Genomic DNA, 128,984 nt, shown 5'->3' with positions numbered 1-128,984 from the left:
CATATAAGATCTTACTGATCTTTTTTTTTAATTTTATTATTATTATACTTTAAGTTCTTAGGGTACATGTGCACAACATGCAGGTTTGTTACATATGTATACATGTGCCATGTTGGTGTGCTCCACCCATTAACTCATCATTTAGCATTAGGTATATCTCCTAATGCTATCCCTCCCCCCTCTCCTCACCCCACAACAATCCCTGGTGTGTGATGTTCCCCTTCCTGTGTCCATGTGTTCTCATTGTTTAATTCCCACCTATGAGTGAGAACATGCGGTGTTTGGTTTTTTGTCCTTGCGATAGTTTACTGAGAATGATGGTTTCCAATTTCATCCATGTCCCTACAAAGGACATGAACTCATCATTTTTTATGGCTGCATAGTATTCCACGATGTATATGTGCCACATTTTCTTAATCCAGTCTATCGTTGTTGGACATTTAGCTTGGTTCCAAGTCTTTGCTATTGTGAATAGTGCCGCTATAAACATACATGTTCATGTGTCTTTATAGCAGCATGATTTATAATCCTCTGGGTATATACCCAGTAATGGGATGGCTGGGTCAAATGGTATTTCTAGTTCTAGATCCCTGAGGAATCGCCACACTGTCTTCCACAATGGTTGAACTAGTTTACAGTCCCACCAACAGTGTAAAAGTGTTCCTATTTCTCCACATCCTCTCCAGCACCTGTTGTTTCCTGACTTTTTAATGATAGCCATTCTAACTGGTGTGAGATGGTATCTCATTGTGGTTTTGATTTGCATTTCTCTGATGCGCAGTGATGATGAGCATTTTTTCATGTGCTTTTTGGCTGCATAAATGTCTTCTTTTGAGAAGTGTCTGTTCATATCCTTTGCCCACTTTTTGATGGGGTTGTTTGTTTTTTTCTTGTAAATTTGTTGGAGTTCATTGTAGATTCTGGATATCAGCCCTTTGTCAGATGAGTAGGTTGCAAAAATTTTCTCCCATTCTGTAGGTTGCCTGTTCACTCTGATGGTAGTTTCTTTTGCTGTGCAGAAGCTCTTTAGTTTAATTAGATCCCATTTGTCAATTTTGGCTTTTGTTGCCATTGCTTTTGGTGTTTTAGACATGAAGTCCTTGCCCATGCCTGTGTCCTGAATGGTATTGCCTAGGTTTTCTTCTAGGGTTTTTATGGTTTTAGGTCTAACATTTAAGTCTTTAATCCATCTTGAATTAATGTTTGTATAAGGTGTAAGGAAGGGATCCAGTTTCAGCTTTCTACATATGGCTAGCCAGTTTTCCCAGCACCATTTATTAAATAGGGAATCCTTTCCCCATTGCTTGTTTTTCTCAGGTTTGTCAAAGATCAGATAGTTGTAGATATGCGGCATTATTTCTGAGGGCTCTGTTCTGTACCATTGGTCTATATCTCTGTTTTGGTACCAGTACCATGCTGTTTTGGTTACTGTAGCCTTGTAGTATAGTTTGAAGTCAGGTAGCGTGATGCCTCCAGCTTTGTTCTTTTGGCTTAGGATTGACTTGGCAATGTGGGCTCCTTTTTGGTTCCATATGAACTTTAAAGTAGTTTTTTCCAATTCTGTGAAGAAAGTCATTCGTAGCTTGATGGAGATGGCACTGAATCTATAAATTACCTTGGGCAGTATGGCCATTTTCACAATATTGATTCTTCCTATCCATGAGCATGGAATGTTCTTCCATTTGTTTGTATCCCCTTTTATTTCATTGAGCAGTGGTTTGTAGTATATATATATATATATATATACAGTTTCTTTTTCCACTCATTGATGGGCATTTGGTTTAGTTCCATGATTTCACAATTGCAAATTGTGCTGTTACAAACATGCATGTGCAAGTATCTTTTTCATATAATGACTTCAATTCCTCTGGGTAGATACCCAGTAATGTGATTGCTGGATCAAATGGTAGTTCTACTTTTAGTTCTTTAAGGAATCTCCACAGTGTTTTCCATAGTAGCTGTGCTAGTTTACATTCCCACCAGCAGTGTGGAAGTGTTCCCTGATCACCACATCCATGCCAACATCTACTGTTTTTTAATTTTTTTTTTTTTTTTTTTGAGAGGAAGTCTCGCTCTTGACCCCCAGGCTGGAGCGCAATAGCACGATCTCGGCTCACAGCAACCTTGGCCTCCCAGGTTCAAGTGATTCTCCTCCCTCAGCCTCCCGAGTAGCTGGGATTACAGGCACCTGCCACCACACCAGGCTAATTTTTGTATTTTTAGTAGAGACGGGGTTTCACCTTGTTGGCCAGGCTGGTCTCAAACTCCTGACCTCAGGTGATCTGCCTTGGCCTCCCAAAGTGCTGGGATTACAGGCATAAGCCACCGTGCCCAGCCATTTTTTAATATTTTGATTATGGCCATTCTTGCAGGAGTAAGGTGGTATCACATTGTGGTTTTGATTTGCATTTCCCTGATTATTAGTGATGCTGAGCATTTTTTCATATATGTTCATTGACCATTTGTATATCTTCTTTTGAGAATTGTCTATTCATGTCCTTTGCCCACTTTTTGATGGGATTTTTTTTTTCTTACTGGTTTGTTTGAGTTTGTCGTAGATTCTGGATATTAGTCCTTTGTCAGATGTATAGATTGTGAAGATTTTCTCCCACTCTGTGGGTTGTCTGTTTACCCTGCTGACTGTTCCTTTTGCCATGCAAAAGCTCTTTAGTTTAATTAAGTCCCAACTATTTATCTTATTTTAAAAAGTTAACTGTAAAACAGCCTCAGGTAGGTCCTTCAGAAGGTATTGCAGAAGAAGCCATTGTTATCCTAGAAATGTGACTTCGGTCAAGTTACTTTACCCCACTGAGTTTCAGTTTTTTCACCTATAAAATTGGAATAACAATGGAACTACAAAATAAGAATGTAGTTCTGAAATTTAAATGAGACACCTTGTAGAAAGCAAATGGTGGTTGCCGGGCATGGGCATTACATAAGCTGGCCAATAGTGTAGGAAGGTAAGGCCTCAGTGCAAGTTTGTAAAGACATGAAAAATACAATGCAGGGAACAGGGTAGGTTTTTTAGTACAATTTAGAGTAGTTGGATTAAGCAGGAAACTTACTGAGTTACTGTAAAACTGACAATTAAATAATAATAGCTGTTAACTAAGTTTAGAAAGCCAGCCTCTTCTAAGTAATTACTCAGGTTTTCCTTTTAGAAACTGGGTCACCATTATTTAACAAAAGGCAAACAGCATAAGAAATCTTCCTTCTTATATGTCCTTTTCTAAATTATGGAAAGGCTTATTGAAAGTGATTCACAGGCCGGGCATGGTGGCTCATGGCTGTAATCCCAGCACTTTGGGAGGCCAAGGCAGGTGGATCACCAGGTCAAGAAATCGAGACCATCCTGGCCAAGATTGTGAAACCCTGTTGCTGAGACAGGAGAATCGCTTGAACCTGGGAGGCAGAGGTCGCAGTGAGCCGAGATTGAGCTATTGCACTCCAGCCTGGGAGACAGAGTGAGTCTCCATCTCAAAAAAAATAAAAAAATAAAATAAAAGAAGGTGATTCACTGTGTAGTTTAAAGTTTAAAAGTTTAACCCTTAGAATATGCTTTAAAACAGAGAGAAAAGAAATAAAATTATGAAACGAAATGGTATAAATTATAAAGTACCTTTTGAAATCCTTAATGCTGTAATTAAAGAGAAAATATTTTCTTTATGTACAATCTTTTCAAAATACATAATTAGCAAATTAATACTGCATCATCTATCTTGGGCTTGTAATTGAGACATCTGACAATTATATCTGCAAAAAATTTATACACTACCAATTCTATGATTATTGCCTTTGAAAATTAACCACTTTTTCTATGAATCGCACATACACAGCTTCCAAGTGGAACATTGGTTTATAGTCAGCAAGACAAGGTCCAGTCCTGGATCTGCCACTTACTGGCTGTGGAGTCTGGCAAGTGACAACTTCTTTCATCTTGACTGCTTCAATTAGTAAAATGTAATCAAGTTCATTATGTCACTAAAATGAGATAATATAGAGCTTGATAAATAGTACTCAGCAAATATTAACTTGAAAATAAAATGATAACTTCCCTTTTATCCTTTCCTTGTTCAGATCAATCCAAAGGCCACTAAGTGGCAAGAGAAATGAATATGGCAAGGATAGGGGGAATCCTGTGGTTACCCAAATCAGAGTGCTAAAGCCCAAGCAAGGTGAGGATGCTGGACTAGTTAGGGGTAATGGAGCTCAAGTAGAGCAAGAAGAACATCAACGAGAGGAGAAGCCTGGTGTGGGATATTGAAGCCCAAGCAGGTGGGGAAAGCATTGCACAGGGAGTGTGGGATGCAGCAGCAATGACAGACTGGTGACATACAGAAGGCTTGATCAAAAATATATCAAGCCTTCTCACTATTGGAGAAGGAAGTTTCAAATATGGAAGGAGAGAAAACATGAATGAGCCCTGTGCTGTTAGATTGGAATTGGAGATATCAAAGTGAACCCATGGTTTTCAATAGGGATATAGAAGTATAGATATAAAAATGTGTTTATGTATGTATATAAGTATATATATATATATATATATAAACTAGCTCTGTCCATTGAAAACAGGAAGTAACAAGCCCTCAGTAACAATGAGCACACCTGGCTCTGACATCTTTTCTGAAGACCATACTCCGAAACAGGATCCAAGGCTCCTTAGAGAAATGGCTGATCCCAAGTCTAGGGCAGGAAAACTATAAGATGAGCCTGGAACATCTTTGCCAGGAAGTAAAGAAGCACTGAAAGACATGAGAACATAACAAAAAGACTCTTGAAAGAGTTCTCACTTGCAGGGGTCTGACCCGCAGACCCTGAGCCGGCCATGGATGAATGAAGTACACTGACACACAGATATTCTGCTTTGCCAGTCCAGCTGAGTGTCCAAGCCACTTACAGACTCCCTGGAGAGTACTGTAAACAGTTGTGACTGTGGGCCTGACCAGCTAGTGAGACTCGCATTTATTTGGTGAAGATTAATTGACGAAGGCTTGAGTCAACACCACTAGAGGGTAATTGACACTGTGGACTTCCCAAGTAGAAAGCAATTAAGCACCTGCCGTACATCAAAGTTTAGTCTTAAGACCACATGAGTAAACAAGCTAGCTAGATAACTTCCCCACATTCCTTAGTTACTACTTTAACTTATTTAACTAAAGGTAAAGGGACCAGGCCACCTTCAGCCAGATCTATTACTGATGTTATACAAACTCTCAGGCCTTCCAAGAGAGTTTGTGGCTATTACTATAACTATCTTTAATATTTTTCCCACCAGCCTGATTGAACCCCCACACTGAGCATCAAACTCAATAATGAAAGCAACTGATTTTAACCTACTGAATAAAATAGGAACCCGTGAGTCCACACTGAAATAAATAAATGAATGGACAAATTGAAAGTCTGATGAGGAACAGGATATTTGCATAGTCTCAAAGTACCTCCTTACAAAATATTTATTAATTACAAAGGGAAGAAAGAGTAACTTTACAGGGGAGAAGTCAGCAGACACCAATCAGTGACCAAAGTTAACATCACCAGTAATGAGGTGAATCAAAATTGTCACCATTGCTATGATATTCCTATCAAAGATGCAAACCTAAATCTATTCATAAGAAAACATTAGTTGAACTCAAATTGAGAGCTATTCTACAAAATAATTGGCCTGTAATCTTCAAAAGTGTTAAGGTCATAAAGCCCAAGAAAGACTAGGGAACTGTTCCACATTGAAGAAAACCAAACAGATATGACAACAAAATGAAACACATGATGCTGAACTGGATCCCTTCGCTATGAAGGACATCATTGAGAAAATTGAGGAAACTTGAAAGAATTTGAGGATTATATGTTAGTAACCTATCACTGTTAATTTGCTGACTTTGATGGTAATATGGTTATGTAGAAGAATGTTTGCAGGAAACATTCTTGTTTGTAGTGGAATACATAGAAGTAGTCAGGTAAGTTGAATGATCATGTTAGCAACTACACTCAAAAAATTTCAAAAAAAAGTTCTTTTACTATACTTGTAACTTTTTACAACTTTGAGATTGTCTTTAAATACAAAGTAAATGGAAAGCATACAAATGAAAGAGAAAAAATACCAAATCCACTCTGAAAAGAAGGAAAAGCCATGTGAGATTGTTCACATAGGAAAAGGATGATACAATGAAATGAAAGAAAGAATAAATTTTGTAAATCTCGATATTCTCTTAGAAGATAATCATAACAAACATTGTTTTAGAAATGTATGCCTTCTGAGATTCAAATAATCAGTTTCACTGTTAGTATGAATCATAACTTCATTTAATGCAGGAGTGCTTTAAATTTCTTTCCACCATCAGTCAAAATTTCTCGTAAATAAAGGACATGCTGGGGTTATTGTAGAAAAATAGTCTAGCATATCTATGGCTACCCTGCTTCAGCTCATGATGACTAAATAATTGAAAACTGTTCTGTATCACAGAAGGAAAAAAAAAGTCTTTTCTACCATGAAAATTAAAAGGCCATTGGTTAAAAGAAAGGCTCTAAACATTAGAGCAGGAGCATCCCGATGATTTGTTTCTAATGAATGAGTAAGGAGTTATGAGCTCCTGGGCAATTGAACCTCTTACATATGCCTGACATTTTCAAATTAAACAAGTGCTGATCATTATCATAGAGGCATGGGCCTTTGAGAAAATTAAGACGTTTATAAGAATTACATTAAAAATATCTAACAGGGTAAGGAATGAACATTATCACTTGAAGCGAAGAGACATTATCACCATCAAGCATTAAAAAAAAGAATAAGAATAGAGAAGAATAAAGAAAAAAAGAACACAGAGTCAAGTAGATTCAATGGAGTAAATGGAGAAACATCTCAGGATAATCAGAAAATTAAGACAAAACTTACCTGGTCTGAGGCAACATAAAATATGAAAGCCCTCATAAGTTTATTTTATACTAATCCCACCAATATGCTTGGGAAATGTATGTGTTCCTGCCAATACCTGGAAGACATGCAATGATTCCTGGCTATAAACCAAGGAGAAGAAAAATTACATCAAAATTACAGTCTCCATCAATAAGCTTGAATTGTTTACTAATAATCAGAGGCACTAAAGAGTTCGGAAAGGTCTGGGACATGTCATAGAGGGAAAAAAGTTGTACTGCTCTACATTTTCTCCCTAAAATGGAAAGAGTAGAACACTGTGGGAGCTCCTGTGGGTGGGAACAAAAATCAGAAAATGAGGCAATACTTTCATTTCTACAACCCTCTTGACAATGCCAGTCCCAGTTCACTGGTCCAATTGTACAGAAACATACTTGAGGGAGATTCTTAATTAGAACATTTTTCTTGAAAAATTTTTGATAGAGAACATTTTGAAATGTATTTTTATTGCTTTCCCCCACTTGATCTTGACTGATTAGATCAAACATACATTAGCTCTGCCAGTGTCCAGGTTTTAGCCCTAACTGGAGAGAGAGAAGGCAGGGAACTTTCTTTGTTTAACAAAGTAAATACTGCCACAAGAAAAAGTGTTTCCTGAAGAAAGAGATGAACAAAATTGCTTTTACAAGGTAGACTTGTTAAGGGCTGCATGGCTGGGTGTTTATTTGGTGTTTTTCCTGGCCTTTTCAACAAACTTTGGGAATCTGGCTCTGAAGTTTGTGCTTCCCACCATCCATGGTCCACCCCCTCTTCTGGAATGTTTCCAATTGGACACCTAAGAATTCATGTAGGGAGAATTGTTTCTCCTGCTCTTTCTCCTGACAGAAATTACTGACCTTGCTGGTTTTCTATCAAAAGAAAAAAATTTCTTTCACATGGATCTAGTAGTTGGGTAACATTTCTTTAAGATTATATAAACAAAATAATGGTTTTGCAGGTGCTAAGAATTCTGAGAAGCAATGAGAAGATTTCTCATCTACCTCAACATATTCCAAGAATGAGATGTTCTTCCATGATTTGATGACCAAGAGATTGTGTTTTCTAAAGCTTGAAGTAGAAGTTTTAAAATATATTTTGAGGCATTTTCACTTTTCGCTTCCAATGTTAATCTATTTTAACCTTGTGTATTAAGAGTCACCAGAGAAACAGAACCAGTGGTATATCCTCTTGGTTCTTCAATAAATCTCCATATTTATTAAGCGAGAGAAAAAGAGAGAGACAGAGACAGAGATTAATTATGGGAATTAGCTCATGTGATTACAGAGGCTGAGAAGCTCTGCAACCTGCCATCTGCAAGTTGGAGAATTTGGAAAGCCAGTGGGTAATTTAGCCCAAGTGTGAAGATCAGAGAACCAGAAATTCTGTCCTCCAAGAGTGGGAGAAGATGGATGTGCCAGCTCAAGAAAAGAGAACAAATTTGCCTTTCCTCCACCTTTTTGTTCTATTCGGGTCCTCATTGGCTTGGTTGATGGACTCTCTAACTACCACATTGGTGAGAGTAATCTACTTTACTCAGCCTACCAATTCAAATACTAACCTCTTCTGGAAACATCTTCACAGATACACCCAGAAATAATGTTTTACCAGCTATCTGGGCATCCTTCAGCCCAGTCAAGTTAACACGTAAAATTAATCAGCACATTCCACCTCTTCTGTTCAAATTTTCATTACCCAGTTTTAGGGAGAAAATTGCTCTGGTACCTAGCTAAACTCTGAGTTAATAGAAATATTTCGGCCAGGTGCAGTGATTAAGTCTGCCATTTTGTTTGCTATTGTGTTAATTCTTGTCTGTTTTTTCAGGTGTCCTAAGCTTCTATTTTATATGTAGCTTTGGATGCCTGAGCTCTGTCTGATCATTAAAGCTGCTTTTGTCACATTCGGCCTTTCAGAATAAAATAGAGCCTCTCAGAGGGCAGAGCTACTTCCTACCCTCTCCCTAAGTTTAGAGATCCCTTTAGATTGGCAGGAATCCATAGCCCTTGCCAAAAAGAAATATTTTTTTCAGAATGCATAGCCTATTTTCTCCAAACAATTGCTTTCCTTGTGCTGCAGCACTGTAAGTGAAAGAGTCCCATTTTCAGAATTTAAAAAGCTTGACTAAAGTTAAAAGGATGCATTCCCCCATTATTCCATACAGCTAAGCTTTGGTAAGCATCAGTGAAAACCTCTGACTCTTAGAAGTTTTCTAGAGCTCTTTTCTGGGTGACTTTTTCTTCTTTTCCACTACCTCATTTTCTTCTTAATGTGATGACTGAGTTCTGTGTGCCTCCATACTTAAGCTACTGGTTTTTATTGAGGTTTTCCCATCACCCTAACATCCTAACTTGATGTTTCTGAAGAGAATATTACCAAAACATTGCATTTTATCCAAAAACATTCTCTGAGAGGCTATTTCTGAGGTAAAACATTTAATTAAAATATGTATTTCATCACACACACACACACAAAGCGATCTGAGTAAAATATGAGAAGACAAAGTAACTCCCTGAAATTAAAACATATTTAGGGATATCATTTATGTTTCTCCCCAGTCCATACGCTGCTTGGGTACAGTGTCCTCCCTATTCCATCTCCTTAGCTCACATTCTGGTTATTCACCTTCCTGGTCTCTGTTTTTCGCCTTTTTTCCTCACTCCCCCCACCCCTCTTTCTAATGGCTACCATGTCATCTCCCCTTACCCAATAATGTTTATTCTTTCGAATAACTTTTTTTTTTTTTTGAGACAGAGTCGCCCTCTGTCACCCACACTAGAGTGCAGTGGCACCATCTTGGCTCACTGCAACCTCCGCCTCTTAGGTTCAAGTGATTCTCCTGCCTCCCAGCCTCTCGAGTAGCTGGGATTACAGGCACCCACCAGCACACCTGGCTACTCATTCTTTAGAATTCTTAACCCATTCATGCAATTGTGAAAAAACTCTCTCATTCCCCTATCAGCTTACCCTGTGTATTAGCTTCCTGTGGCTGCTGTAACAAATGACCACAAACTTGGTGGCTTAAAACAACAGAAATTTATACTCACGCAGTTGGATGCCAGGAGTCCAAAATCAGAGTGTCAGCAGGGCCACACTCCTCTGGAGGCCAGGGGATGATGTACTTCTTACCTCTTCCATCTTCTGGTGGCTACAAACTTGCCTTGATTTGTGGCACATCACTCCAGTCTCTGTCTCCATGGTTACATTGCCTCTTTCTCATCTCTGTGTGTCAGTCCTTTGTGTGTCTTTTATAGGGACTCTTGTCACTGGGTTAGAACCCACTCAGATAATCCAGGATCACCTCCCCATCTGGAGATCCTTAACTTAATGACATCTACAAAGACCCCCCCCCCTTTTTTTTTCAAAGTAACATTCACAGGTTCTGGGATTTAGGAAGTAGACATAATTTTGGGGGGGCCACTATTCAATCCATTACTCTGAGACAGTATAGTTATCCCTTTAGAAAGTGATAAGCTCCTTGCAACAAAATGGAAAGATGTGGTTCACTTAGCTTAACTTCCCATAAATTCAAAATAATTTAGTACCAAGTATGGAAAAGAAAAACTAAAGAGCAATCAACTCCCCTTATGCCCAGAGATTCTATAGATCATTCTTTGACCAAGTGCCACTCAATTCCTAGAACACAAAATATCTTCATTTTTAGAGTACGCATCAGTTCTTTATTATACATGACCCAAACAATTGCTACGTAGAATGAGACAACAGCATTCATACTGAACTTTTCCTAACAACAACAACAACAACAAAAAGTAACTATGTTTTCTGAGGTGCAAATCTTGATTAAAGGTAAATAGAAGCATAAAGGGCTCCAACAGTAGAAATTCTAAAGGCACTCATAACTATTTTAAAATTCAGAGGCCAGGCATGGTTGTTTGCACCTGTAATCCCAGCACTTTGGGAGGCCAAGATGGGAGGATTGCTTGAGACCAGGAGTTCAAGACCAGCCTGGTCAACATAGTGAGACCCCATCTCTATAAAAAGAATATATATATATAAAATAAAGAATGTACTTATACCATTATTATGAAATTTGTTGTCGAAATGAAAAATTACTAAAACTGTTTTAATGACGTATCTATGATTTTTCTCTCCATTGGCCTGTGTCTTCATTGACACTGAATTTCAATCACTGCTAAACTCTTATTGTGCAGTAATATTATAATCTGTTTCTTTCATTAATATGCTAAGACACAACCTGAGAAGAAAGACTGCTCACTAAAGTAAAATAACTTTAAGAAAAAATATAAATACAAGGGTAATTAAGTTATTTGAATTAGAATTCTATGCTATTTCCTAATTTTTCCTCAGACTGTTATAACCATCTCTTACCCTCCCCAACTGCAATCCTCTTTGTCCTTTCCACTTTCCTTTTATTGCCTTCTGAATTTTTCCCCAAGATGTTTGGTTGAAACCCATATAGCGAAACCAATCAAGCCAATGTGCCCCACCCATATATAATTTTTTACGGTAGTGCTAATGATCTTCCTTTGTTTTTAGGTAACATTTAAGCACTGAGTACTTATTACAGGCTCTCTGAAAGTGTTCTAGATTCTGTTTAAACCCCTCAGCAGCACTATGGAGGCAAATATGATCCCCCCTTTTACAAACGAGGACAATGAAACTCTTAAACATTACTTTCTAAAGGGAACACGCTGGTGGCGCCAGATGGGAATTTGGTCTGCTTGGCTTCAAAATTAAATGATTCTCTCTATAACTATAGCTGTCCAGCTTTAAACGTAGATACAATAATTTTTGTAATTTTTAAAAATAAAGTTATAGACCTGCTAAACAGAAACATGTAAATCTTTATGGGAACTGAAGAGCCTTTCATTTGCTTTAATTAAATACCTTGTGTGATTTGAACAATTTCAAAGTTGCATTAGTGCAACTTGGCCTTAAAAATTTCAAAGGAAATATTATCATTGTCATTTCATTTCACAGTCTCAGTTCCATTCTCTCTCTTTAGCAAGAATTATATAAGGGCCTAATTAAAGTTTTAGCTTACTGAAAGATTTTTAATGTTTTTTGTGCACTTAAAAGTTTAGAAAGCAATTTCTGTGAGGAATTAAAACTTAAAAATTGAATATTTTGTGTTTTATTAAATAATTGTGGATTCATTATGAAACATTTTCTAAAAGGAACTTAATATAGAAGAGACACAAGTTTTATACTTGTTCTAAGGCTGATCCTACAGGATAACAGTAAGGAAATTACTAATCTCATTACTTCAGTGATTTTTAAAATCCCACATCATTAGGGGCATAGACCATTGGTGTTTTTACATTATTGGCCATCTTATAATTACTACTATTGAGAGCCTCTTCTAAGTCAGACATTAACCAACGACCTTACTTATATTACCTCATTTAATTCTCCCCATGCTCTAGTAGTTATTATCACCATTTTACAGATATAGAAACTGAAGCTCATTATTGTTAATAATAGATCACATTTTACTATATTTTATCTTTTCACTTTGCATTCATGACCCCATTTAATAATCATAACAATCCTTTGAAGTAGGTATAATTATTTTCACTCGTATTTTACAGATGAAGAAATTGAGGCTCAAAGAGTTTATGTTATTTGCTCACGATCACAAAGCCAAGAAATAGTGAAGGTGCTTGCTCTTAGTGTCTGGTTATAGTGTTTCCTGGAAAGGGAAGGAGGATGACAGCCACAGCCAACCTGTAATGCAAAGTATGACTTCTTCCCCACCCCCAGAGAAGATAGGGGCGGAGGTGAGGTAAGTCATGATTAGCGACCTTCAAAATGTTCAGACATTTCCCAAGAAAAAGGAAGTTGATCTCTTCAGTGTGGCCTCAAGAGGGCAGAACCAGCATCCCTGAATCCTTAATCCCACTCTCACCGAAGGAAGAATTCTAACAAAACAGCTAATAAGGGGTGGCTTCAGCGAGAAGTGAACCTCCTTTTCACTGGCACGTGGCTCTCAGACTTTAACCTGTTTGTTGAGCACTTACGGATTGTTTTTGCAAAGCAGATACTGAAGACCCACTTCCAGAGATTCTCGGTCAGTACGTCTGATGCAGGGCCCTGGAAGCTGCATTTGTGAGCAAATGCTCCTGTGCAAATCTGACACAAGCAGTCCAGGATCCCACAGGAGAAATACTGAAAAGGCAACAACTGGCAACCTGCATTATACGGGATGTTGGACTGCATGAGCCCTATGTTATCTCTACAGTCTCTGAAACCAGAACTGGGAACATAAAATCTTGATCTGCTAGGAATGTTGTAGGACTGACTCTCACAACTTCGGCAGGCTAACCCCTCCATTTGAAAAAAAAGTTATATCGCCATCTGGTGGACTGCCTAAAAGTTATTCAAACTCACCCTAAAAGCATGGAATGATTTTCTCATTTAATTCGGATACACTGCACACTTCACAGACCAGGAATCAAGACTCAGAATTCTGAGTTCAGAAAAGTCTAGGCCACGTAGAGCCTGGGTCTCACACCCACCGGTTCCCAGTCTACTACTTCTCATGGGCTTGAATTGCTTGCTCAATCACAACGTTTTCCAGGTTTTCCTTTGGCAGACAATTAAAAGAAGATTTAAGTCCCAGACAGCTATCACAGTGAAACAAAGTTCCCAAATACTTCAGTGCAATATTTCTCAAAGGACAGCAAGTTGCCTTAAAAATGCAGAATTCTTGGCTCCGTCATAGACCCACTGAAATAGAATTTTTGCAGATAAGGACCAGAATTTTGAGCGGTGGTGGGTGCCTGTAGTCCCAGCTACTTGGGAGGGTGAGGCAGGAGAATGGCCTGAACCCAGGAGGCGGAGCTTGCAGTGAGCAGAGATCGCGCCACTGCACTCCAGCCTGGGCGACAGAGCGAGACTCCGTCTCAAAAAAAAAAAAAAAAAGCTCCTCAGGTTATTCTGGTGCATACTAAAGTTTGAGAACCATTGCCTTTGAGAAAAAACCCTGGATTTGTGGATGGAAAGGAAGAAGCTTTCCATCTGCAAATTAAAAATAATCCTTATTAGTGACAACTAATACTAAATGCTATTACTGAAACTAAAAGGAAATAAGACTTGCTGTTGGGAGGTAGTACTACAAATTTATTTCCAAACATGTTTATCATGAAATGGATGGCTACATAATATAAACAGCTGCATGTACATTTCAGGTGGATCCCGTTACACTTTAACACGTACGCACAGGAGTGTGCACACACGTACACACAATCTCCCAAACTGCATTCCCTTGGACTAGGTAGATATGTATAGAGGCATGCCATTAGAATGTTTCCAAAGACACATATTTGGTTGAAAACAGAAATCAGATTAAGCCAGTTACATTTGAGGTATAACAGCAAAAATTACCCCTGTAAGAAGAAATGGAACGAAATACCGGCAAAATAATTTTATTAGTGACAAATTGACAATATATGTATTCATGATTTTGTTATAGATAATTGTTTTGGGTTGGTGCAAAAGTAATGCAGTTTTTACCATTCTAAAAGTAATGGCAAAATCTGCAATTTTTTTGGTGTTGAGAAGGTGCAATTTTGTATTTTGCTTTTTGTTGACTACCAATATAATAGATAGTGCTCGGTTGCCGTGTTTTATTTCATTGTTTGTACCATATTTACCAGACCATTCCTTTATGTCTGTATAAATATTACAATTGTTTCTCTTTTTTTCTTCTAGTAATTATCAAACTAGTTGGTTATTTCTGGAGTTGGAGTTGGGGAGCGGGAAGTTTGGAAGAAATGTTATGAATGATCTTTAGTTGTTACAAAAAATAGTGTTCTGATTTACCAAACATCCTTTTCTTCCAAAACGTTACTTCTGCTACCTTCAGTAAATGTTAAATATAGAAAGATGAAATGACATGTATTGGGAGCAGATGGAAAATATGTTCATGTATTGTTCTTACCTATAAGCACACATATATTCTTTACATTTTTAATGTAAATCATCTCACACAACTAATATAAGCACTAATTTCAATAGATACAATTTTTAAACTCTGTTATATATTATCAGACCCCTTATTTTTCAAAGAAGCCAACAAAACACTATACATTTTCTAACTCAACTATCTCACTTTTTTGTTTGTTTGTTTTTTTAGTAGAGACAGGGTTTCACCATATTGGCCAGGCTGATCTCGAACTCCTGACCTCAAGTGATCCGCCTGTGTTGGCATCCCAGAGTGTTCATTATTCTTATAGTATTGTTTCAGCAATACTATAAGCAAAGTTCTCATTCTGTCGCCACCAGTAGACCTCTCTGAGCTCTCCTTGAGGCCACCAGTTCCTTGCCATCTCTATTGCTAGAAGACCATCGGCCTCCCATTAACAGACTTCTTCTGTAATACTGGATCACATGATGGACTTAGAAGTAGAATTGCTAGGATAATAATTGATAGGAATTAATAGATTTTTCTTCCATCTGGATCAATTAAGGTATACTCTGGCAAATGGAAATTAAACATGCTTGCTTTATTTATTTATTTATTTAGAGCCAGAGTCTCGCTCTGTTGCCCAGGCTGGAGTGCAGTGGCGCAACCTCGGCTCAGTGCAACCTCCGCCTCCTAGGTTCAAGTGATTCTCCTGCCTCAGCCTCTCGAGTAGCTGGGACTACAGGCGCCTACCACCATGCCCAGCTAATTTTTGTACTTTTAGTAGAGAGGGGGTTTCACCACGTTGGCCAGGCTGGTCTCGAACTCCTGACCTCTTGACCTCCCAAAGTGCTGGGATTACAGGCATGAGCCACCACGTCCAGCCTAAACATGCTTTAATATGGGGAATTGTGTGCTTAAAATCATTAAAAGGATTGGGAGAGCACAGAAGGCAGGGGTTACCAGAATTCCTTCCACATCAACACTGCAGAACAGGCCATCCTGGGGAGCTACTACTTCCGTAACAAGTGGGAAGCTAGGGAACAAGAAAGCCACAGCCTTGGCTGTGGGCTGCGGGACTGTCCCACCTCAACTGAGATCCAGGCATGAGAAAGCTGCGGGCTTGGCTCCAGATTGTGTTGCAGCTTTGGAATTCACACCAGTGTTGTGATTGTCTCACACCCTGTCCTAGCTCTCCCAGCTGAACTGGGTTCCAAACTAAAACATGGTATGCGTGCATCTGAACAACAAAGCCTAAATCACGTTTGAATCTCTATCAAGTGTAGTTACAGAAACACAGGTTTTTACTTTCACTGTAGTTTGTTGTTGTTGTTTTACTTTCCAGCCTCTGCCATCCAGGAAGGCACGCCAGAAAAACAGTTGGAAGAGATGCTGAGCAAACCTATCAGAATCTTATGACATTTAACAATCCCCTTGCTATGGTCCGAATGTTTGTGTCCCTGCAAAATTCATATGTTGAAACCCAACCCCCATGGTGATGGCACTAAGAGGTGAAGCCTTTGGGAGGTGATGAGGTCATGAGGACTCTGCTCTCACGAATGGGATTAGTTTCCATGTAAAAGAGGCCTGAGGGAGCTTGTTTGTCTCTTCCACCATGAGGATACATAGAAAGTACCATCTATAGGTCAGGCACCGTGGCTCATGCCTGTAATCCCAACACTTTGGGAGGCCGAGGCAGGCCGATCACCTGATGTCGGGAGATCGAGACCAGCCTGACCAACATGGAGAAACCCCATCTCTACTAAAAATACAAAATTAGCCAGGCATGGTGGCGCATGCCAGTAATCCCAGCTACTCGGGAGGCTGAGGCAAGAGAATCGCTTGACCCCGGGAGGCGGAGGTTGTGGTGAGCCGAGATCGCACCATTGCACTCCAGCCTGGGCAACAAGAGCAAAACCCTGTCTCAAAAAAAAAAAAAAGTACCATCTATGAGGGACAGGCTCTCACCAGACACAAAACCTGCATGTGCTTTGAACCTCCCTGTCTCCAGAACTGTGAGCAGTAAATTTCTGTTGTTTCTGAATTACCAGTCTCAGGTATTTTGTTTGTTAGAGCCACCCAAATGTACTAAGACAGAAACCCCCTTCACCATTTCCCCCTGATGCCCTCCTCTAACTCTTACCTCTGTATTACAGTGCTACTCCTGGAAAGGTTTCTGTTCTCACTGTCTCAACTTCCTAACCTCCCACTCATTTCTTAACCTACAAAATACTATTAGGGCTGGGCATGGTGGCTCATACCTGTAATCCCAGCACTTTGGGAGGTGGAGGTAGGTGGATCACTTGAGGTCAGGAGTTCAAGACCAGCCTGGCCAATATGGTGAAACCCCATCTCTACTGAAAAAAAAAAAAAAAAAAATATATATATATATATATAATTGCACCTCTGTTGAAACACCTCATATCATAGGACCTATCCAATCTCTCTTTTTTCCCCTTCTATTCTCCTTCCCCTCCTATTTAGTGTCTTCCAAGTTCTGCATTTAGCATCTCACTCTTCTAAGTCTGTATATTCTGATCCTATCTACTTGTACACCATTATCTACCATAGGGGTTAATCCCCCATACCCTAATATCAGACATAACATCTTTCCCAGGAATAGACTCAGATCTCCAACTGCATCCTGAATGTGTCCACCTGAATATCACAAGCACCTCAAATGCAACATGTACAATACGAAATTCATGGTCTTATTTGTTATTCTTTGAATCTGATATTCAAAATCTGTTCTTCTCCTCTGCACTATCTGTGTGTAACCTACACAACTTCACCCATGTGCTGAAGCTAGAGCACTGGAAGTAAATTTGATTCTTCTCTTCCCTTTTCTGTTACTATATTCAAACTGTCTCGAAGGCCCATACATTCAGTGTAAGGCTTTTACCTGAGTTCTGAGTTTAACAGTTGCTCTTTAAAGAAAGACCTCAGACATGCACATTCTAGCACTTTATTGGAACTTGGTTGTGTACATCAATGAGATCACATCAAAGTAAAAGCAGCACTTTCACACAATAATATCCCGATATCTGTGCTATCTTCTTACATAATTTAATAAATCCCAAGATGCTCCTGATTTTGGTACTGAAGAGCTTGAGTGGTCCAGAAATATCTCTACATAAATATAAATCATCACATCTAAAATAACCATCATTGTTTTAGTAGGTCCCAAAAGTCCTGGGAACACCTCTTAAAATATAATTGCCGTAGGCTGGCTGCAGAGCTGGTGGGAGGGAGTGAAGGGGGTACACGTGGAGCTAATTACAGCAGGAGCTGGGCAGAGGGACACACACAAGGGGATGGGGGCCAGAGATCCTGAAAGCTGGGCAGGGAACTCAGTCACCCTGCATTTTCCAACATTGCTTGAGTGTCAAAGCTAACAGATGTAAGAGTCCAGTGCAGAAAGAAGCCCATCACCCCAACTCCCTTGGCAGTGCCCAAAGATGGCACAGCCTTCCTTCAGATTACACAGGGGCAGAGATTCTGGAATAGAGAAGGTTCTGGAAAGCTCTACCCATCATCCTCCAAACTGAGAAAACATGAAGGAAGATGAAGGAATGGCACCTTAAAGAAAATAACTTTGGGCCAAAGTGCTGCTGGCCCCTTGGAATGGGGACAGGGTGCTCTTGGCTTGGTTTGACCTGAGGGGCACTGGCAAAGTCTGCTCTGCCCCCAGTATCTCCCTCACCACCTTTAAGGCCATCATCAGCAATTAGGTTCTTTGGTTCTAGAAAGCTTCTCAGCACTCAGCATAACACCCTTATATCTGTGGTAGCTTTACTGCTCACAAACAGCTTTCACATCCACTAAGTCAGGTGGTTCTCACATCCCTATGAGGTAGAAAGGGCAGGGATCACCATCCCCATTTGAAAGATAAGGAACCTGGAACTCAGAGAGTTAGGTCCCTTGACCAAATTCACACAGCTGGCTCGTGGCAGAATCAAAACCAGAACTCAGGTCCATGCCCCAAAGTCCCTCCTGCTTCTTCTTTGAAGACAGGAAGAGGCTGGGGACAGGATGCCTGTCCTCATCCCTCACCCGGCCCTCTTGGGAGGCTCTCAAACAGCCCCACTGAGGATCGGATGAGTCCGCATGCGATAGATGATTACTGCAGTGGCTGGGCACAGCAACAACGAGGTCATGATGACAATGGTGGCCAGGATGATGAGGACAATAACCCAGATATCCAGGATGTGCTTGGGAAGCACGACTTCCATGGGGACTTGGCTGACTGCATCCATGTTGCTTCACTCTGCAATAGACAAGAAAGGAAGATCACTGTTGTGTACTCTGTCCCTGCCTCCCTGGTTAGAAGGAAACCCTCAGGAGTCAGAAGCCTGGGTCACTTACCAGATATGTAAACTTTAAGGTTCCCTGATTAGTAATTACAATGGCTTCATTTACTGAGGGCTTCCTATTGCCAGACCTGTGCTAGACACTTTATGTCTATTAACACATTCAGTCCTTACTTGAACCACTGGCCCTATAAGGCAGGGACTTTAATTATTGTTTTCTATTTCTTGGCCTTTACCTTCTGTTACACCCATTTTACAGATGACGACTCTAAAGTCTTAAAACACAAGATGTCATTAATTTGACCAAGAACGTGAACCCAGATGGGTGGGACTCCAAAGCCTTCCTGCTTAACTATTAAGCTACCATGCTACCAGTCTGTTCTCTCATCTGTAAAATGAGAGATGCATTGTTTTGTTCCTATACCCCTTCTCCCATTCTCCCCTTTCTGGGGAGAACCTACCTATTCTGTATGGTTTCGTTGGGACACTGACCTGAGCACAGGGATGGATATGTGCCCCAGAGTTGACCATTATAAATCTCCATAACCACAAATCAGAGTTAGGAAAGTGGCCCAGGCTAGGTCAACCAAAGTCTTCCCCACAGAGCTTTTATGCACAAGCTCTTGGGAAAGATGATCCTTTCTCCTGGGATTGCTAAATTGAAAGGATGTGAGTCTGGAGAAAATTGGCCTGAGGCTATCTCTCCCAAAAGTGGTGAGCCTGTCCTAGAGCTGGAAAGACAGATGGAGCCTCAGTGACCTCATGTGAGCACCTGAATGCAGCCAAGACTGATGCCATCTGCAACTCTAGACATCCCAGACATATGAGCCAATAATTCCCTGTTTTTGCTTAAGCAGTGTCCACTTGGTGTCTTTCACTGGCAGCTAAGAGTTCAGATGCATAAGGATGTCAATCAGCTGTTTCCAATCGTGTTCAATTCACTGAATCCTTAGTGTCTTGGTCATTTTTTAACAGCACCCTAGGTCAAAATAAATACTGAGCAGTTCCATTTATTAAGTAGTTAGGCTCAAACAATTTATTTATTTATTCCTTTTTAATTTTTCCATAAGTTACTGGGGTACAGGTGGTATGTGGTTACATGAGTAAGTTCTTTAGTGGTGATTTGTGAGATGTTGGTGCACCCATCACCCATGTATACACTGCACCATATTTGTAGTCTGCCCCTCTCCCACCCTTCCCCCCAAGTCACCAAAGTCCATATTATCATTCTTATGCCTTTGTGTCCTCATAGCTTAGCTCCCACATATCAGTGAGAACATACGATGTTTGGTGTTCCATTCCTGAGTTACATCACTTAGAATAATAGACTCCAATCTCATCCAGGTCACTGCAAATGCTGTTAATTCATTCCTTTTTATGGCTGTGTAGTATTCCATCGTGTGTCTATCTCACAGTTTCTTTATCCACTTGTTGATTGATGGGCATTTGGGTTTGTTCCATGATTTTGCAATTGTGAATTGTGCTGCTATAAACATGTGTGTGCAAGTATCTTTTTCGAATAATGACTTCCTTTGGGTAGGTACCCAGTAGTGGGACTGCTGGATCAAAAGGTAGTCCTACTTTTAGTTATTTAAGGAATCTCCACACTGTTTTCTATAGTGGCTGTACTAGTTTACACTCCCACCAGCAGTGTAGAAGTGTTCTTTGTTCACCACATCCACACCAGCATTTACTGTTTTCTGATTTTTTTTTTTATTATGGCCATTCTTGCAGGATTAAGGTGGTATCGCATTGCGGTTTCGATTTGCATTTCCCTGATCATCAGTGATGTTGATCATTTTTTCATATGTTTTTGACCATTTGTACATCTTCTTTTGAGAATTGTCTGTTCATGTCCTTAGCCCACTTTTTGATGGGATTGTTTGGTTTTTTCTTACTGATTTGTTTGAGTTCGTTGTAGATTCTGGATATTAGTCCTTTGTCAGATGTATAGATTGTGAAGATTTTCTCCACTCTGTGGGTTGTCTGTTTACTCTGCTGACTGTTCCTTTTGCCATGAAAAAGCTCTTTAGTTTAACTAGGTTCCAGCTATTTATCTTTGTTTTATTGCATTTGCTTATGGGTTCTTGGTCATGAAATCCTTGCCTAAGCCAATGTCTAGAAGAGTTTTTCCAAAGTTATCTTCTAGAATTTTTATAGTTTCAGGTCATAGAGTTAAGTCCTTAATCCACCTTGAGTTGATTTTTGTATGAGATGAGAGATGAGGATCCAGTTTCGTTCTGCTACATGTGGCTAGCCAATTATCCCAGCACCATTTGTTGAAAAGGGTGTCACTTCCCCATTGCATGCTTTTGTTTGCTTTGTTGAAGGTCAGTTTGCTGTGAGTATTCGGGTTTTATTTCTGGGTTCTCTATTCTGTTCCATTAGTCTATGTGCCTATTTTTATACCAGTACCATGCTATTTTGGTGACTATGGCCTCATAGTGTAGTTTGAAATCAGGTAGTGTGATGCCTCCAGATTTGTTCTTTTTGCTTAGTCTTGCTTTGACTATGTAGGCTCTTTTTTGGTTCCATATGAATTTTGGAATTGTTTTTTCTAATTCTGTGAGGAATGATGGTGGTATTCTGATGGGGATTGCGTTGAATTTGTAGATCGCTTTTGGCAGTATGGTTATTTTCACAATACTTATTCCACCCATCCATGAGCATGGAATGTGTTTCCATTTGTTTGTATCATCTAGCAGTGTTTTGTACAAGGAAAACTACAAAATGCTGCTGAAAGAAATCATAGACGACACAATCAAACAACTTAATATGTATTTATGGCCTAACAACTTAGTAGCTGTTTGAAAAAAAAAATACATGCAAACTGAAAAAAAAAAAGTTTTTATTTCATTCTTAACTAGTTACTAATGGAATATATGCACCTGCTAGACACTGTGTAACTTTTCAAACTTTGGAATAATATTGGACAATGCCATCCTCACTTATTATTCCACATTAATTTTTGCCCAGTACTTGCCATACCACGCAGCCACCAAAAAATCAACTTCAGGCTGGGTACAGTGGCTCACGCCTATAACCCCAACACTTTGGGAATCCAAGGTGGAAGGACTGCTTGAGCCTAGGAGTTCAAGACCAGCTTGAGCAATATAGTGAGATTTTAATTCTAATTTAATCTAATTTAATTCTAATTAGATTGGCATGGTGGCTTGTACCTGTAGTCCCAGCTACTTGGGAGGCTGAGGTGGAAGGATTGCTTGAGCCCAGGAGGTCCAGGCTACAGTGAGCCATGATGACACCACTGCACTCCAGCCTCGGTGACAGAGCAAGACCCTATCTCAAAAAAATTTTTTTAATCAACTTCATAAATTATAACATTAACAAAAGGCGTGTAGTAAGATTAGTGTTAAACTGTGAACTATCTTAAGCTAGTCATTTGTAAAGTGTCTGAGAGATGTTGTCAAATATCACTATTTCTGTCAAAAATCTTAAAAATCCTGCAGCACTCCCCTCCTTCTAGTGAGTTCACTGGGGTTCCCAGGACACTTCAGTGCACAGCTTGGGAACCATCAATGTAATACATTCCCTGCCCAGAGGGCGCAAGGCTGGAACTCTCTCCTGCAGTTCCTTTCAAATGTAAGATCGATAATTCTGTGATTCTAGGTTCCAAGCAAAATTCCTAATTGCAATCCTATTTCCTATTCTTATCTAATCACTAACTTTTCCTTTCTAATGCCCTTGGCTCCATGTCCACTGTTGCCACCCTAAGTAAGGTATTGATCACCATACCCAAAGGAGAGTACCCAAGAAATACATACAAGGATGTTACTTTCTGCATTATTTGTTAAGGCAACAGACACAACAAGTGTCCACTAATAGTAAAATAAAGAAGGGTATATCTATATAATGGGATGCCATGCAACAATTTTCATGTGTTCATTCACTCACCCATTCATTCATTTAACAAGTATATAGTATTTACTCCACATCAATCATTGTTCCAAATGCATTACAAATATTAATTTACTTAATTAATACAGCTACTATGAAAAAACAGAATGGAGGTTCCTCAAATAACTGAAAATAGAGTCACTATATGATCTCAGTAATCTCACTTCTGGGCATATAACCAAAGGATTTGAAATCAGTATATCAAAGAGATTTCTGCACTCCCATGTTTATTTCAGCATTATACACAAGAGCCAAGTTATAGAATAAACCTAAGTGTCTATTAACCATGAATGGATAGAGATAATGTGGCATATACTCAATGGAATATTATTTAGCCTTAGAAAAGAAGGAAATTAGTGCCATTTGTGACAACATAGATGAACATGAGGACTTTATGCTAAAGGATATAAGCCAGGCACAGAAAGACAAATATCTCAAGTTCTCATTTATATATGGAAGATAAAAATATCAGACCCATAGAAGCAGAAAGCAAAGCCTCTGGTAGTTACCAGAGGCTGGAAGGTGGGGGGAATGGGGAGATATTGGTCAAAGGGTATTATGTTTCAGTTAGGCAGGAGGAATAAATAAGCACTGAGATAAAAAAATTAATTTATTTAATAGTCATTTAAGAGGAATCTGATCTGTAGTGAGCTCCAAAAGCTTTAAGTGGAAAAAATAAAAATAAAGTGCAGAACAGTGTGTATAGGATGATTCCTTTGGTTCAGATTTTGTAGAATTAAGTAGGTAAATAGGTGAGGATATATACAGGAAAATTACTTTCTGAGTGTACTCTCGAGAAAGTGTTAATAGCGGTTACCTTTTCGGGAGCTGGACTAGGAATAAGAGGTTTTGCTTTTCATTCTTCATTCATAAAACATGATTTTATGCCATTTGAATTTTCTCAACATGAGCATTTATTACTTCTAATTTTTTATTCCAACTGGGTTAAGGGGACAAAGAGGCTTTTTTTGTTTTTGTCTTAATAATTCTCCATCTTAAAAAGTAAAAACACACACATACAATTTTAAAATCAAATAAAATTAAGAGATGAGACTAGATCAGTAGTCACCAAATGCCATATACCATGGTAAGTGACCTTAAGACAGTATAAAAGAACACCGATTTCTGGGTCTCAATCCATACATACTGAATTAGATTCAAAGGGGATGAGGAGGAGCCCTTTTTTCCCATTGTCCAGGTGATTCCAACGTGCAGCCAGATTTGGGAACCTCTGGACTCAACAAATCTTTAAGACTCCTAAGGCATTTTCTGGCATTAAGATTTGGGAATTGATTCCCAGGTGCTCTGCAGCCAGGCTGGGCAGATCTGGGCAAGTTCCCAGATGAAGGAGAAGCCTCTGACAAAGCTCCCCAGGGCCATAGGATTATCTGCCGAGCTTGCAGAGGAGACAGAAGCACAGGCTGGCCCTGTCTCGGCCTAGGAAATGGAGTAACTTTCTCCAAGGTCTAAGACACAGAAGCATGAGTCACAGGAGACTGAAACGGTTAGAGGACTGGGGGTGGGATAAATCATTCTTTGCGGTCTCCTGACTACATCAACAGCTAGCTGCCTTAGACTAAGGGAACCCCACAAGAGCCCTTTCCTGTAAACCCATTAACATCAAACAGTCTTCTTGACTTCAAATGCCAGGAATACATAATCACCCTGGCTGATTTTCATAAGCAAAGCCTGTCAGATACAGGAACTCAGGCTTCAGGACTCATCCACAATCAAGAATCCTGGAACATTAAAGCTAGAATGAGTGCCATTTCACAGATGGTGAAACTGAGGTCCAGGGGGTCTTCTCCCTCCTGCAATCTTACTCCTTAAGGGAATAATCATTCAAATATATAGATCTGATCATGTCACTGCCCCTAACTAAAACAAAACAGAACGAGTAGATGAATAAATGAAATTCTTCTGTAACCTGTATCCTAGACTGTACCAATATTACTCTTTTGCAAATGAAATTGTTTTTCTAACCCCAATACCCAACAGCTAAAGTAAGGCTGCTCTAGTAGAGCCTGGAAAGTGGGGGCCTGGCAGGGGAAGCGTGCAGTCCTACCTACCCAGCAGAGCTGAATACATATCCTCAGAGACCCTAAGCACTAGAGATGAGGGTGCCCACCCCCTTCACATATGCAATTCAAACTAAAAATAATACTACACCATAACACACAAACTTTACATGTTATGAAATTAAAGTCGTTTCTTTCTTCTAACTGAAAAAATCGGAAAAAACTTTTCCCAGCTGTCTTTTGGCATGCCTGCTCAGTGCAGTGGGCTTACTTGGCAGGGCAGTGCTACTATTCAGTTCCCCTCGACCCCCTGGGCTCTTCAGAACATAGTGTGAAAGCCACAGGTTGCAATGTTCTCCAAGGGCCCTTCCAGAGCTACTATTCCAAGATTCTAAGGCTGGCCATAGATGTAGTTGGGTGTCAGAGGGCACAGGGAGCTCCATCTCCCTGTTTCACTCTTCTCAAAACTCAAACATGTCCTTTACTGCACTGTTCTTTCCCACGTAACATGGGTTCCAGTCGCTTCCACCTCTCCCTACTATCAAAGAAAAATTTTGTCTCCCAAGTAAGAGCTAAGCAAACCATACCTTCAGCATCTTTAATTGCACACTAGAAATATTTGCTTGAGAAAAAACAGGACTCTAAGCTTCTCCTAGCTGACTTCTATTTGACCTCTCTGGCATGAGTGCATAAAACCTTGTTTCTTGGTATGTCTAATATAATAGTCACAGATTAATTTATCATTTGCCTCACAGATATATTGCTTGATATTTCTGATTAATGGTTCATGTTGGATATGGCCCAAACCATTTATGTCACAAATTTATGCCTATCACTGATAAGAATATGATGTTTTTATAACCACAGGAAGTAAAACATCAGTCAGATCTAAACTCTCATTATTTTGAACCAGCATACTTTATCTGCTATTTGCCTCCTTAGCAAATAATAAACTTTGACATATGTTCAATATAAGTTTGTCTAAGAAACTGCACGGAAACCACCGTGAGCTCACCAGCAGAAAAGCCACTAGTACCAAACATGCCATCCCATCAGATCACAGGCCCTATACCACCAGCCCTGTGAACTGGACACATCATTGCTCCTCCTCAGTCCATGGGGGTTAAGTAACTTAGCCAACTGAATGGAAAAGTCAATGATCCCAAAATGACTATTTTGTGTCCACTAACAAGACCAAATGTAAGGTGGGGGGAAAAACAATGTAGTTTCTACAAAAGAGGAAAAAAACTTTTTTCTTTTTTTTTCCTTTTTTTTTCTTTTTGAGACAGAGTCTCGCTCAGTTGCCCAGGCTGGAGTGCAGTGGCGTGATCTCAGCTCACTGCATCCTGTGCCTCCCAGGTTCAAGCAAACCTGTGCCTCAGCCTCTTGAGTAGCTGGGACTACAGGTGTGCACCACCACACCTGGCTAATTTTTGTATTTTTTGTAGAGATAAGGTTTTGCCATGTTGCCCAGTCTGGTCTCGAACTCCTAGCCTCAAGTGATCCGCCCACCTCAGTCTCCCAAAGGAGAGTGACCGCACCTGGTCAAATTTTACTTTTCCAAAGGTAGAAAATTCATCCCCTCTATTATGTACTCCACTTGATCCAGTTTAGGCAGGCAAAGGGAAGCCCTAATGCCTGATTAGGAAACACCAAGTTTTACTTCTGGGACCATTTTTCTTAAGCAATTAAAAGTTCTTTAACAAAGAAAGAATCATTGTTTCAGCCAATCCCACCATTTGGCAAGTTTTCTAGTTATATAAAAATTATATAAATTTCATAAATTAAAATTTCCTACAAGTTGATAGTTTTAGGGTAACTGGATTCAAGGCAACAAGCCTGTGTTATCTACTCGCCAGACTCTCTAGCAGCAACTTTTTCCTCTCTGACAGGACAATACTGTTTTTATTTTTGGTTCAGTATTATCATGATAAGTAGCTCTGTCCAGGATATTCATTCATTTATTCATATGTCAAGTACTTGGTATTTGCAAGACACTCTCTCAGGACTTAACTATTACTTACTCCTTATGACTCTGTGCTTCAAGAAGCACAGGAAAGTGAAATACCACTTCCCTTATTTCCTCCAACACAGGATCACATGAGCCAGCATTTGCTTAACAAATTGTATTTGTTTAAATTTGTAAAAACAAAAATAAATTGTTTTATTTCACAAATTTGTATTATTTGTATTTGCTTAACAAATCCCATTCATTAACTTATTAAAACTTCACAAAAATCCTATGTGGGGATTTTACAGCTATGAAAACTAAAACTGAGAGAGGTTAGCCAGCCATTGATCATAAAGCTAAGTGAACAGGATTCAAACTCAGGAATCCTGATTCTGTACTTACAGCTACACTACAGCTACCTCCAAAGAGTCCACACAGACCCAGTGTATAAGCATGGAGTATACCAGACCCACAGCTTTCTTCTAAGTCCAGGTCAAACATTGTTTTTAGCTGAAGGCCATTCCATATTTAGAGAATTAAGAAGAGATATGCAATCTATAAAGATCAGGACTTCCGATTCTGGTAATGGTGAACTAGACAATTTGGACTAGTCCTTTTACTGAAGACAGCTAGAAAAGTGGGACCAAAAAAACCTGATGGAAGGCACTAAGAGCTAACGAAATAATGAAGAATTACCAGTCTTTATTGCTTGAGAAAAAGCAGGACTCTAAGCTTCATGCAGGTTTTTTTGGTCCCACTTTTCTGGGAGAAGGCAAAAATCCAGGGAGAAGAGCCTGTCATTTTCCCCTATCAGAGAATGGAGACTAAGCAGTACTGACTCAGGAGACTAAGGGGACAAAAGTTGGAGTCCAAGACTGCCAAGAGAGGGAGAGTAAAACTTCTGCACTTTGAGCTTGGCCTTAAAAAGCACCCTTAGTGCTAAAGATGAACTGGAAGTATACCAGTCCTCCCAGAGACTATAACTCAGCTTTGCATTATCATAGCTCCTGAAATTAAATTAAGGAATCTCCAGGTGCTTGGCAGAAGCAAATATACATCCTCTCTGGAGGCAATATCATCATGATAGGTCTCAAATTATGTTTTGTTTACAAATATAATGTCCAACACATAACCAAAATTAATCAAGAATGCAAAAAGACAGGATGATAAAAACAAAATAATCAGAAACAACAGACAATAGAAAAAAAAGTCTACCGGGGCTCCAGATATTGGAGTCATCAGACAGACACATAGTTCAAATAACTTTGCTTACTATGTTCAAGGAGGGAAAAACTCCAAGTTTGAGAATTTTGACAAAGAATTTGAAATTATAAGAAAGAATAAACAGATTTTTTTAAAAGAATCAAATAGAGGTTACAAGTGGTGGCTCACACCTGTGATCCCAGCACTTTTGGAGGGAAAGGCAGGTGGATCACTTGAGCTCAGGAATTCAAGATCAGCCTAAGCAACATGGCAAAATCCCATTTCCACAAAAAAAATTTTAAAATTAGCCGGGCATGGTGTGCACCTGTAGTCCCAGCTACTCAAGAGGCTGAGGTGGGAGGATCACTTGAGCCCAGGAGGCTAGGGGTGCAGGGAGCCATGACTGGGCCACTGCACTCCAGTCTGGGTGAAAGAGTGAGACCCTGTCTCAAAAAACAACAACAACAAAGAGAACCAAATAAAAATTCTAGAACTGAAAAATATAATAGAAATTTAAAATTCAGTAGATAGGCTTAAAAAATCAGTAGATTAGCCATAGTTACAGAGAGAATTAGTAAACTGGAAAAAAGATCAGGGGAAAATACTTAGAATGAAGTAAGGATAAACAAAAGGATGGAAAATACAGAAAAAGAAATAGGTAAGAGAGATAGAGGAAACAGTGACAAGGTACAACATAAATATATTGGAGTATCAGAAGGAGAAAAGAAAGAATGAAGCAGAACAATATTGGAATAAATAATAACAGAATTTTCCAAAACTGATGAAAGACACCAATTTGCATACTAAAGAAGTCCCATGAACTCCTAGCAGAATACATAAATTGGAATCCATAATTAGAAATATAGTAAATCTGGCCAGGTACGGTGACTCATGCCTGTAATCCCAGCACTTTGGGAGGCTGAGGTGGGCAGATCATTTGAGGTCAGGAGTTTGAAACCAGCCTGGCCAACATAGTGAAACCCTGTCTCTACTAAAAATACAAAAATTAGCCAGGCGTTGTGGCACACATCTGTAGTCCCAGCTACTTGGGAAGCTAAGGCAGGAGAATCATTTGAACCCAGGAGGTGGGGGTTGCAGTGTCCCAAGATGGCGCCACTGCACTCCAGCCTGAGCAACAGAGTGAGACTCCATTTCAAAAAAAAAAGAAAAGAAATATAGTAAATCCACTGAGATCCAAAGATAAAGAGAAATAAGACAGAATATCTTTAAATGAGAAACAATTAGATTGACAACCAACTTCTCAACAGAAACAATGGAACTTAAAAACAGCAGAATGATCTCGTCAAAGAGGTGAACAGAAATAACTGCCAAGAATAATGGTGCAATAAGACATTTTCAGGCTAGGTGCAGTGGCTCACAGCTGTAATCCCAGCACTTTGAGAGGCCAAGCCAGGCGGATCATTTGAGGTCAAAAGTTCAAGACCAGTCTAGCCAACATGGTGAAACCTGTCTCTACTAAAAATACAAAAATTAGCCGGATGTGGTGGCACACATCTGTAATCCCAGCTACTCGGGAGACTGAGGCAAGAGAATCGCTTGAACCCAGGAGACAGAGGTTGCAGTGAGCCAAGACTGCACCACTGCACTCCAGCCTGGGCAACGACGCGAGACTCCATCTCAAAAAAAAAAAAAAAAAAGACATTTTCAGAAAAAAAATACAGAATTAAAGTATTTAAGAGCAATAACAAATAAATTCTTGAAGAAACAGAATTAAAGTATTTTGATTTTCTTGTATTGCCTAAGAAAGGGCAGAAGAACCAAGTCATGTTAGACCTTGTTAAATCAAGGATGCATATTGTAATCTCTATGGCAGCCACTAAAAATATCAGTCAAAGAGTGCATAATTTCCAGGGGAAAACAGGAGAGGAGAAAAACAACAACAAATACTTAAAATAGAGGGGACAAATAGAAAGCATAGAGAAACATGGTAGATTTAAACCCAAACTAACAAGGACCGTTAGGGTATATACAAATAAAGATAAAATATACACATACATATATATTTTTTATAAGAGACACATGAGGATTAGAAGGGTTGAAAGTCAAAGGATACAAATGAAACACTGTGTAACCATGAATCACATATGCTGGTAGCCCCTTACTAGTATAAGGCCAAGTAGACTTTTAGGCAGAAAGTATTACTAGAGATACCAGAAAGGTAAAGTGATTTTCTATTTTTAGGTACCTAATCTCAGAATTATAAGGAGAAATAGACAAATCTACAATTATAGTGGGAGATTTCAAGATGTATCTCTCAGATCTTGTGAGGAAAGGCAGGATGAGCAGAATAGATGTTATCAACAAAGCCCAGAGTTGATGAGATACATGATGTGTTGGAAGCATATGGAGCCCTGGTGGCTTTGGCAAGAGGTTTAACCTCTTTGAGCTTTAGTTTCCTCATTTGTAAAATGGAAATAATAACTAATAATTGTAACCACTTCATAGGGATGCTCTGGAGGTTAAATGAGCTAATGCACATAAAGCACTTAGGACAATGCCTGGTATACAGTAAGGGCTTCACAAAGTTAAGCTGAGCTAGTGAACCCAGCATCGTTCCTAAATCACAAGGTCAAGAGATCGAGACCATCCTGGCCAACATGGCGAAACCCTGTCTCTACTAAAAGTACAAAAATTAGCTGGGTGTGGTGGTGCATGCCTGTAGTCCCAGCTATTCGGGAGGCTGAGACAGGAAAATCGCTTGAACCCAGGAGGTGGAGGTTGCAGTTAGCCAAGATCACGCCACTGCACTCCAGCCTGGTGACAGAGTGAGACTCCGTATCAAAAAAAAAAAAAGGAATTCAAAGCCTCCGCCATTAGTTAGGGTGCCATGACTGCTTCGTGACTGATCTGGGCCAATGTAGGAAACCACAGTGAAAAGTTTTTTTAAGTAAAAAAATTTTAAGCTGTCCCCAGCTTGAACCTCCCACCGGAAACTTACACCCTCCACATCCGAGCTGCAGCTAACAGTCAACTTTTGAGAGCTTGCCAATGGTTATCCAACCGGTTTTACTGCCAGAGTTCACTGAGGAAGAAGGCAATAAAAGAAGTGACTGCCTGCTGGCAGGCAAGCTTAATTATCTCAAAGTGGGAGACAAGGCAGATAGAGGCAGGTGGCTTCCTGCAGGTGTGGTCTTAGCCCAGCACTGCCAGAGCTCTGGGCAGACCATGCTGCTGCTGTTTTGTTTCCACCAGCCACGGTGGCCACAGAGCAGACAACTATAACCAGCTCCAAGTCACTGATGCTGAGGCATCCAAAGATACATGACTCTTCAAGTATTTTGCAGAATGTGAACAAGGCTGATGGTTCCCAGGGCACAGGACTAGAGGGTTTGCCAGCGTTGTCCACCTTATAGGACCCCTTCCAAAAAGTCTCCACCCTCAGAAGATGCTGCTGAGGTTGTCAAAGAAGAAGGGAACATTTAAGCCAGAGAGGGCAATTCAAGTTCCTAGATGGGGCCGCACTGGCCACTTTGTAGCCTGGGGAACCTAACAACTGTGTCACAGGGGCTGATCCCACTTGAAGACCTTTGTGTTTGCTGTTCCTTCTCAGAATGCTCTTTTCTTCCCCAGTCCATTGTCTCAATGTCCATGACCTCAATCTAAATGTTACGTTTTAGTAAAGTTTTTCCGGACCCACTCTGTTAAACTATCACTCTTATCTTGTTTTATTTTCTGCATATGCTTTTCACAATCTAAAATTAGTTTGTTTGTTGCTTGTTTTTATTGGCTTTTTTCCTATCAGGCTAAAGATCCATTTGCTCCCTCAAATGCAAGCACAGAGAGAGCAGAAGCCTCATCTCTTGTGTATTGCTGCGTCCTCAGCACCTATCACAGGGCCTGGCATATCATAAGTGCCAACAAATATGAAATCAATGAAGAAATGAATATGGGAAGATTATTTCAGATGTGAGCTCACTCGTGGAACCTAATTGACTGAAGAGGTCCAGAAAGAATCCTCATCCCTGCAAAAGTCCCAGTGATTCTAAAAGTCAGAACCCTATCTCCAAAATAACATGACATCCTCTGATTTTATCATTTTCTGGGCTCTTTGTACATTCAGGAAGGATTATGGAGGCCTCTTTCTTCCCCAGCCCACCCTGTACATACCAGGCAGAAGAGAACTGGCCTTTCAGAATGAAGTCCTCTAGGATTCCCACTTGTTGATTTCCTTGGGCTGATAAGCTCAAATTCGAGTTCTGACACCATGTGCTCAGGAGCTGGGGACTGAGGTGGGGAGGAGGGACCAGGGGTGAGGGGAGCAGTGTTGTTGCCCAAGATGTGAATCTTTCTGTTCTTAGACGAGGACAGGGAGGCTGATAAAAGTGGGAGCAGGTTTCCCATGCCAAGTCCAATATGAGAAGTACATACCAGCTTCACATTTACTCTTGGAAGTATTTCTCTTCCCATTGTGTAATAGCCTCAAACATTTACCAACCCAGCACAGTCATTTCACCAGGGACCTTTGGTCCAAATAAAGGGGCCAGAGGAAGGAATGGATGGGACATACAACTACCAAAAATGTGAAATGAATCAAATCACAGCCTTTTCTCCAATGACCCAAAGTCCCTAAGGAGCACTCTGTTCTCATTTCACCCCAACTGGCCCTTGTCTCTCCAAACTTCCTAACAGGCTACAGGCCTGCCTGAGTTTCCATCTGCTCCTCTGTGGCTGGAAAAATGGAAAAACACCAGGATATTTCAAAGAGATCGGAACACAGCCAGAGCTGTGTAAGACCGCACGTACCATCTGACCCAGCCGGTAACAGAGTCTTAGAAACCAACAGAGAGCTAGCAGAGGAGAAAGCCCAGGCCAAATCTCCAGCATCCTGTTTAAGGCACTACTATCCATCATTGCTATTTGCCAGTGACTAAGTGCCTGCTGTGTGTCGGGGTAACAAAGGAGACTGTCCATGAAAGGGGCTGGCAGGGTGCTCCGTGACAGAGCTGCAAGAGCACCAGGCGGTGGTAGTGCCTTGCCTCAATGTGTGAGCCTCAACAGGTCACTCTCCCAAAGTGGGCCTCGTGTGTGTAAGGCAGAATAATGCCCACCACCACCACCACCAAAGACATCTATGTCCTGGTCCCCAGAATCTTGAATATGATCCTATATAGTGGGTCACTAGCAAGAAACATATCCAATCAGCCAGTCAGAGTGCAAATCAATAAAATAAGGAAGCTCTATCTATACACAACTAAGCAATTTAAAGTATACGGTTTAGACGTGGAATCTAGCTTGCTGTTGTTTAATGTGCCAGGCAATTATACTTCTGAGCAGTTACTCTTCCTAACTACCTAATTCTTAGCCTTTACTGCTAGATGTCTCCATTATCTCTTGAGGTTCACCTTCTGTCTCCCTAGTGAGTTGGAAGGGTACTAGGTCTCTAGGATCCACTAGAATAGTGACTATCAAATTCTCACTTAACTTCTCTCAGGTCACCCTGAAAGTAAGTGACAGAGGCAAGATCTGAACCTAGTTCCCCCCAATTCCAATGAAGTTCAGAGAATAGGCCCTGGAGCCAGGGTGCCTGTGTTCAAATTACAGCTCTGCCACTTACTTTCCGTGTGATCATGGGTGAGTCACTCTCTCTGGACCTCAGTTTCCTCATCCATAAAATGGAGGTGATGACAGTCCCTCCCTAATAGGATTGCGGTAAAGCCTTAATGAGTTAATACAAGTAAAATGCTTAGAGTCATGCCTAGCTGATAGTAAGTACTCAGTAAATGGCAAGTATGATCATTATAACACCATTCCGCTTACTGGGCCAGTCAGGGTTGGGGAGGACAAGGCAGGGTGTGGCAATGCCAACACTTACTCCTATACTTCAATAAACTGTGTTTGTGAGTACACGTGCCCATTTTTTATACCACCGTCACACCCAACCAAGATATCCTCTTTCCTTGGAGGTATTTCCTTTGCATGTTTTAATCCATAGAGAAGAAATGGAGGCACAACGTTTAAAGGATTGGCATATGGCTGGGAAAGCATCTGAGGCTGTGACTGGCCCTTATCCCCTTGGTCTGTCACCCCCAAAGGCCCAGGATCTGACCTGACCACAGGCCCCCAGAGTGTCTCATTTGTTTTGCATCTCTAACACCTCACCGCAGCTCAGTGGTTCTCTGGCTGTTCTCTGGGACTCCCCAGATCTTTAGTGTCAGGGAGCCACAGTTCTGAGGTTCGGAGAGGTCAGTTGTGGGAGAGTTCATGAAGCATGACTTGTAACCCCCACAGCATGATTCACAGTCCCAGGACAGCTGGGAACAGGAGGTCCCGGCTGGAGCAGGAAAACACTTTTTGGTTTTTTTCGGTTGTCACTGCAGAAGCACATGATGTCCTAAAGCTCAGCTGTGCTGCCTTGCGTGTGTCTAGATGGCTGCTGTGCGGCCTGCATAAACCAAAGAGCATGTCATGCTCAACCACAGACAAACAAACATCTGTTCCACTCCCGTGTCTTCATTTTACAGATGGGGAAGACAAGCGCCAGAGAGGGGAAATGCCTCCATTAAGGTAACTCAGAGGGTCTCCTAACCCCCAGAGAACCCGTTCCCACTCCCACCTCCACCTCATTCAGGCATCCCCAATCCTTCCAAACTATGTGGCCACTGCAGTAGCAGCACACATCATAGCAGATGTTCAAGGAATCTCTGATACTTGTGTGATTGCGCAGCCTTCACCACCATACCCTGGAGCTTTGAGGACCTTAGTATTCACCACAGATGAACCAGAGACTCCTCAGCCCCCAGGTGCAGCAGGATTCCAGCTGGTCCAGAAGAAACAAGTGCAGCTGCATGAGTAAGAGCCCAGCCTGGCCCTCAATCAGAAAAACAGCCCCTGAGGTTTGTTTCAATTTGTGGGGGGGCGGGGGGGTTACACCTTTCATCCTTTCACTCAGTACGTATGTATGGAGCACCTACTGTTAGCCAGGCCCTGTGCCAAGAGCTGAGGATGCCTCAGAGATGACGATAGACAGGCAGTCCCTACCCTCAAGAAACTGGCATGGGGGAGAGTAGGGAGCAAAACAACCGGCAACTGGAACAACTACGTCCTCAGGAAAGGGACAGCTAACCAGCAGGAGGGTGCTTGAAGGAAGGCTTCTTTCCAAGATACTTTGCTCATGTCCTTTCTCGTTTGCTTTCTGCACGCAGAAAATGTTTTCCCAATTTCACTGATGGAAAAACAAGGATGGTGAAGCAGCTAGTGACAGAACCAGGGCTGGAACCCGCCACTCCTGACTCCAAACTCCTGGCGCCTTCTACACGGGGCCTCGAGAAAAGCGGGACAGGTAAGTGCAAAGACCCAAACCCAGCGCAGCGCCCAAGCAGGTGCTCAGGCCCGGGCGCTGAACCCTGACGCTGGGCCTGGAGAGCCAGGAGGTGGCAGTCTGCCCGAGGAGGAGGCTTCCCGAGAAGGCAAGGGCAGGGGACCCGGAGAGAAGCCAGTCTCCGAGTGGGGCTGGGGCTCGCCCACCCAAGCTCCGCCTCCCCCAGGCCCAAAATTCTGTGCACTAGGAGGCTGGAACTTAAGAGCTGACAGCGGGAGAAAAAGGAGGAGGGGTGAGGGCAAGAAATACAAAAGTGATGAAAAGGGAGAAATGGGGAGGAGAGAATGGACATAAAGAAGAACGTTGGGAGCCCTGGGAAAGGGGCCGTACTACAGGTAGGTCGCGAATCCGAAGAGCTCCGCTCTGCCAGAGCCCCACAGACAATCCCCCGGTGGCCCCACTCACCCCAGATGGCGGCGAGTCTGCGGAAAGTTCCTGAGGCAGGGATGGCTCGGTGCTTCTCAGGGCCCCCAGGACTGCACGGGATCTGGCGGCTGGAAGCGACCCCCAGTCCTGGAACCTCAGCCCCAGGTAGCTCCTGGAACGTGCCCCCGCTCCTCCGAGCCCCGGGAGGCGGGAGCGCGCAGGAGCGGCCGGGACGCGCTGCTGGCTCTGGAATGCGCGGCTGCTGGGGACCGCCCCCGGAACGCCCCGGCCCGAGGCCCCGGCAACTCCAGCTCAGCTCCTCCTCCAGCGTCCCCTGCGGGCTGCGTGCGGGGAGAAAGGAACCTGCGAGAGAAAGGAGAGACCAGGGCGTCTCGGGCTCCCCTCCCACCTTGCCACACACTCGCCGCGTAGCCGCGGACAAGTCACTTGGCTTCTCGAGGGTCTCCCCTCTCTGGATTGTAAACCGAGAGGGTTGGCCTAAAATGGGATATAGCCATATCCCATGGCTATAGAGTAGACATGGGAAAGAAAGCCTAGCAACTACGTTTGGACAGAGGAGCCGGGACTCAGATCCTGCTTTGCGATGTCCGAAGTGTAGGGTCCTTCGGAGGCTTTGCCTCTCTGTTTCATTCTCTGTAAAGTGGGAAAGGTAACACCTGTCTCCCAGTCCTGTTGTGAGGATTGGTTTAGAGGACCAGTGTGAAGCTGGTTGGTTCTCTGCCATAACATGACTTGGAGCATCCTGTTTATTTTGTGGTAACAATGAAATAGCCCAATCCAAGGTGATCAAGAGCCCATTAGAATCCAGCATCTGAGAGGCTTCCCACGCCACTGAGGGTGGCCCAGCTTCCTCTGGGAATGGCAGGACAATGGCAATTCTGTAATCTTCTGCCCCCTCTATGTCATCCATGGAGTGAGGGGGGACTCCCGTCCCATCTTGGCACCCACACTTTTTAACTCACAGTAGTTTTCTTTAATCTTACTCTTCTGAAAAAAAGGAGCACAAGCCTTGACTATCAGTGAGACCTTGAGCAGTCTTGGAGCTCAGTAGTGTTTTGGAGGGTTTGGAAAGAGCCATACTGCCTTCCCCAGGCCTAAATTTGATATGGTGTAGGCCCCGAACTTAGAACTTACTCCCTGCTGTTTCCTCTGATTCAGGGATGAGGTCAGCAGAAATGACCTCTATATCATCATTATCACATGCCAGTTTCTTAAGTGAAGGACAGGGAGGATGAAGGGGATTCACATAAGAAATGATCTGACAAAAACCCTAAGGGCTGTCACTCAACAACATGTTTTATTCAAAAGAGATAGTGTGGGAACCTAAAAACAAGGACAACCCAATTCTGAATAGTTTAATACAAAACTCTCATTTAATAGTAAAAAAAGAGTTGAAGGAGGACAATTTTTTTTTTTTGAGACGGAGTCTCGCTCTGTCACCCAGGCTGAAGTGCAGTGGCACGATCTTGGCTCACTGCAACAGGAGGACAATCTTAATACGACGTTTTCCCTGGTTAGTGAAGGGGATGAGAGTTCTTTTGGGTGGACAACTGGTAACTCCATGTGCCCTGCTGTGAACATTGGCTTCCCTCTGGGACAAGGCAGAAGCTCAGGCCTGGAGCCAGCTGAGGCCTAGTCTCCCTTTCCATTTAGCAGTTTATTAGTAGCTCTTTAATATCGACTTGCCCTGGGACCCTAAAAGCAAGCCAGAAATAAAGTATGAATCCCCACAGGAACATACCATGTTAAGTCTGCTGCCTCGGCTGGACTGATTTTGCTAAGACAGCACTGAAGGGAAGAATAATGGATGCTGTGTTGGGATGTAGGAGCGGGGGAAATAGTCAATTTCAGCAACAAGCTTTTGTTACAGCAAAAGCCAGGAAACAGCTCACAACTTCCTTGGTCCTCTATTACAACCACTCCAAAGAGAAAACCATCAGGACCTGAAAGAAATAAGTAATACTCTCTTAGAGAGCCCCTGATACTGGAGGGAACTTGTACAGAAGAAGTTGTAGTCTAATGACATTGGCTGCCATCAAAACACGGCCTTGGCCAGGGGCGGTGGCTCATGCCTGTAATCCCAGTATTTTGGGAGGCCGAGGCGGGCCGATCACCTGAGGTCAGGAGATCGAGACCAGCCTGGCCAACATGGTGAAACCCTGTATCTACTAAAAATACAAAAATTAGCCAGGCGTGGTGGCGGGTGCCTGTAATCCCAGCCACTGGAGAGGCTGAGGCAGGAGAATCGCTTGAATCCCGGAAGCGGAGGCTGCAGTGAGCCGAATTGCCCCACTGCACTCCAGCCTGGTCAATAGAGTGGGACTCTGTCTCCAAAAAACAAACAAACAAACAAACCACTGCCTAAAGAGGCCCCCATTGGATGCAATCCATAGCAAATACCCTCTCTAGGAATCATATCTACACAAGACATTTTCTTTTCATTTTTCACTTGTACAAATACATTTATTTACTTGTGGTGAATAATATGATATATTGTATTAGAAATCAGAAAAACAGTATTTCGAGTCTGTCACCCAGTAGCCCACCCAAGCTCCATAAAATAGTAAAATAAGACCTATTCCTCACATCTGGTACAATTATGATGAGTAAATATTTTATTCATATACAGCAGACCCCGAAATAACATCCTTCTGTTATAACGTTGATGAGGAAAAAAAATTGTTTCCCTGCTGGGACCACCGTCTGTGTGGCGTTCGCATGTCCTCCCCATGTCTTCCTGGGTTTTCTCCATGTACCCCGGTCGGTTTCCTCCCACATCCCGAAGATGTGCATGTTAGGCAAACTGCTGTGTCTATGTAGTCCCGGTGTGAATGACTGTGGGTGTGGGTGAGTGTGCTCTGCAATGGGATGGCGTCTTGTCCAGGGCTGGTTACTGCCTTGAGCCCTGAACTGCCAGGACAGGCTCTGGCCACTGAACTCTAAACTGGAATAAGCGGGTAAATAATTCTCTTCCTTGTTTTTACTAATCTTTCTTAATTGTATGTATGGTTCACAATTATTTCAGTGTTCAATATTGGAAGTGTTTTAGTCTTTATTTAGAAGTTTGGTGGTACTTTTGTTATCAGAAATATGCTGTAGGAACTTAACTCTTCTTTCTATCCATTTGTCTATGGTAAAATTGGTTTCCTTATATATAGTTTCACTTAAAATCAAAGTGTCCAAAACCTATTGAGGAGGCTGAGTGAGGACTTACTGTATTCCTTCGTTCAAAGCTGTTTATTGAATATCTCCTACATGTTCTAGGCACTAAGGAAGACAAATTATCTTTATTTATTGTGCTTACATCTACTGGGAAAATATTCACAAAAAATAAGTAAGCAAATAAATAAGCAAGATGATACCGGTTTGTGAAACCATGAAGAACATAAAGCAAGATGATGAGAGAGTGATGGACAGTGTTTTATCATGGAGATTGTAGTTAAACTGAATTTCCTAAATAGTTTATATCATCGATGATTATGTTACCTGTAATATATCAACTTAAACATAATTTCCAAGGTCTTTAATTAACTGAGAATTTAGATTGATACTAAATCAAGTGAACTGGTGAATAATCTTAGCTGCTTGGATAATTTCTAAGAAAGATAGAATACAAAAACATTGGTTATCAAGCATGGTATTGAACACCATTTGCACACCTTTGCCTCTTATTTTTATATGTTTGAGAATTGATAAACCTTTGGATTATATTAATGTATATGTTTTATTTTACCACTTAAAGAAATGCAAAAGAAGTCAGCACAGTGACTCACGCCTGTAATCCCAGCACTTTGGGAGGCTGAGGCTGGCGGATCACTTGAGGCCAGGAGTTCGAGAACAGCCAGGCCAACATAGTGAAACCCTGTCTCTGTTTAAAAATACAAAAAATTAGCCGGGAGTGGTGGTGCACATCTGTAACCCCAGCTACTCGGGAGGCTGAGGCAGGAGACTTGCTTGAACCTGGGAGGCAGAGGCTGCAGTGAGCTGAGATCGTACCACTGCACTCTAGCCTGGATGACACAGCAAGACTCTGTCTCAAAAAACAAAACAAAACAAACAAATATATATATATATATATAATTTTTATATTTTTAGTAGAGACAGGGTTTCATCTTGTTGGCCAGGCTGGTCTCAAACTCCTCACCTCAAGTGATCTGCCTTCCTCGGCCTCCCAAAGTGCTGGCATTACAGGCATGAGCCACTGTGCCCAGCCTGCTCCATATTTCTTAATTGGCTCAATAATGTTGTTAGAATTTCATTATATATTAAGCCCACATGATGTTTAATAAATAAGTTCTGTCTTCCTTATGTTACTTTTTAAAGTAGATTTGTCCTTGTCCCCATTACCCTTGAGAAAACACTGACAAAATCCATAACACAGTAGAAGATTTTATTCTCTCCCATTCTGATATAGTTGTTTACTGTAATAAATTAACAGAACCTTAAATTTAATCAACAAAAGGTGGTTTTTATTTTTCTTCCATGCTTGCCTAAAGACCTCTGCTGTAAGCTAAAGAGGTCAACAAAGGACAGCCCCAGAGCCTTGGTGGAAAAGATTTTATCAGATGCTCTTAGCTAGAATAGACTTACAGGCCCAGCCTTATCAGTATTCGCTGACTTCCGACCACAGGTAGACATCTATAGACTGAACCATAGCACTGAATCAGGATTGCTAGGACTCTTTCAACCTGAAGCAAAAAAACATGGAAGTATACTGCTGATCCAAGATTTGTGAGTCAAGAATGAATCACATGAGCCTAATAAGCCAACAAAGGAAATATAATCATGATTATTTGTTTTGGAATATTGTTAGATTGTTTTTAATGTCCCATTTTCTGATGAGTGTAAGAGGAAGTCCTTTCTTCTTCATCTATTGCTAACCCTCATTTTAGCAAACTATGCTTATTGCAAACTGAAATGAAATATTTTTAATGATACCTTGTTCCCACTGGCCCATCTGAATTCGAGAGTAAATATTTTTACTGAATCCTTGGCTATGTAATTATTTGAACAGATTCAACGAATCTGCCATCCTTTTTACCAAGGTGTATTGAAAAAATCAATCATATAATTAAAGCCATCCAGAGAGTTATATTTGAGAATAAATTTCATTTAATCAGCTATAATCACATAACCATTAAAGAAAAAGTGTTGTACTTCCTTTGTGGAAGCAAGGCTATGAAGCCTTCCCAGAAAACTGATCTGGTACCTATTATTTGGCTTACAGGGTTCCAGCATTGTGCTAGTAATGTGTATTAGGCTTCTCTTGCATTGTCATAAAGAAATATCTGAGCCTGGGTAATTTATAAAAGAGGCTTAGCTGGCTCACGGTTCTGCAGGCTGTACAAGAAGCATCACTAACAGTCATGGCAGAAGGTGAAGCAGGAGTAGGCACATAACATGACGAAAGCAAGAGCAAGAAAAAGAGGGGGAAGGTGTCACACACTTTTAAATGACCAGATCTCAAGATAACTCACTATCATGAGCACAGTACCAAGGGGATGGCACTAAACCATTCATGAGAAATCTGCCACTATGATCCAGTCACCTCCCACCAGGTCCCATCTCCAACAGTGGAATTACATTTCAGTGTGAAATTTGGGCAGGGACAACATCCAAACTATATCATAATGCTTACTTACCATCAGGCCAGCAAATTTAGCAAATGCTAAGGACCTTGGGAAAAGAGAAAGTCACTCACTTTTAAAGACTGCATATAAAATCAGATGGAAATTAATGTCTTGGCTCTGGTTTTCTGATATTGGAATAAATGAGCAAAGAAGAAAAATTTTAAAATATAAATTATTACCCTAGAAAAATATTCATTTGATGCAAAGGAAAGCAATAAAGGAAGAATAAAAGAGTGAACATACTTGAAAGATATAAAAACAAAAAGTGAAATAGCAGATGTAAATCCAGCTATATCAATAATAACATTAAATGCAAGTGGATTAAACAGTCCTATCAAAAGGCAGTGACTGTCAGATTGGATTTTAAAAATGCAAAGAACAAGATCCAACCTATATTCTGTCTTCAGGAGGCACACTTTAGATTCAAAGATATAAATAGATTGAAAGCAAAAGAAAAGAAAAAATATATATATATACATATATATAATGCAAACAGCAACCATAGGAAAGCTGAAGTAAAAATAAAGATTATAATGAAGCTGAAAAATCTCTATCACTTAGTGACATTGTAGCCATTGTAACATGATAGCACAACACATTACTTACGTGTTTGTAGTGATGCTGGTTTAAACAAACCCACTGCATTGCCAGACATATAAAAGTATAGCACACACAATTATGTACAGTACATAATACTTGATAATAATAATAATAAATGACCATGTTACTGGTTTTTAAAAAACAAAGCCAAAGTGGCTATATCAGTAATAGAAAAAGTAAAACAAAAAGGCCTGGTGCAGTGGTTCATGCCTGTAATCCCAGCACTTTGTGAGGCTGAGGTGGGCAGATTACTTGAGGCCAAGAGTTCGAGGCCAGCCTGGCCAACATGGCAAAACTCTGTCTCTACTAAAAATACAAAAATTAGCCAGGCATTGTGGTACACGCCTGTAATCCCAGCTACTCAAGTGACTGAGGCACAAGAATTGCTTGAACCCAGGAGGTGGAGATTGCAGCAAACCGAGATCATGCCACTGCACTCCAGCCTGGGTTACGGAGTGAGATTCTGCCTCCAAAAACAACAACAACAAACGTTACTAGAGATAAAGAGGCACATTTGATAATGTTAAAGAGTTAATTCATCAGGAAATTATAACAATTATAAATATACGCACTAACAAAAGAGAAAAAATAACATAAAGATTGATAGAATTAAGGGAAGAAGTAGACAATTTAACAATTGTCAAAGATCCCAATACCTAACTTTCAATATTGTATAGAACAAACAGGCAGAAGATCAACAAGAAAACAGAAGAATTGAACAATAGCATACACACACACTAGACCTAAAACACATCTATAGAGCACTCTACCAAACAGCAGAATAATACATACTTTTCTCACATGTACATAGAATACTATGGTGAATTGGAAATATGCCAGGCCATGAAACAAATTGCAATAAATTTAAATAGACTGAAATCTTACAAAGTATATTCTCCAATCATGATAGAGTGAAATCAGAAATCAAGAACAGAAAGAAATTTGGGGAATTAACAAATACATGAAAATAAAACAACACACTGTCAGTGTATCAAAGAAGAAATCACACAAAAAATTATAAAGTACTTTAAGATGAATGAAAATCAAGGCACAGCTATGGGATGCAGCTAGGGGATGTAGTTAAAACAGCATGTAGAGGAAAATTTACAGCTATAAATGCCTGCATTAAAAACAAACTCAGATCTCACATCAACAACCTGCCTACCACCTAAGACACTGGAAAAAGAAGAGAAAACTAAACCAAAAGTAATTAGAAGGAAGAAAATAATAAGGATTAGAATGCATATCCACAAAATAGAGAATAGAAAAACACAAAAAACAAGAAAACTAAAAGTTGATTTTTTTAAAAGATCAACAAAATTGACCAACCTTTAACTAGACCGAACAAGAAAGACTGAGATCCAAATTACTAAAAGTAATTTATGAAATTGATGTCAGAAATGGAAATGGGGCCTTTACTACTGACCTTTTGGAAATAAAGTGAATTACAAGGAAATATTATTAATAACTCTTTGACAATCAGTTAACTAAGAGGAAGTAGACAAATTCCTTGAAAAGACAAAAACTGCAAAAACTCACTCAAGAAGAAACAGAAAACCTGAAAAGACTCATAACAAATGAAAAGATTAAACTGGTAATTGTTTTTAAAAGTCCAGGACCAGATGGCTTCACCAGTGAGTTTACTAAACATTTAAAGAAGAATTCACACCAATTCTTCACAAACTCTTCCAAATAACAGAAAAGGAGTGCACACTTCCCAATGCATTTGTGAACCTAGAAAATCTGAGACAGGTCTCAGTTAATTTAGAAAGTTTATTTTGCCAAAGTTGAGGACACACACATGACATAGCCTCAGGAAGTCCTGACGACATGTACCCAAGGTGGTCAGGCGTGGCTTGGTTTTATACATTTTAGGGAGACATGAGACATCAATCAATATAGGTAAGAAGAATATTCAGTCTGGAAAGGTGGGACAACTTGAAGCAAAGGCAGGAAGACTCAAAGCGGGTTGGAGCTTCCAGGTCACAGATAGGTGAGACACAAATGGTTGCTTTATTTTGCGTTTCTTATTAGCTTTTACAAAGGAGGCAATCAGATATGCATCTATGTCAATGAGAAGAGGGATAACTTTGTGGGGTTTTTTGTTTTCATTTTTGTTTTGAGACAGAGTCTCGCTCTGTCACCCAGGCTGGAGTGCAGTGGTGCGATCTTGGCTCACTGCAACCTCTGCCTCCCTGCTTCAAGTGATTCTTCTGTCTCAGCCTCCCAAGTAGCTGGGACTACAGGTGCACGCCACCACGCTCAGCTAATTTTTTGTATTTTTGGTAAAGTAGAGACAGGGTTTCACTATATTGGCCAAGCCAGTCTTGAACTCCTGAATTCAGGTGATCTGCTCGCCTTGGCCTCCCAAAGTGCTGGGATTACAGGCGTAAGCCACCATGCCTAGCAAGGGATAACTTTGAATAGAATGGGAGGCAGGTTTGCGTTAAGCAGTTTCCAGCTTGAGTTTTCCTTAGTGATTTTGGGGGTCCAAGATATTTTCCTTTCACAGTATTATGCTGATACCAAAATAAGACAAAGATATCACAAGAAAAGAAAACTACAGACCGATGTGTCTTACGAATATTGTCAGAAAAATCTTCAACAAAATACTAACAAATCAAATCCAGAATTACATAAGGATTATAAAACATGACCAAGTAGGACTTATCCCAGGAATGCAAGGTTGGTGTAACATCCAAAAATCAATGTAATATATCACATCAATAGAATAAAGGGAAAAAAGTTCAAAAGAATAAAGTTGGACTCTTAGAGTAAGTCTGCATGACCATACAATGGAATATTACTTAGCAATAAAAAAAGTACTTATGCAGGCTTCAAGATAGATGGACCCTAAAAACAGTATGCTAAAGAGAAAGAAGCCAGTCACAAAGGGCTGTACATTCTATTATTCCATCTGTATGAAATATCCAAAACAGGCAAATCGATAGAGATAGAAAGATTAGTGGTTTCCTACTGGTAGGGGTAGTAAAGGGAATGTGGGGTGATGTCTAAAGGCTGAGGTATTTCTTTCTGGGGTAATGAAAATCTTCTAAAATTGATTGTAGTGATGGTTGTGTAAATCTGTAAATGCTAAAAGCCATTGAATTGTACACTTTAAATGAATTAATTGTATAACATGTGAACTATATCTCAATCTAGTTGAGAATATCTTTGGAATGATACTGGGTATTGAAAATTTAACCCTAGCTCCTTGTGAAATCTCCAGTGGAAGCTAATTATCTGGCTGTAATAGTTGCTCAGAAGCATATAGGTCTAGATTTGCTGGCCATACAACAATGAGGCTTCTGTGCAAATGAATTAGGCCAAATATCCTCTAATGAAATCAGTCATCTTTGTGATCACAATTTTTGAAGTTTGTGATTATAGAGGTGGATTGATAAGAAAAATCATCCAGAAATTTGGAAATACACCAAAAGGATGACTACATGTCCTGCCGACATCACACTAGAGCATGACCTAGTGTGCTCTAAAGCACCATCTTACTCTCTAAGGATATGGACCTTGGTTTGATTGACTATTTACTATTAGTTGGGGTCCAGACATTTTACAACCCCATAAAGTTAGATGTTAACTTTAGAAAGTTTGATATGGCACAAATGTGGTTTCTTCATTGTTTTGGCTTGTACCATCCAGTAGAGATACAAATGATTTCTGTCTCATAGAAAAGATAACCCCAAAGGTTATGATTTTATTGCCCTGTAGGTAATTAACCAATTTTGCATCTAACCTATTAATTTTTTATTAATTAATTATTTTAGCATTCCTTGTCATCCTACTGGTTCCTTCATTAAACATCTATATAAAACTTTGATCCATGCTTTCTATGTATATGTATACAAATTATATTTTTAACATTTTGAAACTATACTTTTTTATTTTTTACTTTTTGTAGTGACGGAGTTTTGTCATGTTGCCCAGGCTGTTCTTGAACTCCTGGGCTCAAGCGAACCGCCCACTCTGGCCTCCCAAAGTGCTGGGATTACAGGCATGAGCCACCACACCAGCTTGAAGACTATACTTTGACAAACTATTTGAAGAGAACACAATGCTAAAACAGATTTCAGAGTTCTTGAACTCATGCCATTCTTCCCAACTGCCAAGAATTCCCAGGCAAAAGGAGGTAATGCAAGATCATGTAGTTCAGAATTTTTGAAAACTGAGTTTGAATCCTGGTTCTGGCACTTACGGTGACCTTGGATGAAGTATTTAATGTCTATGGGCCTCTGTTTTCCCTTCCACAAAATGTGAATGCTACTGCCTAACTTAAGCAGCTTCAATGAGGATGAAATAGAAACAAGTGAAATCATGAATGTGAAAGAACATGTGTCTAGTAAATATTACTTATTTGAATAGATAATACATATGAATGACATGATCATATATAGGATTTTTCCCTAGGCCCTAGAGTAGAGCCTTCATACTACGTACAATTCTTTCCTTCCTGCATTTTCACTAAATTGAAACACTGCTGTCCAAAACTAAAGAGAAAATTAAAAACAATCTAATCCAAATTCTCCCTTTTACAGATGCGGAAACTGAGGCTCAGGGAGGCTGAGTGACTTGCCAAGGCCACCAGCTGACAATTGTTAGAGCCAGACTATGAACCCAGGACAGCTTGACTACTGAGCCTAAACCCTTTGCCACTCTGCACTAACAATTTTGAGTTGGGTCTGGTTTCATCAAAGTCCTCCCTAAGTTCAAATTTCTGGTTACGATATTTTCCTTTCTATCACCTGCACCTAGGTACAGAATAAATGCTCTACTAGTTGAATGAATGAATAAATGAATGATAGGATGACCAGAGGTCAACCAAGACTTCTCTTTCCAGTTCTGAAGTTGTGCCGAAGGCAAAGTTGTATGCTTGAAAAACTATTGTATTAACTCAGAGAGTTCTCCAGAGAAACAGAACCAACTGTGTGTGTGTGTGTGTGTGTGTGTGTGTGTGTGTGTGTGTGTGTGTGTGTGGACAGAGAGAGAGAACAAGAAAGAGAGATTGATTCTTAAGGAAGTGGCTTACATGATTGTAAAGGCTAGCAAGTCCAAAATCTGCAGGGTAGCCCAGCAGGCTAGAAACCTAGGGAAGACTCGATGTTGCATCTTGAGTCTGAAAGCAGTTTGCTGGCAGAATTCCCCCTTCCTAGGGAAGGTCTATCTTTTTCTTAAGGCTTTCAATTGATTGGACGAGGCCCACCGACATTATGGAGGACAATCTGCTTTGCTCAAAGTTCACTGATTTTTTTTTAAGAGGCAAGGTCTTGCTCTGTTACCCAGGCTCGAGTGCAGTGGCACAATCATAGATCACTGCAGCCAAAAACAGAATAGAATTGTAAGACAATAGGATGTTTAGTCTAGAGATGGGAGGACTCATGTAGGCAATGGGGAATCTGAGCAAACCTCTGAAGTATGCCTGGGGCAGAGGGAGCCGACCTAGAATCAGAGAGTGTCAGCTGAGGAGAAGCAAATCTCAGTTCACCCAAAGAAAGAATATTTTTAAAGAGCTGTCTGAAATTGGACAGAACAGGCTTTCTTGGGATGTCATGGGTTCCCTAACACTGGAGGTATGGGAGCAGAGAGATACCGCAGAAGGTTTTCATTGAGACGGTGGAAGACTGGGGTATGGGGGCAAGGAGTGTGTCACTGGCACAAGGTAAAGGTACTAAACTGGCACTAAACAGTACTAAACCATGACTTCTAGTCCTGGCTCTGTCACTAGTTTGCTATGTGACCTTGAGGAAGTCCCTTCTTCTTTCTATATCTTCAGCCTCCAGAAGTGAAAAGAAGATAGTTCAGTTAAATGTTCTCTGTAGTCACTTGCACCTCCAAAACTTTTTTGAAGCTAAGGCTCAAGGATCTTAAGGTTACTACAGTTTTTAATTAAAAGCATACCTGTGTTGGGATGATCTATTTTGTTTCACTGATGAATCTGTCCTGGCTCAGACATTAGTTTCTCACTTACAGGCCCCTAAACAGCTCAGGTCTTCCCAAAAGTCAGGCAATAAGCACCAGGACTCCTGAAATTACTAGTCTCCCTCTCTTCCCCTTTCTTCCTGAAAAAATTCCCAAAGTTCTGTTTGTTCTATAAATCCTTGGGCAAAATGCCTTCTTACTCTTTGGGGGAAGCTCCACTCACTTGCTAACTCAAAAGAAATAAGCTTCTAGCCTGAACATAAGATGCAGGAATTTTTATTTTAATTAAAACTTTTGTATTATGGCTGAAAGACTTCCTTGAATTAATGATAAGGAAGGATGGCAAAATGATGAAATTTCTCGAACATGTGGAATTTGAGATAAAACAAAGTGCTAAGCAGACAGAGAGAAAGAAGAGGAAATGGAAGCATTCCGTTTTATAGCTTTGAAGTGGAGTGATAGTCACATGGTCTCATTAGTGTGGTTATAATTATTTGAATCAGTTCTCATGGCTTAATTCCAAAGTGTTCAATTATTACACAGTCATGTAGCTAGAGATAATAGAGTGTCTATTACCAGAAGGTATCTCTGTTCAGTCGGTCTAATTTTTGAAGTAAACTTTGGTCTCAAATATTTATATTCATTTGCCTATTTTTTCAAAAAGAATATTTACTTGAATGAAACACTTATTTAGCATTTATTGTATAGCAAAGATTTTATATGCATTATATTACTTAGTCCTTAAAACAATTCTAGGGTGAAAATGTTATTAACCCCTATTTTACACATCAGAAAACAGAAGCCCAAAGAGGATATGTTAACTTTTCTAAGATTACCCCAACAGGAAGTAAAAGAACTGATTCTAAATGTCTTGCATCTGAATGACTCTTATTGAGTTAGGTCCTCTCTGTGCCTCTTTTTCTGCTAATTGAAATGGAGTAATTAGTGACCTGGGTAAGGCACAGTGAGATTGTGCACAGTGAGATTGTGCACAGGCACAATCAGAATTGGAATGCACACTGCATAATGCACAAGCAGGATCAGACAATTAGCTACATGGTTACAAGAGAGGGTAGAGTAACTGTGAGAATAAAAGGGAAAAAATATTGTTTTGAAACCTATACAGTGCATCTATACTTAAGAGAGTATTAATAAGTTTTACTTATTAACTTTAAGCATGCAGTATAGTTTCATTTTTGCTTCCAGATTCACCCTCTGCACAGTTCTCCATCCTGCCTTGTGAATGGGAGGTTCATCTGAATGTATCCCATCAGTGGGCCTGGTAGCAGACACTGCCAATCCCTGCGCAAATCTCTTAGGCCTTCTCCACCTCAATGTTTCACAGACTTCCAATTGCCAGTATACGTATCTTTGTGTCTGAGGGCTTTTCCCAGAAACACAGAAGGTTGGTCTGTCAGTCCAAAAGTATCCAGGAATTAACCCTTTTCTCCAGAAGCAGCCCTCAACCAAAGACTTTAGGAGTATAAATACCCCAACTCCCTCACCCTTCGGTGAAATAATTCTGAGAGTTATGTTTACATTGTTTCCAGAGTTTCTCTGTGGGACTAGGCTCCAGTCACCCACTATGATAGCTGGCTTAATAACAATCATACCAGCTGTCTTCTCTTCTTTATTTCACTTCCTCAGTTCCCTACTGGTATACCCTGAACCTTTGAGCCTCTCAAATAAATGACTTGCACTTAAACCCTTATCCCACAATCTGCTTCTGAGGGAAACTAAGATAGATTTCCTTGATGTCTAACTTTCTGGTGGGCTCATCTAAGAGGGAAGCACCAGCAGGAGCTGAGGTGTTTTGCATTCTACCCCCACCCCCACCCCAGGGGCTGCATGGCTGGCTCTGTGGCCCAATTCCTGTCAGGGGACCCTCTTCACACAGCTCTGTCTGTCTCCAGAGTCCAGTAACTGCTCCCATCCTTGCCTCTTCAGGCCTCAGGCCATAAACAGCACCCACCTTTACTAACCCTGTGAACTGCAGTGTTCCTTCCTTTTCATTGCTCTCCACCCCACCCACAATTCCGCAAATAGTTCCTATATTAAACTTTCTTCAAATTATCAATTTTAGCCCGCCATCTGTTTCCTGTTGGTACTGTGACTGATTCAGCTGGTTTGATAACTTCTGGGTTTGACCTCAGAGAAGACAGTTGGTTATGGGGACACGTGGGAAGGGCATGAGGCCATGACTAGGACAGTGGAGGGGGCAGAGATGGAAAGAGAAGTATACAGTGTGGCAGAGGTTAACTGTTATGGTGGTGGTAAGGAAAGAACAAAGTATCCCCAAACATAGCAGCTTAAAATAAACATTTATTATCTTAAGGTTTCTGAGGGCCAGAGTCCAGGAGTTGCTAACCTGGGTGGTTCTAGCTCAGGGTCTCTCACAAGTTTGCAGTCAGGCTGTCATCCGGGTCTGTAATGATCTCTATACTCAAGTGAAGCTGGAGAATCCACCTCTGAGTTCACTCGCTGGTTGCTGGCAGGCCTTAGTCCTCAACAGCTGTGGGCCAGAGGCTTCAGTTTCCTGCCACACAGGCCTTGCTATGGGGTTGCTCACAAAATGGCAGCCTGCTTCTCCCAAACAAATGATACAAGAGAAGAACGGGTGTGTGTGTGTGTGTGTGTGTGTGTGTGTGTTTCAGAGAGAGAGAGAGAGCTCCAGCAAGAGAGGGCCCAATACAGAAGACACAGTCTTTTATAATCTAGTCTCGGAAGTGTCATCCCATCACTTCTGTCATATGCTGTTGGTCACACAGACCAACCCTGGTACACAAGGGTAGAAACACCAGAAGGCAGTGGCCACTCCAAGTGAGCTTGGAGGCTCACTTCCACCAGTGCTCAAGAGTAACAAAATATCCCGTTAAACTTCCCTGTGAGGACAGGAAGACTCTCAGATGAGACAGCTGAAAGTCTAAAAGAACTTCCCAGGAATAAATTGTAAGAGGGGCAACACTGGAAATCCCAATTGTCCAAAACAATTTTTTTAAGAAGCCAACTTAGTGCTGCTCAGAAGTAAAGCTGGAGAGCCAGTGTAACTTTAGACAAATGAATTCCTCTCTCTGAACCTGTTTTCTCACTTGTTAATGAGGGGATTGGGCCATACTCCATGGCCTAATAACCAATACTTACATAGCACTGATATTACTGACAGCGTGCTGCCCTCTACCCACTTTACTTGTATTAACACATTTTACCTTCACAGCAAGGGGAGAAGCTACTATGGAGAGCCCTTGGCCCCATTCCAAACAGGCTGGGCTCTCCCACACCAGAGTCACCTCAGCCTGAGCTGGAGCACTGAAGATCTGATTAATGTGTTTAGCAACTGACTGACTGGCTCTTTTTCCGGCCTCTTGTGAAATATGCCTTCCTGTGTTGTCATCACCATGCTTTGTGAGTTGGAACAAAATAAGAGACTGAACAAGTTAGCTTCATTTCTTTTTCTTAAATATAAAAGTGTCTAGTCCTTTCCTGGATGTTTTTATTTTGACTTCAGAGAGAAGAAACAGTCTTGGTAATTTCTGAGGAAATAAACCCCCAGTGGCTGAATTTGGTCAAAGTGAGAAACAAACTGTCCCCTGGCCCAACCAGGGCCTCCCTGTTGCCTAACTTCAAGCCGTCCCCTCCCACATGGCAGTCTATGGGCATGAGGAAATCCCATAGGCTCTATCTTCAAAATACAGCCAGAATCCGTGCTCTATGGCACTATCTTCTTTTGCTTGGATCACCATTGCAATTTGCTAACTGAGCCCTGATTCTATCCTTGTCTATCTACAGTCCATTTCCAAAACGATGTCAGGAATGACCCTTGTAAAATGTAGGTTAGATCACATCACTGCTCTGCTTGAAATCCTGCAATGGTTCCACATTCCCTTCAGAGAAAAATTCAACATCCTTTAAATGCCCTTTAAGATCCTACATGAGTGCACCCCCAGCCCCCATTAACTCTGGGACATCATCCCCTAAGCCCCTCCCCCGTGCTCACTCCCTAACAATGACACAGGTCTTGCTGCTCCTCACATACGCCTTAGAGACCTTGTTTAGCTCCTTCCGGAAGGCTCTTTCCCCAGATATCCACTGGGCTCTTGCTCTACCTCCTTCAAATCTTTGCTCAAACCTTACCTTTTCAGGAGGGTTACCCTAACCACACAATTCAAAATTGCAATCCTCCCCTCTCCCCCTATTTCTTGTTCTGCCTTCTAAAAGAAGCAACTGCTTAAAGGTGAAAAATAAAAAAAAAATTTTTTTAGTTGCCAGCTTCCATATGGCAGCAAGTTCCAGACGGTTTAAAATAGTATTCATCCACTCTACAAATACTAACCGAGGGCTTGCTCTGTGCCAGGCACTGAGTTAGGCATGAATTCAGTCTTCAATTCCACTTTGCTCAATTCAGTGAGCAATACACTGGTGCTCTCCTAGAAGCAAGCCTCGGGGTTGGGTGGTGAATTGTGCAAGAGGGAGGGTGAGAAACAGTCTTTGCTTGGCCAAATTTTAGTCAGGCTTCTGAATCTTCTGTAGGCCCATCTGTGCACGTCCTCATAAAAAGTTGTTTTAGTGGGCCAAGCATGGTGGCTCACACCTATAATCCCAGCACTTTGGGGGGCCGAGGAGGGCGGATCATGAGGTCAGGAGATCCAGACCATCTTGGCTAACATGGTGAAAACCCATCTCTACTAAAAATACAAAAAAATTAGCCAGCCGTGGTGGCGAGCGCCTGTAGTCCCAGTTACTTGGCAGGCTGAGGCAGGAGAATGGCATGAACCCGGGAGGCGGAGCTTGCAGTGAGCCGAGATCGTGCCACTGCACTCCAGACTGGCGACAGAGCGAGACTCCATCTCAAAAAAAAAAAAAGAAAATTCAAAGTTCAGTTCAATTCAAAAGCAAAAACAATTCAAAAGATTTCCCAGAATAAAGGCAGGCCAGCAGTCTTTTGCCATGTTTACACTTGGGAAATTAGCTTTAGCCCTGCCACCACCACATTTCCTGGGCAGGGAGGGCCCCCACAGGGGCTAGCATGGATATTGATGAAACAGGGACTTCTTTTTTCTTCCCCCTCTGTTCACTTACTATGACTTTTAGATTAGCCTGCAGATAGATTCAACACAGGAAACCCTGTAATTAATATAGTTTTCAAGTAGGAAAGCAAAAGTGGGGAAGGCAGTCAGGGCAGGTGGCCAGCATTGGTGAGAGCAGTTCCCCAGGATTCCTAAGCTATAGAAAACCCTAAGTCTTTGAGGTCAGAGCCCAGATTCGGTCCCCTTCACAAGACCTCATTTGACCAAAGTCTGACTAACTTCCAGTTTTTTCCATTATTATTGTGGATTTACTCTGAAGGACTTTTTATAAAAATGAAAACCACTTTGGGTTTTTCATACTTGGGATACTTAGGGAGCATTTCTTCCATGTGCTTAGTACTTCATAGCTTACAAAATGCTTTCACAGCCTGGATGATTTTTTATTGTCACCAAGGCAGGGATTATTCTTCTCATTCTATGTATCTTGAAACAAGACTCTGAGGTGTACATGTCTTTTTCAAGATCACATAGCTAGAAAGTGCCAAAACTATCCACTCAAATTTGATAATATACCAGGTGGGCAAAACAGTGGGAAATGGATAGCTCATACACTTACAGTGAGAGTGTAAATTGGCCTAGAATTTCACAAGGGCTCATTGCCAGTATTTATTAAATGTGGATATCCTTTGATCTGCCAGTTCAACTTTAGGGTCTCTGTATTAGCCTGAGCTCCCCCTAGAAAGCAGAGCTCAAAATGAGATTATGCAGGAAGGAAGCCAGCATTGAGAAGTCAATGAGGGTAAGTCCAGGGCTGGAAAGAGTGAAAAAGCAACACAAGGCTACATTATCAAGCTAGGCACCATTGTGCATAACTAGGACTCGATCCTGCTAGAACCCTGAGCCTTTGAGGATGGAAAGTATCTCATTTATCACTAGTTCCCTCCCCAGTACCTGGCATGTAGCAGGCACAAGATAATTGGCCACTTAATTATTCAAAATCAGTGCTCTAAAAAGTGTCTGTTTTATGTGGATTCAGCTCAAGTCTGCAGCCTTTCTGTACCTGCAGGCTCTGGCACTTCATTTTAACAGCATAGTCCAGAAAAGGAAATTTAAACTCAGTAGAGACTAGTTTATAAACCAGAAAGCCAACGAATTCATTAACCTAAAGAAATAACTGCAAATGAGTTGGCTAGTAATATATTTTCTCCTAGGAGCAGATGCCACCTATGAAACCAAATTAGTGCCAGGCTATTGCTTGGTGAACAAGTAATGACTTTTAGGCTCAACTGGTAAAGTGTGACATAAATTGTGACATTAGCACTGTATAAGCTGAAAAGGTCTATATAAATGTAAGGTATTATTAACATCACCATATTAGAAAATATGCTGGAGGGAGTATACATAGGGGTTATACCTGCAAGTACTAGAGTCAGACAGAAAAGGGTTCTACCTCTATCTATGAAACCTTATAGAGGAGTCACTGCACTTCCCTGTGCCTCAGTTTCCTGCTCTGTAAAATAGAAATAATGATAGCCACATGCTTTTTGGAGCTGTTGTAAGAATTAAATTCGACAATGTATGTAAAGTTTTGACACAGTGTGCTGTACTTAATAAGTGCTCAATAAATGTTTGCTAATAGTATTCAGTTCCCTTTCTTCTCAATCACCAACTCTAACGTCAGACAGCTAATAATACAACACTACTACAATTATAAAAAGGTAGACCTGGTGGCAGGCAGCAGAGGCTCCAGTTTCTGCTAGGCAGTTCTAGGTGGTCATTTTACATACTGGGGAGTCCCAATTAGAGAAAGGGAGTCAGGCTAGTGGGACCAAGGGATAGCAAAAAGAACAGATGCGCTCTAAGTCTGCCTTTCTTCACGGTGCAGGACACATAGCCCTCCTGTGCAAATAACTCACAATCTTCCTGCACTCAGCTATCACGAGACACATGCAAGTTAGCTCCCTGTAACCTTGGAGTTCTCGGTACTGCACAGCACTCTGCAGCCCAAGAACCATCGGATAAAATCTCCAGCAAGCCTTTGTTTCCTTGAAGTCAGCTCCTCTCTGGCTGGTCTGCCCATTGCAACCTTTCAACGTATTTTCATACCTTCTCTAATAAATCTGCATTTCTTTACCTAAAACTGTTGATAAATTACTTTCCCACCCATGTAATACCAGTCTCACGCAGTCGCTGCTCACCCAAGAGGCAGACCTGAGCCTTAGCTTACACGTTAGAAAAACGTAGACTCCTACCAACATTGTTCATTCATTGATTTCATTCCTTCCTTTCATACTTATTGAAGGTCCACAATACAGACTTAGACCTAATGCTAACTATGTACTCAAAACCTGCGTGGAGGAACTCACAGCCTAAGTTTCAAATGTGATAATGTATGTGAAAGTTCCCAAAGGCCATTGGCAAGACTCAGAAGACAGTGCCGGTGTGGTGTGACTCCTGTCTTTCAGTCCCCACGGAGCCCTGTCCCTTTGAGACCTTCCATTTGTCTCCTGGATGCTCGCCTGTTAAGTGGGGCAGAGGAGGCCGTCGTAAATAAGACAAAAGATCAGGCTTCCATTCTGGAAGAAAAGAATAAAAGGAGCTCACTGAGTCCAGACCTAATGGCAGTAAGGGCACTGGACGCTCACAAAAGCGCTGGGGGACGGGCCCAGGGTTGGGGGGAAAACAGGGATCCCAGCTGCGCACGCGCGCTCTGGTTTTCGACGGGCGCAGAGCCGGACGAGGTGGGAAACCTAACGTCAAAGTCTACGTAGGAAGACGTAGGGAAGGCAGCGAGGAAGACGCTGGCTCTCGGGTCACGTGATGCGCCGGGAGAGTCATCGCCTCCTCCCTCCCCAAGATGGCGTCCTTGCTGCAGTCGGACCGGGTTGTCTATCTAGTCCAGGGAGAAAAGAAGGTTCGGGCCCCGCTCTCGCAACTCTACTTCTGCCGCTATTGTAGCGAACTGCGGTCGCTGGAATGTGTGTCTCACGAGGTAACGGAGTCGCCCTATAGCGAATATGTGTGGTGGGGTGGGGGGTGGGGGCGCGGCGTTCATCCTAGTCACTGCTACCGGCAGGCTGGAGTTATTTTCCTTCCTTACTGATTGGTTTTGTCTTCCGTCACTCGGGTTTGCCTGCGATTTAATTTGCTTCTAATCTGTCACTTGGAAAGGAGGAGCAGCCTCGGGTGGGACTGAGCGGATCTTCTGGTTCCAGAGCGGCCTCTGATTGGACAAACTTGACTTAGGGACGGTGTCTGTCTCCGATGGGGCTTGGTAATTGGGTGGACTACGGAGAAAGGTCTGGGGGGTGCTTAGTTCAGCCCACTTAAGGGGCGAAAAACTGCATTTCCAGGATTTATTGCGAGGATGGAGGGAGGCGGAGGCATTCTCATTCATAGTTCTCCCATCCTGAAAGTTCTGCTCCTCTTTTGTCCAGAAACTGGGCCCTCGTCAGACTGCCTTGCCCTGTTCCTGACTCAGGCCAAGGCCTGCAGCCGGGAAGAGGTTGGGGCGGCGTGAGTTATGTGAAAAGCGCTCAGAATAGAGTATGTCATGTAAGAAGCTGAAAGTGTATTTATGGAGCTAGAGGACAATGCTGTCCTTCCCTGGCACAAGTGGGTGTCCGAAGTTGGATTTTTCAAAAAGAAGACCCCGGCCAGTAAAAAGTCACCAAATAACAAAACCCCAAAACTTCTGCAGCGCTTGGCACATCTTGTTTATTCAGTAAGCTTTAGGGATTAAAAGGCGAGTAAGACATAAAATGCGCTGTTTAATAAGCCATAGTCTACTGAAGAAAAAGCTGATAGTAATAATAGTTGCTGCTTATTCGATACTTGCTATATGTCATGTGCTTTATGTAATCTTCAAGCCAATTTAAGTGGATACCTTTTTAAAAAAATTTTTTTACAGGTAAAGAAACAGATACAGAGTGTTTGCTGTAAGTCACACAGCCAGTAATTTGGGGGTGGGAGGGAGGACGTGGATTTGAATCTAAACAGCCTAACTCAAGAGTGTTTTTTACTGAAGATCCCGGGACTGTTGAATGCATATGAAAACACATACTATAAGCCATTTTATGTGTTATTAATAACTATTATTTTATTGAAGATACTTTTCATAATAGGAATAGTCAAGAAAAGCAATTAAATAATGCAAGAAAAATCGTATATATTAAAAATATGGCATCGATTTTTCTTCTCATCTCCATTAGCACTTTCCTTATGTGTATCTCCTTGATGATTCCCTATTCCAGCTCCACCTCCAGAATTTATTGGATCATATTCTCCTGTGGTGAATAGAGTGCTCAGTCTCCATGATCTGTCTCTAAGACTCTCTTCAATTAGGACAACCAGTCTGTGACAGCATCTTTTACAGCCTGATGTGTACCTGTGATATGGAGGCCATTAGAGTTTAGGGAAAGATGAAGCTCTGAGGGCTGGAGCAGGCAGTGAAGTTCTAATGGAGAATCTGGGTCTGGAGCTGCACATGAACGGACAAGCAGAATTTGGAAAGGGGGCAAAAAGGAATGACTTATATTTTGCCTTTTTTGATGAGTCAGTGCAGATGTTAGTTAGCAATACTGTATTTTATGTTCCTGGAGATTATTTGAGCAACAACTTTATTAATCTTTTCAAATTGACCTGTTTATAGCAGATGATGAAAAAAGCCAGTTTGTGTCGTAGTATTTATGTTCCAGTGATTGTCTTTTCATTTGCAGGTGACTAGAGTTCTATAATTGTCAAATAGGACCTACATTAAAGAAAATAATTATTCAGACTTTTAAAACATAAAATGAACTTAAATTTTAGACTCCAGTTTTTTAAGTACAATAAGACTGTCCCATTAATTTGTTTAAAAATCTCTAATTGGTTGGCTATAGCTGACTATGTAAATATTTATGCTTTCCTTCAGTCAACCTGTATTACTTCAATAATGAGAAATCTTTAAAAAAATTTCCTTCAACAGTTAAAGTATGGTCAAGTTTTATAGTCATATAAAGCTAGCCTGGACAGGAGGATATTTTATCACAACGTTACAAATTGGATTATTTTATTAATCTCTTTATTAATCATAGAATTCTATGGAGTTCAATTGGAAGTTGTAGATTGTTAAATAAACAACTTTTAACACATAAAACCCTGATGACAGAATAGGAAAGATCAGAAAAATAGAAGGATTTTTTAAATCCAGAAGGAGAAAAAAAAAAACACACACACACAAAAAAAACAGGTGATTGAAGAAGAATAAACCCTAAGCTGAAAACAGTCTACCTTCTGCTACAGTATAACATATTTTAAAATTCACTATTTGACAAGACATATACACAAGTTAAACTGAGTTCTCCTCTGATTTTTTTTTTCTTTCTTGTTTCCTCCTAGGTGGACTCCCATTATTGTCCCAGTTGTTTAGAAAATATGCCGTCGGCTGAAGCCAAACTAAAAAAGAATAGGTAAGACCTGGATTGATATTTTTTTTTCCTGTTTTCCTTGACTGTTCTCTAAAATAGCTGGTTAAAAAGACACATGGGCCAGGCATGGTGGCTCACACCTGTAATCCCAGCACTTTGGGAGGCTGAGGCAGGGATCACGAGGTCAAGAGGTCGATACCATCCTGGCTAACACGGTGAAACCCCATCTCTACTAAAAATACAAAAAATTAGCTAGGCGTGGTGGCACGCGCCTGTAGTCCCAGCTACTTGGGAGGCTGAGGCAGGAGAATTGCTTGAACCTGGGAGGCAGACGTTGCAGTGAGCCAAGATCGTGCCACTGCACTCCAGCCTGGGCAACAGAGCAAGTCTTTGTCTCAAAAAAAAAAAAAAAAAAGACACATGAAATTAACTTTTTTAACCAGCTCTTTTTCATTTTAAAGCATCACCATTGCCAAAGATGAAATTCCCTTTGATTTTTGAAATAAATTTTCTACTTTAGAACAGTTTTATACTTCAGAATTATGGTGAAGACAGTATGGAGAGTTCTCATTTACCTCACATCCAGTCTCCCCTATTGTTAACATTTTACATTAGTGTGGTATATTTGTTACAATTAATGAACCAATACACTACATTTTATTCAGATTTCCTTAGTTTTTCCCTAGTCTCCTTTTTTTCCAGGATTCTTTTCAGGATATCACATTATATTTATAGTTATGTCTCTCTAGGCTCCTCTTGGGTGTGATAGTTTCTTAAAATTTCCTTGGTTTTGATGACCTCAAAAGTATTGAGGAGTACTGGTGAGGTATTTTATAGAATGTCATTCCATTAGGATTTGCATGATGTTTTTTTCTTATCAGACTAGGGGAATGTATTTTGGGGAGGAGAACCACAGAGGTAAAGTGCCATCTTTGATTACATCATATCAAGGGTAAATACTTATGACTTGTCACTGTTGGTGTTAACCTTGATTATCTGGCTTGAGCTAGTGTTTGTCAGGTTTCTCCACTGTAAAGTTACTGCTTTTCCTTCTTTTTTTGTACTCTACTCTTTGGAAGGAAAATCACTGTCACAGCCCATACTTAAAGACTAGAGAATTATGCTCCCCTGTCCTTGAGGACTATCTGCATAAATTATTTGGATTTGGAATTCTTTTGCATGGAAGATCTGTCTCTTCTCTGCTTGTTTATTTATTTTTTAAATCACTTACTTATAGGACAGTGGGATCATGAATATTTATTTTATACTTTGGGTTGTAATCCAATACGACTTTATTTATTTTGCTCAGATTATTTCAGCTTTGGCCATTGGGAACTCTTTCAGTTGACTCCTAGATCCCTTTGACATACCCCCATCATTAGGGGCAGGAGAGAGTTCTCTGTTCATTACTGTGATCATTTTCTTACCGGTACTACAAGATACTCCAGACTCATCTTGTGTGTGTGTTTTTTGTGTGTGTGTATTTTTTTTTTGAGACAGGGTCTCACTTTGGCGCCTAGGTTGAAGTGCAGTGGTGCAATCTTGGCTCACTGCAACCTCAACCTCCCAGGCTCAAGCAGTCCTTCCACCTCAGCCTCCTGAGTAGCTGAGACTACAGGCACATACTACCACACCTGGATAATTTTTGTATTTTTTTGGAGAGACAGGCTTTTGCCACGTTGCCCAGGCTGGTCTTGAACTCCTGGCTCAAGCACTTCACCTGCCTTGGCCCAAAGTGCTGGGATTATAAGCGTGAGCTGCTGTGCCCAGCCTCATCTTGTATATTTTCTGTGTCAGTCTTACAGTTGTTTCTCCAAGGAGCCTTGGTTCACTTTATTGGAGAATAGTCTCAGAAACTAAGGTATGGCTGCTAGGCTTGCTCATTGCTACTGGATGGTGTTTAGTTTTTAGCTTGAAGTGAAAATCCTTTTGCTGTTAGCCATACCCCCATCCCTTGATGGATGTGAACCACTATTTATCTTTCCTGCCCTAAGAAGTAACCCCTGATAACCAGATATTGTTTTGTATGCTTTCCACAAATTAATTTTTATCATTTAATCCTCAAAGCTTCCTTGTAAGGTGAATACTATTATTATCTTCTTTTGATAGTATCCAGATGGCAGACTATAACAGAGAATGCAAGTTATATTATAGAACAGAGCTTCAAGGCAGGTACAGGACTGCAGGTGAAATCTTAATAATCTGTGCTGGTGGGAGAGTTAAAAGCAAGAAGACATAGGGACCTCCTAAAGGAGAAATGTTGGCTGAGCACTAGGAAAAGTAGCATTTAAGGAGAGAACAGAAAGCCCTGAAAATATGCTGCTTCTGAACCATTCCAGTTTGATAGCATTGTTTGCTTTCTGTTTCAGCTCTCTGGCACAGCAGTTGGTTATTTTCCAAATCGAGTTTCACAGCTTCTTGTATTGTTGACTCTTAAGTTTTCTATGGCACAATTGGTCTGTCCTCTCTAAAGGCATAAGCTGTGACATTTCTCTTTTCCTCAGAAATCTTTGTGATCAATATGAGCATAAAAAGAGTCTGGAATCGTAAACTCCATCTGTTAACAATGATTCTCTCTGTGGAGTAGGATTGGGTTGGGCTCCAATTCTTACTTTGGTGATAACTGCATATTTTTTAAAACTAATGAACCTATAGTACTTTTGAACTGTTAAAACAAAGTTGGTAAGAGGCCTGCAGAATGTTATTGTTTTTTCTTGAGAGACACTTGTCCTTATATTTGTTCTCTCTTGAATTCCTAACTCCTGGAACCATGTCTGGCACGTAGTAGGTGCTTGATAAATATTTGTTGAATGAATGGTTGTGTTTGTCATGTCACAGATGTGCCAATTGCTTTGACTGTCCTGGCTGCATGCACACCCTCTCTACCCGGGCCACGAGCATCTCCACCCAGCTTCCAGATGACCCAGCCAAGACCACCATGAAGAAAGCCTATTACCTGGCATGTGGATTTTGTCGCTGGACATCTAGAGATGTGGGCATGGCAGACAAATCTGTAGGTGAGTGAGATGGACTTCAACATGAAATTTTGTGCAATTGACAGTGCTATAATTGCCCATAGATTATTATTTCTGTAACCCGTTGGGGCGATAGGAGCTAAATTCAGAATATTTTGTCATTAACTCTTCTGTGTTCACATATTTTCACATTTGTAGGCCTTAGTGTTTTATCTGAGATTGGATAATATTTAGTTTTCTTAGACTTGATAAAATAGCTTTTATAAATCTGGTACTTTCTTGGAATCAAAATATTAATGCTCTTCATGAAAAATAAACATTCATGTTAAGACATCATGGATAAAACTAAAGGATAAGGCCGGGCACGGTGGCTCACACCTGTAATCCCAGCACTTTGGGAGGCTGAGGCGGGCAGATCACAAGGTCAGGAGATCGAGACCATCCTGGCTAACAAGGTGAAACCCCGTCTCTACTAAAAAAATGCAAAAATTAGCCGGGCATGGTGGGGGGCACCTGTAGTCCCAGCTACTCGGGAGGCTGAGGCAGGAGAATGGCGTGAACCTGGGAGGCGGAGCTTGCGGTGAGCCGAGATCGGGCCTCTGCACTCCAGCCTGGTGACAGAGCAAGACTCTGTCTCAAAAAAAAGAAAAAAAAAACTAAGAGATAAAAATGACAAACTAAGAAAAATAGTTGGGTCTTATATAACAGGCTAAAGATGAATACTCAGAAATGAGGAACCCTTGTAAGTCAATAAAAAAAAGACTTAGTAGAAAAACAGGCAAAGGATATGAGCAGCAATTCTCATAGTAGAAATAAAAATGGTCAATGAATATGCAAAAAGATGTATTCAACTTCCCTAGTAATCATGTAAATGCAAATTAAAACTTCCTTCTATTTGGTACAACATGTTTAATCTGGTTGTATCAAGTGTTGGCTAGAACATAGGAGAATAGTTGTCTCATACACTATGGTAGTCTATCTTGGAGACCAATTTTAAAACATTTATTAAAATTTTAAATTGCTTATATCCTTCTGCCCAGTAATTCAATGTCCAAATGTCTGTCCTGGAGCATTCAAACATGTGCTCAAAAACTTTTACGTATATATATAAAATGTTTATCAGTGAAAGAGAAAAATTGTGTATGTTTGGATTTAAGACCACCTAAGGCATTATATACCTCCATCATTTGAGTGTTTGAGTGTTTTAGAACAGATTGCACTTAATTTTATCACGAAACTTTATTTTTACAAATTCTGTATTTCATGGTTAACATCAGAGAGTGGAAACATTCTCTGTACAGTCAGTTCGAAATCTTGAGTTGCTTTTGATTTAAGTGATCCAAAGTTTAAAAAAATTAATAAAATCTTGAGTTGCTATTTATGCTTTATATAAGTAGTAGCATCACTAACTCCCTTTTTTTTCTGAGGTTTCATTGTTTAATTTTCTAAAAACATTTTAAACTTGTAAAAATTCTCATTTTGGGATTTTCATAAAAAGTACAGCTTATTGACTAATAAATGAGGAAGCTCATAACAAACTCATTATATGTCATTTGACATAACTAAAATGAAGCAGACTGGCTAAAACCTTTCTATAGATTCTTACACAGTTTGGAAGTAAATATGGGTGAAGTTCTTTAGATTCAACTATGTTCTTAAAAAGTTAATCCTTGATTCTATTGAATTTGCTCTTTGGTTTAGAATGCTTTGAGCTGTTGATGGTTTTTCTGACTTTGTACATTGAGTTAATAAAATACATACTCTTTTCAAAAACAGAAAGTTAAATAAGTATATCTTAGTTCCTTAAAAATGCTCATTGGTGGGTAGCTGTTTACCTGAAGTGTGACTGAAAATAGAAAGATTCTGTAACATCTTTGAAAATTGCCAGTAAGTATTTATGTGTATATGTTTTAGTGTCAGTATAGGAAATAAATAAAGAAAGTAAGTTAAATGTTAAAAAGCAACCTCAAAGTGGCATAATGTAGGCCTCAGTGAACTAAAGTATTGTTTTTTCATGTTTGTATTTTGTGTCTTTTTATCAAGTAAAAGAAACAGCCCAGAAATCCAAGTAGATTTCTCGGTTTGTTACTCTGTTAGTGAGTGTTTTATGCTTTTTGGATTATGAGTCATGAAGATTGGAGAATTTATATTTCAGAACTATAAACTTACGCTGGCTTCTAGAACTGTATCTCCTCTAGGGTATCTCAACAAGGATAATTGAATACCAGGAGCTCTTAAAGAGTACAGATAATTTCATTTCCTCCATGATGTCATTGGTATCTCAGAAGCCCTGAAACCACTTAAGTTAGAACTATTTGTTTATTTATAAGTACTTGTCTGTAATGTACAGAGAAAAACTTACAATGAGATTATTATGTCTCCCAAATTGCTATTTAGAATAAATTACCAGTTCAAAAGAAGCAATTAGATAAAATATTCAGACGTTTAAAAATATTACAGCTGAAACATAATTATTTTTCATGATTGCCTTAAGTGAGGCAACTTCTAAAATATTAATATTATACTAAAATGTTATTTCTGCCATTTCTTGCAAGAGGATACAGTGTCACCTTCAGCAAGGTAATTGAGTCCTTTTTGTTTTGAAAAAAGTGATTTTATATGAAATATGTATATTCATGTACTTATCACTCAATTTAAGAAATGAAACAGCCAAAACAGTTTAAGCCCTCCCCCTACTTTATCTATCTTCCTCTCTGCCGGCTAGAGATAATAATCACAATCCTGAATTCAGTGTTTATTAGCATCCATGCATGTCTTTATACTTCTCCACATATGTAGCAGCCACAAACAAATAACATTTTTCAGTTTTAAGCAAATGGAAACATACTGTGTATATCCTGCTACAACTTTACTCTATCAACATTGTGTTTCTGATACACAGTTGATTCCTGTATGACTTACCACAGTTTACTTATTCCATCTTCTCTTAATGAACATTTAGGTTGTTTTCATTTTCTTCGCTTTTGAAAAAACATAGCTGCTGGAAGCAATCTTGTATGTGTTTCCTAAGGCACAAGTGTAAGGACTTTTCTATATACCTAGAAGTAAAATTGCCAGTCATAAGTTATGTACATCCTTAGCACTCCAAAATGATTTAGCAGTCTTTGCTTCTAGTAGTAAAATGTAAGAGTAAACTACCTGGACAAGCTCTTAGTACTTTTGGACTCTAAAATTTTTCCAGACTGATGGTTGTGAAATGGTATCTCATTATACTTTTATTTTTCCCTTTATTTGGTTAGCTTTACCAAGATATAATTTATATATAATAAAGCTTACCAATTTTAAATGTAGAATTCTGTGATGTTTGACAAGTGTGTAATCACATAGCCACCACCATAATCATGATATACAACATTTCTGTCCCCCTAGAGAATCCTCATGCCCCATTGCAGTCAGTTTCTTCCCCCAATCTCCTGGCCCCTGACTAGACTGATATGCTTTCTATCACTAGAATTTTGCCTTTTCTAGAAGTGTATATAATTGGAGTCTTACATTACAGTCTTTCCTGTCTGTCTTCTTTTATTTAGCATAATGCTATTGAGGTTCATCTGTGTTTCTTTATATTATTCTTGTTGTTGAGTAGTATTCTGTTGTATGAACATGTTTGTTTATTCATTCTCCACTTGATGAACATTTGGATTGTTTTTGGGTTTTGGCTTATATGAATAAAGGTGCTATGAACATTTGCCTATAAGTCTTTGTGTGAATATATGTTTTCATTTTTCTTAAGTGCCAAAGAGTGAAATTATTAGGTCATAGGATAAGTGTATGTTTAATTTGTCTAGAAGCTGCCAAACTATTTATTTTTTTATTTTTTAGAGATGGGGTTTCTCCATGTTACCCAGGCTGGTCTCCAACTCCTGGACTCTAGCAATTCTCCTGCCTCAGCCTCCCAAAGTGCTGGGATTAAAAGCATGAGCCACTGCACCTGGCCAATGCCAAACTGTTTTCCAAAATGACTGAACAATTTTGGATCCTCACCAGCAAATTAGGAGAGTTCCAATCCCTTGACAACCCTTGCCATATTGTCAGTCTTCCCCACTTTAGCCATTCTAGCACATGTACAGCAGTACTTCACTGTGGTTTTAATTTACATTTTCTCATTGGTTTGTTTACCAGCCATATATCTTTGGTGAACTGTCTGTACAAATCTTTTCCCTACTTTTTAACTGGGTTTTATTGTTGTTGGTTTGTTTTGATTTGGTTTTTTAAACTGAGTTATAAGAGTTCTATATTCTGGATACAAGTCCATTGTTGAATATATGTTTTGCAAATATTTACTCCCAGTCTGTGCCTTGCCTTTTCCTTTTCTCAGCAGTGTGTGTTGAAGAACTCAAGTTTCTAATTTCAGTGAAGTCTAATTTACCAATTTTTTTATTTTATAGTTTGTGCTTTTTGTGTCCTATTAAAAAAACTTTAGCCTAACCCAGTGTCACTAAGATCTACCCATGTTTTCCTCTAGAAGTGCTGTAGTTTTAACACTTACATTTAAGTCTTGCTCTTTTCAAGGTAAATGTTGTGAAGTAAGGGTCCTTTTGGTTTTTGGTTTTTGAGGTTTTTGTTTTGTTTTTGATAGTGGATATTCCATTGTTGCAGCACCGTTTGTTGAAAGTATTCATTATAGTTTTACTTTCAGTACTTTCAGTTTTCTTGAGTAATCTTTTCCTTTGTGATTTATGCTGTGTGCTTCTTAGGTAAGAAATTCTTCTCTAAGCCAAGGTCATAGAACTTAGAAAATGCACAGATAAGGGCAAAGTCTCCGGAGTCAGACTGAGTTTGAATCCTGGCTTTACCACTTACTCTCCGTGTGACTTTGAGCAAGTTATTTAACATCTCTGAGCCTCAGTTTCCTCATATATGAAATGAGACTAATAAGAGTCCTTACCTCAGAGGGTTGTTATGAGAATAAAAGGAAATGTAATACATTTCAAGTACCTGGCACAGTGGCTGTGCATTGGTGATTGTTATCACCATCATTAGATGTTCTCTTAAAATTTTGTTCTGACCATTATATAGTTATATAGACCAGAATGGTCTATATAACTTACGTTTTAAGTTTCTTTTTATGGCCTACAGAAGACTTGTTTTACGAAAATAAAATTATCACATTATGAAAGTCTTGTTTAATATTCTTTTATTTTGTAGCTAGTGGCGGTTGGCAGGAACCTGAAAATCCTCACACACAACGGGTAAGTAAAGGGTCATCGGAGAGAGCGGATGAAATCGGACAAAATTGAGTGAAAGACTGAAGACCTTGCATTTTATCAGTAGATATGACCTGTGTTTATAAGTCCATAATATGTCTTTTTGTATCTGTTGCACATAGACAGTGCTCCTCATTGTAAGACATTGAAATACACTGTCACTTTTTTCCAGATGACTTAAGATAATGGAGAATCCTAGGTGTAGCTTTAGTTCTGTATTTGAATTGTGCATCAGGAAAAGGAGCCAAGTTTTTGTTTTTTCTTCACACACCCACCAGTGAGTTAAGGTTCCATTTGTTCTCAGATACTCTTAGAAATATCATAAACAGCCAGGTGTGGTGGCTCATGCCTGTAATCCCAATACTTTGGGAGGCTGAGGCAGGAGGATTGCTTGAGCCCAGGAGTTCAAGACCAGCCTAGGCAATATATGAAACCCCATCTCTACAAAAAAATTAAAAATTTAGCTGAGTGTGGTGGTGCATGCCTATAGTCCCAGCAACTCAGGAGGCTGAGGTGGGGGGATTGCTTGAGCCTAGGTTTTCAAGTCTGCATTGAGCTATGATCGTACCACCACGCTCCATCCTAGGCAATAGAGCAAGGCTGTGTCTCAAAAAAAGAAAAAGAATGCGGTAGAGACAAACAGAGTGGCTCATGGCTGTAATCCCCGTTACTCAGGAAGCTAAGGCAGGAGGATTGCTTGAGACCAGGAATAAGTATTTATTTTTATACACATCAAAGTTATACATCTACACACAAGTATTTTAAAATATATGCAAAATATAATATATTTGTTTCTCTGAGTAAGAAAGATATCTAAACCAGTAATAGTTGATACCTCTAATGAGTAGAAAAATCAACTTGGGCATAAGGGATAAAAGAGAAGTTTTGCTTTTTATTCTTTTCATTTGTATAGTGTTTGAACTATTTTTTTTTTGAGACAGGATCTCACTCTGTCACCCAGGCTGGCATGCAGTTGCATGATCACAGCTCACTGCAGCTTCAACCTCCCAGGCTGAAGCAATCCTCCCACCTCAGCCATTTTTTTAAAAAAAAAAAGGTTTTTGGGGAACACGTGGTGTTTGCTTACATGGATGAATTATTCAGTGGTGATTTCTGAGATTTTGGTGTACCTATCACCTGAGCAGTGTACACTGTACCTAATGTGTAGTATTTTATCCTCACCCCCTTCCCAACTTTCCCCCTGAGTCCCCAAAGTCCACTGTATCATTCTTATGCCTTTGCATCCTCATAGCTTAGCTCCCTCTTATGAGTGAGAATGTATGATGTTTGGTTTTCCATTCCTGAGTTACTTCACTTAGAATAATGGTCTCCAACACTATACAGGTTGCTGCAAATGCCATTATTTCACTACTTTTTATGGCTGAGTAGTATTCCATGGTGTATACCTACCACATATTCTTTATCCACTGGTTGATTGATGGACATTTGGACCGGTTTCCTATTTTTGCAGTGGTGAATTGTGCTGCTATAAACGTGCGGCCAAGTGTCTTTTTCATGTAATGACTTCTTTTCCTCTGAGTAGATACCCAGTAGTAGGATTATTGGATCAAATGGTTCTTTAAGGAATCTCCATACTGTTTCCATAGTGGTGTACTAGTTTACATTCTCACCTACAGTGTAAAATTGTCCCCTTTTCACCAGATCCATGCCAGCATCTATTACTTTTTTTATTTTTTAATTAAGGCCATTCTTGCAGGAGTGGTTTAGATCTTCATTTCCTTGATCATTAGTGATGTTGACCATTTTTTTTTTATATATTTGTTGGCCATTTGTATATTTATCTTTGAGAAATGTCTATTCATGTCTTCTGCCTACTTTTTGATGGGACTATTTGTTTTTTTCTTGCTGATTTGTTTGAGTGTCTTGTAGACTTGAGATATTAGTCCTTTGTTGGATGCATAGTTTGCAAAGATTTTCTCCCACTCTATGGGTTGTCTTTTTACTCTGCTGATTATTTCATTTGCTGTGCAGAAGCTTTTTAGTTTAAGTTCCATTTATTTTTGTTTTTGTTGCATTTGCTTTTGCGTTCTTGGTAATGAAGTCTTTGCCTAAGCTAATGTCCAGAAGGATTTTGCTCATGTTATCTTCTAGAATTTTTATGGTTTCAGGTCTTAGATTTAAGTCTTTGATACATCTTGAGTTGATTTTTGTATAAGGTGAGAGACGAGGATCCAGTTTCATTCTTCTACATTTAGCTTGCCAATTATCCCAGCACCATTTGTTGAATAGGATGTCCTTTCCCCAGTTTATGTTTTTGTTTGCTTTGTCAAAGATCAGTTGGCTATAAGTATTTGGTTTATTTTTGGGTTCTCTATTCTGTTTCATTGATCTGTGTGCCTATTTTTATACCAGTACCATGCTGCATTGGTGACTATAGTCTTATATATAGTTTGAAGTCGAGTAATGTGATGCCTCCAGAGTTGTTCTTTTTGCTTAGTCTTGCTTTGGCTATGTAGGCTCTTTTTTGGTTCCATGTGAATTTTAGGATTGTTTTTACCAGTTCTGTGAAGAATGATGATGGTATTTTGGTGGGAATTGCATTGAATTTGCAGATTGCTTTGGCAGTATGGTCATTTTCACAGTATTTATTCTACCCATCCATGAGCATGGGATATGTTTCCATTTGTTTGTGTTATCTGTGATTTCTTTCAACAGTGTTTTGTAGTTTTTCTTGTAGAGGTCTTTCACCTCCTTGGCTACGTATATTCCTAAGCGTTTTTGTTTTTGTTTTTGTTTTTTGGGTGGGGTTTTGCGGCTATTGTAAACAGGGTTGAGTTCTTGATTTGATTCTCAGCTTGGTCACTGTTGGTGTATAGCAGTGCTACTGATTTCTGTACATTGATTTCATATCCTGAAACTTTACTCAATTCAAAACTTTTTTTTTTTTTGAGATGAAGTCTTGCTCTGTCAGCCAGACTGGAGTGCAGTGGTGCAAACTCGGCTCACTGCAACTTCTGCCTCTCAAGTTCCAGCGATTCTCCTACCTCAGCCTCCTGAGTAGCTGGAATTACAGGCGCCCGCTACCACGCATATTTTTAGTGCAGACGGGGTTTTACCATGTTGGCCAGGCTGGTCTTGAACTCCTGACCTCAAGTGATCTGCCCATCTTGGCCTCCCAAAGTGTTGGGGTTACAGGCATGAGCCACTGCGCCCAACCTTTTATTGAATTCATTGATCAGATCTAGGAGCTTTTTGGATAAGTCTCTAGGGTTTTCTAGGCATATGATCATATCATCGGCAAACAGCAACAGTTTGATTTCCTCTTTGCTGATTTGGATGCCCTTTATTTCTTTCCTTGTCTGATTGCTCTGGCTAGGACTTCCAGTACTGTGTTGTCTTGTTCCAGTTCTCAGCGGGAATGTTTTCAACTTTTCCCTGTTCAGTATAATGTTGGCTCTGTGTTTGTCATAGATGGCTTTTATTTAAGGTATGTTCCTTCTATGCTGATTTTGCTAAGGGTTTTGCTCATAAAGGGTCCTGGATTTTGTCAAATGCTTTTTCTCTGTCTATTGAGATGATCCTGCGATTTTTGTTTTTAATTCTGTTTACGTGGTGTATTAGGTTTATTGACTTGAGTATGTTAAACCATCCCTGCATCCCTGGTATTAAACCACTTGATCATGGTGTATTATCTTTATGATATGCTGTTGGATCCAGTTAACTAGTATTTTGTTAAGGATTTTTGCATCCATGTTCATCAGGGATATCTGTCTGTAGTTTTCTTGTTTTGTTGTGTCCCTTCCTGGTTTTGGTATAAGGGCAATGCTAGATTCATAGAATGATTTAGGGAGGTTTCCCTCTTTATCTTTTGGAATAGTTTCAGTAGGATTGGTACAGATTATTCTTTGAATGTCTGATAGAATTCAGCTGTGAATCCATCTGGTCCTAGACTTTTTTTTGTTGACAATTTTTTTAAATTACCATTTCAGTCTCACTGCTTGTTACTGGTCTGTTCAGAGTTCCTATTTCTTCCTGGTTTAATCTAGGAGGGTTGTATATTTCCAGGAATTTATCCATCTCCTCTAGGTTTTCAAGTTTGTGTGCATAAAAGTGTTCATAGTAGCCCTGAATGATCTTTTCTGTTTCTGTGGTATCAGTTGTAATATCTCCTATTTCATTTCTAATTGAGCTTATTTGGATCTTCTCTCATCTTTTCTTGGTTAATCTCACTAACATTCTGTCAATTTGGTTTATCTTTTCAAAGAGCCAGCTTTTCGTTTCATTCATCTTTTGTATTGTTTCTTTTGTTTCAGTTTCATTTAGTTCTGCTCTCATCTTTGTTATTTCTTTTCTTCTGCTGGGTTTGGGTTTGGTTTGTTCTTGTTTCTCTGGTTCCTTAAGGTATGACCCTAGATTGTCTGCTCTGCTCTTTTAGACTTTTTGATGTAGGTGTTTAATGCTGTGAACTTTCTTCTTAGCACTGCTTTTGCTGTATCCCAGAGCTTTTGATAGGTTGTTTCTCACTATTATCATGCAGATCAGAGAGTTTTTAAATTTCCATCCTGATTTCATTGTTGACCCAGTGATCATTCAGAAGGAGATTATTTAATTTCCATGCAGTTTGCATCGTTTCGAGAGTTACTTTTGTAGGTGATTTTCCATTTTATTCCACTGCTGTCTGAGAGAGTACTTCATATAATTTCAGTTTTCTTAAATGTATTGAGACATGTTTTGTGGCCTATCATATGTTCTATCTTAGAGAATATTCTATGTGCTAATGAATAGAATGTGTCTTCTGCAGTTGTTGGGTAGAATGATCTGTAAATATCTGTTAAGTCCGTTTGTTCTAGAGTATAATATAAGTCCATTGTTTCTTTGTTGACCGTCTATCTTGATGACCTGTCTGGTGCTGTCAGTGGAGTGTTGAAGTCCCCCACTACTATTGTGTTGCTTTCTACCTCATTTCTTAGGTAGTAGTAATTGTTTTATAAATTTTGGAGCTCCAGTGTTAGGTGCATATATATTTAGGATTGTGATATTTCCTGTTGGACTAGTCCTTTTATCATTATATAATGTCCCACTTAGTCTTTTTTAACTGTTGTTGCTTTAAAGTCTGTTTTGTCTGATACAAGAATAGCTACTCCTGCTCACTTTTGGTGCCCATTTGCATGGAATATCTTTTTTTACCCCTTTACCTTAAGTTTATGTGAGTCCTTAGGTGTTAGGTGAGTCTCTTGAAGACAGCAGATACTTGGTTGATAAATTGTTATCCATTCTGTAATTCTATATTTTTTAAGTGAAACATTTAGGCCATTTACAATTTAACATTAGTATTGAGATGTGAGGTACTATTCTATTCATTGTGCTAGTTGTTGCCTGAATACTTAGATTTTTTTTTCTTTGTGTTATTGTTTTATAGGCCCTGTGAGACTTATGCTTTAAGGAGGTTATATTTTGGTGTGTTTCAAGGTTTTGTTTCAAGATTTAGAACTCCTTTTAGCACCTCTTGTAGTGCTGGCTTGGTACTGGCAAATTCTCTCAGCATTTGTATGTCTGAAAAAGACTTTATCTTTCATTCATTTATGAAGCTTAGTTTTGCTGGATACAGAATTCTTGGTTGATAATTGTTTTGTTTAAGGAGGCTAAAGATAGGACCCCACTCCCTTCTAGCTTGTAGGGTTTCGCTGAGAAATCTGCTGTTAACCTGATAGGTTTTCCTTTATAGGTTATCTGATGTTTTTGCCTCATAACTCTTAAGATTCTTTCCTTTGTCTTGACTTTAGATAACCTGATGATTGTGTGCCTAGGTGATGATCTTTTTTCGATGAATTTCTCAGGTGTTCTCTGAGCTTCTTGTATTTGGATGTCTAGATCTCTAGCAAGGCCAGGGAAGTTTTCTTCTGTTCTTTCCTCAAGTAAGTTTTCCAAACCTTTAGATTTCTCTTCTTCCTTGGGAACACCAGTTCTTAGTTTTGGTAGCTTAATATAATCCCAGACTTCTTAGAGGCTTTATTTTTTATTATTATTGTTATTATTCTTTTTTCTTTGTATTTGTCAGATTGGGTTAATTCAAAAGCCTTGTCTAAGTGTGTCTGTCATTTCTAAAATTGTGATTGTTTATTATTTATGCTGTCTTTCTCTGAAGATTTTTTTCACCCATAACCTGTATTTTTTTTTTTTTTTAATTCCCTTAAGTTGGTTTTCACCTTTCTGGTGCCCCTTTGAGTAGCTTTTTGAGTAGCTTAATAGTTGGCCTTCTAAATTATTTTTCTGACAATTCAGAGATTTCTTCTTGGTTTGGATCCATTGTTGGTGAACTAGTGTAATCTTTTTGGGGTGTTAAAGAACCTTGTTTTGTCATATTACCAGAATTGTTTTTCTGGTTCCTTCTCATTTGGGTAGACTATGTCAGAGGAAAGATCTGGGGCTTGAGGGCTACTGTTCAGATTATTTTGTCCCATGACATGGTTCCTTGATGTGGTGCTCTCCCCCTGTGATTCCTGAGAGCTGAACTGCAATTATTGTTATTGCTGCTCTGGGTCTAGCCACCCAGCAGAGCTACCAGTCTCCGAGCTGGTACTGGGGAGTGTCTGAAAAGAGTCCAGTGATGCAATCCGTCTTCAGGTCTCTCAGTTGTGGATACTAGCACCTGCTCTGGTGGAGATAGCAGGGGAGTGAAGTGGACTCTGTGAGGGTCCTTGGTTGTAGTTTGGTTTCGTACGCTAGTTTTCTTTAATGCTGGTTTTGCTAGCAGTGAATTGTCACGTGAACAGACTCAGGACCTCAGGTTAGCCAGGATGTTACAGGTGGTGGAATTAGCTGTTGTTTTCTCCTTTTGAGGGCAGGGTTGTTCTTTTATGAGTTGCTGTAATGACTTGAATTGGTTGGCCTCCAGCCAGGAGGTGGTGCTTTCAAGAAAGCTGCAGTAGTGTGGTGGGGATACAAGCTTGCCCTAAGGTTGCCTGGATAAGTATTTGGGTTTCTCAGGTGATCGGTGGGGCCATAAAGCTCCCAAGAGTTTACAATCTTTTGTCTTGGGCTACCAGGGCAGGTAGAGAAAGACCATCAGGTGGGGGCATATCTGAGCTCAGACTCTCCTTGAGCAGGGTTTGCTGCAGCTGCTGTGGAGAATAGTTGTGTGGTTCTCAGGCCAATGGAGTTATGTTCCCAGGGGGGTTATGGCTGCCTCTGCTGTGTCATACAGGTGGCCAGGGAAGTAGGGGAAAGCCAGCAGTGACAGGCCTCACCCAGCTCCCATGCAGCCAGCAAGGCCAGTCTCACTCCCACCATGCCCCACCAACAGCATGGGGTTTGCAGGGCCAAGATCTTGCCCCAGGCTACAAGCCTACCTGCTGAGAAAGCAAGCCAGCCTTTTGGACCCCACCCCTTCCCGACTGCTGTGGCTTATGTGCTCATATCTGTACTTCCCCTTTGTGCCTTCCCCATCTTGATTCTGCCCAGGAAAATTTGCTCTCTGTCAAAATTATTACAAAGTTCACCTGGAAGTTTCTGTCTCCAAGTCGTCCTTCCTCATTTCCACTGGCAGCACTCCCCAAGGACCCCTGTGAGATTAAAGTCAGAAATGACTTCCCTGGGCTTCCCTGGGAACTGGGAGTGCCTACAGGGCTCTTCCCGCTGTTGCTTCTTCTATTTTTATATTTCACTTGGCTCTAAATTTTGTTTCAGCACTAGGTAAGGTTAAATTTTTCTCCCATGATCTGGATTTTTAGGTTCTCCAGTGAGGATGTGTGTTTGAAGGTGGATTTTCCCCCTCTCGCACTTTGGGCACTCACAGTTTTTCTGCTGTCTCATGGATTTTGCAGCAGCAAGCCACTTCTTTTAAAGGGTCTGTGAATTCTTTCAGTTTTCCTAGTATGTTCCTGCAGTAGTTCTTGGAGTAAAAATTCACAATGTGAGTCTCTTCATGTTGTTCTGTCTGTCTGAGGGGAAGCTGCAAGTTAGTCCTGCCTCCTATCCACCATTTTTTTTTGCCACCTCATCCTCTTGAGTAGCTGGGACTATAGGCATACACCACCATGCCCAGCTAATTTTTGCATTTTTTTTATAGAGGCAAGGTCTCACTCTGTTGTCCAGGCTGGTTTTGAACTGCTGGCCCCAAGTGATCTACCCACCTCAGCCTCCCAAAGCGCTGGAATTGTAGGCGTAAGCCACCGTGCCCAGCCTGGTGTGAACTTTTTATGATTAATATATATTGCTTTTATAATTAAAATGTATTTTAAAAATTAAAAAGTGTGATGGAGTTGGGGAATAAAATACAGTATAAAATGCCATGTTCTTAGAAATAAATGGTCCTGTGGCCATGCAGAAAAAAAATAAGAGCAGTTGTGAGGGGAAATAAGTAATGAAGTTAGAGAGCAAGAAATTTCCAAGCCTTTTCGTTGCCCATTTCTTCCCATCCTTGAACTTCAGTTTTCCATTTCACTTCGGAAAACAGATCACATAACAAAGAAAAATTCTCTTTGAAGAAAAAGGACAAACTTGCCCATCTTAATAATTTGTCTTCTCTATTATGTGTCTAGTCGGTGTAGTTGATTAATTTGGTATGTTTTCTGTTAGCTTTTTTGTGTACTGAGTCTGTGATTTTCTTACAGATGAACAAATTGATTGAATATTACCAGCAGCTTGCTCAGAAAGAGAAGGTTGAGCGAGATCGCAAGAAATTGGCACGACGTAGAAACTATATGCCTCTGGCTTTTTCGGTGAGAATTTGGTACTAGAATGATTTGCAAGACGTGTAGGGCCTAAGAACAGTGATCATTTCAGAAAATGGCCATTGTCCTAGATTCCTGAATGGTGGATAGCAGAGAGAGGGATTCTTCAAATTATAGACGTTTAAGTCCAATAGTTAGGCTTTTGCTATATCATTAGTTCTGTTTGAGTTATTTGTGTTTTAAGGACATTTGTGTTTCTTTCTCCATCACTGCCCTTTATCTTCTGATTATTTCCCCAGAAAAGCTGTTAATTTTGTAAGTGCTGCAGAGCTCTACGTACAGCTTTTGTGTATTACAGAAAGTCTGAGAAGAAGGAGGTGGGCAAATGGTAGATTTCAGTCATGTTACCCCTGTAGCCCACCTTTGATATCCTGGCAGTAGTGGTTTCTCAGCTTTAGTTATAATAATTTTTTTAACATCCTCCCCTGTTTCTCCAAGATGAAAAACACTGACTTTTTACATAGTGCACTTGTGTGGTTAAATAGTAATATATGCAAGTAGAATTTTTGATAAGAATTATTTGTGAGAGTTATTCTCTACCAGTTTATGTACTGCTAGTAAGAAGAAAGAAATTAGGATTTGGAATTTTTGTTATTTTGCCCCGAGTTTTATTTGCTCTCATAGTACAGTTTGTTTTCTGTGTGCTTGCTTGGGGCCCAGCAGATTGACATTCAATAAATAACATTTATTGAATGGCAATGATGTGTCAAGCTCTGTGCTAAATAAACACTTTACATGTATTACTTTATTTAATCCTCACAAAAATCCTGTGGAGTATCATATCCCCATTTTACACTTGAGGAAATGAGACCTAGTTAAGCAACTTGTCATACTGCATCCACATGAAAATTAGTTAAGTCATTGAAACCCTAAGGGTTGGTAAAGTCCATATAAAAATATCTAGATTAAGCTGGGTGTGGTGGCTCATGCCTGTAATCCCAGCACTTTGGGAGGCTGAGGCGGGAGGATCACTTGAGGTCAGGATTTCAAGACCAGTCTGGCCAACATGGTGAAACCCTGTCTCTACTAAAAATACAAAAAATTAGCTGGACATGGTGGTGCACGCCTGTGATCTCAGCTACTTGGGAGGCTGAGGCATGAGAATCGCTTGAACCCAGGAGGCGGAGGTTGCAGTGAGCCGAGATAGTGCCACTGCACTCCAGCCTGGGTGACGGAGTGAGACTCTGTCTCAAAAAAAAATCTAGATTAGAATTTAAAAACGTTAACACTTGAAAAGCACCTACATTTGCAAAAAGAAGTGAATTTTTCTGAATAGTCCAGTGGTATAGTCAGCATATGCACCAATGTATGTTATATTTAGAGGTGGAATTTGAATTAGATGAATTATTCTTCCAATTTTCCCATATAACCTGCCTGCTATATGCGTTTGCTTCTATCTTATGCTGCATTTTTTGTCTCTGTTGCAACCTGCTGCTATTTTGGGGCTCTACAGCAACATACTATTCATGTAGTGGTAAGTTCTCCTTTATGATTCTTGCTGACCCTGAAGAAGTTAGCAGATGACCACTGGTGTTCCAGGAAGACGTCTGTTGTGTATCTTAGACACTCCACATAGTTTTTGCCTGAGCCGTAGCTTAGATATTTTTAGATTACTAGCAGAAGCTCAAATTTGGTTCATTTTTACTGTATTAATGTAGTTTCAATCTCCATGTTTAGTGCTGTTATTATTTTAAGAATAGAATAATGATGAGGGGCTACAAATTGCTTTCTTTAAAAGAAGCCTTTAGATTAGCTTTTTTTTTTTTTTTTTTGCTTATTTCCCTGAGCTTCTCATGCTATCCTACCCAAAATTCTTTCTTTTGATAAATAAGGTGTGTAAATATGGACTTTCTAATAGGAATTTCTGAACTTTGTTTAGGACAAATATGGTCTTGGAACCAGGCTTCAGCGACCACGAGCTGGCACATCCATCAGTACCCTTGCCGGACTTTCGTAAGTTTAGACATGAAATGACTTTGAGGAGAACAGCAGGTATCAAAATGAATATCAAATAAATGAGATTAAAAAAAACACACACACACAGTTGCCAATGGAAAAGAAGATTCTTGTACTTAGAAAAGACCTACGCTATACAGATATTCTATGACAGAGGAATACTTCAATTATTGATATAGACTGAGGATAATCAGGTGGATCCTTGAGAAATTATTGTTTTGTTTTTGTTTTTGTTTTTGTTTTTCAATCTTTCAGCCTTAAAGAAGGAGAGGACCAGAAAGAGATAAAGATTGAGCCAGCTCAGGCTGTGGATGAAGTGGAACCTCTACCTGAAGACTATTATACAAGACCAGTAAATTTAACAGAGGGTAATTTTCTGTGTTCTTCTACTTTGTTTCTAGTCTACATCTAATTCTGTTTTTGTTATTTATATACCTAGTGATTTGAGATTTTTAATGGAATAGTTGTTAGTAGTAAAATGATATGTAGAAAATAAAACAGCTGTAATAGAGGTAATTATTTGAAATCTAAAATGTCAAATATCTATATTTTCATTTTTATGAACAACACTGTTCATAAAGGCAGTAATGCTTCATGTAATTACTGGTACGTAAAAGTTTGATTTTGAAAGTCACTGTAAACTAAGCCTGTTTTCTGCCTTTCTTTCTAGTAACTACCCTTCAGCAGCGTCTGTTACAGCCTGACTTCCAGCCAGTCTGTGCTTCACAGCTGTATCCTCGCCACAAACATCTTCTGATCAAACGGTCCCTGCGCTGCCGTGTAAGTATTCCATTCTGTAGAATGACCATTGTACAAGAGGAAAGCAAAAATAAATGTGGCTGGTGTCTGACCAGTGTCAAAAGCTTTGGAATGTAGTAAATACTGAAAATACTTGTAGAGAACATACTAATTGCAAGGCACTATTTTAAATGCTTTCAATATAAACAACGCTTAAAACTCTGTGAGGTAGGTACTACTGTTAAACCTGTTTTACAAATGTAGAAAATGAAGTATCTGAAGGTTAGGTACATAGGGTTAACCCCTAAAAGAATAGTGAAAGAGTGTGTAACTTTTAGGCTAGTGTTCAGGCTCAGGGAGGACCAATAAAAAAAAATCAATTTAAAAGAAAGCAAGAAAAAAGAAAAATCAGCAAAATCCAGGCTCTGGTAATTTACAGAACAAATGACAAAGTTTCTTCAATAAATAAATTGTAAAAACAAAATGGGAAAGAAACCTTTTAGATGAGTACTGTCCGACAGAACTTTCTATGGCGATGGAAGTATTCTGTGTCTGTACAGTCCCCCATGATAGCCACTAGGCACATGTGGCTCTTGAGCACATGAAATGTGATAGTGCCCCTGAGGTACTGAGTCAGTCTTTAATTTCATTTAAATAACCACATGTCACTAGTGGCTAATGTTACTTAATCATTCTCTAGGTTAGAAGAGACTTAAAAGTTTACCAAACACAATGTATAGATTTTATGTAGATTCGGATTCAAACAAAACAGAAAGAAAGGGCCCAGGGGAGGAGGGAAGAAGGGAAAGAGGAAAGAAGGAAAGAAAAATTTGTGAAATCTTTGAGAAAATTTAAACACTGGTAGCATTTTTGATGCTATTAAAGAACTATTGGGCAGGCCACAGTGACATGCACTTGTAGTCCCAGCTACTCTGGAAGCTGAGGCAGGAGAATCCCTTGAGCCTGAGGAGTTTGAGACTGTAGTGTGTAATGATTGTGCCTGTCAATAGCCACTGCACTCCAGCCTAGGCAACACAGTAAGACCCTGTCTCTTAAAAAAAAAAAAAAAATGTATTTTTTCTTTTTTAGGAATAATGATAGTACTTTGTTTTTTAATGTCTTTATCTTTTGGAGATACATACAGAAATATTTATGGAGGAAGTGACTTGGTCTCTGGTATTTGTTGCAAAATAATGAGGGATGAGGAATGGGTAAGAGTATAAATGAAACAAGATTGGCCATTGTTGCTAATTTTTGATAACAAGTTGCTGATTCTTTTTGTTTGTTTAACCTGAGAGCATAGATTCAAGTCCTGCATATATATTCCGAAGTTGATAATTGTTGAAGTTGGATGATGGGTACCTAGAGATTTGTGATACCATTCTATATTTTTGTACGTGTTAGAAAATTTCTATAATGTAAAACCTTTATAAAAAGAAAGAAAAAGAAGGGGCAAAGGAACATTGAATTGGTAGTTCAAATAGAAGGCCTGGGCTCATGCCTGTAATCGCAACACTTTGAGAGGCCAAGGCAGGAAGATCACTTGAGCCCAGGAGTTTGAGATCAGCCTAGGCAACATAGTGAGACCCTGTCTCTACCAAAAAAAAAAAAAAAAAAGGGGGGGGCCAGTGTGGTGGTTCACACCTGTAGTCCCAGCAAGTCGGGAGGCTGAGGCAGGAGAATTGCTTGAGCCCAGGAGGTTGAGGCTGCTGTGAGCAGTAATCACACCACTGCACTCCAGCCTGGGTGACAAAGCAAGACCCTGTCTGTTAAAAAAAAAAAAAAAAAAAAAGAATGCGTGTAGTAAGATAGTAGATTAAAATCCAGATGTATCAGTATTTACATTAAATACCAATGAACTAAATGCTTCCATTAAAAGACAAACATTGTCAGTCTAAATAATAAAGCAAATTGCGGTGATCCATCTATATGCTTATTGCAAGAGGACAAACATGAGAACTCAGAAAAGTTGAAAGTAGAGAGAAGTGGGAAAAATATTGGACAAACTAATTTTTTTAAAAGAGGGATAATTTGTTTAAAAAAAAAATTCAATTTACAAAGAAGATATAACCATCTAAGTCGTGCACTGAATAATAGACTCAAAATATATAAAGCGACATTTGAGAAAATTACATAAATGGACAAATCATTTTGGGAAATTTTGAAATACTTCTCTCTGTAACCGAGAGAACAAATAGATGAAAATCAGTAAGAATATAGAACATTTGGACAATTTAACTAGCAAACTTGACCAAATGGGCATATATAGACCACTGTACCCAATATCTGTAGAACATATGCATTCTTTTCAAGTACACACAGAACACTTATAAAGGTTGATTATATACTGGGTTATTATATGGTAAGTCTGAACATTTTTCCAAAGATGAAATTCTTTAAGTTAAAACAAAGTTTTTATTAACAAGAAAAGTTTTAAGTCACATTTATACTTTATAATAATAAATAGGCTAAGATGCTCAATAACACAAGGCTTTCTCTTTTGAACACTTTATTTCCATTTAGTACTCTTAAATATGTTTGCTTGTTGTGTGTTTATATTTTAATAGGTAAAAGTTATGAATCACCAGCTATTTTGCTACCTAACTGCACTGGAAAATGAAAATGTATAGAATTTTATCATTAGATCAGAGTTTTAAAAATCAAAGGATAAGGATTTGTTTAAAATATTTTAACATTAGGGCATTATACCTTTTTCAGAACAAATATAATTTATAGACATTATACAAGGCAATTTTTTATCAAATATCAATATTTTAAAATGCTTTATTTAGCTGAAATGTTGTTTCAGTTGAAAAAACTATCTCCGGTTACAAAAAAATCATCAGGAAGCTTATTGGATTTAATCTGCTTTAGAAGTGTCCTAAGAAGCCTTAAATTAAATATTTTAAGTAGAAAAAATAATTTTAAAATCGTATGTTGTACTATTACTGTGGTTTATATACATATATTAAATGGTCTCTTTTATAGGAAACATGACTGGAAGTTATCACATTAAGCACTGTAAAATTAAAGGCAAGAGCTAATCACCTTTTAGCAAAAGTACTCTGTATGCAACAGTTGCAAGTATGAAAGCTATTATTTAGCAGTTGATAATTGCCTGGTACAAAATATAAACAAAGTACATTTACTGGATTGTTTTTAGTTTGCAGCTGCCCTCAACTATCCCAGATAAGGATTTCTCATAAATAAAAGCTGCAGTACAATTCACTTAGTGGTTAGTTAGGCCAATCCTCCCCGCCATTATCCTTGTTCTTCCCCACCGCCCCTAACCCCTGCAGTGGCACTGTGTTATTAAAAACATTAAGTACCTGGGGTTTGTGCTTCAGATCAAGACATCATTTGCGTAATTTCAAATGATAAGACAACTTTTCCTGTAGAAATGATGCTTTGTGGTCACAATTCAAAAAGTAATTGTTTTCAAATAACCTGACATACCTTAGCAATTACAAAACCGTGATTTTGCCACAAACGTGCAATGCTAAAAGATGTGGACGGCTGTTCTTCTGCTTAAGTTTAGAGTGCTGCAAAACTTGGGTAATGACTATTTTTTCAGTTAACATAACCAGCCCACGGTACAGCATACTATATCACAAAGTACAAATCCAAGGAAGGTAATACCTTTGCTAAGTTGCGGAATTTTGGCAAATCAGTACAGGTCTTTTTAATATGATAAAACTATTTTTGTGGGAGTCATGTATAACTTTAGGAATAATTTTCACTCCAAAAATATTTAAGTGCCAGCTGATATTATTAAAAACATTATAATGGTTTTTAATGGTGATTTATAGCAGAGCAAGGATAATGGCGGGGAGGATTGGCCTAACTAACCACTCAGTGAATTGTACTGCAGCTTTAATTTATGAGAAATTTATGAGAAGTTATTTTATACAAACTAATGTGTTTTAAACTACACAATATCTCTTGTTAAGTGAGCTCCCTTGTTCAAGCTGTTAGACTATCCAGCAGCAGAGCAATGCATGTCTCGAGGAGGTGGCTTAGCTCAGTTGTGGGGTTGGTCCAAAGCCGGGGAGAGTTCCAGTGTGTTGAAAAAGCTTTAAAATTCTATTTTAAGGAGATTTATTGTCAATACCAATTTCCAAGGACTTCTTTAAAAATTGTTAAATTTTCACATAAATACTGGAACCCTCAAAATTAGACAGTTATTTCAAACAACATTCATTTCAGATGATCCCTTATATTTAGAAGCCCTGCATCTTGTTGGTTTGACCAAAAGTCATATAGCCTTACACCAGCTTATTTTTTTTTTAATTCTGCTTAAAATAGAGGTTTGTTGGGAGGCTGAGGCAGGAGAACTGGTTGAACCCAGGAGGCAGAGGTTGCAGTGAGCCGAGATTGCGCCATTGTACTCCAGCCTGGGCAACAAAAGCAAAACTTGTCTCAAAAAATAAATAAACATAGGTTTGTTTTAAATAACAAAATATATAAAAAGCAAGCTTGGGAGAGACCTGGAGCACCCATCCAATATTGTCTACCAACTTTCATGATTGTTTCTTTGCACGTGCTGCTGCTGCCATTGGAGTCCCTATGCTTTCTCTTGCTGAGGCTGTCATCTGGAAGATGAAATTATTAAAGTATATTATTTGATCACAATGCAGTTAAGTTAGAAATCAGTAATTTCTTTATAGCAAAACTTGCAGGATACAACTAAGGCTGTGCTTAGCTATACAGTATATATTAGAAAAGAAGAAATATTAAAAGATTAGCGATGTCAGCATCCATTTCAAGAAGTTAGAAAAAAAACAGCAAAGTCCAAAGATAACAGGTGTTAATAAATTAAGAAACCAATATAAAATACAATAAATTAATATAAAATATAATAAATTAAGAAACCAAAATACAAAAGAGCAACAGAATCAGAAGTTGATTTCTTAAAAAAGATTAGTAATAGAAATAGTTGTATATAAATTAAGTTGATATAAATTTATATAAATATGGTTATATAATGCACCATTAATATAGTAATATCTACCAAAAGTAAAGTTACCTTTTGTCTCATCAACTTCACTTTTAGGAATCTACCTTGCACCTCCACAAATACAAACCAAAATATGCAGAGATTATAGTATAGCTACACAATGAGTACTATAAATTTATTTAAAAGAATGTGTTAATATGGGATACTTTTTTTTTTTTTTTTTTTTTTTTTTTTGAGATGGAGTCTCACTCTGTTGCCCAGGCTGGAGTGCAGTGTTGCAATCTCAGCTCACTGCAAGCTCTGCCTCCTGGGTTCACACCATTCTCCTGCCTCAGCCTCCCAAGTAGCTGGGACTACAGGTGCCCGCCACTACGCCCAGCTAATTTTTTTGTATTTTTAGTAGAGATGGGGTTTCACCATGTTAGCCAGGATTGTCTCGATCTCCTGACCTTGTGATCCGCCCTCCTCGGCCTCCCAAAGTGCTGGGATTACAGGCGTGAGCCACCGCGCCCGGCCTGGGATACATTTTTAAATGCAAAAAGCAAAGTGCATGGTAGGTATGCAACTTCTGTATAAAAAAGGAGGGAAAGTACAAACGTACATATAAACAAAAAAAGTGTGTCTATATATATGCAGACGTAGACCCATGCATATGAGAAAATTTGTTATATACTAAATATGGCATTTTAGATCATTAGAGAAAGAATAGGCAATTACATTTTGCTAGGTCAAGTGATTATATGGAAGAAAATAAAATTGGGTTGCTACCTCACCCTACATAGAAGTTAATTTCAGGAACATTGGAAATTTGAAGAGCCAAACTTCTAGAAGGAAATAGAGGCGAATACCTCATGACTTCTGGGTAGGGGAATGTTTCATAAGTAGTACAAATAAGCACAAACTATAATGTAAAGTTACATATTTTACTTCATTAAAAGTAAAACTTGTACCCTCATGCCAAAGAAAACCCATAAAGAAATGGAAAGATAAGCCACAGACTGAGAAAAGTAGTTTGCAAGGTATATTATTAACAATAGATTAATATCTATTGTTAATATCAGCAAATAGCAAGGAAATAAAAATAACCAGTAGATCCTAACATTCAAGTTACGGCAGAGGAAATCCCAATAGCCAGTAAATATGAAAGATATTCAGATTTATACACTAATCAGGGAAATGTACATTAAAACTGCAATCAGAAAATAAAAAATTTTAAAAAATTAACTGCAATGGAATATCATTTCATAATCATCAGATTAGTCAGTTATATTTCAATATCCATTAAAATAGCAAATGCATATACCCTTTGATCTACTCTTAGGAAATTGTCTTACAGATACTTAGACACTTAGGAAATGATTCATGTACAAGAATACTCATTGCTGCATTACTTATAGTAGCAAAATAATGGAAACGTCCTGAATGTCCATCAATTTCTATCTTATGTAAGTTATAGAAATTGTTACAGTGGGACACAGAGGCCTCTCTATATGTACTGAAATGGAATTAATTCCAAGATAGAATAAATGAAAAAAGCAAGAGAATTAAATATAAAATGTTCCCTTTTGTGTTACTGTGAAAAAAGCAAGGTGATGTATGCTTATACTTTTATGTGCATAGGCTGTCTGGGGAGAGGAACAAGGGGACAGACAGATAATGGGTAATCTTTACACTGGACACCTTTTTTGTTCTGTTAAAAACATTTTTAACCAGGTATATGTAGTGCATATTTAAGAAAGTAGTAAATAATTATTACTGTCCTAGTGCAGTGGCTCATGCCTGTAATCCCAGCACTTTGGGAGGCCGAGGCAGGAAGATTACTGGAGCCCAGGAGTTGGAGGCTGTAGTGAGCTTTGATTGTGCCACTGCACTCCAGCTTGGGTGACAGAGTGATACCCTATCTCAAAAATAATCATTGTTACTGTACTTTAAAGCATAGGATCTGGAATTTTACTACCTGGATTTAAATCCCAGTGTCCATTTTTATTGGCTCTATAAAGTTGCACAGGTTACTTACCCTTCCTGTGTACCATTTTAATCATCTATAATATGGCAACCTTAATGTAATACCTATACCTAGCTCATAAAGTTGATGTGATATTTAAATCCAGTTAAACCAGTGAGCACGTTGTTTAGCAAATACAGTAAGTACTCAGTATGTGTTACTTTAGTAGTTTTTAAGTACCACAGAGGTGTAATAATATTGGATAGTGTGGTTGCACATATCAGGAAGTGCAAACATCTTTTATAAACTTTGGCTGCTATACACTATTCAAAAACATATGGTCTTATAGCAGAATAAAACAAAACAAAATTCTCGTAAATGCTGTCCTTCTGAATTTAGCAGCTCTATGGATCAACAAAGTGTGTTGTTGTCTTCTGATATACGTTATATTTGTTTTCTTTTTAGAAATGTGAACATAATTTGAGCAAGCCAGAATTTAACCCAACATCAATCAAATTCAAAATCCAACTGGTCGCTGTGTGAGTATTTTGGGATTGGTGTTTTCAGTTACTGTTTTGAGTTATTTTGGTTTATTCTTCTTCCCCAGTGTGAGTTGTGTTTACTCTTGGCCTTAAAAAAAAAAAAAAAAAAAATTACATCAAAATAATGTTGACATTCTGTTCCTGTTTAGGTTTTGAATTTAGTTACATGCCATGAAGTTTAAGATAAATAGATTCAGGGGTATTGGGATCAGGGACACAGTGGCCCAGTATGATCTGGAGCAACAAGGTATGTTGATTATTTGGTGGAAAGTCACTAGTCATCATTACAAATTATAAAGTATCTGAGTTTGGGAATAATCCTTCAAAAAAATTAAAAAATAATAAAGTATAGCTGATTGAAGAGTATCCCTGTAATAGTGTTCATTTTACTTTACCTGTGTTATAACACTTCATTGACTGGAATGAAAGTGATTAAGTTAGTGTTAACTCTCTGGGACTTGCGAGTAGAAGAGAATTTTGTTTATAAAAACTACCTATCAGGCTATCTGAATGGTCCTAATTAGAGACAAATACTGCCACTTAAAACTTACCCAGTGTTCATCTAATTAAATGTAAACTTTTCATATCTCATCATACTTTTCTAATACATAAATTTTTTAAATTACCTGGCAAACAAGAAAAATGTTTTCACAAATTAGGAAAGTATTGTCTAGCTTTGGAGTAAGAGAGCCCTTCTTTAGCAAGACAGGAAACCCAGAAGCCATTAAAGAAAAGAAACACCTTTGACCTTCGCAAAAAGAAATAGTGGTTATAAAAGATGAAATTAAAGCCAGGTGCAGTGGCTCGCACTTGTGATCCCAGCACTTTGGAAGCCTGAGTCAGGAGGATCACTTGAGCCCAAGAGTTGAAGACGAGCCTGGACAACATAGTAAGACCCCATCTCTACAAAAAAATTTTAAAATTAGCCAGGTGCAGTGGCATGCACCTGTAGTCCTAGCTACTTGGGAGGCTGAGGTGAGAGGACCGCTTGAGCCCAGGAAGTCAAGGCTGCAGTAAGCTATGATTGTGCCACAGCACTCCAGCCTAGACAGTGGAGCAGGACTCTCTCTCTAAGGAAAAAAAAAATTTTTAAGACAAAATTAGCAACAAAGTCCTGAGACAAATAGTAAAGCAAGAAAGAATATTTGGCAGTCGTGACAAACTAAAGTTTAATATCCCAGGCATAGAGAATTCCCAGAAATTGAAAAGATAAAAATAGAGGGAGGCAGTAAAGTGGAATGTGGAACAAGGGATTTGAACAGGTAGCTTATGGAAAAGGAATTTCAAATGGCCAGAAGATACACTGTATATGGAAAGAAACTAAGACTTGATAGGAAAAGTTTTAAAAAGTAATTAGCATCTAGTGCTCATGAGAATGTGGGTAAACACATACTTGCACACATTGTTGGTAGGATCTTGAATTGCTAGTCTTTTTGGAGAGTGGTCTGGAAATATCAAAAATTACATAGACCTTTTAACCCAACAGTACTGTTTCAGGGATGTATTCTGTAGAAACAAAATCACCAATATATAAAGATGCATTTCCAAAGGTGTGTATTAGAATATATTAATGGCAAAAAGCTGCAAACAGTTTAACCAAAAGTTAATCAGTGTCAAACTGATTAACCATTAACAAGGAAATAGTTGGTTAAATTGAGATAACTTGTACGTAGAATATTATGCAGCAATTAAAAATAAGTATTAGGAAACAAAAAGGTTGGGAAGTGCATGTCTGGTGAGTTAGGAGGAGCTAGGAGGGCCAGGAAGAGGGTCTGTCACTTACTGTTTTTGTCTAAACTTACTTCCCTCCTCTCTGAAATGGGAATAATGTCTTCCTCTTGGGATTCTTGAAAATAATCAAATGAGTAATTATGTTTGCAAATGCCTTGTAACTCACCATAAAATATGTTCATTTTCCTAACTACTCTTAATACATGATTGGTTAGGAATAAAGAGACTTACAGAAATGGCACTTGTGAAGTCTGGGATGAACTCCTTTCTTAAGAATTATACTCATTACAGAAACCCTGAATGGCAGCCTGTGCTTAGCATCAATTTCTTAAGCTTGCTTTGAGAAAAAGTGATTTTTTTCTGACATCATTTTAGAATTGCCTGGCTATCTTAATACAGATACTCTGAGGCCAGGTGTTTGGCTCATGCCTGTAATCTCAACATTTGGGGAGGCCAAGGCAGGAGGATCGCTTGAGCCTTAGGAGTTCAAGCCCAGCCTGGGCAACATAGTGAGTCCTCACCTGTACAAAAAATCAAAAATTAGCTGAGCATGGTGGCACACTCCTGTACTCCCAGCTACTTGGGAGGCTGAGGTGGGAATATCACTTGAGCCTGGGGGGTCGAGGCTTCAGTGAGTCATGATTGTGCCATTACACTCCAGCCTGGGTGACAGCAAGACCCTGTCTCAAAAAAAAAAAAAAAAAATACAGAGCTGTGGTATCAAACCTCAGACCTACTGAATTCAAATTCTTAGAAGTGGGATCCTTAAATTTCTTTTTATTGTTGTTGCTTTTGTGTGTGTATGTGTTTGTTTTTTTGAGATTCAGGAAGATGAAAGTTTCTTAAATTCCTGTTAAGTTACTCAGGTAATCCTGCTGGTCACCATGAGAAATAGCTCGTTTAAAGTTTAAATATCTGATTCTAAGATGTACTTTTTTCCCCCACTTTTAGTGTTTCTGCAATAGATTTTGTATTATGTTAATGTATGCACAATAATGAACATTTATGTGAGCTTTGTTCCAAGCACTTTTCAAAGCATTCTTGCATGTATTCTTCACAATAACCTCAAGTGATAGATACCATTATTTTCCTCATTTTAGAATTGGGAAAACCGAGACACAAGGAGATAAATATCTTGCCTTAGTCATTACAAAGCAATATCTTGATATGTAAATGCTAATCTGGGGCCTGGGCAGTTTAAACTAGAAATATACATAAGATTTCAGAAAGAACTCATACCAGTTTGGTCTTATGTCTTTTCCTAAGTTCTTACTGTGATGATATGGGTCATTAAAATTATTTTTCTCTGATATGTTCTAATTAACATGAAATCTTTTATGTACTGCACTAGCTTTAAAAAATAATAATAATTTTAAGAGACTCCAATGAATATTAATGCATTTTTTATTTATGCATAGCAATTATATTCCAGAAGTGAGAATCATGTCAATTCCCAACCTTCGCTACATGAAGGTTAGTACCTTGCTCATTAACAGGAAGAAAAAGGACTGATCAATGATGTGTGTATATGTATATGTGGGTGGCTGTGTGTGTATTTGGCACAGGATCCAGTGAGCAAGGGATAGAAAAGAAGACAGTTTGGGGTAATAAAGACTTTAAATTTGTTGACACTGAGATTCTTGACAACAGCATCTTTGATGAAAAGTAGGGAGAAAGAGCAGGGTGCACATTATGTTACGGTGAAATTATAGGTGGGGAAAAGAAAGGAGAGAATGTTGGATCCCACAGGCATCTTTTGTTCTTCTCCAGCCTAGAGATTCTCTTCGATCTCCTGTTTGTTATGTTTTGGGTACTAGGAATCAGTTAGATTTCCATACCACAGCCCTTCTCTTCCTTGGAGTCCTCATCTACTCCCCTTCCTTCCACACACACACCCAGTGAATTGTAGAATATTCTGCAGCAAACTCGTTAACTCTTTTCTTTTCATGCTGCTCCTGAAAACACAAATATTTATTATGTGGTCCTTCATTTGAAAGATTTGTTTTGCTTATCTAGAGAGAGTACCAAACAAGGACAAATTATCACAGTTCAAGAAGTCTTAAGTTTTTATAAGGTCAGGCACGGTGGCTGATACCTGTAATCCCAGCACTTTGGGAGGCCAAGATAAGTAGATTGCTTGGGCCCAGGAGGTCAAGACCAGCCTGGGCAACATGGGGAAACCCCATCTCTACAAAAAATTTGCCAGGTGTGGTGGCGCACAGCTGTGGTCCCAGCTACTCAGGAGGTTGAGATGGGAGGATCACCTGAGCCCAGGAGGTCGAGGCTGCAGTGAGCCATGATCATGCCACTGCACTCCAGCCTGGGCAACAGAGTGAGACCTTGTCTCAAAAATAAATAAATAAATAATAAAAATTTTTAAAAGTTTTTGTAGTCTTGGTGTGCCATTTTTGCTCTGTTAATGCATCTGACTGGCCTGTGGCTCCCATATTTTATTTATGAGGGCCTTCTTTTCAGTCCTTAAATGGCAGCCTGGGTGAGACAGGAGTTTTAACTTCACTTAGATAATGAACATTCCTCAGAATTTCTGGATCTAGTAACTGGCCCTTTCAGTGGAATCTGTCTCATTTCCTCAGTGAAATAGCAACTCCAGAGAGTATTTGGTCTAACATATAGATAATAGAACAGGGATCAGTAAGCACGTAGAGAATACAATGATGTAGAGGTATAAGTAGGGCATCATTACTCAGGAGTAATGGGGGGGATGGCAATTTCGTGAAATATTTGGTATAGCAGCTAAGAAAGTGGCGAATGTCTGAGAGATATGTTTCCTATTCCCCAGGAGAGCCAGGTCCTCCTGACTCTTACGAATCCAGTTGAGAACCTCACCCATGTGACTCTCTTGGAGTGTGAGGAGGGGGACCCTGATAATATCAACAGCACTGCTAAGGTAGGAGCATTTTGCCTCAGCCTGACTGACCCTCACTTTCCCTGGAGTGTCCTCATTTGACCTGGCTTAAAAGACTCCACACACTCTCCTTTCCACATCTAGTCAGCAAGTTCTTTTGATTCCACCTCCTAAATTTTTTTACTTTATCCTGAAACACACTGCCCTATTTGAAGGTCTCATCGTTTCTTACATGGACTGTGACAATAACTTCCTAAATGACCTTGCTATTTTTATACCACCACCTCCATTTCAACCCATTTCTTCTCTATTGCCACTAGGGCGATACTTCTAAAATCTAACTCTGTGCATGCTGGTGATTTAGCATTGCTCTTGACTGAGATGAAGTCCAGATTTTTAGCATAGCCTAAGACCTCCTTAATGACATTACTTCTCTCTGTTCTTCCAGTGTAGTCTTCCTTCAGATCCTCAAATTTAGCATTCCCTGAATCGTACATATTAGTGGTTGTGATCCAGACAGATCCAATAGGTTATAAACTTTGACGCTGGAGAATTGTGTATGCTATTTGTTTTACCTAGCATGCCTCCTTCCTATCCTGACTCCCCTAACATACATGCCGCTTCAGTCTCTGAGTCTCGTACATTCATTCTTCAACACTTGTGAAATATCATTTCCTTTTAGAAATGATACGTTTAAAATCATTTAGAAGCTGGTATGCCTCCTCTAGATTCCTCTACCTTACAAAGAGTATACATAACATAGCACTAACTAGGCCAGGCTTGGTGGCTCACGCCTGTAATCCTAGCACTTTGGGAGGCTGAGGTGAGTGAATCATCTGAGGTCAGGAGTTCAAGACTAGCCTGGCCAACATGGTGAAACCCGTCTCTACTAAATACAAAAATTAGCTGGGCATGATGGCAGGTGCCTGTAATCCCAGCTACTGGGGAGGCTGAGATGGGAGAATCGCTTGAACCCGGGAGATGGTGGTTGCAGTGAGCTGAGATTGCGCCACTGCACTCCAGCCTGGACGGCTGAGGCGAGACTCTGTCTTAAAAAAATATATATAACTAAATGTTAAAGTGGGTGATTTTGACTCAGTGTGAGTTGAATGGATGTAATATGGCCTCTCTTTATATTTTGCTTCTTCTAGTACTTGAAATTTTAGAACAAGAGCCTTTCTCTATAGATCATCTATTACTAATTCATAATTCAGCATGATATTTATAATAAAAATGGTTTAAAAAGATGCCTATATCTTTAGTTGTTATTCAAATAATATTAGAGAATTTCTGTCCTCTTTTTTTTTTTTTTTTTCTGCTTTTTAGTGATTTCACTTACTAGCATCACCTCCAAAGAGAGAGAACACTTATTTCACTTATTTGGTCCTTGTTGCTTTTTTTTTTTTTTTTTTTTTTTTGAGACAGAATCTCTCTCTGTCGCCAGGCTGGAGTGCAGTGGCGCAGTCTTAGCTCACTGCAATCTCCGCCTCCCGGGTTCAAGCGATTCCCCTACCTCAGCCTCCCAAGTAGCTGGGATTACAGGCGCCTGCCACCATGCCCGGCTAATTTTTGTATTTTAGTAGAGACGGGGTTTCACCATGTTGGCCAGGATGGTCTCAATCGCTTGACCTCGTGATCCACCTTCCCCAGCCTCCCAAAGTGCTGGGATTACAGGTCTGAGCCACCGTGCCCTGCCGCTCCTTTTTAATTAATTTTACTAATAAGCAGCTCCAGTTAAGACAGACAGAAGTAAGTACCTGATGCATAAGCACAGCATATCTTTATAAAGCTCTCTTTATACCTCCCCTCCCACATTTGTATCTATGATTAGAAATTTGATTGACACTGTTAACTGTTAACTTCTGACAGAGCAAAGTTGAGGCCTAATTACAACATAAGTCTGAAGAATGCTAATTGTTTTCCATGACCATAATCACCCAGTATCTCATGTGAGTTTATGTATCAGGTACCAGGAATCAGCTGGTACCATGTCAAAAAACATTGTGTTGGAACCAGTGTTTCTCCTTTGTGTTGTTCTTAATGATGGACTGTTTCAGATGTATCCAAAAAAAAATGAAGAATAATATGGCAAGTACCCATTTCTCCTCATCCCCTTAAGAAATTAAACATTAGGGCTGGGCGCAGTGGCTCACGCCTGTAATCCCAGCAGTTTGGGAGGCCGAGGCAAGTGGATCATGAGGGCAGGAGTACGAAACCAGCCTGGCCAATATGGTGAAACCCCGTCTCTACTAAAAATGCAAAAAATTAGCCAGGCATGGTGGTGGGCGCCTGTAGTCCTAGCTACTCGGGAGGCTGAGGCAGGAGAATCGCTTCAACCCAGGAGGCAGAGGTTGCAGTGAGCCGAGATCATGCCATTTGCACTCTAGCCTGGGCAACAGAGTGAGACTTCATCTCAAAAAAATAAATAAATAAATAAAATAAAACATTAAAGACACAATTGAAGCCCCCATGTTCTCCCTAGCTATTCATTGCAGACCCCATGAAGTAAGTACTCACTTAGCTTTCTCTTAAAACCTTTGTTCTTATAAACTCCATAGAAGTAGTATATATGTTTCCTGAAACTTGCTGTATGCTTCCATTTGTCTAAATCAATGTCATACTTTGCTATATTCTGTCACACTGGTCCCTTCTCAGGCAGGCCTCTCTGTGTTGCTCTCCAGGTGGTGGTGCCTCCCAAAGAGCTCGTTTTAGCTGGCAAGGATGCAGCAGCAGAGTACGATGAGTTGGCAGAACCTCAAGACTTTCAGGACGATCCCGAGTGAGTGATCTTTTTGTGATCCCCATACCACAATTGGCTGATAACAGAATGCCCACTTATATCCAATTTTCTTGTCTGGATTTTTTAAAATAACTTTTTTCTTCCTGTTTCTAAAAATAATTATTGTAGAAAATTGGGGAAATATATATAAGACCATGAAGAAGAAAATAAAATTATCCCACCACCAGAGATAAACACCATTAGCATTTTGGCATTTGTCCTTCCAAATATTTCTCACCTCATTGGGATCATTCTATAAATACAGTTTTTTAGCCTTTTTCACTTGAATATATTTTCCCATGTTAATAAAAAAATTTTTAATTATATGATTTTAATGGTTGCGGACAGGATACAATATTCTGTCCCTATAGATTTATCATCAGGTTTGTTCCCCACCCCCACCCCCTTGGAGTAATTAATAGATTTTACTCTTTCATACCTAATAACTGAAAAGAACCAAACCTTCCAGTAACTGGGGACTGTGACCATCAGAGAATTCAGTCTGTAGACTGAATGATTTCAGTGATTTGAACAGAGAATTTAATATAAATAATTGTTCACTTGTGTAACTTAAAAAGTGAAAAAGAACACTAAAGTAGCAATTTTATGCTACTTCATGGGCATAAAATTTCAAAGATAGCTATTTGATGAGCCAGCTACCACCCCTCAGGTGGAGGGAACAAAGGGAAATAGTTAGAATTATTAAAATTTAGAACTTAAAGAAAGAGCTCCATGTAGCTGAAACTCAGGCCTCCAATGAGCTGAAGGGGAACACTGCTTGCGTGGTCCTGGCATCTCGTGATGACAAAGGAGGGGTGGCATGATTATACAAGAATTGGAAAACTTCAACTGCTTATTGCCACTTCCTCCTGGGTAAAGAAGCATTGCTGGGCTGGGCATGGTGGCTCACCCCTGTATTCTCAACACTTTGGGAGGCTGAGGCAGGAGGATTGCTTCACAGGAGTTTGAAACCAGCCTAGGAATAGAGTAAGACACCGTCTCTACAAAAAAATTTTAAAAATAGCCAGGTGTAGCAGCACATGCTTGTAGTCCCAGCTACTCAGGATACCAGGGTGAGAGAATCAGTTGAGCCCGGGAGGCTGAGGCTGCAGTGAGCCGTGATTGTGCCACTGCACTCCAGCCTGGGCAACAGAGTGATACCTTGTCTCAACAAAAAAAAAAAATTTTTTGGAGTAATGGCCACAGGGAACAGGGACCACAAGCAAACAGGAATCTCTAAAGGAAGAGCAAGACCCTTCCTTCTCCAGACTTCTAGTCTCCCTTTAGAGCCCGCTACTGACAGAACCTGACAAAGAGCCAACCGATCCAGCAGATACGGTCCAAGCAGAATCCTGTGTCACAAAGCAAAACTGAGAGAGGTGCGCTTGGAGCTGAAAAATAATAGCTTAATAAACTGGCACAGGGAACATTCACAGTCTTTGTTTTGTTTTTTTGAGAAGGAGTCTCTGTTGCCCAGGCTGGAGTACAATGGCGTGATCTCCTGCTCACTGCAACCTCCACCTCCCGAGTTCAAGCAATTGTCCTGCCTCAGCCTCCTGAGGAACTTGTATTACAGGCAAGCGCCACCACGCCTGGCCAATTTTTGTATTTTTAGTAGAGATGGGGTTTTGCCATGTTGCCCAGGCTGGTCTTGAACTCCTGACCTAAAGTGATCCACCCGCCTTGGTCTCCCAAAGTGCTGGGATTACAGGCGTGAGCCACCATGCCCGGCCCATTTACGGTTTTTTGACAGAATGATCAAAAGCTTTCTCAACAAGATGTAAGAGAGAAGAGATAACACAAGGTGGGTTAGAAAAATAAAGTGAAGCCAGGTGCGGTGGCTCATGCCTGTAATCCCAGCACTTTGGGAGGCTGAGGCAGGCAGATCACTTGAGGTCAGGAGTTCAAGACCAGCCTGGCCAACATGGCGAAATCCTGTCTCTACTAAAAATACAAAAATTAGCCAGGCGTGGTGGCAAGTGCCTGTAATCCCAGCTTCTCGGGAGGCTGAGATGGGAGAATCACTTGAATCCTAGGGGCGGGGGTTGCAGTGAGCTCAGATCATGCCACTACACTCCAGCCTGGGCAACAGAGCCAGACTCCGTCTCAAGAAAGAAAAGAAAAATAAAGTGAAGGCAAAGGTGAGATTAGTTTAGTGATTACCAAACGTGGGTTAACTTCAGAAAGCACCAGGTCAAGTGTTGTTTTGTTTTGTTGTTCGATAGCATTCCAGACCCCAACCCCAGAGGATTTTTTTTAGCAGGTCTAGCTAGGGACCAGAAATCCAAATTTGTTTTGGAAAAGCTTCCCAGGTATCAGTGGTTGCTTGGGAAATTAAGGATAAAAAGAAAGACTGATGTTTTCCTTTTTACCATTTTAAACTGTGAATTATTTTTTACATGACTCATACAAATCAAAGGTTTGGTTAGTTACTGTAATACAAAATGTACTGAGTTATACAGTACAAAATGTGTTCTCTCAAATCCTTGCTTTATGTGGGTCCTCAAATTAATTAGGTACAGAAATTTGTTAAGCCAAGATATACTTCTGGAATGATTGTCTGAGATATCAAATTTCAGCCTGATTACATGATAGAGTAATTTAAAACTGAATTAATTATATTTTACATTATTAGATTTAATAGAACTTTCAGATTTCTGGAAACTAACACTGTATAAATATGTGAATATGTAATCCCAGTAACCTTTCTTAGAGTAACTGAATGTCATTTGGGTAGTAGACAAATTCTGTTTATTTCATTGCCTTTTTACTTTCAGAAACTAAGTTATTAAAGCACAAACTGAATGCACAAATGAGGGGAAATTGAAATGGAAACCTCAATGAAGAGACATTTTTGTGTTAAAATTCCTAATTACATAAGTTATTTACAAAAACACTCTTGATTTATGGTGTTCCAAAATTTCCCTTAAAGCACTGAGTTATTAAAACTTCCCACAGTATGGCCAGGCGTGGTGGCTCATGCCTGTAATCCCAGCACTTTGGGAGGCCGAGGCAGAAGCATCGTTTGAGCTTAGGAGGTCAAGGCTACCATGAACTATGATCATGCCACTGCTCTCCAGCCTGGGTAACAGAACAAAACCTTGTCTCTAAAAAATAAAAATAAGGCCGGGTGCAGTGGCTTAGGCTTATGATCCCAGCACTTTGGGAGGCCGAGGCGGGTGGATCACCTGAGATCAGGAGTTCGAGACCAGCCTGACCAATATGGTGAAACCCCATGTCTACTAAAATTACAAAAATTACCCGGGTGTGATGGTGTGCGCCTGTAATCCCAGCTACTCAGGAGGCCGAGGCAGGAGAATCGCTGGAACCCAGGAGGCGGAGGTTGCGGTGAGCCGAGATTGCACCACTGCACTCCAGCCTGGGTGACAGAGCGAGACTCCGTCTCAAAAAAATAAATAAATAAATAAATAAATAACTTTCCACGGTATGAGTCTATGTTCTATAGAAATATTACCACATTTGCACAGAGGTAAATGTAAAGGGATGTTTGCAGCACCATTGTTTATAATAGAGAAAAATTGTCAGCAACCTCAGTATATGCCGATTATGGTAAACACATAATTGAATACTATGCAACCATTACATAGAATGTAGATGATCTGTATATACCAGCGTCAAAAGGTGTTTGTGATAAACAGAGTTAAAAAAAAAGCAAGTTATGGAATAGTGTGTACCATCTGTGTTGGTTAGAAAAGCAGAAAAGTATAAGCTCATAGAAAAATATATGGCCGACATCTTGGCTTATGCCCTTAATTCCAGCACTTTGAGAGGCCAAGGCAAGCAGATCACCTGAGCCCTGGTGTTCGAGACCAGCCTGGGCAACATGGTGAAACCCCATCCCCACCAAAAAATATACATATTAATATATGAAGCTAGTCAGGTGTGGTGGTGCATGCCTGTAGTCCCAGCTACTCGGGAGGCTGAGATGGGAGAGTTACTTGAGCCCATGAAACAGAGGTTGCAGTGACCCAAGGTGGAGCCATTGCACTCCAGCCTGGGCGACAGAGCGAGACTGTGTCTCAAAACAAAACAAAAAAATACTTGGTAGGTTAAGAACAAAGTGTTTATAGGTTTTCCGTGTGTGCTGAAGGAAAGAATAAGGTGAAAGACTTTTACTGTAAGTCTTAGTGGTTTGGCTGATTTTTTTATCTACCTAATACTTGCTTTTTTTTCTTTCCATAGCATTATAGCCTTCAGAAAGGCCAACAAAGTGGGTATTTTCATCAAAGTTACACCACAGCGTGAGGAGGGTGAAGTGACCGTGTGCTTCAAGATGAAGCATGATTTTAAAAACCTGGCAGCCCCCATTCGCCCCATTGAAGAAAGTGACCAGGGAACAGAAGTCATCTGGCTCACCCAGCATGTGGAACTTAGCTTGGGCCCGCTTCTTCCTTAAAAGGTTCCACTGGAGGGCAGATCCCAAAGGACAGTATCACCATAAACCTGCGTTAAAATGTGGAAGCTGCTGCTTCATTAGGCCTTGATAATAACGATGTACCCATGCACTACGGAATTCTATTGCTAAGAAAGTGGGAGCATAGGCAAGGCATTGGGAACACAGGGTAACTGCTGTTGCTCTTGCTCTCACCCCTGTTGACGCCAGTAAGTCTGTGTCTCCCTCACTGAGCCCTGCACGTTGAGTAACAGCAGCATAATTCCATCCTAGGAAAGGGGATGGGTGTTCCTTGGAATGGCATTGTATTTACCACCTGAGAAACTCTGTACTATCTCTTGATCTGATCTCACTAAGGATCACAATGTCACAGATGAAACTTAAATGATAACCCAAAGGTAGACCTGCTGTTAATGATCCAGCATTGGTCACAATGTACCAACTGCTTTCTGCGTTCCATTAAATATCATCTAACAGTCTAAAACATATCTCTTCATTGCCATAATGGCTGCCATTTTGCCATAGATTTCCATATAACTGAAAAATTGAATTGTCACATTATCTTTAGTATTGTGATGATTGGAAAAACCTGTGAAGTTGTTAAGGCACTCTTATTTGCCCTCTTTTTCTAAGTGAATACAGGACATGTATTAGTGGTTCTGAATTTTTTTCCCAGTAAAATATGGATCTTTTAAGAAGAATTTGAGAAGCAAGCAATTACATGTCATGTCAAGGGGGTAGCAACTTCCATTCGTTTTCAATATTGCCACAATACCCAGGGATTAATGCTGCCACAGGGGGGCAATCTTTATTTGTCTTACTTCCTACCCCTTCCCTGTTCTGCCTCTTTAACTCAGTTAAGTTGTTCTGTTTGGGACCTGGAAAAGAACCCAAAGAAAACCTGAGTGGACAGGTTCATTTCCGGAATGCAGAAAACATTTTAAAGGTTAGATTTTTAGCGTATTCTCAACTAGCATTCTTTCCATTGATTTGAAGGGGAAATTAACTATTATAATCTCTTGAATCCAAAACTGGATATTAAGAACTTTCCCCCTTACTAAGTTTAAGACTTGTCATGTGGTGAGTCAAATAAGACCATTTTGATTGTAAACCATAAAATAGTTCAGCAAGTAGCCCACAGTTCTGGCCTAACAGCAGACTTGCTGTTTTCACTTGGTATCCTGGAGTTGGGTTGCTAACCTTAATTTCTATGATGTTTTCTAAAATGAAACTTGTCAAAGTAGACCACCAGCTGCACCGTGTTTTCTGTAAAAGTATTGTTAGTACTAAGTGGCCAAGAGACTTGAGGAAAACACAGATTTTTTGTTTACCTTGGTCTTGTTTTAAGTCTTAAAAAATTAAAGATACATTATAATGTAGAATACAGATGGGACATAGTCCTTGTAAGCTTCCCTTGAAAATGTTTTAAATATTTAGGAAGCTTTTAAAAGACACTAAATTGTACTCTAAAAGACACTAAATTGTACTAATTATACAAAGGTCAAGCCAATTTTGTGAAACAGTCCCACAGAGTAATATATGTGATGCAGTGTAAGAAGGTAAATACTCATCTCTAACATTATGGTAATAATAAGGTTTAGCCTCTTAGGAGTTGGAGCAGGGGGATGGGTAATTACAAATTTGCAGACTGTAGAAAGTTTCATTTTTTTGTGACCCCACAGAGTCTCAAATTTTTATTTCACTACCTGCTAGAGCCTACTGTGAAATCACTGCTCCATATTTGCCAGTGGAGGAAATGGGCATAGAGTAGAGAATAGCTTCATATGTTTACACGTTTGCATAGACTACACACATGTCATGCGTTTATGGCAGGTAGCTGCTATTTATTCCCCAGAGTAATAATGTTGAAGTATGGGTCTCATCATTCCGATATACAGAAACACAAAACACTTAGATCGTAAACTTTTTTCTTCAGAAGCCAAATTAACTTGCAGAATCATAGAGCCATTGGTTTAATGTTTCCTCAAGATAGGTTTTAGTGCAAGCTAGTATTCTGTGTGTTCGTAGAAATGATTCAACACCTGCAGCTGGTGAATTAGGAATTGTATTTGTTGCCTTTTTTATATTAGGTGAGGTGCAAAAATTTTAATGCTAGTCAGTATGCACCACCACAGGAAAGTTAGATCCCATTAGCACTTGAAACTACAGTTTTGGAAACTTAGGCTAAGTTAATTTGGATTTGTTACTTGATTCACGTACTGACCTTTTCTTTTGTTTGAAGTGCTTATCAGCATAATGAGCTAAGTGTAATGCATATTTGTGAAGAAACATCCTTTTTGGTCCCTTTTGGGACAGAGAGGTACTCCTTGATCTTTATGAATGACAGGTTACTGTTTTGCCTTATTGCTTAACTTAATGTAGTGAAATAAAGCAGACAAAGCTTGAGCGTGTTGTTTGTTTGCTCTCATGTAGATACTAAGTAGCATGGCTCAGAGCCAAAAGACAGGCGTGGAGTTAAGAGAGTTGGCTAAGAGAGTTGGTGGGGCATGCTCCCTTCCATTCCTTAAATGAAATAATCTAAAATCTCTTAGCAGGTTAGTTCACCATAATATATAAGTAGATGTTGCTTTGAGCTTCTTATATACATATTCGCAGAACCATTATATAAATGTCGTTAGACCTCTACCAGTTTTTATCCTGGGTCATTGCTTCTAAAGATATCCTTTACGATATATACAGTGGTCTGACTCCATCAGTGACCACTCATCCACCTTCATCTGTACCTTCATAACTCTCCCTTCCCTCCTCTTACTTAGATGAATTATTCACACTCTTTCTGTCTGAACCCAGCCCCACCTCTTAACACTCAAGCTCATCCTCTTACCTATTCACAGATAGCATCGGCAGCTCCCCCCTTCCCTTTTCCATCAGCATGTGATTTATCTCATCTTAAAAAAGAAATTGGCCTCACTCTCCTCTTCAGCTGCCACTCCATTTCTCCACTCCCTTTACAGTAAAACTCCTCTAACTCTGGGCATGATCGCTCACACCTGTAATCCCAGCGCTTTAGGAGGCCGAGGTGAGAGGATCATTTGAGGCCAGGAGTTTGAGACAAGACTGGACAACGTAACAAGACCTTGTCTCTGTTTAAGTAAAAGTTTTTTAAAAAAACAAAAATGGCCGGGTGCAGTGGCTCACGCCTGTAATCCCAGCACTTTGGGAGGCCGAGGCGGGCAGATCACGAGGTCAAGAGATCAAGACCATCCTGGCTAACACAGTGAAACCCCGTCTCTACTAAAAATAATAAAAAAAATTAGCCGGGCGTGGTGGCAGGTGCCTGTAGTCCCAGCTACTCTCGAGGCTGAGGCAGGAGAATGGCATGAACCCGGGAGGTGGAGCTTGCAGTGAGCCGAGATCATGCCACGGCACTCCAGCCTGGGCAACAAGAGCGAGACTCCATCTCAAGGGAAGAAAAAAAAAAAAAACACCCTAATTCAACCTTCCAGTTCTTCCATTCTTACCTGAACTGAACCCATTCCAGTTAGACTCTCAGTGCCACCACTTGGTCAAAACTGCTCTTGTCAAGGTCACCGGCAATCACCACACTTAAATACAGGGTCAGTTCTCAGTCCTTAACTATGCAATTTTTCAGTAGATCTGACAGTTTATCTCTTCCTTCTTGAAAGGCTTTGCTTGGTTTCCAGAACACAACACTCCTGGTTTTGAGGCAGAGCAGGGACCCCCTTTTAGGAGGCTTGTGGGCCCCTCCACGCATGGAAATAAAGGGAAATCTTGAGTTTCTTCAAGGGAATTCTAGGCACCTAGCTAGCCCAGAGAAGTTAATGAGCAACTTGATAAGCAAGAAGTAGCTGAACACAATAGCCAAGGAAGTCAGAGTGAGATGTTTTGTTCCCTATAGAAGCTAAGGGTAACATGTGTTCCCAGCTTTTCAGAAACCTGGACTCTCACCAAACAGATTTAAACCTCGGATAAGGGGAAACTGAGAACTGAACTCTGACCACTGTTCATTGTTCTAAGTTGCTTCCTGAGGGGCCTGGAGGAAGTCATGTCCACCGGCCAGAGCTAACATTCTTTTCTGTGGATCCCAAGTTTAGACAGACAGCTTCACCGCCTTAATCATAAATCAAAAAATCTTTGAAACCACCTATGACCTATGAGTCCACCCCATCCCAGCTTTGAGATGTCCCACCTTTTCAGGTCAAACCAATGTATAGCCTCTATGTATTGATTTATGACTTTGCCTGTAACCTCTTTCCCTGCCTTTAAAAACCCGTACCTTTAAGCCATCTGGGAGTTCGGGTCTTCAGCATGATCTGTGCAGTTCTCCTTGTATGGTGCCCTGCAATAAAATGCCTCACTTTCTCTTGCTACTAGCCTGATGTCAATGGCTTTGCGGCACTGGGTGAGCAGACCCCAGTTTAGTTCAGTAACCATTTTCTGTCTACCCTGCTAGAAAGTTTTCTTCCATATTCTTTGCTAGTTCTTTCCCATCTTCCCAGCCTTGCAGTATACCAAATCTCATTTCTCACACTTCTTTCCTCTTTACACTCATTTAATGATCTTACCCAGTTTTGGGCTGAGAAAAGATCTATTCCTAAGGCCCACACATAGGGCCTGCTGAAGACTGAGGCTGAATTGAATTAGAACAACAGAGAACCCCTTTACTTCTACCCCGCTACCAGCCTACCAAGCAGCTAGTGACAAGCATCCATTTCTAGGGGATGGGCAAAGGCCTAGAAAGCTAGTCCCACTGTGCAGGTAGGCAGGACAGCTGTAAGCTGAGGATGAAGCATGAACACTTGAGTTCTTCAGTCCCAACGTACAGTATAGAATAATGCTAGAGGAGGTGAAAACTGTGGTACATTGAAAGCAACCATAGCAATAAAACCCAAGCCCAGGTCAGGTGCGGTGGCTCACGCCTATAATCTCAGCACTTTGGGAGGCCAAGGCAGGCGGATCACCTGAGGTCAGGAGTTTGAGACCAGCCTGACCAACATGGAGAAACCCCATGTCTACTAAAAATACAAAATTAGTCGGGTGTGGTGTCGCATGTCTGTAATCCCAGCTACTCAGGAGGCTGAGGCAGGAGAATCGCTTGCACCGGGAGGTGGAGGTTGTGGTGAGCCAAGATCGCACCATTGCACTCCAGTGTAGGCAACAAAAGCGAAACTCCATCTCAAAAACAAAAACAAAACAAAACAAAAACCCCAAGCCCAGCTTGATTCCTGACCAGATTGACCAAACCCCACGCAGACGGTCTAACAGAACACACTTGCCCATTTCCGAGCATTAATATGATTTACCTCATTCTCTTCTGTTATATAAGCAATGACTTGGCCAGGCACGGTGGCTGACGCCTGTAATCCCAGCACGTTGGGAGGCCAAAGCAGGCAGATCACTTGAAGCCAAGAGTTCAAGACCAGCCTGGCCAACATGGTGAAACCCCATTTCTACTTAAAGTACAAAAATTAGCCAGGTGTAGTGGTGCAGGCCTGTCGTCCCAGCTGCTCAGGAGGCTGAGGCACGAGAATCGCTTGAACCCAGGAGGCAGAGGTTGCAGTGAGCTGAGACTGCACCACTGCACTCCAGCCTGGGTGAGAAAGTGAGACCCTGTCTCAAAAAAATGAAATGAAAATATGTAAGCAATGACTGGCATTCAATAAAGAATTGAGACACACAAAAAAGCAAAAATAACACATTCCTCACAGACAAAGCAATCTATAGGACTATATATGGAAATGACCCAGATGTTTGAACTAATGGACAGAAACTTTAACATGTTGTTGGGGCTCAGAAAATGATACCCCAAATTAAGGCTCTGAAGCAGCCTCAGAAGCGAAAGTTTCTCTCTGACCTTCTGCCTTCCTGTCTCTGGCCCTTCATTCTTCCCCAAGCCTAGCCACAGACACTGAATTCCTTTTCCTCAAGGTGGGTCATAGAGAGAACCCCTTTTCCCCAAAGCCAGCCATAAAATGTAAAATACTACTACTCTAGGCCGTATGCGGTGGCTCACGCCTGTAATCCCAGCACTTTGGGAGGCAGAGGCAGGTGGATCACAAAGTCAGGAGTTCGAGACCAGCCTGACCAACATGATGAAACCCTGTCTCTACTAAAAATACAAAAATTAGCCAGGCATGGTGATGCGCGCCTGTAATCCCCGCTACTCAGGAGGCTGAGGCAGGAGAATTGCTTGAACTTGGGAGGCGGAGGTTGCAGTGACCTGAGATCGCACCATTGCACTCCAGCCTGGATGACAGAGCAAGACTCTGTCTCAAAAAAAAAAAAAAAAAAACACTACTCTAACTTCCCCCTTGCTTTTCTGTGTAAAAACTGGCTCTGAAGAAATTATCTGAGCTACTTTGTTTTAGATTGTAGGTCATAAGACCCCCATTCCAAAGAGGGTCCTGTCCATACCCAGAAGGAAGGAATGCTGCCTAGAGAGGCCAAGAATCTAGACAGACAGGCCTCACTGGGTTTCCCCACTCAGTCTATTAGCACTAAATCAGTACCCTTTTTGTCCAATCCTATTTCTACATAGCTGTCCATACTTTGTTGAACCTAGGCATATAAATGGACAATTTCCCATTTGGGTCTTCATTCTGAAGGCTCCTGTGTCACGTAAAACTATGATCAAATAAATTTGTATGTCTTTTCTCCTATTAATCTGCCTTTTGCTAGTTAATTTTCAGTGAATCTTAAGAGGGCAAAGGGGAACTTTTCTGTTGGCCCCTACAATGTTAAAAAATCTGGTGGAAAATATGGAGCCAGGTGCCATGGCTCACACTTGTAATCCCAGCACTTTGGGAGGCCAAGGCTGGAGAATCACTTGAGCCCAGGAGTTCCGAGACCAGCTTGGGCAACGTGGTGAGACCCTGTCTCTACAAAAAAGTTAAAAATTAGCCGGGCACCGTGGCCTGCTTCTATAGTCCCAGCTACTTGCGAGGCTAAGACTGGAGGATCCCTTGAATCCAAGAATTCCAGGTAACAGTGAGCTATGATCATGCCTGGGTGACAAAGTGAGACCCCCATCTCGAAAAAAAGAGAAGGAAAATATGGATAATATATATTGTGAAAGGAAATTAAGTCTTGGGACCCCAAACTCATTAAGCCAAAGGGAAAAGTCGAGCTGGGAACTGGGTCACACAAACCTGCCTCCTGCTTTTGGCTCCTAAATAAAAGATGGCTACAAGATGAAAAGCTACATGCCTCCCCCATATGTTGCCCAGTAATTCAGACCCTTCCAAAACCAGCAAATGTTTTTCATTTACAATCTCATTGGACATGTTTGGTATTCCAGTGGTATGATCACTTAGCTTCAATCTTTGTACCACAGATAGGCATCGAAGATGTTATATGGCATATAGAGGCCTTAACGAATTACACCCAAAGGCCCTAAATGGTAGCTGCATGAGTACCTCTTTGCTAAGCAATGAGGTCATGCTTATGAGGAAAGCTGTGTTGCAAAACTATGTGGCTTTAGATATACTCACGGCAGCACAAGGGGAACCTGTGCCACCATAAAAACTGAAATGTTGTGTGTATATTCCAGATGAATCAAAGAACATAACCTGACTTATGACCGATATGAAAACCCAGATAATCAACTGTCAGATCCAAAATCCTCACTAATCCATTGCTTGAGTGGTTGGTTTGGATCCTGGGGAATTTAGTGGCAGAAGCTATTGCTTATAATAGGAGGAATAATTTATGTTCTGTCCTGTTTCTGCTTACAATGTTGTTATAGTATGTGTTTGCAAATAAGTCAATGTGCAACCGAAAGGGCTAAGGTAATGATTGCCCAGAGAATTGCTTTAATTGGGGCAGTAATGAAGCCTGACTCAGCTTCCAGGTTTGCTTTCCTTTTGTTGCTATAAATCTGGCCTAGTCCCTATATATATTTTTTCTTCTCTTTTCTTTTTTCCTTCCTAGGAAAGTAAAATTCCTCACTAGGAATTTCCTTGTGGGCAAAATATGGGGGAGGCATGTAGTTTTCCATCTTGTAGCCATCTTATTTAGGAACCAAAAGCGGGAGGCAGGTTTGTGTGACCCACTTCGCAACTTGACTTTTCTCTTTGGCTTAATGAGTTTGGGGTCCAAGATTTAATTTCCTTTCACATTTCCCCCTTTTTTTCTTTAACATCTTTTGGAGAAAGCATTTTAAAAGGAATATGTGTTCCTGGTCTCAGGCTGCTTTTTCCTCCTTTTTTGAGCTGGTTTCTTGTTGCTAGGATGATTTATTCCAGGAAATTCAGGTCCCACGTTGCTAGGAAGGCTCATTCCTAGGAAGTCATGTCCCATGTTGCTAGGAAGGCTCATTCCTAGAAGTCATGTCCCACAAAGATTAAAAAAAAAATTGGGGGGAGGAAAGAGGGAAAAAGGAAGGAAAGGAGATAATTCTGAGGGCTCCAAACTTAAAGGAGAAAGGGGTCCTATCTCTTTTCTCTTAATGTTAAATGTTATTTTGTTTGTGGAATGTTCACTCTATAATATATATGTTGATTAAGTATACCATTATGCATGATTTGCAATATTGATTGACCTGTGGAGTGCCTTGAGCCTGTGTGTCCAAGACTCTTGAGTGCTGAGTGAGTGGGAAGTACTAAGGAGAATTGCTTTCTTGGAAACTCCATGTAGTTCGTGGCTTTTGTGATTGAAATAGCATCAGTAAAAGTCTGGCATTGTGGAAAAACAAATGTATGTGGACTCTGTTATTTCTGACCTTGCACTCCTCACAAGACACGTGAAATTGGAGTCACAGATGTAGAAACCAGGCAGAAGACTGTCTGAAGAGATGATACTTGAGAATTTTCCAAATATAATAAAAGACAACAAATCACAGATCCAAGAAGCTCAGATAAACCCAAGGACTTTCTTATAAAGGAAAAGATATACTTACCATATGATCAAATAATCTCACTCTAAGGTATTTACACAAGCAAAATGAAAACCAATGTCCATACAACGATCTGTATGTGAATGTTTATAATGGTTTTATTTATAGTCACTAAAATCTGGGAACAACCCAAATGTCCAGCAACTGGCAAGTGAATTGTATGATATATCCATGCAATGGCATTCTACTCAGTAATACAAAGGAAGAAATTATTGATACATGTAATAATATGGATGAATCTCAACTACAAAATACTAAGTGAAAAAAAATCAGATCCAAAAGGATATACAGGATTCCATTTATATGACATTCTGGAAAAGGCAAAACTAGGGACGGAACACAGATTAGTGATTGCCATGGTTTGAGTATGGGATAAGTGGACTAACTACAGAAACAAGGGAACTTTGGGGATGACAGACAATTCCATATTTGTAAGTGAATGTATTTACAAAATTCAAAACTAAAAAGGATAAAACTTTATGTAAATTATACTTTAAATCAACCTTTTTTTTAATGAGGTGATTTAAATAAATGTGTTAGATAGCTTGATGACACGATAAGTATGAAAGTGGTACCAGAATGGCTTGAAACTCATAAAATATTAGCGGAGTGGTTATAAGTTATTCCAAAAATCAAATAATGCATATGTTGATTCATAAGACCCTTGTCATTTCAGAAGCTGGAAATGAAACAGTACTAATGAATTTGTGGCTTCACCACTTTTTAGCTCCACAACCAGGAGCTAAATCAGGAGAGATTAGGTTAATCTCTCGAAACCTGTTTTCCTTTCTATAAAAGAGGGATCATCATACTTGCCTACAGGGTAGAGTTACCAGATAAAATACAGGACGATTGGTTAAGTGATGTGAATTTCAGATCAACCACGAATCCTACTTCAGGACAAGTAGGTACCAAATATATTTATAATTAAAAAGCGATTCGCGGTTAATCTGAAATTCAACTTTAGACGTTCTGTAATTCGTGCGTGTGAGAGACAGAGAGAGAGAGAGAGATAGAGACAGAATCAGAATCTGGCAGCCCTACAGAGAGGTTATGAGAATAAATAAGACACTGGAACCGCAAGGCTTTCGCCCAGAGTTTGGCATAATAAGCGCCTCAGTGGTAGCGAACGCTATTTTAACCCCAGCCTCTGATGCACTACGTCTTCCTTTATTCTTTCGCCCAATTTTTAAATAAATCAACTGTACGTGTGGCCCTTCATTCCAAGCAGGCAAAAACTCGAAGGAAGCATCCAGGTGCATTATACCAGGACCCCAACTGTTAAGCTTATTAATTCCAAGAGCGGGCGACGTCATGACGCAAAGGCCCCGCCCCGGAAGAAGCACTAGACGCGTAAATAAGACGCCGACCGCCGCGGCGCTAGCCTCGGGGCTTGACGGGATTGTGGCGGTCCGCTCTCCCAATTCGGAAGCTACAGCTACCTCCGGACGCTCTCAAGATGGCGACCTCTCTGGGTTCCAACACCTACAACAGGCAGAACTGGGAGGATGCGGTGAGTGTGCCTGCCGGAGGAGGATGGAAGGAGGAGGCGAAGCCGCGCACCTTGCAAGCTGGCAGGACAGGGCCTGCGGCGCGGCCGAAGGAATTCCGGGGAGGAGCCAGCGCGGCGGCCTAGCTTGGCCGGAGCAGGAGGGCGGAGGGCGATCCTCCTGCAGGCTTGAAGGGAGGGGGCTTAGCCAGGGTCCCGGGACCGGCACCCTTTCCATCCCTGCCCCCTCCAGCCTATTAGAGCTGGTTTTCTTTTCTCCCGCCGCCTGCCGGAAGTGCAGACAGCGCTCCCTCCCGCCATCGGGTCGTGATGGACTTCGGGTTCCTGCCGTGCCTAGTTCCCCACCCTCGCTTCCCGCCCCCTCGCCACCCCAAGTGTCACTGAGGTGTCAGGGTCTTCGGAGGGTGGTCCTCAACCAGATTTCCCATTTTCACCAGGACTTCCCCATTCTGTGCCAGACATGTCTTGGAGAAAACCCATATATCCGAATGGTGAGTGATCGCGTGTGAAACGAGTTATTCATGTCCTGTCGATGTTGTGGTACTTGCACACTGTGAAGTGTTTCTCTTAGACAAGCAGAAAAAATGATGCTCTTTTACTAACGCGAAGTGCTGGACGACTTGCAAAGAACTGTCATGTGTATTCTCTTACGAATCCGGTAACACTCCTGTAATGTAGGGGTAATAACGATAGCTAGTATTTGTTGAGCATTTACCTAGGAAATAGGTCTGTTGACCAGAAGGTGAGAGCGTTTGTGTCTTTTCATACAATAGTAAGGAATGGAGCTGGGATTTAAGTTCAGATATTCTGGCTCTAGGAATGTCAGCATGATAGGAGGAGAACCAGAAGTAGAAACTAGGTTTCCTGACTCCTGGTCAAATGCCTTTTGGCCAGTGTACTTTATCTCTTTAAAGTAAGCATTCCCCCTTTCTTACAAACAAGGGTGAAATTAGAACCAGTTAACAATAATTAGGTTAGGGCTGTATTATTGTGTAGTCGTAGAGGTGTTGATATGTTAGTATGTTCACGATGTTTGAATGGTTCAAGATGTTTGAATAGTTCTGTTTAAACAGAACATTTACTATATCCCGGGCATTGGCACAGGGCAAGTCTACAGTAGCTACCTTTTGACTAAACTTTGTAAAGTGGGTGGGCCATAGCTGTATCCTCTCTGATGTAGGGATTGTGGAAAGCATTAGGAATGTTAGTTCTTGGGAGTGAACTTGGGAGCCAAAATGAACCTAAGAGTTGTGGCTGTGGAAAGACATTCACTTACCTAGTATTAGATGCATATACTCTATTTTTTTTTTTTTTTTTTCTGTAGAGACAGCGTCTCGCTATGTTGCCCAGGCTAGTCTGGAACTCCTGGGCTCAAGCGATCCTTCCACCTTGGCCTCTCAAAGTGTTGGGATTACAGGCGTGAGCCACTGCCACCCAGCCCAGATCCGTATACTCTTGAGATGTTATAACTTATAATATGTTGTTATAGTATGTTCCCTACCCTCTTCCCAAAAAAGGTTGGGTTTTGGTTTTTGTTGTTGTTGTTGTTTTTCTCTCTCTAGGATGCCAGGGATTTCCAGACATATTTCTTGGGTTATGTTTAAGGAAAGAGTAGACATCTGGCTTTTTTCTTTCTGTAACTCCAGTTCTTTTCTATTTTTTTTTCTATTATAGACCAAAGAAAAGTATGGGAAGGAATGCAAAGTAAGTATGTCTGTTAAAGAGTAATGATTTCTGTTTTATTTTTCTTTTCTCTACCAAATTAGCCTTCAGCTTACTAAGTTTTGAAGTCTTCCAGTAAAAATCAGTGCTATACAGCTTTTTATGTATTACTGATATATTCATTGGCTGGCAACTGTTTATGTGGGAAGTAAGAAAATGAACCCTCTAATGTAGAGATTCTTACGGTATCAGTGGATGGGCATTGAAGGAGTTTGTATACCAGGTGGTGTATGACTGTCCACACGAGCATTTTAGCTGAGGAGGAAGGTCATTCTTGTCAGAAGATTCTCAAAAAATTACATGACACTCCCCACTCCCCCTAAAAAAGATTAAGGTTCAGATTATTATTGGTGCTTAGCTCTAGGATGGGAAGAACTTTGACCTTTAGTCTATTTCATTTCTGTACTCTGAATTTTTGCTGGAGAAGGATGCTGAAAATTGTATTGAAACATCAAATCAACTAGGTGATTGCTAAGGTCTCTTCTGAACCCTACATTCAGGGATCCTTTTTTGAATGCCCCGTTGTTATCAGATCTCCAGATTGCCCAGATCAGGACCATTGACATTCTATGGCTCTTGCTTTGTGTTGCAGATCTGTGCCAGGCCATTCACAGTGTTTCGCTGGTGCCCTGGAGTCCGCATGCGTTTCAAGAAGACTGAAGTGTGCCAAACCTGCAGTAAATTGAAGAATGTCTGTCAGACCTGCCTCTTAGACCTAGAGTATGGTATGTTTGACCTGTCCAATAAATCTGAAAGTGTGCAGGTACCTAAAACTACAAGCCAGTCTTTTGTCTCCCACTTCTCACCCTAGCTCTGGTTCTGATTTCACTTTGGAATGTCTGCCGTGGTCTGCTTTTCCCAGGAAAAGAACCATAATTAGGCCACTCTAGAGCCCTGAACAATAGTAGGAACTTAAGGAAAAGTTGGAAATTAATCAAAAGTGGCCTGAACAATAGTAGGAACTTAAGGAAAAGTTGGAAATTAATCCAAAGTGGCCTAAACCTTCATCTCTGTAGCCCAAGTGAGGTAAAAGGCATTGATTCTATGATAGATAATTTATTTGCCTTAGGCTTCTTTCTTGATCCAGAGCTTTTTTCCACCATCCCAATCAGAAGCTCACAGGGTAATTGTGCTTTATTTTATTTTATTTTTTGAGTTAGGGTCTCACTCTGACACCCAGGCTAGAGTACAGTGTTGTGATCACAGCCCACTGCAACTTTGAACTCCTGGGCTCAAGGGATCCTCTTGCCTCTGCCTCCTGGTATACCACCATAACCAGTGCACGTGTGTGTGTGTGTCACTATTTTGCCCAGGCTGGTTTTGAACTCCTGGCCTCAAGCAGTCCTCCCACCTTGGCCTCCCAGAGCCACTATAGCCAGCCTAATTGTGCTTTAGACTTTTGTCTCAATTGTGTTGTTAGAACTGATATATTGCTACTGTTTCAGAGTAACTGCTTTTGGGAGTAATTTTTTTTTTAACCGCAGGTGACTGTTTTTCAGAAAGATCATTTTTCAACAGGAGTTTTTACTAGTAAAGGAAAGGGAAAAATATATGAGTTTATGTATGTTAAGTTCATTGGAGTTACTCTTCTAGTCAGAGTCCTGGCCACATTTTATGTAATGTTATTTATGTGTTTGTTAAGGAGGCGTCTGGTCCTGGAGTACAGTGACCCTTACATGACTGTGACTATCCAGAGGATCTATAGGACTAACCTAGAAAGAAACCACTTTTACATTTACTTTAAATAAATCATGTTGTAATAAAAACTAGGAGCTAATTTACAGGTTGAATATGACCATGGGCACAGTTTGTTCATCTAAAAATTTTCTTTTATAATTTTTTTGTTTTTTGTTTTTGAGACAGGGTGTCACTCTGTTGCCCAGGCTGGAGTGCAGTGGCATGGTCATGGCTCACTGCAGCCTTAACCTTTCCAAGCTCAGGTGATCCACCTCAGCCTCCTGAGTAGCTAGGACTACAGGTGCATACCACCACACCCAGCTAATTTTTGTATTTTTTGTAGAAATGGGGTTTCACCATGTTGACCAGGCTGGTCTCGAACTCCTGGACTCAAGCTGTCTGTCAGCTCCAGCCTTCCAAAGTGCTAGGATTACAGGCATGAGCCACCACACCCAGCCTAAAAGATTTTCTAAAACATTGATTTCATCAAATTTCCTGACAGTTCAGGAATTTGGACAATTTCTTAGCATGCTGTGTAGCAGAAGTAACCTGATGGTGCTAAAGAGTTTGAATAAAAACATAGTAAAGTCTCTGCTACTAAATAGGAAAGAGGAGAAGGGAAAGATGATGTATTCTGTGTGCATGGTTAGTATGGATATGTTTTAAAATACATCTGAGGTCTTCTTCCTCTTTTTTTGTACCAGGCCTGCCCATCCAGGTTCGTGACGCAGGATTGTCTTTTAAAGATGACATGCCAAAGTCAGATGTCAACAAAGAGTACTATACACAGAATATGGAGAGAGAGGTATGCTGCCACTTTTTGGATAGAAATCCTAATGAATTGACACAGTCTGTATAATTTATCTTTTGAATTTGTCATCCCCACTTAGATTTCTAACTCTGATGGAACACGGCCAGTTGGCATGCTGGGGAAAGCCACATCTACCAGTGACATGCTGCTCAAACTGGCCCGGACCACACCCTACTACAAAAGGAATCGACCCCACATTTGCTCCTTCTGGGTGAAAGGAGAGTGTAAGAGAGGAGAGGAATGTCCATACAGGCAAGAGCCGAGCCTCATTTTCAGTATTTGCTTTCAGATGATTTCTCATCTAAGAAATGGGAGGTCCTAGCTTAAACTGTTTCTGCTTTAAAATCTAAAAGTCATACAACTAATGTGGTATATCTCATGTCTTAGAACTATGAAATTTAGAAGAGCATGAATAAATTGTAGTTTTTACTTACAATTGAGCCTTGGAAACTAAATTGCTATGCCATACAGTATAGATGCTGACCCTAAACATTTCTACCTGAGAAGTAAATCTTCACTGCCATGGTTTAAATGAGTTGACTCTCAATGTATGGTTGAAGTCAAAGTAAGGTCAGACTTCTAAAGGGTGTGTATGTTTTGGTTAAGACTGCCAAGCATCTGGATTAGGAGTTCTTAATTTGGGATTGGTTAACCCCACCCCCTAAAAAATAATGTATGTGCTTTCTCTGGGGCTAGGTCCATAGCTTTAATCAGATTCTCAGTGGAATACAACACCCCAAATGTGTTAAGAATCATTGACCTAGAGAGGGGTAATCATGTGTCCCTTTCTGGGGGGACGGGAGGGGGCGGATCATGTCAAGAGTATTTATTTATAAGGAAAGTTTGGCATCCTAGATGGCCTAAGGGTGGCTTTTAGGAGGCTAGGAATTCCTTCTGTGATACAGTAAATCTCTTGGTATTAGGTCTATTTTGGTAATTATATTTTGGTAGAAACCATAGTTTCTAGTTCAAAAGGCATTTCAGAATATGTATCTAGGACTTTAATATGTAGCTACTCTTGGAAGATACCATTTTTTCACCTTTGTTTCACCTTTATGCCTTCTTTTTTTCTTGAATCATAGACATGAGAAGCCTACAGATCCAGATGACCCCCTTGCTGATCAGAATATTAAAGATCGATATTATGGAATCAATGATCCTGTAGCTGACAAGCTTCTAAAGCGGGCTTCAACAATGCCTCGGCTGGACCCACCAGAGGATAAAACTATCACCACGCTATATGTCGGTGGTCTAGGTGATACCATTACTGAGACAGATTTAAGGTTTGTGGGTATAAGTTAGAGAGTTATTTTTGCCTTTAACTGCCCTGGAATAATTTATTTGCAAAGACTGCAAGAATGATCATTCTGTACAAAATACATTTTTCTTTAGTCTGTCTATTGTTAGTATCATGCTGACTGGAATTTTTGTAAAATTGTCGTTTATGGTGCCACAGTAATAATGTGCTTATGTGGCTGGGCACAGTGCCTCATGCCTGTAATCTCAACACTTTGGGAGGATCTCTTGAGCCGAGGAGTTTGAGACCAGCCTGAGCCACATAGTGAGACCACATCTCTACTAAGAAAAAAAATTAGCCGGGTGTGGTGGCATGTGCCTGTAGTCCCAGCTGTTTGGGAGGCTGAGGCAGGAGGATCGCTTGAGCTTGGGAGATCAAGGCTGCAGTGAGCTGTGATTGCACCACTGCACTCCAGCCTAAGCAACAGAGTGAGACCCTGTCTCAGAACCAAAGCACAAAGAGTGCTTATCCATCCTGGTATATGGTAATAATGACATAGGATTCTATTTGACCTAACAGCCAAGTTTTAAAGGATGGCACGCATCCAAGTATGATGAATTATGTAGAGGAGGGAGAGCTTTGCGATGATAAAACTCTTATGGTTTAAATTGTTGGCTTTTTAAAGAGACTGGCATTTGATAAATTTGTGTTATTTTTGGCTTGTATTATGCTTGGCTAGATGAGACATCTGGGCAGATAGTAATGGAAATTACCTCTTCCAAAGAGATAAAGTGGAGAAGAAACTCCTGTAAGTTTATAACCTGCCCTTGGTAGCCTGTCTCCATTAAACCCTATCCAAGTGAGCTAGACAACCCCCAGGGGTTGGCAGACTTTCGCTATAAGAGGCTGGATGGTGAATATTTTAGGCATTGTGGGCCACATGCAGTCTCTGTCATGTATTCTTGTTTTAAACTTTCTTGGCTCATGGGCCTTGAGAGCTGTAGTTTGCCAACCCCTTATCTAGGGTTTAGGGTCTTTAAGGAACCTATTAGAACCCCCTTTCCTCCATGGGAAAAAACCCTGAGATGTTTGAGAACCTTTATTTACTCATTATTTTTCTTTCCTTCTCTCAATCAGCAGCACCCACAGTAGGACAAGATATGGGGGGGACACCTGCGGGTAGTTAGGCAGATAATCTTGGGGCCCACCTGCCTAGTGGTGTGTCAGTGAAAGTTAATCCATTTTCAGTCTCCTGGGAACATCTTTGTTAACTCTCACTTTCATTTTTCTCTGCCTGTTTCCCTTCAGAAATCATTTCTACCAGTTTGGAGAGATCCGGACGATCACTGTTGTGCAGAGACAGCAGTGTGCTTTCATCCAGTTTGCCACACGGCAGGCTGCAGAAGTGGCTGCTGAGAAGTCCTTTAATAAGTTGATTGTAAATGGCCGCAGACTGAATGTGAAATGGGGAAGGTGAGAATTAAACTATTTTTAAGTGACATTTTGCTTAGATTTTTAAGAAACTACTTCATTTTCTGGAGACTAGTAGGCTTTTGGTTAACAGGCTTAAATGAACAGGATCTTTAAAGAGATCTTTCAAAGATCACTCTCTATGTGATAGTTGATTCCTGTGGATGTTGGGAGAACCCTGCTTTGGAAATGTATTCACGGGGTTGGTGTATAATCTACTCCTTTGAAGGTTCCTGTTTTTGTGACTAGCTATTATAGGCCAAGTATAATGCCAGGGCATGAAAGGTGAATTTTAGGGTTTATAAATGAATTAGACCTAGATTCTGCCGTTAGAGGCTGATTGTCCAGTGGAGAAGATAAAACAGGAAAGAATCACTATTTTAAGTTTAAAAGTGATGATTGCATAAGAGAGACACAGGTGAAAGACCCAGTTCAAAGGGGGAACATGTCTCCAACTTGGAACCAGGGAAGAGATGGCTAATAGCAGCATCTGCCTTTGTGGAGCGCTCCCTATGTGGTAAGCACTGTGCTAAACACGTATGTGTTGCCTCTTCTGGTCCTTATGATCTAGCAGGTTTTGAACCAGGTCTTTTCCTGTGTCAAAACCTTTGCTTTTGTTCACTGTGCACAGTGGCATTTATGGGAAAAGAGTGTGTGCTGAGGAGGAGGTAGAGCGAAGGAACTCCATTGGACTGGGGAATGTAAGAAGCAGAGGTGTGAGATAAGGTGGGCCAAAGTGCCGACTGTATGCATGTGTGTTTCCCAGATCCCAAGCAGCCAGAGGAAAAGAAAAAGAGAAAGATGGAACTACAGACTCTGGGATCAAACTAGAACCTGTTCCAGGATTGCCAGGAGGTGAGTGCAGACTCCCTGCTGACTTCAGAAGCTCTGTCTGCCCTGATGTTCCTATTTTGGAAGATGGGACCCAGGTCTGGTTCATGTCGCCGCTCTACTCTCCCAGTAGGATCTCTGAGAATGTAAAGGTGGTAGAAACAGTGTTGCACAATTGTTCTCCCCTCTATGTGTTGACTATTTTCTCTCCTCCAGCTCTTCCTCCTCCTCCTGCGGCAGAAGAAGAAGCCTCTGCCAACTACTTCAACTTGCCCCCAAGTGGTCCTCCAGCTGTAGTGAACATTGCTCTGCCACCGCCCCCTGGCATTGCTCCACCCCCACCCCCAGGTAACTTCCATCTTCCTTCTTAGCCCAGAGAAATCCTTGTGAAAGTTCTGTCTCATAAACCTCACCATCACGTTCAACACTTCCAAATCCTGTGAGTTTGCTCTGTAGAAGTCTGCAAGTAAAGTTGATCTGTTGGGATTTCTGATATTTTTTTTCCTCCTGCTCTGCCGAGGAGAAGAAAGGGGCCAGTTTTCTAAAGGTCCAGGTATGTGTGTCAGCAGAGTAAGATTATTAGATTACAAAGATCTGATCCGCGTATATGTGTCAGCAGAGTAAGATTATTAGATTACAAAGATCTGTCACCAATTTGTTCCCTTTTCTAAACTAAATGCTAATGGATGCCCTAGAGCACTGTTGCTCAGTGCGGACTGTGAGTGGGTGTCATTTTACAGTGTTTATCACCTGTCTGCCACAAGATCAGGAGCTTGTGCCAGAATGTAAATCAGTGAACCCCTTCCTTCATTGAGAAAGTCTTCTTACCAAAAAAACTGTCAGATGAACTAAACTGTGCCTGGTCATATAATTTACATTTTGACTCAAGCTCTTTGTCTTGAGTGGCCATAAATAGGTGGAGGACTGGCACTTTGTATAGCACTGCTGTAGACAGTGTTAACAGTGGAAGGAAATCACAGGTAGCCAGTTCTCCTGTGGCAGAGAGCCCATACTCTGAAGAGAATCTGGTTTCTGAGCACCCTCCATTCTGGTGTCAAGCATTGAAGTTAATGATGACACAGTCTTTGCCATCAGCCTGATTTCTTTCTTGTCTCCCAAATCCTGACTAAATCCTGTCTGGTAGGATTTGGCATGTTGGATACATAGCAGAAACTCAGATGACATACTAGGTGATACCTTGAGTGCGGTGGAGTTTTTTGGACTGTGGGGGAAAGGTTTCTAAAACCAAGGAAATAACAAGTGGAAGCAAGTTTTGTGAACTGACATTTGCTTAAGCCCCGTGTCAACCTTGATTTATGTGTAGGTGGTTTTAACCTTAGCAAGATTGAGAGGTTTGAAAGGTTATCAAGGAAACTACAAGCCTAACACATTTGTTCTCTCGTATCTGCAGGTTTTGGGCCACACATGTTCCACCCAATGGGACCACCCCCTCCTTTCATGAGGGCTCCAGGACCAATCCACTATCCTTCTCAGGACCCTCAGAGGATGGGAGCTCATGCTGGAAAACACAGCAGCCCCTAGCACCTTGTCACCACTCTGGGGCTCTGTGGAAGAAAGGGCACTTAAAACTCCCAGTAAATCTTGGAATAAAGATATTTTTCCTTCCCTTGTAGTTTCCATGGTAGCTGAATGTGCTCAGATGTGGGCAGAGACTGACAGCCATGCTTTCCTATACTTGTTCAAAGGATTGATGGACCGTAAATAAGCTGCCATTAACACATCTGGTTACTGCTATAACACGACTAATAAAACCTAAAGCCTGTTCCCCTTACCCGTGTGGGGCACAAGCAGATGAGTGAATTGGAATGTCCAGCAGAGTTACCATCCCAATTATATGTTCATTTTGTATATTTTTTGGGCGGGGGAAAAATTGACCTGCAGTAAAAAAACCTTTGACCATTTTTATGTCCATTGGATATTTTCCTTTTTATCATCTTAAAAAAAAGATAACTAGTACTAATCATTGTAGTGGCCTAAGTGTGATTTAACTCTTTTGAAGTCACACCCTCAGAAAGATGAGTAGAAACCAGCACCAGCACAGCCCAGATCTTTTCTTTCCTCTCCTTTTCCTCATTTATTCCTAAAGGAATCTGACCATTTTACGTCTCTACGGCCCAAAAAAAGACAAAAATAAAAATTCCTTTTTATTCCTGTCAACTGGATGGAAACACAAATTTCATGGAGCTGTGTACCATTGAAGAAACCTGGTGTCTGGCATGAAATTACTGTAAAGAACTTCCTGTAAAACACGTTCTTTAACAAACTGAAATGAAAAGCATTGGAGCGTTTGAATGAAAGACGTGACCTCCTGCTGGGACTCTGATGGTCTTCAGCATTCACCTTCGTGTGTCTTCAGTGTCTCATTGTCATCCCTGCTTCTGTTTGGTCTTAGAGTGTTCGGATATAACTGAATTGTAGATGGTAAAGGAAATTTGATGTGTTTTTTGGTTTTAAATAATTAAAACGGGTCAATTTTTCAAATGTTGTCATGGGTTTATTTCTAGATTCCTCTTTATCCTTTGGTAGCTGAACTTGAGGTCAGTGGAAGTTATTTAATAGAAATGAGTTATATATTGTAAATTTTTTAAATGTTGCTTTAGACTTTTGATTATATCCATTCCATGATGATTTACTTATTATTATTTTTTACCTCAGCCTATTCTTAGGTTAGATTCCATGATGATTTAAAAGGTTCAGACCTCTTTAGTACTTATTTCAGAGGGTGATTGTGAGGTTGAAATAAGATAGTGCACAAAAACACTTAGCACAGATCCTGGTGTAGGGTAGTTGATAAAGGGTAACTTTAAGAAGTCACCCAGCTGGGTGCATGCCGACAGTGCCAGCTACTTAAGAGGCTGAGGTGGGAGGATTGCTTGAGGCCAGCAGCTCAAGGCCAGCCTGGGCAACATGGTGAGATCCTGTCTCTAAAAAATAAAATTTAATAGGTCATCCTTAGGAAAGTCATTTTAAAAGGAAACATTTATTATAAATCTATTTTTCCTGAAGCCACTTTTTTTTTTTTTTTTTTGAGATGGAGTCTCGCTCTCGCTAGGCTGGAGTGCAGTGGCGCGATCTCGGCTCACTGCAACCTCTGCCTCCTGGCTTCAAGCAATTCTCGTGCCTCAGCCTCCTGCGTAGCTGGGATTACAGGCATGCACCACCACACCTAGCTAATTTTTATATTTTTAGTAGAGATGGGGTTTCACCATGTTGGCCAGGCTGGTCTTGATCTCCTGACCTCGTGATCCGCCCACCTCGGCCTTCCAAAGTGCTGGGATTACAGGAGTGAGCCACCTCGCCCAGCCATTTCCTGAAGCAAATTTCATGCCACTTTTATCTAAAATGTTTACTTCCAAGAAGGACATGCCCCATATGGCACCCTGTTTTAGATTTGCAGATTTTTTTTTTCTAGAGAACTTAAATTGCCTTTTTTAAAGATTTAAAAATCTATACTAAGAAATTTTCATTTTATTGCTAGTAATGTCAAATGTGAAGCAATGTACAATACTTCCAAGTATTTTTGTATCCTTTTGGGTCTTTTTTTGTTGCCTGCTTTTGAGCATGTAAAGGATTTTTAGCCAATTTGTAAATGAGATGTGAATCTTATGGATAGCATTTTAATAACTGCTAGATTCAATGATTTTCATCTCCACATACACATACATACATACATATATGCTTATCCAATTGTGTATTGTAACCTTGCTTTCTTGGGGAAGAGGAGATTCTAATTTTTGTGTAGTCTGGTTATGGATCTTTTTTAAAAACCCAGTATAAAGGGAAGTATAGAATAGATATTCATAAATCAGAATTATCAGCAATTATATCTTGGCAAAAACTCTTGCTTGCCAAATTCCATTGCCTAGGGCAGACAGCTGGGTACACTTGGTGAAAAGCAACTTTTGCCATTCCCAGGCTTGGCCTGTAAAACCCTCACCCAGTCCTGTGTGCTTTCTCCATCTGGCTGAATGCACAGAATGGTCTCTAGAAGACAGCAGAGTCACACAGTGGAGCCTGGGTTCCTCCATCACCACTTAGAAGACAATATTGCTATATGAGAAATTTTTGTTGTATTAAGGCATTGAGACTTGGGGATTTTTCTGTTATAGCAGCTAGTGTTACTCTAATAAAAATATAGATGTCCTCGCATCTAATAATAATAAGGCACTTGTTTATATAGTAGGTTTACACTGAGTGATGGTGTTTTCCTCTTTTTTTGAAAAATAGGGGTCTCACTACATTGCCCACGCTGGTCTCAAACTTCTGGGCTCAAGCAATCCTCCCGCCTTGGCCTTCCCTTTGTTGGGATTGCAGCCATGAGCCACCGCGTCCAGGCAAGTAATGGTGTTTTAAACAGACTCTGGAGCCAGACTACCTGAGTTCAAATCTCAACTTCAGCTCCTCCCAGCTGTATAACCTGGTATGTACTTAATCTCTCTCTAGTTGTCATAAGGCCTCATCTCTTAACCCTTTTTGCTGCCTGTAATATTTTGAGCTCCTTCTCCAACGGAAAAGGCTCAGAAGGTAAAGCATTATGACAACTGGACTAAGGCAGTGACAGCCCATGGGGAAAAGAGTGAGATATAACAGATGTTCTGGAAGCCAAATCAGTGAGCCACTGTGACCTGAAATAAATGGAGGTGAAAAGAGAGGAGTCTAGGGTAACCCCTAACCTCCCACCTCAGGTCTCTGGGTTGGTCAGCTGGGTGGAAAGATGTCTTTTCCTGAAATAGAGAATGCTGGAAGAAGAAAGTGAGATTGGAAAGTAGGGGTAGGAAAATATGAATTCCCTATGGGATCTGGTGAGTTTAAGATATCTGTAAGGCCAATGGAAATTCCCAACCCAAGGGGAATGGAGCTTAAGGGAGATTAAGATTTGGATGGTCAGTGAAGTGGTGGCAGCTGAAGCCCTGGCTGTGGAGTAGAATTCTCCAGGGTCGGCAGGTAGAGCAATTTTTAAACTTCAGTGAGTCTAAGTTCTTGGATTTTTATGAGGTAAAGACCACCCTTTGAGAAATACTAGTATAGGATGAGATCACTTCTTTTTTTTTTTTTTTTTTGAGACAGAGTCTTGCTCTGTCGCCTAGGCTGGAGTGCTGTGGTGCGATCTCAGCTCACCACAACCTCCACCTCCCAGGTTCAAGCAATTCTCCTGCCTCAGCCTCCCGAGCAGCTAGGATTACAGGCACACACCACCATGCCCGGCTAATTTTTGTCTTTTTTTTAGTAGAGACGGGGTTTCACCATGTTGGCCAGGCTGGTCTTGAATGCCTGACCTTGTGGTCCGCCCATCTCGGCCTCCCAAAGTGCTGGGAGCCACCGCACCCAGCCAAGATCACTTCTAAGATTAGAAAATGTTAATTTTCTCGGAGATTCTGTAGTCTTTTTTTTTTTTTTTTTTTTTTTTTTGCCCCTAACATTTTACTGTAAAAATTTTCTAATGTACAGAAAAGTTAGAATAATTTTACTATGAACCACCGTATACCCACCAACTGATTCTACAATTAACATTTTGCCATGTTGGCTTTATCACATATCTATCCATTTCTTTATGCATCCATCAGTCTTTTTTTTTTTTTTTTTGGAGATAGAGTCTCACTCTGTCACCCAGGCTGGAGTGCAGTGGTGCTATCTTGACTCACTTCAACCTCCGCCTCCCAGGTTCAAGCAATTCTCCTGCCTCTGCCTCCTGAGGAGCTGGAATTACAGGCGTGTGCTACCACACCTGGCTAATTTTTGTATTTTTTTAGTAGAGATGGGGTTTCACCATATTGGCCAGGCTGGTCTCAAACCCCTGACCTCAAGAGATCTGCTCACCTCAGCTTCTGAAAGTGCTGAGATTATAGGCATGAGCCACCGTGCCCAGCCCCATCAGTCTATTTTTATGCATTTCAGAGTAAATTGAAGACATCAGCAGACTTCACCTTTAAACATTTCAGCATTTATATACAGATGCTCCTCAATTTATGGTAGAGTTATATCCTGATAAGTTGAAAATATCATTAAGTGAAAAATGTATTTAATACACCTACTGAACATCACAGCTTAGCTTAGCCTATTGAGCAAAATCACCTAACGCAAAGCCTATTTTATAATAAAGTGTTGAATATCTCATGTGATTTATTGACTACTCTCCTGAAAGTGAAAAACAGAATGGTTGTATTGCTTTCACAACATCCTAAAGTTGAAAAATCATAAATTGAACCATCCTAAGTTGAGGTCCTTGTTTAATTAACTAGAGTTCAATTCTTTTTTCCATCTGTCCAGATGAAAGAGTTCAATATTTTTTGTGGATTTTTAAGGTCAAAGTTACATAGACTAAAATGCATGAGTATGTCATTCAAGAGTTTTGACAAATGTGTACATCCGTGTGACTCAAACCCCTGTCAAGATATAGGACATTACCATCACTCCAGAAAATTTCCTCCTGCTCTTCCTGGCCAATACCCACTCCTACCAATCTCCAGAGGCATCTACTGTTCTGATTTTTATTACCACAGATTAGTTTTGCTTCCTTTAGAACTTCATATAAATAGAATCACACAGTGTGAACTCTTTTATATTTGGCTTCTTTCTAGCAGCATGTGTTTGAGAATCATCCATAATGTTGTATACAGTTCCTTTTTATGGCAGGATAGAATTCTACTGTATGACTGTGCCATCACTTATCCAACCTCCCATTGATGGACACCAAGGCTGTTTCCGGTTTGTTTGGGGTTTTTTTGCTACTGAAAATAAAAGCTACTATGAATATTCTTGTACAAATTGTTTGTGAATATATGTTTTCATTTCTCTTTAATAAATACTTAAGGCCGGGTGCAGTGGCTCACTCCTGTAATCCCAGCACTTTGGGAGGCCGAGGTGGGGGGTGGATCACCTGATGTCAGGAGTTCGAGACCAGCCTGGGCAACATGGTGAAACCCCATCTCTACTAAAAATACAAAAATTAGCCGAGCGTGGTGGCAGGTGCCTGTAATTCCAGCTACTCGGGAGGCTGAGGGAGGAGAATCACTTGAACCTGGGAGGCGGAGGTCGCAGTGAGCCGAGATGGCGTTACTGCACTCCAGCCTTGGTGACAGATCAAAGCTCTGTCTCAAAAAAATAAAAAATACATAAATACTTAGGAGCAGAATTACTAAACATGTCTGGTTTTAAAAAGAACTGTCAGACTTTTTCCCTTTACATTCCTACCACAATGTAGGAGAGTTCCAGTTGCTCCACAGTGTTGCCACCATTTGATGTAAATGGTTTTCTGAATTTTAGCCATTCTGGTGGGTGTGTAATGGTATTTAATTGTGGTTTTATTTTGCATTCCCATTGTGACAAATAAGTTGGATACCTTTTCAACTACTTATGGCCATTTACATATCTTCTTTTTTTTTTTTTAACATTGAGAAACTTAAGGATGAAAAATCTGTTTTTATTTTTATTTTTAGAAATGGGGTCTTACTTTGTCACCCAGGCCGGAGTGCAGTGGTGTGATCATAGCTCACTGCAGCCTTGAACTCCTGGCCTCAAGTGATCCTCCACCTCAGCCTTCCAAAGTGCTGGGATTACAGGTGTGAGCCACTGTGCCCAGCCTGTATTTCTTCTTTTGTGACATGTCTGTCCAAATATTTTGGTCATTTTTATTGGGTGTCTTTTTTTGTATTAACTAGTTATAGAAGGTATACATCTTAGGTATTAGTCCTTTGTCAGAGACATGTTTGCAAATACTCTCTCCCAGTCTGTGGCCTGCCTATTGACTTTCTTTCTTTCTTTTTTTGAGACAGAGTCTCGCTCTGTCACCCAGGTTGGAGTGCAGTGGGGTGATCTTGGTTCACTGCAACCTCCACCTCCCAGGTTAAGCAATTCTCCTGCCTCAGTCTGCTGAGTAGCTGGGACTACAGGCACGTGCCACCACACCCGTCTAATTTTTGTGTTTTTAGTAGAGACAGGGTTTCACCATGTTAGCCAGGCTGGTCTCGAACTCCTAACCTCAGGTGATCCGCCCACCTCAGCCTCCCAAAGTGTTGGGATTACAGATGTGAGCCACCGCGCCCAGCTTTATTCGCTTTCCTAGTGATTTTTTTTTGATAAGCAGAAGCTTTTTGTTTTAATCAAATCTAACTTAGTATCTCATATACCAAATCTGTATTAGTTTGCTAGGGCTACCATAACAAAGTACTAAAAACTGGCTTAAACAACAGGAATTTATTGTCTTACAGTTCTGGAGACTAGGCCTCCAGGATTAAGGTGTTAGCAGGTTGATTCCTTCTGAGGCTGTGAGAGAATCTGGTCCATGCCTGTCTCCTAGGTTCTAGTGGTTTGCTGGCAATCTTTAGCATTCCTTGACTTGCAGGCACATCACTCTGCCTTCATCTTTCCTTGGCGTTCTCCCAGTGTGCATGCCTCTGTGTCCAAATTTCCTCTAGTTATAAGGGCACCAGTCATACTGGATAGGGCCCACCCTAATGATGTAATTTATTGTTTGTTGAAAACATTTTCTTTTTCTAGGGCTCTTGCATTTCCATATAAATTTTTAAAATCAGCCTGCCAATTTCTACAAAAACATAAGCCTATGATTGGGATTGTGTTGAAAATAGGTCAATTTGAGAAGAACTGACATCTTACAAATACTGAGTTTTCCAATCTATGAGCACAATATATGTCTCCATTCAACTATCTTCTTTAATTTCAGCAATGTTTTAAGGTTTTGGTGTACAAGTCTTACACAACCTTTGTTACATTTATTACTAAGAATTGTGTGATTTGTTGCTATTTTTTAAAAAATGTCTTTTCCAATTGTTGCAGTTAATATAGAAATAGTTGGGTTTTGTGTCTCAACCTTGTATCCTGTGACCTTGCTAAATTCACTCAGTATTTCTAGTAATTATTTTGTAGATGTCTGCAATGATCTATGTAAACAATAATTTCACCTGTGAACAGAGACCATTTCATTTATTTATTTCCAATCTTTATGCCTATTTCTTTTTCTTGCCTAACTGAACTGGCTAGGACCATGAGTACTACATTAAATAGAAGTGATAAGAGAAGACAGCTTTGTCTTATTTCCAAGCTTGTGGGAAATGCATGCAGTATTTCCCCATTAGGTATGTAATTAGCTGGAGATTTTTTGGAGCTAACTTTGATCAAACTGAAGGAGTTGCCTTCTAAATTTTTAAAGAATTTTCACCATAAATTGGTGTTGAATTTCATTAATGCTTTTCCTGCACCAAAAATGTTAAACCAAGATTGCATTCCTGGGGTAAACCTAACTTAGTCATGATGTATTACATACATTTATTTATAAATTATATATATAGATATATTTATAAATATGTGTGTATATACATACACGAACACACACATATGTATCTTGGGTTTTATGTCTATATTCATGAGGAATAGTGGCCTTTTCTGTAATATTTTTGTCAGGTTTCTTCCAGCATTATAAAATTTGTTTGGAAATGTTTCTTCCTCTATATTTTGAAAGCATTTGTGTAACAATGCTTTTTTTGTTTTTTTCTCCTTAAATGTTTGACACAATTCTCTGGTGAAGCCATCAGGTTCTGGTGTTTTCTCTGTGGGATTTGTCTGTCTTGAGTTTCAAAGCTTGTTATTTTGGAATAATTTCAGATTGACAGAAAAGTTCCAAAGACTGTTCTTGTATACTTTTTACCCAGCTTCCCCTCTTGTTAACAGCTTACATAGTCATAGTATGTTTTTCTTTTCTTTTCTTTTCTCTTTTTTTGAGATGGAGTCTCGCTCTGTCGCCCAGGCTGGAGTGCAGTGGCGCAATCTCAGCTCACTGCAAGCTCCGCCTACCGGGTTCACGCCATTCTCCTGCCTCAGCCTCCCGAGTAGCTGGGACTACAGGCGCCCGCCACCATGCCCGGCTAATTTTTTGTATTTTTAGTAGAGACAGGGTTTCACCGTGTTAGCCAGGATGATCTCGATCTCCTGACCTCGTGATCCGCCTGCCTCTGCCTCCCAAAGGGCTGGGATTACAGGTGTGAGCCACCGTGCCCGGCCTCTTGTTTTCTTTTTTTTTTTTTTTTTTGAGACAAGGTCTTGCTCTGTCGCCCAGGCTGGAATGCAGTGGCGCAAACTCAGCTCAATGCAACCTCTGTCTCCCGGGTTCAAGCAATACTCCTGCCTCAGCTTCTTGAGTAGCTGGGATTACAGGTACATACCACCATGCCCAGCTAACTTTTGTATATTTTTAGTAGAGACGGGGTTTCACCATGTTGGCCGGGCTGGTCTCAAACTCCAGACCTTGTGATCCACCCACCTTGGCCTCCCAAAGTGCTGGGATTATAGGCGTGAGCCACCACGCCCAGCCTAGTATGTTTTTCAAAACTAAGAAATTGGCCAGGCGTGGTGGCTCACGCCTATAATCCCAGCACTTTGGGAAGCCGAGGTGGATGGATTGCTTGAGCTCAGGAGTTCAAGACCAGCCTGGGTAACATGGTGAAACCCCAGCTGTACAAAAAATACAAAAATTAGCCAGGTGTGGTGGCATACATCTGTAATTCCAGCAACTCAGAAGGCTGAGGTGGGAGAATCGCTTGAGCCTCGGAGCTGGAGGTTGCAGTGAGCTGAGATTGAGCCATTGCACTCCAGCCTGGGTGACAGAGTAGTGAGACCCTGTCTCAGAACAAAAAATTAAAAAAAACAAAAACAAACAAAAAAAACCTAAGAAATTAACATAGGTACCATACTATTAACTCAACTAAGTCTTTATTTGGATTTCGCCATTTTTTTTCTGTCCTTTTTTTCTGTTTCAGAATTCAGTCTAGGCTTCCACATGACATTTAGTTGTAATGTCTCCCAGTCTCCTCCAATCTGTGACAGTTGATTGGTCTTTCCTTGTTTTTCATGCTGTGGTAGGTTTTAAAAGTACCAGTCAGGTGTTTTCATAGAATGTTGCTCAACTGGGTTTTTCTGATGTTATCACATGTTTAGACTGGGGTTAAGGATTTGAGGAACAATATCACAAGAGCAAGTGCCCTTCTCATCACTTCATATCAGAAATCTGAGTATCACTGATGATGTTAACCTTGATTACTTCATTAAGGGAGTGTCTTCCAGGCTTCTCCTTTGTGAAGTCACAATTTTTCTCTTCCTATGCTCTATTCTTTGGAAGCAAGTTGGTTAAGTTCAGTCTATAATCAATAGGATGGGAATTAACCTCCACCTCTTAAGGGGGCAAGTGTCTACATACATTATTTGAAAGTCTTCTACAAGGAAAAAGGAAGTTTTGCCCCTTCTTCTTAACCTATTTGTTTTTTATTTATCAAATTATTAATTTGTATCCCTAGTTTCATTGATATTTATTCTTTGAGTTATAATCTCCTATTCTGTGGGTTCTCTTTTCACCCTCTTGATAGTATTCTTCGATGCACAAAAGTTTTGAATTTTGTATATTCAGTTTTTTAAAGTATATGTAGTTAGAATGAGTATTCTCTAATCTGGTGGTGCAGGATGCTACTTTTTCATTTTATTGTTCGTATCTTCTATATCCTTACTGATTATTTGTCTGCTAACCCATCGATAATTGAAAAAAATGTGTTAAATCTTACATTGTGACTATGGGTTTATTCTTACGTGAAGATCTGCTTTATCACAATAATACTTTTTGCCATCAAGTCTACTTTGTCTGATGTTAATATGGCTAAAACACATTTCTTTTGCATAGTATTTCTTTCTTTCTCTCTCTCTTTCTCTTTTTCTTTCTTTTTTTTTGAGACAGGGTCTCGATTGCCCATTCTGGAGTGCAATGGCATGATCATAGCTCGCTGCAACCTCAAACTCCTGACCTCAAGTGATCCTCCCGCCTCTGGGATTACAGGCGTGAGCCACTGCATCAGACAATTTCTTTATTTCATTTCTGTGCCACATATTTTAGGGGCATTGCTTATGAACAGCACAGAACTGAAATTATTTTCGTCCAATCCACAAGTCTTTTTTTTTTTTTTTAAGATGGAGTCTTGCTTTTTCACCCAGGCTGGAGTGCTGTGGCATGATCTTGGCTCACTGCAAGCTCCGCCTCCCAGGTTCACGCCGTTCTCCTGCCTCAGCCTCCTGAGTAGCTGGGACTACAGGCGCCCGCTGCCACGCCTGGCTAATTTTTTGTATTTTTAGTAGAGACAGGGTTTCACCATGTTTGCCGGGATGGTCTCTATCTCCTGACCTCGTGATCAGCTGCCTTGGCCTCCCAAAGTGCTGGGATTACAGGCGTGAACCACTGCACCCGGCCCAATCCACAAGTCTTTATCTATAAACTGGTGAGTCCTGTCTAAATGTAAATATTACAGTTACTATGATAACTGATATGTTTGAAAGTAATTATACTGCTTTATTTTATGTGCTTGTGTTTCTTCTTCATCCTTCCTGTCATCTATTGGATTGATCATGTTTTAGGACTTAGTCACATGCTTACCATTTCTCTGCTCACTAGTGCTGCTTAGATTCTATACTTTTTATAGAATCTAAAAATTCTAAAATGTTTAGATTCTGGGTCCTTCCTGAAGTATGTTCTTTGTCGTTTTTTCAGGAGTCAGTAGAAAACTCTCTTAATACTTATTTGTCTGAAAATCAATGTATTGTGCTCTCACTCCTTGAAGACATTTTTCCATTATTGCCGGAAAGTATCGACATTAGTAGTGTTGGGCATTGTCATTTTATTCTCCATATCTTTTAACTTCTCTCTCATATTTTCCGTCTAACTCTCTGAGATGCATTATGGGCACTTTTAGCTCACTAATTCTCTCTTCAGGTATGTCTCATGTCCTATTAACCTGTTCACTCCCATTTTAAAAGGAGGGATTATTTTGATAAAATATATACATGTGCAGAAAAGTGCAAAACACACAGGTGTACAACTAACTTAAATATTGTAAAGTGAACATCTGTGTAACAATCACCCAGGTCTAGAAACAGAATTTTTCCAGCTACCCTAGAAGCATTTGATGGGGCCCTTCACATTCACAAACCCCTCCCCACTCCCAAAGTTACCACTATTCTGACTTTTATATTAAATATTTTCTTCCATCAGGAAACATTTGCCTTCCTTTGCTTACCATTATGTTCCTGAGATGCATCCACATTGTTGCATGAAACTATAGTTCGCTGTTGCTAAGTCTAATGCCACATTTCTCTGCGTTTTGGCTATTCTTAGTCCTTTTCATTTCCATATCACTGTATGATTTAATTTATGGGAAGAACAAAAACAGGCAAAAATATAGAATTTTATATGAAGGATTTCTTTTGTTTTCTTATTTATTTATTTATTTATTTATTTATTTAGAGATGGAGTCCTGCTCTGTCGCTCAGGCTGAGTGCAGCAGTGCAATCTCAGCTTACTGCAACCTTCGCCTCCTGGGTTCAAGCGATTCTCATGCCTCAGCCTCCCGAGTAGCTGGGATTACAGGCACACACCACCATGCCTGGCTAATTTTTGTATTTTTAGTAGAGATGGGGTTTCACCATGTTGGCCAGGCTGGTCTCGAACTCCTGACCT

The 128,984-nt window shown here is 40.2% G+C and overlaps 3 protein-coding genes across 7 annotated transcripts; 2 read left to right on the top strand and 1 right to left on the bottom strand.

Annotated features, from left to right (window-relative positions):
- Positions 1–17,738: 17,738 nt before the first annotated feature.
- On the bottom strand, positions 17,739–36,680 carry SMIM3 (small integral membrane protein 3). 2 transcript variants are annotated; one of them, XM_009241194.4, is made up of 2 exons: positions 35,931–36,680; positions 17,739–19,056 (listed from the first exon to the last, which is right to left on the bottom strand). In XM_009241194.4, exons 1-2 carry the CDS (start codon positions 36,634–36,636, stop codon positions 19,052–19,054), a joined length of 711 nt encoding a protein of 236 aa, XP_009239469.3. In that variant the 5' UTR covers positions 36,637–36,680; the 3' UTR covers positions 17,739–19,051. The 2 variants fall into 2 exon arrangements, with proteins under 2 accessions (XP_009239469.3, XP_054412054.1); XM_054556079.2 differs by having other exon boundaries at positions 35,931–36,166.
- Positions 36,681–55,879: 19,199 nt separating this feature from the next.
- Positions 55,880–99,732, top strand: DCTN4 (dynactin subunit 4). 4 transcript variants are annotated; one of them, XM_054555099.2, is made up of 14 exons: positions 55,880–56,089; positions 58,477–58,547; positions 61,344–61,522; positions 66,647–66,690; positions 75,279–75,386; positions 76,852–76,872; positions 77,278–77,351; positions 77,610–77,722; positions 78,025–78,134; positions 85,460–85,533; positions 88,686–88,740; positions 90,068–90,175; positions 92,815–92,912; positions 97,116–99,732. In XM_054555099.2, the coding sequence occupies exons 1-14, from the start codon at positions 55,955–55,957 to the stop codon at positions 97,327–97,329; spliced, it is 1,404 nt and encodes a 467-aa protein (XP_054411074.2). In that variant the 5' UTR covers positions 55,880–55,954; the 3' UTR covers positions 97,330–99,732.
- A 7,861-nt stretch (positions 99,733–107,593) lies between these two features.
- Positions 107,594–117,961, top strand: RBM22 (RNA binding motif protein 22). Its single transcript, NM_001132152.1, is given in 11 exon segments — positions 107,594–107,714; positions 108,149–108,202; positions 109,386–109,415; positions 110,026–110,158; positions 111,815–111,915; positions 112,001–112,173; positions 113,004–113,204; positions 114,467–114,631; positions 115,395–115,483; positions 115,676–115,807; positions 116,871–117,961. Coding segments are annotated over 11 exon segments (1,263 nt in total). The 5' UTR covers positions 107,594–107,660; the 3' UTR covers positions 117,002–117,961.
- Positions 117,962–128,984: the final 11,023 nt, after the last annotated feature.

Source organism: Pongo abelii, chromosome 4, assembly GCF_028885655.2.
Source record: "Pongo abelii isolate AG06213 chromosome 4, NHGRI_mPonAbe1-v2.0_pri, whole genome shotgun sequence".
NCBI lineage: Eukaryota > Metazoa > Chordata > Mammalia > Primates > Hominidae > Pongo > Pongo abelii.
The sequence above is the reverse complement of the archived record's forward strand: the minus strand, read 5'-3'. Positions and strand labels throughout refer to the sequence as shown.

Bases quoted from the DNA above. Each gene is read 5' to 3' on its own strand.
- DCTN4 (XM_054555099.2), top strand. From the start codon at position 55,955: ATGGCGTCCTTGCTGCAGTCGGACCGGGTTGTCTATCTAGTCCAGGGA. The intron at 76,873-77,277 runs GTAAGTTCTCCT...AACTTTGTTTAG, and splicing joins AACATACTATTCATGTAGTG to GACAAATATGGTCTTGGAAC. The intron at 77,352-77,609 runs GTAAGTTTAGAC...TCAATCTTTCAG, and splicing joins AGTACCCTTGCCGGACTTTC to CCTTAAAGAAGGAGAGGACC.
- SMIM3 (XM_009241194.4), bottom strand. From the start codon at position 36,636: ATGGCAGAGAACCAACCAGCTTCACACTGGTCCTCTAAACCAATCCTC.